This window comes from Cotesia glomerata, unplaced genomic scaffold, assembly GCF_020080835.1.
Source record: "Cotesia glomerata isolate CgM1 unplaced genomic scaffold, MPM_Cglom_v2.3 scaffold_19, whole genome shotgun sequence".
Lineage (NCBI taxonomy): Eukaryota > Metazoa > Arthropoda > Insecta > Hymenoptera > Braconidae > Cotesia > Cotesia glomerata.
In genome coordinates, this window is record NW_025402330.1 from 126,916 (window position 1) to 268,041 (window position 141,126).

General features: G+C 35.0%; 4 protein-coding genes, 1 long non-coding RNA gene and 1 pseudogene across 8 annotated transcripts; 3 read left to right on the forward strand and 3 right to left on the reverse strand.

The window, feature by feature from the left end:
* Positions 1-15,405: 15,405 nt before the first annotated feature.
* LOC123274037 lies at positions 15,406-103,031 on the reverse strand. 4 transcript variants are annotated; one of them, XR_006511431.1, is made up of 6 exons: positions 102,682-103,031; positions 102,393-102,612; positions 35,521-35,717; positions 28,183-28,406; positions 27,773-28,046; positions 27,599-27,648 (listed from the first exon to the last, which is right to left on the reverse strand). XR_006511431.1 is itself a non-coding variant. In XM_044741534.1 (5 exons), exons 1-4 carry the CDS (start codon positions 102,762-102,764, stop codon positions 28,232-28,234), a joined length of 675 nt encoding a protein of 224 aa, XP_044597469.1. In that variant the 5' UTR covers positions 102,765-103,031; the 3' UTR covers positions 27,599-28,046; positions 28,183-28,231. The 4 variants fall into 4 exon arrangements, 3 of the variants coding, with proteins under 3 accessions (XP_044597472.1, XP_044597469.1, XP_044597471.1); XM_044741534.1 differs by having other exon boundaries at positions 27,599-28,046; XM_044741537.1 differs by lacking the exons at positions 27,599-27,648; positions 27,773-28,046; positions 28,183-28,406 and adding an exon at positions 15,406-15,433 and having other exon boundaries at positions 102,682-102,943.
* On the reverse strand, positions 85,176-86,566 carry LOC123274036 (uncharacterized protein DDB_G0275275-like). Its single transcript, XM_044741533.1, has 2 exons — positions 86,349-86,566; positions 85,176-85,972 (listed from the first exon to the last, which is right to left on the reverse strand). Exon 2 carries the CDS (start codon positions 85,956-85,958, stop codon positions 85,221-85,223), a length of 738 nt encoding a protein of 245 aa, XP_044597468.1. The 5' UTR covers positions 85,959-85,972; positions 86,349-86,566; the 3' UTR covers positions 85,176-85,220.
* Positions 103,032-122,513: 19,482 nt separating the features above from the next.
* On the forward strand, positions 122,514-126,374 carry LOC123274028 (annotated as a pseudogene).
* LOC123274030 (ATP-dependent DNA helicase pfh1-like) lies at positions 126,374-128,206 on the forward strand. The gene is made up of 2 exons (XM_044741529.1): positions 126,374-127,376; positions 127,443-128,206. Exons 1-2 carry the CDS (start codon positions 126,481-126,483, stop codon positions 127,612-127,614), a joined length of 1,068 nt encoding a protein of 355 aa, XP_044597464.1. The 5' UTR covers positions 126,374-126,480; the 3' UTR covers positions 127,615-128,206.
* Positions 128,207-135,661: 7,455 nt separating this feature from the next.
* LOC123274032 lies at positions 135,662-136,467 on the forward strand. The gene is made up of 3 exons (XR_006511430.1): positions 135,662-135,787; positions 135,874-136,055; positions 136,136-136,467. It is a non-coding gene; the product is annotated as an uncharacterized LOC123274032 (long non-coding RNA).
* Positions 136,468-136,989: 522 nt separating this feature from the next.
* On the reverse strand, positions 136,990-140,105 carry LOC123274029 (ATP-dependent DNA helicase pif1-like). The gene is made up of 2 exons (XM_044741528.1): positions 139,397-140,105; positions 136,990-137,003 (listed from the first exon to the last, which is right to left on the reverse strand). Exons 1-2 carry the CDS (start codon positions 140,103-140,105, stop codon positions 136,990-136,992), a joined length of 723 nt encoding a protein of 240 aa, XP_044597463.1.
* Between the last annotated feature and the right edge of the window lie 1,021 nt (positions 140,106-141,126).

Genomic DNA, 141,126 nt, shown 5'->3' on the forward strand with positions numbered 1-141,126 from the left:
TAACTATTTGCCATTCTTCTCGTATTAGGTGTATTTTCTTAAACGGATCATACAGTAGACCTGGATTTGTTTCTATTGATTTTATTTGGACTTCCCCTGAGCCCCAGGCCAGGTGTACGAGCCCCAGGAAGGTGAGTAGTACGATGTTCATGTCGGATTGATTTTCTGAAACAAACGACTTGGTTTCTTTTTAGTCAACTTTTTTGCAGGTGGCTGATTTAGCCTTATTCGGGTGAAGTAATTTTCGTTTCCCATTTTCTTTTTCGATAATTAAATTTCCCATTTCGTTTATTTCAGCTATTTTGTACGGTCCGGTGTAATAAAGGTCTAATTTGTTTTTTCTCGGTTCTTTCAGCGTGTACACGAGATCTCCTACGTTAAATTTTGCCGGATGAATATGTTTGTCGAATCGTACTTTTGATTCGTGTTTTGCTCTAGTTAGGTTTTCTGCGGATATTTTCTAAATTTCAGATGTTCTACTAATTAAATCTGCTAAATAATCGTTATATGATTCTATTTTACAGAAATCCGGAAATTGAGTCGGGCTACGAGCTTTTCTTCCGTACAAGATTTCGTAAGGTGTAAATTTCGTGGCTGTATGAACGGTTGTATTATAATTTAGCATTGCCATAGGGATATACCGATCCCAGTTACTAAATTTATCTACATAGGCCCGGAGGTAATCGACTAAAGGCTGATGAGATCTCTCTAAAGCTCCGTTCGATTGAGGGTAATAAGAAGAAGTTGTTATTCTTTGGATTTTCAGTGCTTTAGCTAGCTGTTGAATTAATTTACTAGTAAACGAGGTGCCTTTATCGGATAGAATTACACGGGGGCACCCGTAAAGAGCGATATAATGATTTAATAAGGCATCGGCAACAGTCACTGCTCTGATATCAGGGAGAGGGACTGCTGCTGCTGCTTTAGAAAAATTATCCTGGATTGTCAGGATGTGTACATTTCCATCAGGGGTCATAGGTAGGGGTCCTACTGTGTCTATGCTAATTTTTTCGAAAGGTTCAAAAGGTGTATCTGTGATGGACATAGGCTGTTTTGTTTTTATTCGCGTGAGTTTATTTTTCTGGCATATTTCGCAGGCTCGGATGTAATTATAAATTGTGTCTTTCATTCCTGGCCAGTAGTATCTCTCGCGAATACGCCAATATGTCTTTACTACACCTTTATGGCCTCCTATTAAGCTATTATGATTTTCTTCGATTATTTTTGCTCGAAGGGATTCTTCCGGTACTACAACGTTGCCTTTGCATAACGTGATTGTTATTGGACAGTCTCTTAATTCAAGTAATAAATATGCCTGAATATCTAAGTCATCGAATTCGCCCCCCTGTTTTGCACAGTGAAGCAAGTGAACATCATGTATGTGCATCAAATGTCGGAGATTTCTTAATCCTTCGATTAAGTCGTCTGGATCTAATTTTTCAAAATGTTTTGTTTTGATAAATACCGTGAAAATTTTGCAACGACCTAACTTGGTGACGAATACGTCTCCCTTAGAGGGTTTCGAGGCGTGAAGATCGTCGGCATTTATAAATTTTAAGTCTTGGAGTAACTTTGCTACGGGTTTTATTATCTCTCAATCAGTTGCTAGAAAGTGTACTAAGTGATCTCGGGCATAAGTGAGCCCATCACGGCTGATTGAAAATTTAATTTTTATTTCAGCGCTTTTTGGTGGTACATTTTCGTCGGAACTCGAGGGTGAAGCTATTTTTGGCCGATGATGTCTTTCTGCGAAGATATCTTCCGCTTCTTCGAATGTTGGAGGGTCGTAGGCGACAAAGGGTGGACCGAATCGGCGGTTCCGTACGTCATCCCCCACTGAAATGTTCCCGCTTTTAGTTGGTCTATCGTTGGGTTTATCTGGATCCCTAGAATTTTCTGAATTATTGCGCGATTTATTTTTATTATTATTATTTTGTGAATTTATTAATTTAGTAGTATTTGATGGTTTTTCGTTCGACCGTCTCCGTTCCGGTTCGATAAGGGTGTTATCGGGGTCGGACGATTCGGTTTCGGCCGTTTCATTTATTCCCTTACCGTTTTCGTCTACGATTTGGCCGCTCGCGTGGTCGTAACGTATACCCATGGCCGCTAGTTCGTTAGGAATGAGGACTCTTCCGAAGATTGGAGTTCGGGGTTCTGGACCGTCTCCTAAATATCCGATGAACCGAGATCGATTTACGTTCTGAGGGGTTAAATTATTTTTGTTTCTTGTATCTATGTCGTCGACAGAAGTCGAAGGTTTTAAGATGATGGGAGGCTCCGTTTCACTGTGATCTTCGATTCTTTCGGATTCTTCTGGACTGATATTGCTGCTTGATCCTTCTTCGAACTGGTCGCTGTTATCTCTCAGACATTCGTCGACGTTAATTTTGGGTATTATATCATCATTTAACGAGTCTTCTTCACTTCGCCAGAGAGTTGGGTGTTTGTCTAAGGACTCATGAATTGTTTTTGCGGTCTCCGAGCTCGTCCGTTTTATTTCGGCATACTCTTGGGAAGTGTAATTAGATATTGCTTCTTCTCTACGGATTCTTTCTAGTGCTCTCTCTGTGTAGACATTTTCCGTTGGAGGTCGTCTTTTGAGAAGTTCATCAAACATTTTTACTAGTTCTTGAGTTTTTCGCCGTTGTTTTTGTGGAACAATCTTATCGTTGTTCTTTTCGGCTTCATCTTCCTTCTCTGCTTCGTCGTCCCCCTCTTGGCCAATGTCTGGAGTCAGATTACTTGTGGATGGTCCTGGTGTGGAAGCTGGTAGGAAGACTTCGTCGTCCCCCTGTTCTTCATTTCCGGTTTCCTGTGTCTTTTCCAGGTCTTCTGAAGTTATATCAAGGTTGCTTTTTTCGTAATAATTTATTTTCGGTGGGACTCGCGTTTTTCCCATCTCCCTTTCCCTAAGACGAGAGGCAATAGTCTCTCTTACTTCAGGAGCGCTGCTGACTCTTGGTCTATTTTTAGATTTCGGAGGGCGACCAGGGCGTTTGACCGCTCGAATCGCCTCCGACTCAGAGAGTTTCTTACCCGATCCTTTTGGTTTCGGTATAGCAGAAATCGGTAGCGCTAGAGGATTGTTTTCGATGATATCGTTTACCGGATGTTCTCGTGGTTTATGGCGTCTATCCGGGTTATACGAGAGCCCTTCTGCGTATTGTTCCGTGATTTTATGATGGACTACGACGTTAAATTTGTATCTATCTTGTTATCTCCGGGAAGATGAAAAACATCGTGATTGTTTCGAATGAGAGTCTGGACCAAAGAGCGCCGAACAGTGACTCCATATGGGCAATAAGGAGCATTGTATCCCTACGCTAAGAAAATCGAAGATTTTCAAAAATCGGGAAGTTATTGTTTTCACCCCGTTTTGCAAAAATCGAGTTTTCATCAGATCTCGACGTTTTGAGGTCATAGGAAGCTTCTCTGACCACCCTCGCAATATTGTCACTATGTCTGTATGTATATATGTGTGTGTGTGTGTGTGTGTGTGTGTGTGTGTGTGTGTGTGTGTGTGTGTGTGTGTGTGTGTGTGTGTGTGTGTGTGTGTGTGTGTGTGTGTGTGTGTGTGTGCGTGTGTGTATGACTATGTGACTTGCTTATAACTTTTGAACGACTGAACCGATCGGAATCTACTAAACGGCGTTCTAAAGAGTTCCCTTAAACTCAGATTTCCTGTGAATTTGAACTAATTCGGACCAATAGATTTTGAGAAATTTTGAATAATCTCAAAAAAAATAAGAACAAAATTTTTTTTGAAAGTGGTTTTTTTGGAATAACTTTTAAACGGCTTTATTGATCAAATTTAAGAACTAATCCGCCCTTGAGCTTGAAAAACCACGCCGATCATCGCTAATCCGGTCAAAATCGGTTGATTCGTTCGAGAGATATATGCCATAAGTGTTATGGCTCAAACATGTCTTACGGCTGTACAATCCCGCATGGGCCCCGCTGGTAACTGGTCGGGTTGTCATTATATTACCGATCAGGCTAACGCAGTCGTTGAATGGGTTGATATAGTTAACTGAGTACGATGACAGATTGACATTAAATTCAACCCAATTCACATCTGTCCTATGATAGCGTAAATGCTTGAGGGCAGGGTTTTTCCTTGCCAGCAAACTTGGCTGTGTATTTCCTATGTAGGGGTAGGACAGATATACGTGCGTGTATAGCTCTTTTGAGCCTAGGAAACGGCCTCTTCGGAGGTAGGCGAAAGCCTCGCCATATATTCTTCTTCGAGAGATATCGTGAACGAAAGAAAACCGAAAAAAGTGTTTTTTTGACATAACTTCGTCATTTCTGCTCGGATTGTTTTTGACGATATAAAATAATTTTTAGAGCTTAAGAAACCGCGTCGATCGCTGCCAAGAACGTAGAAATCGGTCGATTGATTTGAGAGATATTCTCGATAAAATATTTGGAAACAAGTGTTTTTTCAACATAACTCCGACAGTTTTTGGAATAACTTTTAAACAGATGGACTAATCAATTTAAAAACTAATCAGCTATTAGCAAAAAAAATTACGTCGATCGCCGTCAAGCCGGTCAAAATTGGTCAATTCGTTCAAGAGATATCATGAACAAAAGCAAACCGAAAAAAGTGTTTTTTTTTAGAATTATTCCAAATTTCCTAGTTTTATCAATTCAAACTCGAAGATTCTTCATGAAACTAAAAAAATTGCGTCAAATGTTGTGAACCGCGTGAAAATCGGTTGGTTCATTCAAAAATTAGTGCAGTTTGAAAATTAAAAAAATATTGTTCTATGAAACTGCTATCAGACTTTTGAGCTCGAAGAGCTCGAAGAAGCATAGAAAAGCTACCTCTTCAAGCTCGGAGAGCTCAAAATAACTCATACCTTGTATTTTTGAGCTAGGAGAGCTCAAAAACATCATTAGTGCAGTTTTATGCACCTAGGAATGGAATTAGCGGGAAGTTGCACGGATGGCCTTCAGGGTCTACCGTTTTTCTAATTTTTTTATTTTATTTCATATTTTTAACTTCCTGCAAAGAAAATTAAAAATTTTCAAAAATCGGGAAGTTATTGGTTTCACCCCGTTTTGCGAAAATCTAGTTTTCATCAGATCTCGACGTTTCAAGGTCACAGGAAGCTTCCCTGACTATTCCCGCGATGGTGTCCGTGCGGCTGTATTTATGTAAGCGTGTGTGTGTGTGTGTGTGCGTGCGTGTGTGTGTGTGTGTGTGTGTGTGTGTGTGTGTGTATTAGGGTGGGTCAAAAAAATCGAATAATTTTTTTTTGACTTTATACTCTGAAAAATAGGTTCGTAGACACCTAAAAAGAATTCTCTCCAAGTATGAGCTCTTAATTATAACGGGAAGGTCCTCCGCTTTGCGGGTTTCTATTTTTTTCGAATAATCAGATAAAAAAATTTATATCTCGCTTCCAACTGCTTGGAAAAATATTCCGTGGCATAGACTTTGTAAGAAATTGAACGCTCTACAAAAAGGTCTCTTATGATTTTTCAAAAACCGAACCGATTAAAAGATATTTCTAGTTGAAGTTTGGCTATTTTAAGGAAAATATTCGTTTTTATTATGAATTTTATAAGTCGATGAAAAAAAATTATTTCGGATTGCGGAACTCATGATTTTGTAGGAAATTTACTGCTCTACAAAAATGGTCTCTTATGATTTTTTGATTAAGTGAAGCCGTTACGAGATATTCATCGTCAAACATTAACGAATATCAATATTTCCAGTTTTTGATCAATAATTCGATAAATTTTAATTTAAACTATGAGTTTCAGGAAAATTTACATAAATTTGAGTTTCGATCGATAAAGAAATGTTATAAACAATTTTTTTAATATTGTTTTCAGTCTTGAGCTTGTTTGATTGCATTAAAACAAGAAATTCGAGCATTTTTTTCGACATATAGCCGATGATTAGTTTAATTTGAAGTGAATGACATATTTCTTTGTCAAATTTAATATGAAAAGTATTGAATCAAGTGAGAAGCAACCAGTATTTAACTTTTTTATAGATAAATTTTTTATTGAATTATCAATTGCAATATAATTGTCTATATTTTTAACATAACAGTACGCTATTACTATAAATAATTTCTTTTATTACAATTTGGGAATGTTTTTTGATGTTCTTTGACAACTTGCAATAAGTACTGGAATTGTTCTTCATTTTTTGTCAAGCATTGATTATATTCACTGACTAATGCAACAGCTCGCTCTGCTGAATCATTGACAACTTTTAGTTGTTGAAAGTATTCTTTATTTTCGAGATAACTCTCATTAGTAGGCCATAATTCAACATCGACATCAAGAAAGTCATACGGTAGATCGAAGATTTTGAAAAGATTTAATGACTTTTAGACACAAAGTCACTCAGAGTTCTCTGCGCCAATGAATTTAAATCTTTTTTAGCAATTACAAATCTTTTAGCTTTAGAATCTGTACCTTCACGAGTATTAACAGCTTCAACAATACTTTTTTTTACTTCTAATGGAACGCCATCGTCAAACAGTGATAAAATGGCAAGTTCATCGCTCAAATACCATAAGTGCGAAATCATTTTTTCACACGTAGCTGAAGAAATCAAAGGATTGATATGCTTGTACTCCAATAAATTTTTCATAAACTGCAAGTCATGATAAGCAGCAGTTGTTGCAGAAGTTGATGAAAACCAAGCTTTTAAATACAATGTGACTATAAAAATACAGAAATGACGAAGACCATGCAATTCTTTCTGAGAGAGTTTGAATTCATCTCTGAATAGATACATTTTCAAACTATAAATGGCCTTAGCCATCCATCTAGCATGATGAACAGCACCAGGACGTTTGAAAGAAATCTTTTCTTGAGGCATTTCTCCAAGGAAATTTTTATAATTTAAATCACAGTTAAATCATACCTGTAAAGATTTCGTAATAAAACTAGAGATTTCATCTTTTTATTCGAAATGATATCAGCAACAACAGCATCTTCAACACCAGATTTATAATTAGTTATATCTATATCATTCCAAAATTTTTAAACCTTCCAAACATCTGTACATTTGGCCCAGATGACACAGGCCAAAAATACTTCAAATGCGCCTTAATACGATCTCAAAAATGTGATGACGACATGATAACCAGATCAACTCTCTTCCCAAAATCTTTTCAATTTCCTTACATGTACCGTTGTGAATTCCTGTAGAACAATAATAGATGACTATCGTTAAATTTAGTATTTAAGAAAAATCAATGGTTATATTTCAAATCCAAACGAGTAAACGATTAATACATTTTGATAGTAAAATTCAGTAAGAAATAGAAATTAAACTAGAATGACAACAATAAAATATTTTTTGTAATTGATTGATTACCTGTATTAACAGCCGTAGTGTCAAAACACATCGCCTTGACATACTTAATAATACCCCATTCACTCAATGTTGATAAAATGGCGGATGTTTGATTAACTGCCGTCCCAGAATTCATTTTGGAACTCCAAGTAATTGTTCAGTACCATACGCAGTTAAAAAACCGGTAGTCGTTCCACAGATTTGGATTCAATTAGATCATTCAGCATTTTACCATCCCAATGCACTACGTATTTATCGTGTGTTTTAAAATGGTTTTTTACTCCTTGAGCAATGTCTTTTCTTTGAACCATACGAGCTCGTTGGATGGACCTATAGCTGAGCGTTGTATCTTCAATTTTTATACCAACAGCTGATAAAACCGGAGCAATAATGAACATCGCGTTTCTACTGCTGATATTAGCTCTGTCAAGTGCAGAAACGACTTCAGGAGTTAAGACATTTATTTTTGCTCGTTTTGTCGGAATTGGGGGTTCATACTCCAAATCAGATCCAGAATTTGTAGTTCCACTTAATGTATGCGTCGAGAATGATTCTGATTTTCCACTTAAAACAATCCCATGACTGGTAGACGGTTGATTCAAGTCTGTAATAAGAGTTTATTTTTAAATTAAACAGACAAAATTTCCAGCACTTATTCATTATGATGAGAAGCAATTAAACATGAGTACCAGAAACCGTCGAGCCAAATGTCATACGTAGGAATACTGATATTTATAATGCAAGTAAAGTATAAAAATGATATTCTCATTGTTTATAATAAATATAAAGGAAGTTATACACTCCTACCTGAATTTATAACAATTATTTATCTCAGATACTTACTGCTTTCATCTATTTCCATCATATCTGTAGTTGAGTTTGACGCAGGTACAATATTCGAAAGAATCTCTTTGTGTGTACAGAATTTTTGATCCAAATACAACTTCCTAATGTTATCATCCACCCCTTTTAGGGAATTTTTACCACAATGTCGAATAATTGTTCAAGATCAGTCTGAAACTCCTTTTCCTTTACCTTATCACTTTTCTGATTAAAATCTTTTTGTAATTTCAACCACTCACTATGAAAACGGAGAATTTTTTTGACTACATTAGAAGCTCCACTCGTAGGGATCTGATTTATTTTCCACAATTCAATAACCTTGTCAGCTGAATTTTTGCACTTTTGTTTGATTGAAAACTTTAAAACTTTTAAGTTGATAGAAAAACACTCTCATAACCTCTTTTCACTTTTGGTAACTTACGTTCAGTGAGTTTTGCACAGGTATACCGATTAAACGTATTTCTTTATTCATTGTAGAATTATTGATAATAAATGAATTTATATGATGAGAAAATGACTTATTTCGAAAAAATTGTTATTATCATGTATACGAAATGATGAGTTTTGGAGCACTGAAAATGTACTGATAAAAAAGTAGACAACGAAGATAGTTAAGAAAAACAACATAGGTGGCGCTAGCGTTAGAGTACCAACAGAAGAAGTAATGTAATTCAGAACAAAAAGCCTCTCTCACAAAAAAATTTATGTATAATTGGTAGAATAAAATTTGAAAATACATACTAAACAACCGTAATAATATGAAATGCCAATGCAATTGACATTTTAAATTATTACAAATAAAGCTTACAAAAAATATCATTAGAACAAAAACTTCTTAGTGAATTTTTGAACAAATAACTCCTGTAGGAGTGACTTTTATGATAGAAATTTAAATTTATGTAAATTTTCCTGAAACTCATAGTTTAAATTAAAATTTATCGAATTATTGATCAAAAACTGGAAATATTGATATTCGTTAATGTTTGACGATGAATATCTCGTAACGGCTTCACTTAATCAAAAAATCATAAGAGACCATTTTTGTAGAGCAGTAAATTTCCTACAAAATCATGAGTTCCGCAATCCGAAATAATTTTTTTTCATCGACTTATAAAATTCATAATAAAAACGAATATTTTCCTTAAAATAGCCAAACTTCAACTAGAAATATCTTTTAATCGGTTAGGTTTTTGAAAAAATCATAAGAGACCTTTTTTGTAGAGCGTTCAATTTCTTACAAAGTCTATGCCACGGAATATTTTTCCAAGCAGTTGGAAGCGAGATATAAATTTTTTTATCTGATTATTCGAAAAAAATAGAAACCCGCAAAGCGGAGAACCTTCCCGTTATAATTAAGAGCTCATACTTGGAGAGAATTCTTTTTAGGTGTCTACGAACCTATTTTTCAGAGTATAAAGTCAAAAAAAAATTATTCGATTTTTTTGACCCACCCTAGTGTGTATGTGTGTATGTATGTAAACTTCATAACTTTTGAACGTCTTGACCGATCGGATCGAAATAGAAGGTGATCCAAAGAGCGTCATTGTCATTAAATTTTGTAAAAATTTGAATCGATTCGGTTTGCTATATTTTGAGAAAACTCAAAAATAAAATTATAAAAAAATTGTTTTTTTGGAATAACAAAATCGGTTGATTCGTTCGTGAGTAATCGAAAACGAAAAATTTCGAAGTGTTTTTTTCACATAACTTCAACTTTTTTTTTTGGATCATTTTTAATGAAAAAAAATGTGTCACATGAATTTTATTCCTGTGTGCGTCTCTCCCTGCGCCTAGTTTTGGCAACAGATCCACACTCGCTGTGTCTCATAATTTTACTATTTTCGTATTAATTTTATTAATTTATTTATTGTATAGTATTTATTATCGTTCACATTCGATAATTTATATATTATTATTATTATTAGTTCTTAAGTATTAATTTGACGTTTATTCCAGAAAATTGTATTGGACTATTTATAATTTTGTTGTATCATTGTTAATATTGATTATTGGAAATAGGTATAGCCCTTGCTCGCAAGGGTGATTCCCTAAAGTATCGATTGCGAGTACAGGGACTAGAAATTTTGGTAAATGACTTGAGAAGCCCTCGTGATCGGACGCGAGGCCTCGTAGTTTTTCGTAAAATAGAAATCAAGACACACGCGTAAGCCTGCATGGTGTGAGGTAGACACGCGGGAGTCCGCATAGTGTAAGGAGTGTGGATTTGGCACCTTAGTTCGAGTTTCCTTTTTTTTGGTGAGTACTCACAAGTTGATCCAAGTTATTTACGCACCGCACTGTCTCCTGGCTAGTAATTAGTTACTCAAAAATCGTTATTAATTATTCGAATCAGCCAGTATTTATTGATTTTAATTTTATAATTATATTTCGTCGAGATAACTCGACTAGGGAATTCGGGTATATCTTAGTTCGTATTATTTAGACATAATTTCTAGTTAATAATCAACGTCGAAGTCAAATGAACGGTCCACTCAGGATCTAGGCCAATCATTAATAATTGTACGCGGCAAGATTATTAATATTATTGTTATATAGTCCACCCGGCTAAGGAATTCGCCTCTGGACTTAGTCTTAAGCAAATTCCTTTTTAATAAATAGTTTATTTGTTTTGTTATTAATATTTGCTGCAAATTTATTAATATATTAATTTATGTTAATAACTTCCTCCTTTCTTTCCTAATATTAGTATATTATTTATCTTTCCCTTGAATACCTGCATATCGGCCCTGGAAAATCTGAGGTTTGCTATTTCCTGGTAAAGAATAGCTGGCGCCGAAAACCGTGCACTAACTCAGCCTGAGGAAAAGCTGCGGGTTGCTTTGGAAGCTGAGAGTTACCTTCCAAGTCATTTTTTTGTTTTCGTATTTTTGGTTAACTGTTGGGCGACCTGGACAAGGATAAGTTACAACTGGACTCTCTACCGTCAGTTGAAACTTATTTTTTTGTTACAAATAATTATTAGAGCCTAAAAAACTACGTCGATTACCACCAAGAACATGAAAATTGGTTCATTGGTTCGTGAGTTATCGTTGTCGAAAAAATTCGGAAAAAGTGAATTTTTCAAATTTCTCTAAAATTTTCAGTTCGATCAGTTTTTGTTCAAAAGTATTTCATAGAATTTGAAAAACTGCGTGGAATACTAACAACCATGTGAAAATCGGTTTATTCATTCAAAAGTTATTGCGGTTTGAAAATTAAAAAAATATTCTTTTATGAAACCTCTATCAGACTTTTGAGCTCGAAGAGCTCAAAAACTTAGAACAGCTCTCTTAGAGCTCGGAGAGCTCGAAATAACATATAAATTCTATTTTTGAGCTCGACGAGCTCAAAAACGTCATAAGTGCAATTTTAAGCGCTTAGATATGAAATTAACGGGAAGTTGCAGGGATGGCCTTTAGGGTCAACCGTTTTCAGATTTTTTTTCCATATATACATATATTATTCATTAGGGTGATCAAAAAAAAAAAAAAAAATTTTTTTTTTTTTCTAAACAGGCTTAAAAAGTTTTTTTGGGTGTAAAAAAATTACTGTGAGAAGATGAGCCCTTATATATTAATATCAAGATTTTCCTCATCGCATTTTTTTAATTTTCATAAGAATAACACAGGAAAAATTTTTTTTGCTTTTTCTGATTCTTGTACCGTTTAAACGATTAATTAAATCATAAATAACTGTTTTTTTCTTCATAGAGAATTAAACGCTCTACAAAAAAGGTCTGATAAAATTTTTTGATTTGTCTACGCGTTCAAAAGTTGTTCAAGATCAAAGTTCAATTTTTTAAAAATTTAATCGAATTTTATAAATTACACTGAAACTGTTGGTTTCAGTGTCAAAATAAGGAACAAAATTTTCGTCAAACATACATTAGACTTCTGATAAATGTTGACCAATGATTTTTTTTTATTTAATTAAGTAAATATGATGCTTTTAAGAAATTTTTTTAGAACAAACCAAAAAATAAACAATTTTATTCTATTAGTATGTTCATTTTCATATTATTAATAAATTTTTCTTGAAAATTGCTTATTTATTTGTAATAAATATTCATCTTTGATGTGATTTTTTATTACAATTCAGTAAATGTTGTCGATGGCCACGAACAAACTGTAGTAGATACTGCAACTGTTTTTCATTTTTAGTTAGGCAGCAGTTATATTCTTTAATTAGTGCAATACCCCGTTCAGTAGGTCGTTCGTTACTTTTAAAGTTTTAAAAAATTTCAGACATATTTGAAGCTTCCTTTTGGAAAGCTTTGGAAGCTTCCTAATTGGTGCGGCTTCTTTGTCGCCATCATGTATTAAAAATTATTTTACGAAGATTTTTTGAAGTTTTTTGGAACACTACATCTGGTCCAAACTTGTCGATTTTTCTTCGTTCTAAAAAAGGATGGGATAACATTGATCAAACTAAATATAAAAGTGGGATAGAGAATGAAACTGTGGCAAGCGCTTTGAATGGAGGTAAGAAAAATTATTAATTTTATCAATTTTATCAGTGATTGCTTACAGGTAAAAATTGTTTATTATATTTTTTTAATACAATCAAAACTAATATTTTCAAGTTATGTTTATTAATTTTTTTTTTTAGATTTCTCATTCTCGAGATCATTACCAAGAGCTTTTGTTATTATCTTTAGTTTTTCTTGGTAGTTGTCTAACTCATACGTACACTTTCAAACGTCCTGGTGCTAAATTTAAAATCTTTATTAGATAACGATTTTAGCAATTTTGTTGCAAGAAACTCATTGGAGCTATTTAAAAAATTTGAATTACTCTCCGATTTCATAGAAGAAGATATTTCTACATGGCCCAATGGTTAAAGTTTCAAAATTTGTCTGAAAGTTTTTAAAACTTTAAAAGTAACGAACGACATTCCTGAACGGGGTATTGTATTAATTGAAGAATAGAACTGCTGCCTAACTAAAGATGAAAAACAGTTGCAGTATCTATTATAGGTTGTTCGTGGCCATCGACAACGTTTTTCGAATTGTAATAAAAAATCACATCAAAGATGAATATTTAATATAAATAAATAAGCAATTTTTCGAAAAAAATTTATTAATAATATGAAAATGAATATAATAATAGAATAAAATTGTTTATTTTTTGGTTTGTTGTAAAAAAATTTTTTAAAAGTATCATATTTACTTGATTAAATAAAAAAAAATCATTGGTCAACATTTATCAGAAGTCTAATGTATGTTTGACGAAAATTTTGTTCCTTATTTTGGCACTAAAACCAACAGTTTCAGTGTAATTTATAAAATTTGATTAAATTTTTGAAAAATTGAACTTTGATCTTGAATAACTTTTGAACGCGTGGACAAATCAAAAAATTTTATCAGACCTTTTTTGTAGAGCGTTTAATTCTCTATAAGAAAAGAACAGTAATTTATGATTCAATTAATCGTTTAAACGGTACAAAAATCAGAAAAAGCAAAAAAAATTTTTCCTGTGTTATTCTTATGGAAATTAAAAAAATGCTATGAGGACAATCTTGATATTAATATTAAGGGCTCATCTTTTCACAGTAATTTTTTTACACCCAAAAAAATTTTTAAGCCTGTTTAGAAAAAAAAAATTTTTTTTTTTCTGATCACCCTATTATTCATGTATCCATATATATACACAAGAAAAATCCACTTACCCTCTCTCCATAAATATCAATAGCCATCTGGAACCAAGTTCCGTAGAATTCAAAATTTTTCATCATAGTGTACATTTTTTTTTCTCTCTTGTGATCTTTTCTCAAAAACGCAACAATGTTTGCTCGCTCACTACTAAGGCAATGCTCACATTCGGCACGGCTTCGTGAAATCGAGAGGCGAGAAAGATTAGTCATCCGTCTCCATACAGTACAGCGTGAGATTAAAATATAAATTTAAATTTAAATATTGGCGCCATATGACTTTTCTCACTACTCTTTTAATATGTTAAAAATTCTTCAGACTAAAATTTGTAAGTTGTTTTCGATTGTAGGGAAGGGGGCCATAGAAAAACCGCTAAGCTATGCTAGCTCCTCACTTCTTCGGGAGAATGTCATGTCCACCCGCATTTTTTTTTATTTTTAAATTACCCGCGCAAAATGGAAGACTTCTCCATGCGCGAAAGCCACAATGAAATAGAAGTTACGTGAGCGCTAGTTGACTAGCGGGGACTTTTGCTACTTAGCACACTGAGAAAAAGTATTTTGCTACTAAAGATATTTTTTTTTGATAATCAAAATACTTGGTATTGTGCTACTAAGAATACGTGATATTTTTAAAATCACAATAAGTTTACTGATTATCACAATATCTAGGTATACTGATTATCAGTATACTAATATAACAGACTATTAGATGTTTATAACCTCACTTTACTGGCACAAATCAATTGACTTATAAAACTAACAAAACAAATTAAAACTAAAATTAAAAGTGTAATAATAAATTTTTTTCAAGCTAATATAAAAAATATTCGTTGAATTCTATTTTCACCAGTGCATAAATGAAATAGACTGACTGACAGTGTTAAAACGTCGATGGCAGCGACAGTGCATATATTATAGTATTACTGCGCAGAGTATAGGTCTTGAACTGATTTATATTTTGATAATCACAATACGTGGTATTTTAATCATCAAAATCCTGATATCCTGATTATAAAAATATTTTTTTCTTAGTGCACCGCGAGCTTTTAAAAACAAGGAACAAAGCCACTCCTCGTTTTTGTTAGTTAATTCGACTTCCGCGTTTAACTTGACTTGGCCCGTGCCTTGTAAAAGTCCCTTATTTTAATTTACACTGCACTTGAGACGAGTTCGGCCGCGGTTTAACCGGCAGACCACGTATTAATTACAATTATAAGTCATAGAAAATCGGAGTCTCAAAGTCCTAATTTGTCCTGCACTTAGGCGGGAATTTGGCCAATAAGTAATTTAAGGTCTCTTAAATCTATTCGCACACTTTGCCCTACGGGGGACTGGAGAACGTTGGCTCAGTTATTTAAATTTAATAAAATTAGATTAGGTTAATTTCAATTTATAAAAGTGTAAGTTTTGGTATTGCTAAAAATAAATATAAAAAGAACTAAAATTTTGTTCGTGTTAGTTCATTTCGTGAAAAAAGAAGCCCTTAGAGTAAGCAGCTCAATTTAATCCAACTCCATCCGCTGCAAGGACCAACCAAAGAGCCCAATCAAGGAAAAGGCACTACGAGCAGCCCCGGACTCATTGATCCAGTATTAAAGGATAATTCTGCAAGAAATAAGAAGATCTATTTTTGATATTCAGTCTCAAACGAAGGTGTGGTAAATTCGTCCGTCAAAACGTCCCACATAAATAATTAAAACAACGGAATTAAAAACTCCGTTGCGTATACTTTGAGCCGTTAGTCAAAACCTCCACCGTTTACGCTACCACTAAAATACCCTTAGATATATCCAAGATATATATATATATTATATATATATATATATATATATATATATATATGCTATAGCATCATAATTTATTGAAATTTTTGGGTTTTATCGCAAATTTTTCAAATTTTTCAAATTTTGACGGCTTAACGGGCTTACGTTCACATTTAGATTCACAAAATTGAAATACATAAAAATCATACTTGATCCAGGACCACAAAATTTTTAAGTTCCCGCTAAGAAAATCGAAGATTTTCAAAAATCGGGAAGTTATTTGTTATGTCCACCCGCAAATTTTTTTCTCTCTCCTCTTTCTTTAAATTTAAATCATCCGCGCAGATGGAAGACTTCTCCATGCGCGAAAGCCACAATAAAATAGAAGCTACGCGACTGCTGGTTAACTAGCGGGGACTTCTGCAACCTCAGCACCGCGAGTATTTAAAAAGGCGATCAACAGCCAACGCCTGGTCTTAGTTGGTTAATTCGACTTCCGTGTTTAACTGACGGGCCCGTGCCTTATAGAGTCCTTTGCTTTAATTTGCTCCGCACTTAGAGGAAGTTTGGACGTGGTTTAACCGGCAGGCCACGTATTAGTTGTTAATATTGTCTACGAGTCGGGATTCTCCAAGTTCAAATTTGCCCTGCACTTAGGCGAGAGCTCGGTCAGTAGATAAAATTTAGAGAGTCAAAATCTCAGTCTTAATTTGCCCTGCACTTAGGCGAAATTTTGATCAATAAGAAAATCTAAAGAACCGGATTCTCAAAGTTCTAATTTGCCCTGCACTTAGGCAAAAGTTCGGTCAATAAGTAACTTAAGATCATTTAAAGCTAAATTTGCGCACTTTACGCTACGGGGGACTGGAGGACGTAGCTCAAATTCAAATAAAATTCATTATAATAATTTCGATTGAATAAAATTTGTGAAAGTGTAAAAGTTTTGGTGTTAATTAAAATAAATCTTAAAAAGAAGTGAAATCTGTTTTAAATAAATTCATTTCATAAAAATAAGAAGCCCTTAAAATAAGCAGCCCAAATCCATCCACATCCATCCGCTGCAAGGACCAACCGGAGGGCCCATTCAAGGAAAAAGCGCTAACAGCAGCCCCGGGATCACGGATCCGGTAATCAGAAATAATCCTGCAAGTAGTAAGTACATCTATACTCAATAAAAATCCGTGCTCAGTCTCAAACGAAGGCGTGGTAAATTCGTCCGTCGAAAACGTCCCACATAAATAATTAAACAACGGAATTAAAACCTCCGTTGCGTATTCTTTAAATCGTTAGTCCAAACCTCCACCGTTTACGCTACCACTTAAACGCCCTTGGAAATAACATAAAGAACACTGGTGGCAGCGGTGGGATTTCGAGTACGAAATTATTTAACTTTTGTTTGAGAAAATCTATAATCTTTAAATATTTCCTTTTTTTCTTTTAAATCTATCTCTTATTAAAATCAAGTAAATTCCACTGTTAAGTAAACTCTAGTTTTGACAGTTCAAGAATCTCTTTATTAAAACCTTATATTATCAGTTTCTTTTATTCTTAAATTTTATAAATTTTCAAGTCTCATTTAAAATTCTTAAAATTTTTTTATATATATACCATTAACTCCAGAAATTCTAATTTTTGTTTAACATTTTTTTTTATTCACATCAAAGTTTTCTTATAATTTGCTAAAGAATTTTCTTTTCATTTATTTAAAGGAGTTATAAAATTTAAAATAAAATCATTTCTTTTCATTATCTTTTTCACCTTCTATTATATAACTTTCTTCTCTTAGTCTAAATAATAGAATAAAGATTCGCTGACGTTTCTTTATTCGAGGTGCGGCGCGCATCACGCGGACTCGCACGTGTATCTCTTGTCAGCAGAAATATTGTACGTCCGTTTAAAGAATTCTTTTGCTAATTAAGCAGTTTACGGGTATTATTTTTAAATTCTATTATTCAAATTTTATTTATAGAAGTTTATTTTTTGTCCCTCATCACTAGTTAACTAGGACAAAAAAAAATTTATTTTGAACCTTTACATTTATACTTACATATTACGAGAAGGGTGCTTTAAATTTAGCACCTTCTCTTACACGAAAGTTTCCCAGTTCTGGAAAGGTGCTTAAAAAGCACTTTCTTTAGCTTAGAAAATTTTCACGAAACTCAACTCTTGGGAAGGGTGCTTTGAATTTAGCACCTCCCCTTGATCACACCGTTACCTGGCTAAAAATAAATTTTTACCAAAATAAGAAAGAATATTTAAAAATTTGAAAAATATTTATAAATTTTTTGGTTTTCTCCCTCTTCGTAATTTCTGTTGACTCGAGATGCTACAATGTGAATAACAAGACATTTTTTGTATATAAAATTTTTTTTTCTGTGATACTGAATATTTTTGTCAAAAAAAAATTTTTTTTTCTTTTGTCTGATCTGTAGAGGCCATAAAATTTTTTATTACGTGCCGAGAAAAAAAAAAATTTTTTTTTGGAAACTTTAAAGAGCCGATGGGAAAGAATAGACGGTCAGGCTATCGATATCACTTAAAACAAGTTCATTCAGATTTTATCAACGGAAGGGTATATCACCGCCCCTTGATAGAAACTAAATATTGAGAGGAAGATACTGAGCCCGCGAAGAACGTGACCGATAAAAAGGCTGGTGGGCCAAAGATCACAGAAAACGTTACGGCCGTTGATGAACTTAACGAAACAATATTAAAGATTCGCCAAGCCCAAACCCCTATCAAGGCGCCGGTCGAGTACAAACTCCATCCGATCGACCCTAAATCACCACCCCGAACCTAAAAACTTAAATTTTTGGTTAATCATCTTTCTTCCAAATCTTAGAAAGCCAAACTCAAAAAAAAAAAAAAAAAAAAGGGAAAATCGTTAGAAATTTTTTTTTTGTTATAATTTTTTATAAAACTCTTACATTATTTCATCATCTTACATTCCGCTGAGTAAGCAAAAATTAAATTTTACTTCAAGCTTTAGTGTTTATACATTGGTGTGATTTGACTCCAATCTTATCCGAGATTTTTATATAAAATTAATAATAAAAATTAAAATTTTTTTTGCCGAAAACTAGGAACAGGTCAAACTGTTAGAATTCCTTTTCATTTTTTTTTATCATCGTAGCTGACATAAAATTTTTCTTTCAAAAAAAAACGGGAGGAAAAATTTTTTTTTATTTGTTTTGTCGTTTTTTTCTTATACATTAAATTTGCCGACAATTAATAAAAATTTCTTTTTCATTACTGTCTGATTAAAATATTCGATTTTTCTTTTACTGCTATCTCGAAATTGCTTATAGTAAACACACGTTTTTCAACTCTTCCGTGTCTATCCGTCCGTACTCAACATACTGCAACTCTATACACACGATAACTAATCTTTTTATCCGGTGTATTGTACTCTACAGCTGTGACCTACTTACCTAGTGACCGATAAAAATACATCGCGATTTAAATCATATAAAATTCGATTTTTTTTATTTTCCTTTATTTCGAGTTCTTTGAGCGAAAACTTTCTTCTTAACCTTCGTCTAAATTCAAATTTACCCGGAATAGTTAAATTTTACCTCAGGTTAGACCACCCTAGGATCGTAGAACTCTTCGGGGACGAAGAAGGAACGTTTTTCATCCCTTGTTCAAACGATTTTCCGTTTGGAATCATGGCTAGAAGCACTTTCCGTATCGACGCCTTTATAAACGAGGAACTTCGTAAAACTCAAATACAAACATTGGCCAAAGAGCTATACGATGCTCTCCCTTATTTTAACGGAGAAGGGCCAAACGCCGTAAAAGATTTTGAATTGTTTGATGGGATAGTAAGAAATTGGCTACCGAGCATTCCAGCAGACAACCAAGACTTTTTCGCCCGTCGTATAGCCCAAAAACTGTATGGACGAGCCAAGAGATTGGTTGAACATGTCGAATTAGGCTCGGTAGAAGATATCTTACTAGTCCTAGGTCGAAAACTCAAAAGAGGCGACCCATATATCACGTGGCAGAAAAATCTAGCTGCTGCGGCTCCAAAAGATACGGAGAATATCGAAGATTTCTACTACCGGTTAAGCGAGATGGTTCGTCTTATCGAGCTCAATGCTCCCGAAGCAGATAGGGCCGTAGTAAAATGTATATTTGAAAAAACAGCGGCTACTACCCTGTACGAATACCTACCAGACTTCTTACGGTGCCTATGTAAAATAAGAAGAGCAGAAACTTTAAACGACATGTATCTGGCCATCGAAAACGACGCGTATAGAAGACCAGAACGTAGGCGATCTATGAGAGACGACGGACTCATTCCGGGAGAATCACTTCCACCCTCGGTAGAATCTCACCGACGACCCGGACAAGATGGTAACCGACATTATCCGCAAATGCCGAGATCTTCTCGTGATTATGACGATCGTGGTAATTATCGTGAATTACCCCGCACCTTGGCATATCAAGAATACAGCCAAAGTCCACGAACAAACGCTCCTGGGTATTAAGATGACCCATTTCCTGACACGTACGAGGACAGTCACTACGGCCCAGGTTATCAGGTAGACCAACAAATGATGGGCTCCACTTTCGCGTTCGGAACCGAGCGAAATACGCAATATATGCCTAAAATTCAAAATTATTATCAACCACGAACTCTCCCAAATTACAATCAAAATCACTACACGGGAATACCAGGTCCTACTAAAAGAGTGGTACGCTTTGAAGAAGATGAGGAATCGGAAGAGGCAAAATTACGGCACAAATTAGACCCTTCGATTATCTGCAACTGCCCACTCTGCCCAAAGGAAGAACGTCGAGACTCTTACGATCCTTTAAACGGATCGAGCGCTCGTCAACCGGAGGCAATGGTGAGTATGCCCGTCCAGTCTCCGTCCACTTCAACGAGGACTCCCAGCAATTACCGGCAGTATCCAATGAGTCAATATCGGAATTATCAGAATCAAAACCCTCGATCAATTCTGTAAAATTCCCAGAAGCAAGTCTTAGAACATCAATCGACTATGACGGAACCAACGTCTCTACCGAGACTGGAACAACAATCAATCCAGAACAACCCGACGTCATCAGCAGAACAGCAGAACCCTCAATTGATGACCGCAGGAGAGCTACGAGCCCAGGCGAGAACGAACCAAAGTGTCTAACTACAGGAAGAGGCCATACAGTCCATCTGTGAAGCCCAGCACTTCGATAAGGCGGAGTAAACGCCCTTCTCGACACCGGTTCCGACCTTAACTTACTCTGCATCGAAGAACTATGCGACGAAGTCCTCTGTAACATCGAAAATACAGGAGTAGTGGGAGGTATTGCTACAAGCTCAATGCCTATAACCGGTTCTATCAGTCTAAAAATATTCGGAGTTAAAATCACGTTCCATCTCGTACCAAAACCACCCGGCGGTTATAGAGCTATTCTCGGAAATGAATTGTTTATTCAAAATGGTGTAACCATCTCGTTTTACTGGAATACTCTAGTAATGAAAAACAGACCTATTCAAACAATACCGATTATCAACCCACGAAAGTTCCCCGAGCAAAAGATCCTCGCTCTAGGAACCGGGCCAAAGGTATATATCTCGTGCAATCTGCTCCTAGGTAATTACCAGCGATTCCTCATCGATACAGGGGGGGATGTATGCCTCATCAATGTATCCGCTTTAAAACCCGAAACGATTATCGACACTGGAAAAGCTAGGAAATTCCGAGGTCTCAGCGACAGTACTTTTGAGACCCTAGGAGTAGTTGAATTAAAAATTCTCAATATCGAAGTCGAATTTCAAGTTATTGGGAGGATTTACCATTCCCCGGAGTGGGAATCCTGGGAAACAATTTCCTTGAAATCGAAAAAGCTGAAATCTCTTATGACAATCAAACTTTGGTTTTGTTATCTTCTCCAACAAAAACAACTTCCTTTAGCCTTGAAACAAAGCCTTCATCACGGTATACATTACCACCTCGTATGAAAATAGTAGTGGCAATACCAGTCCAGGACTTTGAGAAGAGCGAAGGATACCTCCCTCGAATGAACCTTCCGGACGGAGTCCTTGGAGGAGAGGCCGTTGTTAAGGTAGAGAATGGGTATGCCACATGTATGGTCATTAATCTTAATTTAAATCCAGTCGAGATAGACATCGGACCCCAAGGACTCGAAGATTTCAAGTTCATTAACCCTAGTAACCCGTAGGTAACAGGTTCAAAGCCTTATAAAAAACAACTACGATGTCTTTCATCTCCCTGGAGACAAGCTGGGTTGCTCGAAAAATTTCACCTGCCGGATTGAAACTACCACCAACGAACCGGTGAGAATAAGACAGTATCGATTTCCCCCCGAACATCGGGAAGAAATCGCCAGGCAGGTCGAAAATCTTGAAAAACAGGGAATAATTAGAAAATCTAACTCTCCGTACAATTCACCTTTGTGGATTGTACCAAAAAAATCTAATGACCCTTCTATAAAAAAATATAGAATGGTTATCGACTTAAGGCAACTAAATAAAATCACTAGAGGGGATGCCTATCCTTTACCCCTAATTATCGATATTTTAGACCAGTTAGGCGACGCTAATTTCTTCAGCGTCTTCGATCTCGCCATAGGTTTCCACCAGGTCCCAATGCATCCCGCAGATGCGCCAAAAACGGCATTTTCTACCCCAGATGGCCACTGGGAATATTGTTGCATGCCTTTTGGCCTAGAATGCGCTCCGTCTATCTTCCAACGAATGATGGATTCCACCTTAAGCGGGTTAAAAGGGACGGAATTATTTATTTATATCGACGATTTAATTAGCTATGGTAAAACCCTAGAAGAACATGGGGTGAGAGTTCAAAGATTATTTAATAGATTGAGAGAAGCGGGTCTCACTTGTAACAGAATAAATTACCCTTAATCGATAAGTCGCCAGAGATCGATAACTTTTCGACTAGCATTTGAGCGCATCGATCTTCGGGCCTAGAGAGAGAGTAGAAGGGGGTATTTTTGGGGTCGTTATATAGACGAGCCATGCGTGGTGTCCGCAGAAGTAGTAAAGTGTTGGAACGAGTAACATCAAGAAGTCCAAAGAAGGAAGCGAGTATCAACCATAGAGTTTCTTCAACCAAATTTACACCAGGTATTGGACTTTGGTAATGATGAGCCTTGGGGCCATATACGCGGCTCATCAAATACACTACTTCTCATTTTATTTATTCAAGTTTGGATAATTCAATTGTTTAATAATTTTGCTCAATAATAATTAATTATTTAATTGAATTGATTCGTTAATTGCTGGGAGCGTTCCTCCTGGGGGTTTATACCCGAGGAATGTTCTAGACCTCTTGGGTTTGCAAGTCCTGAATAATTAATTTTATTAATACAGTTGGTTAATAATTATTAACATCTTGAGATTGGTTTAAATAAATCTATTTTATATTAATTAAATTCTGAACACCGAGAAGGTTCCAATCGACACGATATAGTGTTCAGTACCCGAGGTCAAAACGTGCTACGTGGTAACGAACGCCGGCATCCATTTTGAGCGCGCAAATTCCTTGTGAATTTTATTACGCAATAAATCGTAAAATTAACAACTGGATTATTATTACTATTTACAACAATTGAATTATCTTTTATTAAGACTATTTATTATCTTGAATTAAATATTGATATTGTGTTAATTTTGGAAACTATTTTATTATTTGGAAAATTAAGTATTAAGAAAATTGCGACGAAATTAGAAATTGATCCCACCGTGGATAGTTTTCGGAATTTATTTTACGTCGAGATAATTTGTTGTTAATTAATTATCCAGTCGACAATAACAATAATAATAATTGTCTAGTCGGAAATTCCACGTGGTTGAATCTTATATTGAAATCGAAGCCTGTGAAAATTATAATAAGTAAAATTTAATACCATTATTCCGGTAAAATTCTTTGTAAAACTACTTATCAGTGTGGATAACGTCCGAGAAATTTAGTTAATTTTATGGAGAATATTCTGAGGATTATACAATGTGCTGAGTATTAAACTCGTGGTAATTTTGAAATAAGTTTAGGCGTTGATTTTTAAGTCGGAAATTTTAAGTAGTAATTATTAATTGTGAAAATTTTTTATGATTTTAATCTCGAGCTAATGACTGAGTAATTTTAGTAAGAATTGAACGTTGACTTTTTTTGGAGTTTAATTTTGTAATCCAGGAAATAAAAGTAAAGTAGAGTCAGTGTATGTGTGAGACGCGTGGGTTATGTGTGTGTGAATGCTACCAGCGTTCCTTCGCAAGCGAGCAGTCCGTTTGCGAGGTGTTTCGCTGGCATAGAGCGTGAGGGTCCGGTGGATAGCGCGACTTAGTTAGAAACTGCGGTATAGACGCTCCATAAGAGGATACCGTCAGGATTAAGAATTTTGATAGAGCGTGAGGGTCCGGTGGACAGCGCGACGTAAGGATAGTGTGGAGTGTGTGCGTGAGCTGCAGAGGCTTCTTGGCTTATGTTGCAGTCACTAGGCTGTTGCTTCTGTAGCCAGGCGTTGTTGATAAGCCCTCGTACACTGATGTCTTTGTACGAGGTGTCTTGTTGATAAGTCAGAGTCGCTGGTTTTAGCCCGAAATCCTCCGTTAGATATAAGTTGTAGTAGCGACTTTCTGGGGGAAAGCGTGAAGTAAGTTTAGTTGTAAGTAAATTAGCTGTAAGTGAGCGGTGTACGTGCAAGGGCACGAGTTGTTATCTTATTTTGTTGTTAAATAAATACCGGTCATTTTTGTTAATTGAAAATTTATTTCTTTCAGACCACCTTCCTCCACTCTCTCTCCCTGTAGGTTATAAGCTCAGCTCTGGTTTCCAGTTCAAGGAACCAAGATACAAAATCCTGGTGGCGCCCTTGTTAATTTAGAATCATTTTTGCTAGGTATTGTTTTATTTCTATTAAATTAATTAAGGGGCCAATGAGCGGAAAACACACCCGTTACACTGGCGCCCAATTCGAAAAACCCCATGAGAGAGAAGGAAGGCCGGAAATAAATAAATTTTTATTTAATATTTAAAATTTAAAAATTAAATAAATAATATCAGTCATTAGCTATTTTTTGTTTAGAGAAAAAGTTACTTGAGTTTAGAGTATAGTGAAACTTAAGTTTATTGAATTTTATCAAAAAAATTTTTTTTTTTAAGTATTTATCTTTTTCCTAATTATGTAATTAAGAAATTAAAATTTATTATAACCGGAAGTGTCATAAATACCCAATAGCTTGTGGTAGCATAGCCTACGTGTCACAGCTATTCAGGGGATTAAAATTATTATCTACAACAAAGAAAGTATACCCAGTGGCTTGGGCTAGCATTGTCTAAGTGTCATAGCCACTCAGGGGATTATCGATAATAATAACTGTTACAAAATAAAACTTGGTAAAACTGAACGTCTTTGCAATAGACATTTTTCTACGCAATAAATTTAAGAACACGACGCTACCGAAGTTGGTGACGCGCTTGCTTTTGTCTGGTTCGGGGAACTTTGTTTGGCATCGTTCGTTTGGCGCGTTAGTAACAACATAGTTATTGAAGCTTTCTTCACTTAGGAAATTTAATCCGCGTATTAAAATTTCGTTGCTTTCAGTTAAAATAAAATAGTTGGATAATTAAAAGTCTTTTCGTATTCTAGACAAAACTTTAATCTTTCAAAGAATTCGTTAATCTCAATTGAATTTTCGGTTATTTTTCCAAATGCAATTACAATAGTTGAGTTGAATATAATTATTATTATTATTATTATTATTATATATTGAACTAAAATATTCTTAAAAATCAATCCTTATAAGAATTTTATTTTTTTGGAAGTTTGGTTTCCTGAAAATATTCTTTCTTTTAATAGATAAATAAAATATTTTCTGAATTTTGAAATTTTTTTTTTTTTTTTTTTTCTCAAAAGTTTAAAGTTTTGTTTTCAAGGGTTATTTTGAAAATTAATTGAACATTTAATTTGATAACTATCCTTCGAAATTTAATTAAATTTTTGATTTATTCTATTTTTTAATATAAGAAAAACTAAGAGTTGAAATTAAAATAATTTATTTCTGAATTTGTTTTTAAATTTTAACATTTTGTAATAGCTTGGGAAATTGCATTTGGAGTTTTGATTGAGAATTTAATATTTTACAAATTTAATTCTCAGGTACTTTATTTAGAATTTACCTTTAGAGATTTATTTTCAAGAATTTAGTTTAATATTTTTTTCACCTGGAATGTTAATTTGAGAAATTACCTTTTGAATTTATATAGAAATTTATTTTGTAAATTTGTTGTATCCAACAAATTTATTTGAATTTAAGAGTTTATTTATAATTTATTAATTATTCAACCAATAAATTCTTTTAATTTGCGGGATTAAATTTTATTACCGGATTGGAAATATTTTTTCGGATAAAGAATTAAATTTACAATGTTAGAAGATGATACCACCGACTGGATTGAGAAACAGGTCTCAAGGACCCGAAGGAGAGCCAGATACTGAAACTCGACGAGTTTCTTTCGGAAGAGGCCGAGGTAGAAGGTCATCAAATAATACAGTGAACCCGGGAACCAATGTTGGACTAAGACTCTTGGGGGAGCGTACTCATATACCCAGGTCAAGCCTAGTGCTTGTACCTTCGGGGGAGTCAACACAGTTAAACCTGGGTCTTAATCAGCAAAGATCCGTGGTAAATACACGACCAGTCCAAAAGACTCAACGAGTACCCATTGGCGAGGTTCCTAGTAATCATCTCACAGCTAGATTTAGTGATATAATTGTGAGGAAACACGTCAATGAGATGACAGACAGGATGAAAAGCATAAATCATGCGTTAGCGCGGCTACAATATCAGCTACAAAGTAACGCCGAGTCAATTTAAAAGATGGGAGCAGGGCCTCACACTGACCCTCGCTACTTAATATTAAATTAAAAATTACTGTTATTATTCGAAATAAAAATAAAAATTCATTCATAGCTGCCCAGTGCCTTTTACTGACTCTCACTACTTATTTTTTATTTAAAAGTTACTTTAATTATTCTAATTAAAAATCAAAATTTTGTCATGGCTGCCCAAGGCCTCTAACTGACCCTCGCTACCTATTTTTCAATTAACGATTCTTTAATTACTTCAAATAAAAAAAAAATTCAGACACAGCCGCCCAGTGCCTTGTTAATTATTGTTTAATCAACAATTACTTTAATTTTCCTAATGAATAAAAAAGTCCAGTAACTTTTGCCCTCTGCCTTTTTCTGAGCCCCGCTACTGATTCTTCATTAAAAATTTCTTCAATTATTTCAATTAAAAATCAAAATTCAGTCGTGCCGATTGAGTTCAGTAAAATCTCTTTTTTTTCCTGTCGAATTTGGTCAAATCTTGTGCCTGTAATAAAAAAAAAAAAAATATCCTCACTTACATTCATACGTGCATTGTTACCGTTACACTGACGCTAGCCCACACTAGCGCACGATCTCACACATTCACCTAGCATCACGTACGTCCGCCGTCCACGTTTTTTCCGTCCCCACTCTCGGTCTACTGCGCGAGACGCAGGCAGCAGATCTCTCGTCTTACTCTCGCGTCTCTTTCTGCCTTTCCACTCACTTTTCATTCTTCTGTCGCACGCTCCTGATTGGTCACTTTCATTAATTAATTATTAATTATCCATGCGTCTGATTCAAAAATGGCTAAGGACTTTTCGTCTCAGAATATTTTTCTCTTTCGATCTCCACAATGGGGTGCGCGACTTCTGGGACACCCTGTATACACGAACACATCTTACATACTATTTAAAATTTTATTTTTCTCTTATTAATTAAACTAATTTTTGTTCTTATTACTACTTAACTTGCTATCTTATTTTTAAATAAGACTACTTATCAGACAGGAGAGAGGGCATAAGGATTTTTTCAAAAAAAAAAAAAAAAAAAAAAAAAGGAGGAAATATTTTTTTATTTTTTTTTTTTTTGAAAATTTTTTTTATAGAAAAAAAAAGAGAGGAAAAGAAAAACAAAATTTTTTTGTATAATTATATTTACGGCACCCAGCCGTCCGGTGACATCCGATACGTCTAGCTTGTAACAAAAAAAAAAAATTTTTAAGATACAATAATCTCTTAATAAGAAATGAAACAATCGGAATGCTTCCCAAGAAATCATTCCAGAAACAAAAAGGAAACGCCTCACTAGTGTGACTTACCTTACGCCATGGTGACCAAACCGTTAAGGATCGCTTCCATGAGAGCGATCCTCAACTGCTCCAGGTCCCCGCTGTTCGGAGAAATTACCTCCTTCAAGGCCCAAGGGTCCTCTACAATCTCCGGGCCCTGCAGGCAGAAATAGGTCACGGCCCCCAGGACCTCCAGAGGAAGGTTCCCAAACAAAATTTCCATCCTGGCCGCCACGAGCAACCCTTCGTGAGGGTTGATCGGGCGCGCCAAGAAGCCCAACAGGCGGATACCTTTCCTTAAGTCCTGAAGTATGAAAATTCTGTTATTTGCGTATGCCTTTTTATGAATATTCTTTTTCCTTTCAAAAAATTTTTTTTTGTTTGTTTGTATATATATATATATATGTATATACATTCATTATATTCATAAATCCACTTACCTTCTCTCCATAAATGTCAAGAACCATCTGGAACCAAGTTCCATAGCCTTCAAAATTGTGCTGGATGGTGTACATTCTTCTTCCTTAGCTCACAACTGAGACAATACTGACATTCGACAAATCCATCCACATCCATCCGCTGCAAGGACCAACCGGAGGGCCTATTCAAGGAAAAAGCGCTAACAGCAGCCCCGGGATCACGGATCTGGTAATCAGAAATAATCCTGCAAGTAGTAAGTACATCTATACTCAATAAAAATCCATGCTCAGTCTCAAACGAAGGCATGGTAAATTCGTCCGTCGAAAACGTCCCACATGAATAATTAAACAACGAAATTAAAACCTCCGTTGCGTATTCTTTAAATCGTTAGTCCAAACCTCCACCGTTTACGCTACCACTTAAACGCCCTTGGACATAACATATTTATTTCACCCCGTTTTGCGAAAATCGAGTTTCCATCAGATTTCGACGTTTTAAGGTCATAGGAAGCTTCCCTGACTACCCCCGCGATGTTGTCACTATGTCTGTATGTGTGTGTTTTTTTTTCTACTTATTGTCACAAAAACAGACATGGTTTTGTTTTGTGTGTGTGTGTGTGTGTGTGTGTGTGTGTGTGTGTGTGTGTGTGTGTGTGTGTGTGTGTGTGTGTGTGTGTGTGTGTGTGTGTGTGTGTGTGTGTGTGTGTGTGTGTGTGTGTGTGTGTGTGTGTGTGACTCGCTTATAACTTTTGAACGACTAAACCGATCGGAATCTACTAAACGGCGTTCTAAAGAGTTCCCTCAAACTTAGATTTCCTGTGAATTTGAATCGATTCGGACCGATAGATTTCGAGAAATTTTGAAAAATCTCAAAAAAACTAAAAAAAAATTTTTTTTTTAAGTGGTTTTTTTGGAATAACTTTTAAACAGCTTTATCGATCAAATTTAACAACCAATCCGCCCTTGAGCTTGAAAAACCACGCCGATCGTCGCCAATCCGGTCGAAACCGGTTGATTCTTTCGAGAGATATCGTGAACGAACGAAAACCGAAAATAGTGTTTTTTTGACATAACCGACATTTTTTAGAATAACTTTTAAACGGCTGCACTGATCGATTTCAAAAAACAATTAGCTATTAGCATGAAAAAATTTCGTCGATTGCCGTCAAGCCGGTCAAAATTAGTCAATTCGTTTAAGAGATATCATGAATGAAAAAAAACCGAAAAAAGTGTTTTTTTGGAATTATTGTAAATTTCCTAGTTTTATCAATTTAAACTTGAAGATTCTTCATGAAACTAAAAAATCTTAGGAATTTTGCCTATTCTTTCCCGCTTCACAAGTTATTTATATTTGTAAAAATGCTTGCCGTAAGATGGACGGTGTGACTTAATGTATATAGAATAAGCGAAAGGAAATTTAGTATATACCGGATAGCTCAAATGGTAGAGTAGCCGACATGTCTTCGGAAGATTCTAGGTTCGGATCCCCGTCCGAGATATCTAATTATTTTTTTCTCGCATATTCTATAAACTCACATTAAGATGATCCTCTCCGCATTCCTTTCTCAATCCTTTCCTACCAATATCCTGTTACGTGAATGTGGAACGCTTCACGTAATAATTACCATAACTCCTATTCTTTCCTGCTTCACAGCGTTATTTAAATTTGTAAAAATATATGTACATATATAGGAATACATAGTAAAAATTACATGTTTTAATCGAAAGCTTATTAAATTTTCTATCAAATTCAATGAAAAAAAATTTTTTTTTAAATCGTTAATTGCATTAAATTCTTAACTGAACACACAGCTAGTGGAACCTCCATTTAACTACATGTAAAAAATTACTATTTTCAAACCTAATTATTTCATTAAATATCCCGGAAAACTACTGTTTTTTAATTTTTTTATTGATAATTAGGCTATGTAGATTAAATTTACAAATTTTCCGAAAGTTTTAAAAGCTTGACTACTTCGCGTGGATCTCCTTAAGCACCTCAGTATGGAGTTAGCGGGAAGTTGCAGGAATGGCTTTAGGGTCTACCGTTTTTCTAATTTTTTTTTTGTGTACCGGTGTGATTAATTCAGTTATTATTAATTGATATCAAAAATAATCTAAAAAATTGTTTATTAATTTCCTTTCTGACGTTTGAATATTATACGAATTCTGCGTTTATTCGAGTTTGAATTTTAACATATAATCAACTATTTTTATCCGTAATTATACAGTGTAGTTGTTGAGTTCCTACAATCAGTTGCGTTTTAAGAAATCGATCATGTAAGTTATTTAGTGCTGTATTATAATCTTCTTCTGGAAAAATCATGACTATGATATCTGGCAAGTTATTAAGTGCAGAAGCCCATTCGAAAAGTCCTTCAGGTGTCGTTATTTGTACATCAACCGCGAGTTGGAGATTTGCTCTCGCTGCAAGTCGTTCGATAATGCAACTAATTCGATCACACGGACCTTTGCCCTGGGCAGTTGCGAAAAAATGCCGTTCAACAGGAATATCAAAATGATCTTGATGATTTTGTAAATTTACAAAGTTTTTAAAGTTTTTGAATTGTTGAGGAGCCTCATCAGGAAAATAATAAATCTTCTTACAAGGTTCAGGAAGATTTTCCACATAATCAATTATTATTTTGATGGAAACATGAACAGCAACGGCATCATGATTAATCTCATCTAAAATAATTACTGAACTTTTGTGTTCAAGTCTGTCATTTACTTTATAATAAATAACGGCCGGAAAAAGTGTTGCCTGGTCATTATTCCAGTGAAAATTGAATGCCACGCTTAGTATTACAAACGAAATATTCTCTGCAAAATTCATTTGGTTTTAATGATTCTTTCACTGTTTTAAAAAATTGGGCTTGTGCTTTAGCAATGAATGAGTGAGGTAAAAGAATTTAGAACATCTAAATCACGTTTCGTAGTATGATTAAACTTCTTGAAGACAGAACATATGGCCATATATGTCTTGTGTAACGGGTAGTTTTACTTACCACTCATTGGCCCCTAATTAATTTAAAAAAAGAACAATCCAATAAAAAAAATGATTCTAAATTAACAAGGGCGCCACCAGGATTTTTCAACACGGTTCCTGAACCGGAAACCAGAGCTGAGCTTATAATCTACAGGGAGAGAGAGTGGAGGAAGGTGATCTGGAATGAATAAACTTTTATTTAACAATATCCGGACTTTTATTAATAACAAATCACTTTTAACAAATTTGCTGACAATTCAGCTCACTTATAAACTAACAACTTATTACCTAGCGACGCGGAGAATTGATTGCGAAATGAACGATATTTACAAACGACGATACAATGACTAGCTGGGATGTTCTAACGGACGGTCTCCCACAACCTCGTTACAACTAGTTGGGCTTTTTCAGAACGAACGGTCTCCCACACCTGCCTAAAACTAAACTTAATCCTGCAGTACCCTCCCTTGAGCGTCTATACTGCAGTTTCTATCTTACTACCGTGGTACCCCACTTGGCGTCTATACCACGGCTCCTAACTTACTACCGTTGTACCCCACTTGGCGTCTATACAACGGCTTCTAACTACGTCGCGTTGTCCACTTGGCACACACGCTCTAGAAATGCCTCACACAACCCGCACGATCTTCACACACATAACCCACGCGTCTTCACACACCCACTGACTCTACTTTACTTTTTATTTCCGGATTTAAAAAATTGAACTCCAAAACTTACAACGTTAACTTTACTACAATTTTCAGTCATTAGCTCGCAAATAAATCGTAAACCATTTTCACAACTAATAATTTAATTCTCAAAAAAATCTAAACTAAAAACCGATGCTTGAATTTATTCCAAATTATCCACGAGTTTAATACTCAACATTAAATAAATTTTTAGGAACAATATCGACGCATAAATTTATTTAAATTCAACTCGTAATTTATTTCTTAAATTTTGAATAAGTTCTTAAGAATATTTCTTTATAAAATTCTAACTAATGTTATGTCCGAAAAATAAGATCTTAAACTGCGGTAGCTGGATTAACGGAGGTTCGGATAACAGATGAATTTCCCTAACGAAAGAATCGTTAAGTTTATATTTTATGGGTTCGTGAAGGTGAAAACCCCGGAGAGGGCCCCTTGAATACGACAATCGACCTCGGAAATAATAAAATATCCTCCACTTACTATTGCGAATCCTAATTCCAACGATGATTCGGCCTTTGATTGGACGTTGTACCTATGAGTTCCGCTGCTTGGCTTCTCGCTTCCTCCTGCTGACTGGAGATTGAAGGTTGAAGGTTCTTAACTTAAGAATGATGATACACTTCGATTCGGGTTTTTAGTTTATATATTCGGTTAACTGGCCCTATGGGCAAACACGTCTTAACTTACACTATTCACTTATTAACTAATAACAATAAAAAAACAAAGGTTGAAAGTTAATATGAGTTCGTAACCGGAGTAACGACTCCGGCAAACAAAGTTCGCCGATTATAAATTTACAGAAGAAGAAAATAATAATTTGAGAGTGGGACCAGGTCACTGGAACTGTGGGAATCTCGATTATCGTCAAAACGAATTGTGGCTCAAAGAATCGCTATCACAGAACTCAGAAATACCGTTAAGGAAATCGAAATGAATAATTAGGGAAAAGATGACTAATTAATTTAATAATTGAAGTCTGCCTATACGTGTCGGGGTATAGGACTCACCCGGGCTCTAAGGCAGAACTGTTACCTTGTAAATGAGCTGTCGAATTATGGTGTTCGTGTCTTTTATCACCTCGGTTGCGATTCATTAAGTGGGGCTACTAATTAAACAATTGGTTCCTGCGATGAGGTGACAATGCGTGGTAATGTGTATTCTTCGGCCACGAGTAAGTTGTCACGCAGTCCAGTCCCTAAATATGCAAGCGCTGTACTTTTCGGCAGGAATGGGAGGCCCTGTATTATAGACGGCACGCCGGATATAACAGCATCCCCCCCGAAAGGAAGGGTGCTAACAGCATCTTTTCTTTCGCGAACTCGGGCGTCTCATTTTGACGAAAAGTTCATGCTTGCATATTTAGGGACTGGACTGCGTGACAACTTACTCGTGGCCGAAGAATACACATTACCGCGCATTGTCACCTCATCGCAGGAACCAATTGTTTAATTAGTAGCCCCACTTAATGAATCGCAACCGAGGTGATAAAAGACACGAACACCATAATTCGACAGCTTATTTACAAGGTAACAGTTCTGCCTTAGAGCCCGGGTGAGTCCTATACCCCGACACGTATAGGCAGACTTCAATTATTAAATTAATTAGTCATCTTTTCCCTAATTATTCATTTCGATTTCCTTAACGGTATTTCTGAGTTCTGTGATAGCGATTCTTTGAGCCACAATTGTTTTGACGATAATCGAGAATCCCACAGTGGCTGTGACCTGGTCCCACTCTCAAATTATTATTTTCTTCTTCTGTGAATTTATAATCGGCGAACTTTGTTTGCCGGAGTCGTTACTCCGGTTACGAACTCATATTAACTTTCAACCTTTGTTTTTATATTGTTATTAGTTAATAAGTGAATAGTGTAAGTTAAGACGTGTTTGCCCATAGGGCCAGTTAACCGAATATATAAACTAAAAACCCGAATCGAAGTGTATCATCATTCTTAAGTTAAGAACCTTCAACCTTCAATCTCCAGTCAGCAGGAGGAAGCGAGAAGCCAAGCAGCGGAACTCATAGATACAACGTCCAATCAAAGGCCGAATCATCGTTGGAATTAGGATTCGCAATAGTAAGTGGAGGATATTTTATTATTTCCGAGGTCGATTGTCGTATTCAAGGGGCCCTCTCCGGGGTTTTCACCTTCACGAACCCATAAAATATAAACTTAACGATTCTTTCGTTAGGGAAATTCATCTGTTATCCGAACCTCCAGCTACCTCCAGCTACCGAATCCCAAGATCATATTTTTCGGACATAACACTAATTTTCTGGGACTTAGTCCACGCCGTTGAATATTTTTATAAATAATTCCAATAAAATAATTATTTTAGTCTTCAATAGTTCAATGTATAAATGACCACGTGGAATTTTTCGATTTATAAATAATTAATAAAACAAATTATCTCAATGTAAAATAAATTCACGAAAAATTATCCACGGGTATCCAATCTTAATTGCGTCGAAGTTCAGTAGCCAATTCTCAATAAATTATATTAAATAAATAATACTTTCTTGTAACAATTAATATTAAATAATAATAATTCAATTGTTCTTACTAATAAATTATCGCGTGAAATAATTGCCAGAAATTCGCACGCTCAAAATGGACGCCGATGTTCGTTAGTGCGTAGCAAGCCTTGACCTCGGGTATACGAACGGCGCTTGCCCGATCGTGAGCTGCCGATTGGAATTATTCTCGGTGTTCAGAAATTAATTAATATTTTATTAATAAAAAATGAATTTATTTAAGCCAATCTAGGATGTTAATGATTATTAACTGGCCGAATCAATAATTTAATTTCTTACGACTCTTAAACCTAAGAGGTCTAGAACATTCTTCGGGTAGAAGATCCTCAAGAAGAATGCTCACAATGCTAACGAATAAGATTTAATTACAATTAATTACAATTAATGACCACATCAGGACATATATGAACTTATCAGGAATTTTGATATGGCCATATCAGAAATTTCTATCACGGGTAGTGATTCGTGATCTACAAATGATTATATTAATAACAATAAAGAAATAGAAATAAAAAATTAAAATACTGGGTATTTTACCGATCATCGCTTGTTACTTTACTTTTACATTATCATTTCTATTTAACTATCATTTATGCATTCACATATTATCGACGTCATAATTTAAACATTGTTTGTTGTATTTGACAAATGGGGTAATCGAAAAAAAAATAGCCCTGGAAAAAATAATTCCGGAAAAAAAGCTTCGGAATAACATTTAAATGGACAAACGAAATCCAGGATAAAAGTACACATCACAGTAACAAGCTTATATACATATGTTGGTCTATTTTTTAATTAACACATTTGAAATCTATGATGAAAGGGAACAGTACGGTTACAATTTTATGTGTTATTCCGGTCTATTTATAAAATATTAATTTATATAATAATATAATATAACACACTGACAAAGAAGCAATGTGGTGTCGAGGATGATGTTGGAATGCACATGATTACTTAACACACTTATTCTACGAATAAATATCAATAATTATGCAACAACAATGATAGATAACGGTATGATGTCCATAGGTTCACAAGTGATTAAATAAAAATTTCAAAAAAATATCATAAGGTTAATTACGTCTTATTCATACTTTAATAACCTTCAAATATTCGTACCTAGCCTCTTTATGTTGTTGAGATTGAGAATCTTCGAGTTTTCTTGTAAGGTTTTTGATCATTTCTGTTTGACTTTCAATTAGATGATAGTTACCAGAAAAATCTGTTTCTCCATGCTTTTGAGGAAAGTCAAGATTATGTTTGCTTGTCATCATTGAACTATAAATTTCATCAACTTTTTCACTCATGTTTGTCATCTGAAATATTAGAAATTTAATTTTGTATGTAAAAATAATTTTCAAATTCAATATGTTCGGGTGATAACTACTACTTGCTTTGTCTTTTTATTTCATTCTAGAACGATTCCCCGAAATTTTCAGCTAAATTTATTCTTTAGTTAATAAAGAATAAATAAGTGTTGTATTTTTTATCGTATCTCTATTAGTTTATAAATTATAACAATTTTAAGGGTTAAAAACTAGGCAAGAATAAACAACTTACAGAAAACGTATATTTAAAATTTTTTAAAAAAATTAGGAAAACGGTTAACCCTGAAGGCCATCCTTGCAATTTCCCGCTACTTTCGTAATTAAACGCTCAAAATTGCACTGATTATGTTTTTAAAAAAATATAATTTTCATGTAGTTTTGAGCTCTGTGAGCTCAAAAGTCTGATAGAAATTTAATAAAAGACTATTTTTTGAATTTTCAAACTGTAATAACTTTTGAATGAATGAACCGATTCTCACACGGTTGGTGGCATTCGACGCATTTTTTAAATTCTATGATATACTTTCGAACAAAAATTGATCAGACCGAAAATTTCAGTGTAATTCGAAAAAAAAAACACTTTTCGATTTTTTTTGTCAACGATAACTCACGAACGAAGAATATGTGATGAGACTTACGCCTACCTCCGAAGAGGCCGATTCCTGGGCTCAAAAAAGATATACTCACACGTATATTCGTCCCATTCCCACCATAGCGAAAACACAGCCAAGCTCACGGACAAGAAAAAACCTCTGCTCTCTTGTGTTTATACAGTCATTGAGTAGCAGCAAGAGTGGCGTGTAGTTGTAAGTGTGTGCAACTCTTTTCGACTTCTTCGACAATCCATTCCTGTGGGTACATCGAGATGCACCCACAGACAATGGACAGTATCCAGCAGGGACCATGGGGGGGGGCGGAGTCGATAGAAGCCCATGTTGATTGTGTAGTGTGTTTGTGTGTAAAATATGATTCTTCGTGTAATTGTTTGCGTGTGTGGAGTGCCCGGGCACTGTGTAGCTTGTGGTGATTTTCCCTATCTTGTTCTACGGCAGACATCCAAAACTCTCTACTATCCTCACAATTGTGTGGAGTATATCGCTTATGCTTAGGTGCTCCGACACAACCTAGGTGGATGTCTGTTGAGTCGCGTCCCTAGTAGCATTTTCTTTAGCTAGTGGGGTCTGGAGTTTACAACACATTACTACTTTACTGAAACCTTTTAATAGCTTGAAGTTACTTTGGGATGTGGCAATCGCATGCGCAACGCTCGCCCATTCCGCGTTCCCTCACCATATGTCTTTGAGCACCTCGCGTTGCGGCTCGTACTCATGGCATTCGAGCATTAAGTGCTCCACGTTGTCAACCTTTTCTCCAACCCCATTCTCTCTACACTCATCGCAGAATTTACTGTCCGTATGTATAACTCACAAACGAATCAACCGATTTCGACCAGCTTGGTGGCGGTCGATGTGGTTTTTCGATTTTAAGAGCTGATCAGTTTTTGGAATTGATCGTTCAAGCCGTTTTGAAGATATTAAAAAAAAACCACATTTGAAAAAATTTTTTTCGTAGTTATTTTGAGATTTCTCCAAATCTACCGGTCCGAATCGGTCCCAACTGTATTATGAATCTAAGTTTAGTCATGCCCTTTCGAATACCGCAAGCTACGATGAATTCGGTTAAGCCGTTCAAAAATTATGAGAGGTTTACATACATCTACGTCCACATCCACATCAACACACACACACACACACACACACACACACACACACACACACACACACACACACACAAAACAAAACAAAACCATGTCTGTTTTTGTGACAATAAGTAGAATAAGAAAAAAAAATATAAGGTAAAAATTCATTTGTATGTAACAAATTGTTTATTACACAAGCAATTGTAACAGGTCTTTATGTCTGTTCAACTGGCCCCAAAATTAATTAATGAATAGAAAACAAGCTAATACATTAAACAAAGTAAGTTGATCAATTAAGGGTGCCACCAGGGTTATTTTCACGGTTCCTATAACGGGACTGAGCAAGAGAGCTTACCTCCAGGGATAGAGAGAGTGGAGGAAGGTGCTGTTAAATTAGAAATAATTTATGAAAAAAATGGCCAGCAGTTATTAACAATGTAAAACAACAATATCACGACTCAATAACTATAACAATATTTCCACTCGCACACCCACACTATAACAACTTAAAAATGACTTATTATTACCTTATGACCAATTTAACTGAACCAAAATAACCATAACAAAACCAATAATGTACTAATTACTCTTATTAGAGATCGTTGATTAGCTATGGCAAAAACAATAGCCCAGCGTCGAAACAGAGACCTAGATGTTTCCCCGCAGCTTACTCTGCTATAGAATTAACAACAAAGTGACGAAACGTATGTCTAAATAATTCTCCAGCCCAATCATAGACTGCTGACGGGAACAACAGCTAGTGACGAAACATAAACCGAGATAGTTCTGTAGCACACATGCATAATCCGTTCCAATATTACACACAAAACTCGTACGCAACTAAATAGACTTTACTTTACTTTACAATTTATAAACAATTTCTCCAAGAACTTAAATTAACGTGCAGAATTCCTAACTAAAATATTCAGTCATCAGTTATAAACTAAGTCACAAAATTCAATTAATAATATTAATCCAATCATAATTCAAATTATAAAAATTAATTGCATAGTTATTTAATTATTTATTAATATACATGCTTGTAAAATGATGTAATTGCGGGAAAGCGGAGGATCAGGTTTTGGTCTGGATATCTCAATTAAAACGCGGAAATATTATTAAAAATTAACACTATAAATTTATTTACACTATATACAAGTTATATTTAATATGTTAATTTGCAGATTGTTTAAATAAAAGCGGATAAATAAAGCACTGCGTGAATAATAAAGCAAAGCCGGTTGACACGTGGTTGAACACACTGCCGGCACTGGAAAAGCGGAGAATTAATTGCACAAATAACACAATTTATCTGTAACAAACAAAGCAGATTAATAACAATTAATTTAAGCAAATTAAATTATTAAATAAGCGAAATGCGGTTTATTAACAAAAAGCGAAAGTAAAGAAATACTAATGGCGTCTTGATGCAGCGAAAGCGTAAAAGCGAAAGATAATAATAATAATGCGTCTTCTTCCTCGTTGACTTGGGGAATAAGGTTGATTGCGCATGTCAGCGGAGCGATCAGCCAATCACACCACCGAGAAATGGCATGATCAGTCAAGCTAAGCTTCCATAGGCGGTTAGTTTTTGCAGGAACTAGTGGTAGACAGGTGCGGCTCGTGAAATTGGGAGTCCCCCAGGGGCGACTTTATCGCGGCTGGGCCTGTTCACTGAACAATGCTTCTTGGAAGAAGATAATTCTTACCGCACCATAGCTTGATTCGAGGTGGTTTTTACAATAAAAATTCATTTTAAAATTAAAATAACAATAACATAATATTTTGTATAAAAAAAAAAAAAAAGAAAAGTTTGTCAAAGAATTTAAAAATTCCAGTAAACTATAATTAATTTGAATACAGTATTGGCATTCCTATAAGTTGCCTCTTCTGCTGAGACTCTTCGTTACATAGTTAAAGATGGCTATAATGCAGTTTCTATCTTTTATGTTCAAGATGTTAAACTCTTCTAACCCTAACATATTTGAATTATCTGTATATACTGAAAGGTATTGTATTCTGAAATAGGCGTAGGCCGGACATCTGAAGAGAAAGTAGTCGAACTTTTCAAGGGAACTTTGATTGCAAGCAGGGCATGCTTTGTTTGGAAGAATATTGCTTGATGCTAGTGTGCACCAGTGTTTATTAGCAAGTCTAAGTTGTGTGATGATTCTTTTTTGCCACATTGAAGTGTCACTGGTCAGATGGAACGCAGCTTCGTCTGTGTTAGGTCTCAAAAGGTCAAATTACCAAGCTGTGGAGTTTAACGAGTCAAGTGGTCCTCACATCTCAATTTGATCTCATGCTTTTTGAAAACTTCTTTCGAGTGTTTTTTCCATAGTTCTGGGTCCCATATTCCCCACAGGTGACATGAATCAGCCTCTTGAAGCAGGCGTTTGGCTAAAGCTGCCCAATTATATTTGATCCTTCCGATAATTGCACTAGGGTCAGCTTATCATTCAGCTTGCCTCAGAAAGCAAATTTTAGGTATTCTGTTATCTTCCATGCTAAGAATATTGATGAGAAAGTTCCAAACCATTCAGAGACCTCTGCATTTTAGCTTGGTAAGTCCAAGTTCTAATCTTAAGCCACTGATTGGTGTATTTTTGGGAAGTTTAAGTATTTTTCTATATAATTCATTTTTCGCTATTTCCAGTTGATCTTTGTAAGGTATTTCCCACACCGGGAAACCGTAGAGAAGCGTTGAGATTGAGAGTGCATCAAAAAGTTTGTTGCAAGCGTCCCAGGAGTCTTTTTTCGCTTTAGAAAGAATGGAGATGACAGTACTCATGGCTATCTTGGCTTTCTTGACTGAATTTTCCGCCACTTTTAGACTTAAGGCCGAACTTGAAAGTATGATACCTAAATATTTTAAGAATGAGACAAATTCGATTTTTTCATTTTTGTAGTATAAACAGTTTGGTTCGAAAGACTTAGTGATTCCTCCGGTTCTGAATGACATTGCTTTAGTTTTTTTTATGTTCACTTTTAGGTCATTTTTATCACAGTAGTCTTCAAGAATCTTGAGCAAAGAGACTAAATCTTTGACATTGGCTGCGAGCAGGACCATGTCATTAGCATAGAGGATCATGATGAGATCTATATAATTATTCAAGTTGATACCTGAGATGTCTCTGCTTCTAAAGAAATTTTCGATGTCCGCAAGGAATAGAATAAATAAGAGAGGACTTAAGCTCTCCCCTTGTAGGACTCCCTCTGTAACTCTAAATTTTTGCGAGTACTTCGATCCTTGTCTCGTCTGTACAGTTGCTTTATCATAGATATTCTTGAAAATAGTTATAAATTTTGTGCTAATTTCAAAGGCAGACAGTTTAGACCATAACTTATCTTGAGGTACCGAGTCAAAGGCTCGGGTGAAGTCCACAAACAGTCCATATGCTTTTCCAAGAGTTTGCTTCAATCGAAAGTTAATCGCTGATTGGAGAGTGTAATACACATCAGTGCAGCTTCTACCAGATCTAAATCCCATGGGAGTCTCAGGGATAAGATGATTGCTTTTAGCCCAGGCAGCAAGCATGAAGCGTAAAATTTCAGTGAACATCTTTGTGATACAATTAACCAATGCGATTCCTCGGTAATTCATAGGTTCATTACTATATCCAGCCTTATGTATCATGGTTAGTAAGACTTCACTTCATGCCTCTGGTGCATAACCTCTATCGAAGATGATGTTGAAGAGTGTTTGGAGACACCATTTCCAATTCGTTGGCATGTTCTTGAAAAACTCGTTAGAAAAATTATCAGGCCCTGGGGATTTACCAGTCTTAAGCTTGCCGAGACATTTTTCAATTTCCAGGTAAGAAATCTCTTTTTCGAGGTCCAGGACCATTATTTGGATCATATGTTAAGGCAATGGTTGTATTCTAGGGTATACTTTTTGATAGACTTTATTTCAGCTGTCAATGGTCGTCGGCCCATCACGATTCCGGAGTGTTTTGTGAACAAATCGCACTGCTGACCAGAATTCAGATGCATTTCTAACTTTGGAGAATTTGTTCTTAATATCTTCAATGAACTGCTTCTTCTTTCTTTTAATTAATTTCTTATATTGCTCTTTAGCATTCAAATATATCTTTGTCTTCTTTATTGAAATTGGATTTAATAAATTTTCTGAGTGAGACTGCAGTGAACTTTTTGGCTATTGCACAGTCCTGGTCGAACCATGGCTTAGTACGTCTGAGTACTTGTTTTTTAGGAAGCGACTTCTTTATATCTGAGTATAGTGCAACTTCTTCGATAGCGCTGCTGAGGATTTGAAATTTTTCTTCAATGCCGGGTGCTTTTTCAAAATCGTTTGCTTCAGTTGCAGCTAGGTAAAAAATATACTTGTGCTAAGATTCTGGATTCCATTTGTACTTATCAGCTGCATGTTACTTGCGCAAGAGAGCGGCTAAACCGTGTTAGTTCAAGTTGAACTGGAAAGTGGTCTGAGCCAGTAGTTTCAGACAAAACCTTTAGGTCTTTAATCATCGAGAGAGCATCTGGACTGGCCCAAATCAAATCTATTGTGCTAGAACCATTGCGATTGCAGGAAGTCTTGTGTGCTGATGAGTCACTGTTGGTGCGACCATTTAAGATAGTGTATCTTGTCACACGGATTTTATTCCTGTGTGCTCCTCTCTGTGCCTAGTTTTGAAACAGATCCACACCCGGTGTATCTCTAAAATTTTACTATTTTTGTATTAATTTTATTAATTTATTTACTGTACGAGCGTACCCAGCCCGTTTTGCCGGCCTTTATTTAAGCATACAGGAATTAAATTATAAACAAAATACATCAATCAATACAATAATGAAACCGCCACAATAAAAATTATTATTTATCCTCAACTTCATTTTTAACTTCCCGCTAAAAAAAATCGAAGATTTTCAAAAATCGGGAAGTTATTGGTTTTACCACGTTTTTCGAAAATCGAGTTTTCATCAGATCTCGACGTTTTGAGGTCTTAGGAAGCTTCCCTGAATGTTTTTGCGATGATGTCCGTGTGTCTGTATGTATGTGTATGTGTGTGTGTGTGTGTGTGTGTGTGTGTGTGTGTGTGTGTGTGTGTGTGTGTGTGTGTGTGTATGTGTGTGTTACCCTTTTATAACATTTGAACGGCTTGACTGATTTCATCTTGGTTGGCGCCATTCGAAAGGGCTTGACCAAACTTAAATTTTCAATACACTTTGGACCGATTCAAGCCGGTAGATTTTGAAAAATCTCAAAAAAACTACAAAAAAAAATTTACAAATGTGGTTTTTTGGAATAACTTTTAAATGGCTTTATCGATCGATTCCAAAAACTAAGCTCAACATCAAAAGATCATGTCGATTGCCACCAGTCCCGTCAAAATCAGTTGATTCGTTCGTGAGTTATCGTTGTCGAAAGAAAACTGAAAAAAGTGTTTTTTCGGGATAACTCCGAAATTTCTGGTTCGATCAATCCATACTCAAAGATTTTTGATGAGGCTTCAAAAACTGCGTCGAATGCTGTCAACCACGTGAAAATCGGTTCATTCATTCAAAAGTTATTGAGGTTTGAAAATTCAAAAAATTGTGTTTTATTAAACTGCTATTAGAGTTTTGAGCTCGGAGAGCTCAAAATGACACAAAAATCATATTTTTGAGATCGAAGATCTCAAAAACGTAATGTGTAATTTTGAGCGCTTAAGTACAAAATGATCAGGAAGTTGTAGGAATAGCCTTAAGGGTCAACCGTCGTCCTAATTTTATTCTATTCGTTTTTCTGCCAGGTGAAGATCATCACCTATACCCATAAACATATCAGTTAACACAATATTGTCTCTACGATGAACGCTGAAATAAATAGGGCTCGCTTGAGTATTCACAATAAAAGTTCGTTGTCGAGCTTGCGCATTGAAAATATGAACAATCGGAAATCAATTGATTGATTTGATATAATGATGTGAATTAACTAATAATTTACCTGATGTTTATTAAGTTTGAGAATATAAAGTGCCGAGTGATCCCTAACATTATTACATAGTTAATATTATTATGTTTAACAGTGAACATAATATAGTTCACTTTCCCATATGATCTTACATCAATTACATTCGAAATTATGCCACCAATTCTTGTATAAATAATAAAAAAAAAATTAAATTTCCAACATGTAATTCAATATACTAATGAAATAAAAATACACGACACACGTGTTATCTTAAATCTTAAATTGGTTTATGAAAACAATAGAATATAGAATATCAGTAATAAAAAATTAGCATTAAAAAAATGTCATTGACAATTCCCAAAAAAAAAAAAAAACTCCGATTACCGCCAAACTTTACAGGATTACTCGCCAGGTCAATCTGGAGATTACCTGAAAGCTTCATTGAAATTGGTCCAGCCGTTTCGGAGCCTACATGGAACATACCCACACACTTTCTCTTTTATGTATAGATATCATTCATTATTATTTATATCTGACAATTTATATATTATTATTATTAGTTCTTAAGTATTAAATTGACATTTGTTTCAGAAAATTGTATTGGACTATTTATAATTTTATTGTTTTATTGTATATTGATTATTGGTAATAGGTCATAGCCCTTGCTCGCACAGGTGATTCCCTAAAGTATCGATTGCGAGCACAGGGACTGATAATGTCAGTAAACGTCTTGAGAGGCCCTCGTGATCGGACACAAGGTCTCGTAGTTTTTAGTAAAATAAAAATTGAGAGACACGCGGTAGCTCACATGGTGTGAGAGAGAAACGCGGGAGTCCGCATAGTGTACGGAGTGTGGATCTGACGCCTTAGTTCGCGTTTCCTTTTTTTTGGTGAGTACTCACAAGTTGAGCCAAGTTATTATCCACGCACCGCGTTGTCTCCTGGCTAATAATTTGTTGTTAAAAATCGTTATTAATTATTAGAGTCAGCCAGTATTTATTTATTTTAATTTTATAATTATATTTTGTCGAGATAACCCGACTGGGGAATTTGGGTATATCTCAGTCAGTATTATAAGACATAATTCAGTTTATAATTTACTTAGTTTTAAGTAATTTCTGGTTTTTTTGAATAATTAGTTTATTTGTTATTATTAATATTTCGACTGATTTATTAATATTTCGAGTTATGTAAATTACTTTCTCCCTTCTATCCTAATATTGGTATATTATTTATCGTCCCTTGAATACCTGCAGATCGGCCCTGAAAAATCTGAGGTTTGCTATTTCCTGGCAAAGAATAGCTGGCGTTCAAAACCGTGCACTAACCCAGCCGGAGGAAAAGCTGCGGGTTGCTGGGGAGGCTTAGAGCTACCTCCCAAGTCATTTTTTTGTTTATTTTGTATTTTTGGTTAATTATTGGGCGACCTAGACAAGAATAAGTGACAACTGGCCTCTCCACCGTCGGTTGAAATTTATTTTTTTGTTACAATCTTAATTGGTTCATAACATCGGCTATGTATCGATCTCTTTCATTAACAAAGAGGTCAGTAGCTGTGTGAGTTGTGTTTAGGAGAGTATCCTGTAAAAGATCTTGGTCGCAGTCGTCTATTGACCCTAATCTTGCATTTGCGTCGCCCCCTAAGATAATCGGAACATCTTTTGTTTGGAACTTTCTATTGTTCCTGCATCTCGTCTATGTCTCGCTTGAGTTCAGCAAATAAATTCCGAAAAAATTGAAGTCGACCAAATTTGGAGAAAAATAAAAGAAACCAATTATTATAAAAATGTCTTTGCTTAGCTAGAGGTGTATGGAGTTCCAGTGAGTGGAAGATTTAACCAGTTTGGGTGTTAACTTTTCGTGTATAATTGCTGCTAGTCCGCCACTAGCTCTGCCTTTATAAGAGGATTTGGTAGCTGGTGTCCAAAAACAAGAGTATCCATTAAAAGATCTCACTGCAGTCGTATATCGGCCCATTAGCCATGTTTCGTATGAGAAATAAATAGATGAATTATTTCCGTTAAAAAGATCAAAGAAATTGTTAAAGTCATTAACATTAAAAAAACAGATATTAGAGTTTAATGAGTTCCGAGGCTGAGTGAGTTTTTGGCGACTGTAAATGTGAATTATTTTTGTCTTTCGGGTCTTGGAAAGCTATATTGTTGTCTCATCGCGTATTATTGTGGTTCCATCTGGAGTGTGATGGTTTAGGGTGGGAGATCTTGGGTAATTTAAGCGGTAGCACTTCATTTTTGTCTTCATTCCAAAAGTATTCTTTATTTTTAATCACTACTTTTTGATGTTTGATGTAGACAGTCTTGCCTTCCTTCTTTTTTTTTGTATGCAAATATATAATTCTGTTTATCAATAATTTTTTCTTTTAGCGTTAGTTCTGTATTTATATAAACATTTTTTGTGGCAACATTTTCTTTTAGTTTGTTTTTTGCTTTCAACACATATTGTTGATTCTCGAATGAATCAAATCTGACACGGATAACAAACGGTGAACAAAGATGATAATTGCATGAGATAAGTGTGAGAGTGAGAGAATAATGAGAGGACCTGGTGTGTGTTAATCAAAATACAATGAGCTAAAATATTGTAAAATAATAACAATATTTATTAACTAATCAATATCTAAATACACAAGTTTGTTTTATTTATCGATTTACTTTTTACTCATTGATTAAACTTTATAAACTTGAACACGCGACCAGCACATGTTTTAGTTTAATCTTTAATGTTACTGATATTGTTATATAAATTGATGAGAACTGCTAAAATAATAGTCATGAATTATTGAAAGGATAAGTAATAGAATGAGAAAGAATAATTGTCACAAACACTAGAAGTAATTATAATTTAGTTAAGAAAAAATAATTAAATCGTAGCGCACTGTACAAAGCAAAAACCAAATATAATACGCAAAAGGAAAAATCGAGAAAGGGAAGCTTTCTTTCTCATCCCCACTTAGAAACTTTCTTGAGCAAACAGTAGTGGTGACACTTGAGTATGATAATTGCTCAAGGGCCACCTTAGGTAAGTATTATAAATTTTGTATAATTGTCAGGCGGGAGATTTAAACATTCTCCCCGCCTTCTCCTTTCCTTAGAAGAAGTCATTGTTGAAGAACTGGCGAATCCTCAGCAGCAGAAGCAGTTGGCAAAAGCACTAGCTTGTAAATTGGCCGTTTGAGAGTTGTGGATGCTGTTCGAATAGTGACAACTCGTGTGAGGCCATCAGCTCCGGGGTGAAGTGCAGTGACTCTAGCTAGAGGCCATTTCATCGGAGGAAATCTCTCGTCAGAGAGTAATACTAACGAGCCAACGACTATGTTGTTATGGGAAGTATTTCACTTAGAAATCGACTGGTGAAACTGGAGACATTCAGACGACCAACGTTCCCAGTAATGTTGGAATCGTTCCTGAATTTGCTGTAGGCGAGAGAGATGAGATACTGGTGTTGAGGTGAGACCGGGCTCAGGAACCACGTTATAGGTGCACCACGTATAAAGTGTCCCGGTGTGAGGGCCATGAGGTCCTCCGGATCATCTGAGAGAGCGCTGAGGGGGCGAGAATTGAGGACTGCCTCTACTTGAATGAGAAGGGTTGGGAAATCTTCGTAGGTAAGTGAAGCATCAGCAATGGTTCTCTTCCGATGATGCTTTATAGATTTGCCTGCGGCTTCCCACTTTCCACCCATGTGTGGAGCCTCAGGTGGATTGGAGTGCTACTGAGTGCCGTCGTTGGTGAGAAGCTGCTGGAGATGAGTAGATTCTCTTAGAGCTCCACTGAGAAGTTTGTAACGGGTTTTTATTCCGCTCAATTGGCCCTTTAAATTAAATTAATTAAAACAATAAACCAAATGAAACGAATATAAATTAATAAATAAAAGGGTGCCACCAGGATTTTTAATCATGGTTCCTGGAATCGGAACCAGAGCTGAGCTTATCTTACATGGAGAGAGAGTGGAGGAAGGTGATGTGAAATAAATAAATTTTTAATTAACAATATAACCGTTATTTATTTATAACAAAATTAATTAACAAGTTGTGCACTTGCACATACACTAAAATCACTTAAAGCTAACTTAATGCTATACACCACTAGTTCTCGGCTCGGCAAAACATCAACAAGCAGAGAACGTAGTAGCTTAACTAACTAACGCCTCAACAACACTGCTCGTCCTCTACCTGGCAATTCATCAACAAGTAGAGATCGTACTAGCTTAACTAATTACTAACTCAACGACCCAACACACTAACCAAGACTGTATTAATTACCCTACTCGGCAATTCATCAACAAGTAGGGGTTGTTATTAATTTTTCCAACTTACGCCTATTGCACCCCCACCTGGGCGTCTATGCAAAGGACTCTAACCAAACTGGTATTGATTACTCTACTCGGCAATTCATCAACAAGTAGAGATCGTTATACATTCATACCCGTTAAGTACCTAGCCAACGACATACCTTGCACAGAGCCTGTCGTATGCGAGAGAACGCTGTAAACACTCACACTCACATAACCCACGCGTCTCACACACACACACTGATTTTACTTTACTTAATTTTATGAAAATTATTAACGAAATTCATTTCCAGAAAATTACTACATTAACTTTCTACTTAAAACGATTCAGTCATTAGCTAACAATTCAATTGTAAAATATTTTCACAACTAATAATTTAATCTCCAAAAATCTAAACTAAAACCGACGCCTTAATTTATTCCAAATTAATCACGAGTTTAATACTCAACATTAAATAAATTTTAGGAACATTCAACGTCTAAATTTATTCCCATTTCAACTCGTAATTTATTTCTTAAATAATAAATAATTCGTATTAAAATTCATCAATTAATTTTTACTAACTAAAATTCCCGGACTTAATAATCCACTTTGTTAATTAAATTTTAAGAATTTTTTCAGGATGATGAAATTAAAATTATTAAAATAAATTTTCCAGAACTTAAGTTCAATATTCAAAAATAACCGCGTGGAATTTCGCGATTAAAAGAATAATTTATAAATAAATTATCTCAATATAAAATAAATTAACGAAAAATTATCCACGGGTAAATCACTCTTAATTGTGCCAAAATTCAATAGTCAGTTCTCAATAATTAATATACTGGACAATAAATAATATTTTCGTGTAACAAATAATATTAATTAATAATAATTCAATTGTTCTTAATAATTTCCGAATAAAATAATTGCCAGGAATTTGCGCGCTCAAAATGGACGCCGGCATTCGTTAGTGTGTAGTAATCTTTGACCTTGGGTATACATTAACTGCGTTGTACAAATTCAACCGTCGCTTGACTAATCCGTGAGAAGACAATGGAACTTTCAGATGTTCAGAATTAATTATAATTAATCGAATAAAATAAATTCTCACGACAATTAACACTGCAAGGTCCTTGAGCAGTCCTCGGGTATAAACCCCCTTGAGGAATTTCAACGGCAACTAACGAATAAGATTTAATTGTAATAAAATAATTATTTAATTATTATTAATTATATTGAGAATAATTAATCAGAGGAGAAGTAAACCGAGTATAAACCCCACGGTCCACTCCTAGCCCACAGAGTAATTATTGATACCTTTTTTGAATATGCGACGATCTAACTCACTACTGGAGATTGAAGTCCTAGATGTTATTGGCTTCTGTCGATAGGTAACAACTCCGGGGATCCGTTCTTCTTGATTTGTGGCACACTGTCTGGCGGTTACACTACTTCTCCCTGACACAATGCACGGCTCACCTATATAATAACCGCCAAAATACCCCTTCCTACTCTCTCTTTAGGCCCGAAGATCGAGGCGCACCAGTGCTAGTCGATAGTTATCGATCTCTGGCGACTTATCGATGCAGGGTAATTTTACCCTGTTACAAGTTGTTTGAGGATGATATCTGCACCTTTAAAATTTGTACCACAATCGCTGTAAAGATTTGGACAAATTCCTCGTCTGCTGATGAAGCGTCGAAAAGCCTTAAGAAAACCTTCAGCTGAGTAGTCTGTAACCACTTAAAGATGCACAGCTGAGGTTGAGAGACATACGAATACTGCTATTCAACCCTTATAGCATCGGGTTCCACGTCCTTGAAAAAACTTTGGAGACAATGGTCCTGCGTAATCAACTCCAAAGTTCTCGAAGACATAAGACGGTTAAACGCGGTGGGGCGGAAGCTGGCTCATGAGCTGCTGAGATCGGACTTCCCGCATACGGGCACAAGTGAGACAATGATGAATGAAATTTTTAATTGGAGATCGACCTCCAATGATCCAGCACTTTTTCTGAACATGTAAGAGTGTGAGTTGAGTACCTCCATGCAGTGTGCGAGAATGTGCATCTGAAATAATGAGACGTGATAAGCTACTGTCCTTGGGTAATATAGCAGGATATTTACTGTCTGAGTCCAATTTAGATTTCTGCAGTCGGCCTCCAACTCCTATGAGGCCAGCTCGATCCACGAACGCAGTCAGCCGAGTCAAAGCTTGTGATTTTTTAAGCGGTTTTCCCTGAGATAATGCTGCGATCTCTGCAGAGAAGAATTTTTGTTGGGTTGTCTTGATGCAATAGCTGAGCACCGCTTGTAATTCTGCTGGAGTAAGAGGTAAGACGCTGAGACTTAGGAATTCTCTTGAAACATCAAATTGCTCGGAAAACCGTCGCAGTGCTGCGTAACAGTGCTGTGAGGTTAGTCCACGAATGTATGAGAATTGCTATTGGCGAAGTAGGTGCAGGAGTTGAGAAGTGAGATTTGCAAGGACGCATTTCAGAAGCCAAATTCTCGGGTACATCAATGGACGCGCTAAGAGTCTTGTGAGATGGCCATTCTCCAGAAAAGTCAGACATCCAGGCTGGACCTGACCACCAGAGTGGATGAGATATTGATTGAGAAGCTGATAATCCTCTGGAGGCACAATCTGCAGGGTTTTGCTTGCCTGCAATGTATCTCCAGGTGGTGGATGAAGTTAGGATCTGAATAGTCTCCACTCGTTTCTTAAAAAAATCCTTCCATTTGGTTGGTTCACTGTTTACCCATGCCAGGGTGCCAGATGAATCAGTCCACAGATCGGTGGGAAGGTGAGAGAGGTGTAGAATTGATGAGACATGTGAGACTAGCTTTGAAAGTAGTAAAGCAGCTGAGAGTTCGAGTCTTGGGATAGTGAGATATTTAAGAGGTGCCAACTCGGTTTGGAAGTACACAAATGAAATGAGAGCAGAATCAGTTGGTTGAGGTACTCGAAGATAGATTACAGGTGACATGGCAGCTTGTGAGGCGTCAGAAAATCCTGTAATCTCGGCATTTTGAAGTTTCGGTGACAGTTGTATCCACCTCGGGATTTTAAGTTGTGAGAGCTGAGGAAGCTCCTCTCGGAAGGTCTTCCAGCGGTGAACCAACTCTGGAGCCAGAGGGTCATCCCAATCGACCTTCTGTAACCAGAGCTCTTGAATGAGAATTTTTGCCTTGACAATGACAGGTGAGATCAATCCCAAGGGATCAAATAGTTAGTCAGCCTCGAAAGTAATTGTGCGCTTCGTGGTGCTGTGCGTTTGAGAGGTTTTACCAGTGAACGTGAGAACATCATCGATGCAGTTCCATGAAAGGCCGAAGATTTTTGACGTAGAATCTGAGAACGAATGTGAATCAGTTGCACTGAGAAATGATGAGATTTTACATAAGGCTGGATGATTGCTTTTTCACTTGGATAGCGGGAAGCCGCCAGCATTGCGAAGGTCTTCGACGTCTTGAGCGATTTCATTGAGGGTTTCAATGTCATCAGCTCCTCCTCCAGTGTCGTCTACGTAGCTGCCTCTCTGGAAGGGTTCCAGAGCCAGTGGGAATCGGTGACCTTCGTCGATGAGCAGTTGTTTGATTACTCTAGAAGCAATAAACGGGGCAGAACGAGTTCTATATGTATTAGTAATTAATTGGAAGGTTACTACCAGATCGTTTTCTATCCAGAAAATCCGTTGAAGGTCCCAGTCATCAGTATGTATGAGGATCTGCCGAAACATCTTAACAATGTCAGTAAGGAAGATAAATCGATGACTTCGCAAATACATGAGAACGTCTGCAATGTTTGCAAGCAAACATGGCCCAGTGTGCAGTAGATCATTAAGTGAAGTACCAGAAGATGTATTACTAGAACCATTGAATACGACTCTAAACTTACTGGTTTCCTCCTTGGCGACACAATAGTGGGCCAGGTAATGAGCAATAGTTGGCTCGGGAGCATCTGATGAGACTCGTTTCCTGTGACCAAGAGTCTCATACTCTGAGATGAAGTCTTGATATTGTTACCAAATGTTCGGTTGATGAGAGAGTCGCCGATGGAGATGTTTGAGGCAACGCAATGCAATGTGTCTATATGCTCCAAGCTGTTGAGTTGATGAGGAAAATGTAGCTTGGCGATGTAGCGTCCTGTGGAATCTCGAGAGTGGGTAGCTTGGAAATGTGACTCACACTCAGTTTCTGCAACAGTAAGGGTGTCGTCTGAACTATCAGGAACCTCCTCAAGCTCCCGAAACTTGGTGAGAGAGTCGTGAAGTTGAGAGTTGGAGATGAGATGGTGAGATGAAGCTGGTGGTTGTTGCGAATTGGCGCTGACAGGACCAAGTATTACCCAGCCAAACATAGTTTGCATGGCTATGGGTTCTCCTGCTTTTCCCAAGAGTAACCCATAACGTATAATCTGACCATGTACGTCTGCGCCGATGAGCAGGTCTATTTAACCAGGCTTGTAATAGCTTGGGTCGGCCAGTTCTAAGTCTTTGAGGTGTGACCACTGTGCAAATGAGAGTGATGTTGACGGAATTTGCGCCGTAATGGTTTTGAGAATGTGTGCTGAGATGCGTGCATATTCTGTCGAGAAACAAAAATGTACGGTGAGACTGACGACACCTAGTGTGTGACCAGATGTAGCATTTCCCATTCCCAAGATTGGGATCCGGGGTATATGAGGGGTGAGACCACAAGCGTGAACAGCAGCTTGAGAAATTAGTTAATTCTGATCCTGAATCAATGTGAAGTCTGACACGGTGTTGAGACCCTGATGCAGCTGATATTACGGCTTGAGCAGTTGCAAGTAGTACTGTTGGCCGAGGTGAGGTTGACTCGTGATTGGAGATTGATGAGAAAATAGCTGCTATCTGACAATTGCGTAATTGTCAATCCTGAGATACTGCTGAATGAGAATTAACTGGAGTTCCATCAGGTAAGTCACCAGTCGTGTCTTCCGAAGGCAAGAATAATTATTTAAGTAGACTTGCTCCATGGATCATAGAGTGATGGTCACCATTACACTCCTTGCAGCGGCGTTTGGATCGGCGATTACCAAACTTGTGGTCTCCTAGACAATTACGGCATAATTGGTACACTACTACACATTCACACCGCTTGTCGACGTTCATTACTTGGAACTTGGGACACCCAACAATGAAATGGCGTCCTTCACAACAAGCACAGTAGTCCAACTTGAATGAGAGTGTGTGGTTTGGAGCTTGAGACTGAGAGGATGAGAGGATCGGTTGAGGCTGTGATGTTTGAGACTGCTGAGGCGGCTGAAGATTGTTGACTTGTGCTACATGAACTGTAGCTGCTGAAGACTTGGACTAGGAATTCTTGGTCGTACGAGTATCCACATGAGACTTCTTGGAGCCTTCCATGGCTTCTCGGGCTCTGGCTCTGCCGGTGAGAAATTTTCGAAGCTCTTCGTAGGTCGGGAAGTCAGTTTCGGAGCCTCGTTCGACCTCTGAAGCTTCGCGTAGTGCAGGATCCAATTTTTGGGTGATGAGATGGACCAAAATCTGGTCCCGATGTTGGGTTGGTGACCCTAAGGCCTTGAGCGCCTCAATTGCTTCATGAGAAATGCTGAGAACCACATTAAGCTGCTTTGCTGAGCTACTGTCGGCAGGTTGAATATTAAACAGCTTGTATAGTTGAGCTGAGATCAACAAACGGTTGTTGTCATACTGAGCGACGACGATGTCCCAAGCAGGAGTAAATGCATACCCAGTGATTTTGACGTTGGTGATCAGTCGAGCAGCATCGCCTTCAAGAGAGTTTGTGAGATGATATATCTTCTCGACAGCGGTGAGAGATATATTTTAGCCAATGAGGGAAGTAAACATGTCATGGAAATGCCTCCAATCCTGGTACTTGCCTAAAAATTTAGGCACCTGGATCACTGGAACATTGAGGCGAGCGTTGTTGTGCACTACGAGACTAGAATTAGCTAAATCTGTTCCGTTTAGTGGCAAAGCTACTTCCAATTTACTGATGCGTTGCAGTAGGGTGTCCTGAGCTGCTTCAAACAGTTTCAGAGTATTGTCAAAAGATCCGTCAGTAAAGTACGCGTGCTCCTCGGTCACGTCGACCTTTGATGACAGCATCTTTTCATGCTCGTCTGAGAACTTCTGCCAGTAGGTGATAAGTCTCCAACTTCACTGTAGCCCTTTTGAGCGGTCAAGAGTCAATGATGCCGGCTTCCGCGGCTGTAGCGATTGATGAAATTACTGAAACGCGGTTTTTTTGCAGAGCAATCCGGTTAGATACGGCAGAATTAGTGAATCTGTAATAAATTAAGGCAGCAAATGTGTTTAATGAGGGTATATATGTAGCTCAAGTAAAAAATAAACTGACAGTAAGAGTTGAGAACTTCATGTGAGATGTGGTGGATGACCCAGATGGCACAGTAGAAACAGTTCCCAACTAATCACTGATCACAATTCACTTTAAAGTATTAACTCGCACAATGTGTCACTTAATAATATTCTATCGGTGCAGTATAACGTCCAAGGTACTCAGCGATGCACCTGCAGTAAAGTGACCTTGAGAGTTTTATATTAATTAAGATACTGAATTTATTGTGTTGATCCACGCAGATCCGGCTCGAGGGACCATAAACAAAGATGATAATTGCATGAGATAAGTGTGAAAGTGAGAGGATAATGAGAGGACCTGGTGTGCGTGAATCAAAATACAATGAGAAAAAATATTATAAAATAATAATAATAATTATTAACTAATTTCACTATCTTAATACACAAGTTTGTTTTATTTATCGATTCACTTTGTACTTATTGATTAAACTTTATAAACTTGAACACGCGGCCAGCATATGTTTTAGTTTAATCTTTAATGTTACTGATATTATAATATAAACTAGCTATACCCACCCGCTTCGCTGGGTAATAGTCTCTGAAAAATTATACTTTTTAATAACTTTTTATTTTCAAATTAATTTTCGATTAATGATAATACATATAATAAAAGAAAATAAATCAAGAAAAAAGTTATCATAATTAAATTAAATACATGAATGACCTGAGAATAATTGTTTTGAACATTAATTGAAAGTGATCATTTTAATTTATTATTCTGTTTAACCGATAGAAAAGACATTTAATAAAAATTTATAAGAGGAGTTGCGCCTTCGGGCTTGATCGCTCCAACTCGTGAAAAATCGTGTCACACCATGGCTTTCGCTCATGCGCGCCTTGGTTAGCGGGAGAGAAGCCGGCTCACGTGGTCGGCGGCAAGCAGTTGTGCTTGGACGCTTGTACTAGTACGACTACTCTGTGTCAATCGATTTCTGATTTATCACTTATACTACGCATTTACTTGAACACTTAAAATATTCATTAAATACTATTAATTTCATTAACTTCAATTACAGATTAAATTCTCAAATCATTAAAAATCATTAGTAACTTTTCAGTGAATTAAATTAATTAAAATTAATAAGTGACGCCACGCCGTCATTACGCGTCATTTCAACAAAGGATTGCATCAGCCACGCGGCTTTAGTCAATCCATAGTAAACACGCAATATTTGTAATAAATTATATTAAATTCATTGCTAAATATATAATCATCATTATATCAAATCAAATTTTATCAACTATTCGATTCTGATATCGAATTATCTAATTAGTTCCTACACTAATAATTCTAATCAATCAATCAGTCTCTGCACTGATATTTTACGTCAATTAATTAGTATTTTACTATTAATTGAATCTAGTTATCTTGAAAGCTAGCGTAAGTTCATTAATTCTGAATTAATACCATTTGCTTTTCTAAAGCGGTTGAGCTCAACTCGTTAGTGTTGTTTGCGACGGCAATTTACACATATTTTTTCATTCGTATTACACGCTTTGCGTTCTTACTTGTACATTTTTTCATTCGAGGAGGTTTTTTCTCAGCCCAACTGAGTTTTCCTCCTCTGGGGATAAATAAATCTTCATTTTATTTTCCAACAAATCGACATATATTTTATTCAATATCCTAATCCCAAATTAATCATAATTTTTAAAATAATTACGGAAACTATCCTAAGTGGATAGTTTTCGACAAAACATTTGGTGCCTCCTGTGAGGTCTGAAGTGCACACGAACCCTGATTTGTGAAGACGAGCAAGACGATCCAAGGATCCAATCACTATACCACCCAGCTGCTGCCAGCATCGTTGGACTTCAATACATATGAGATAAGTTTTTGAATTATTAAAATTTATATAATACTAACTATTATATTCTTTTATCACTTGATAATATATTCAACTTATTCATTTGTAATTTTAATTAATTGTTTAAGTTTGACTGACGGATTGGTTGTCACTAGGCAATCAATTTACCAATCGAATAGTGCAATTGGTTATCATTTAAATATTTACGTACGTTATTATTCTTATTATTTACGTATAATTTAATTTAATTAATTATTTAATAATTGACAATTAATCGGTCATTGTATGGTGACTAATTATTGTTCGACAGAATAATTAATTATTAATTAATCTCTATCTTCATTATTAATTCTCAAATTATTTATTATTAATTATAATTAATTGTTTAAGTCGTTTCTTAGATAAATTGATCACCACAAGTAATCTATTTATTATAGAAATAAGACAATTAATTATCAATTGATATTTATCACGATATTCATTACTGCTATTTTTATAAATTTATCACAAAATGGATAACCCAAGGGTTTCTTTAGAACAAAAACGCGTAATGATAGCTTAGAAAATTACTAAACTTCAGGATGAACTAACAGCTGAAGGTGTTAAAACTAAGTTCATTAGCTATCGCTTTACAAAAGTAAAAGAATCATTTGAACAATATGAAAGACTTATTGATAAACTCGAATTAACTACACCAGAGGATAATGAAATAAATCTCGCGGAAGACGTTCGTACATTATTTTACAATCTTATGAATCAATTTGAAAATTTAACTCAATTGAATAGAACTAACCATAATAATTCACGTAATGTAAACACTAGTACGAATAATACTACAGCGGGAAATACTACCTTTGTTGAGACTCAACGACTTGCTAAACTCCCTACTACTGATTTAGCTAAATTCGATGGTAATTTTTAAAATTGGCTATCTTTCAAAAACACATTTAAAACACTTATTGATACACGTAATGATCTTGATGATCTAAACAAATTTTTATATCTCCGTGGATGTTTAACTGGCTCAGCAGCTAACAAGCTAGCGCTTTTTGATGCGAGTGCAGAAAATTATACTAAAGCTTGGGATTTTTTAACTAAAACATATCAGAAGAAAAGAGCATTAATTTTTAAACATTATGACTCGATACTTAATCTCAATACAATTTCAATTCCAACAACAGATAATTTAAACAAGTTGATAGATGATGCTCGTCATCATATAAATAATTTACAGTCACTTCAAATTAATATTACCAAATCCTTACTTGTACGAATATTAGAAAATAAATTACCATCAGAAATTAAAAACAAATGGCAAGAAACGTTCACTGACAACGACACTCTTCCAACATTCGAATCATTTTGTGAATTTGTCTCAAACTTTGCCTTCAGACTTAGTACACACAAACCCGATAAACATCGCGATTCCGATCATTCCTTCAAACGAAGACGTAATGAACACTCGAATAATAATTTGAAGAAACAAAAAACTGACACGCCAGTTCGAGCTTTAGTGACAACCGCCTCTTCTGCCTGCCCATGTTGTAAACACTTACATCCTCTCTATAAATGTTACACATTCAATGCATTAACTGTAGGAGAACGCATAAAATTTGTAAAATCTAATAAACTCTGTAATAATTGTCTTCGCGTACATAAAGGAACTTGCAATTCGGGAAAATGTCGAGTCTGTAACAAATCACACCATACTATGTTACACATTAAACAAAATGTAACTCAACAAACAAATAATACTAATGTATCAAGAAATAATTCTGCTAAAATCGAATCACCCGCTACTGTAACAACTGATAAGGGTTCTACAGCCTGACTAGTCGTACATAATTATACAACCATACTTAGAACACCGCGTTTTCAATTGATGATGAGTGCTCTCATCCCGACGCGTGACTCAACAGGTAAATTCATACAAGCTCGCGCTTTACTTGATACCTGTGCAAGAACTAATTTTATTACTGAAAATTTGACTAATAAATTAAAACTTCCTATGCAAAATTGTTCTATTCCAATCGGGGCTGTTAATGGAATGCAAACCCTTTCAAAACATGTCGTACAAATAAATTGTAAATCTTTAAACGATAAATTTCAAAGAACATTGTCATTTTTAACCGTTGATGAAATTGCAGAATTAAGTCCGAATAAAATGTTTCCACGTAATAAAATATGCATACCTAAAAACATAATACTCGCTGATCCACAATTTCACATACCAAGACCTGTAGATGTCCTTATCGGTTCAGGTACCACACTTTCTCTTCTATCTGTCGGACAGATTAATTGCTCACAAAATGATTGTGATTTAATACTACAAAAAACGCAACTGGGATGGGTCGTAGCGGGGGGAGTCAATAACGATAAAAATTTATTCCCTGTAACTTGTCAATCAACTGATCTATCGAGTCAATTAACTAAATTTTGGAATATTGAAGACGTAGGTTCTAATGATTCTCGATCCTTTGATGATTCTACGTGTGAGATCTATTATCAAAATAACACTACTCGCGATACAGACGGTAGATATGTAGTAAATTTACCCTTTCGCGTAGACGATGTCAATTTCGGGAATTCTAAACAACTAGCTTATAAAAGATTTCTATCCTTACAGAGGAGATTAAATTCAGATTCCTCATTAAAATCTGAATACACTAAAGTCATGAACGAATACATCGATCTTGGCCACATGGTACACGTACCGGATGATAGTGGACCTGGGTATTATATGCCCCATCATCCGATAATTAAAACATCTAGTACTACCACCAAGGTACGCGTTGTATTTGATGCTTCAGCTAAAACCGATAAAGGCATCTCATTGAATAAAGTTCTACTAACTGGGCCTACTATACAGAACAATCTCTTCACTATTCTTTTGCGTTTTCGCACCTTTGTTTATGCTATGACTTCTGACATCGCTCAAATGTATCGACAAATCTGTATACATCCGGATCATCACAAATTTCAACGAATTCTTTACTATCATAATAACAATATTAGCACCTTTGAACTTAAACGAGTTACGTTCGGGGTTTCTGCAGCCCCATTTTTAGCTATACGCACCGTAAATCAACTTGCTGATGATGAATCTCATAATTTTCCTGTAGCTTCAAAAATATTAAAACAAGATCTTCATGTCGATAATTTATTAACTAGATCTAATTCTTTGACTGAAATTTTAAAATTGCGTGATGAAATCATTCAACTGGTGCGAAAGGGTGGATTTGAACTTAGACAATGGGCTTCAAATCATCGACACGCACTGGATAATTTCGATCAAAGAACCTTAGATTTAGATTGTGCTATTAATGATGATCCGATTTCTAAAACTTTGGGCATTGCATGGAATTCTCTAACGGACGAATTTATTTACACAGTCAAACCAATTGATTCATCGCGAAAAATAACTAAGCGAACTATCTTATCTGATATTGCAAAAATTTTTGACCCTTTCGGAATTCTGGGTCCTATAGTATTAGCTGCAAAAACTATCATTCAAGAATGTTGGAAATTAAAGGTCCACTGGGACGAAGCGGTCCCACAAGAGTTACATTTACACTGGTGTAAATTTGCTGAACAATTACCTCTGATTAAAGATTTTTCTATTGAGCGTAATATTTTACTTTCTAATCCGACTGACATACAATTGCACGGATTTTGTGATGCTAGTAAAGTGGGCTATGGTGCTTGTATTTATATAAGATCCGTAAATGAACGTGGAGACGTACTCGTAAAATTAGTTTGCTCTAAATCTCGAGTTGCTCCCATCAAAGATGTTACAATTCCAAAATTAGAATTATGCGGAGCATTATTACTTGCTAAATTATATAAAGACACAATTCCCTCCTTTGACTTTGATATTTCTAAAGTTACGTTTTGGTCTGATTCAACTATTGTACTTCAATGACTCAAACGGTCTCCTAACTCTCTAAAGGTCTTTGAAGCAAATCGCGTAACAAAAATTCAAACTCTTCGCAGTAAAGTCGAATGGCGACATGTTAGAACTAGAGACAATCCAGCAGATTCCTTATCTAGAGGTCAACTTCCTTCTGAATTCTTAAATAACAAAATGTGGTTGGAAGGTCCCACATGGCTCTCACAGGACCCTCTTAATTGGCCTAACTTAAAGCCTGCTGTTCCTTCCGAACTTCCGGGTGCTCGAAAAATTCCCTGTTTATTAGCCACTACTGAGAATTTGTTTAAACGATTTTCATTATATTCTAAACTTATAAATTCCTTTCCTTATTGTCTACAAATGTTAAAAAATAATTTATTCAAATACAAATCTTTAAGCGTAGAAGAAAAATTATTAACTGAAATAAAAATCTTGACTCTGATTCAAAACGAACAATATCATTATGAAATCGAACAAATTAAGGAAACTGGAGAGACTAAGAACTTACGATTTCGATGTCTCAATCCATTTATCGATTCAAACGGATTACTAAGAGTAGGAGGTCGTTTGAAACATGCTCCTATATCTTTTTTAAAGAAACATCCTATTTTATTACCTTCACGTCATTATGTTACTGATTTAATTATTAGAGAAACACATGAAAAATTATACCATTCAGGTATACAGAGTACACTTTCAAATCTTAGACACAAATTTTGGCTGCTAGACGGTAAAAACCAGATTCGTAAAATTGCAAAAAAATTGCGTCACATGCATTCGACATCAGCCTGTAGTACTGCAAGGTAAAATGGCTAATTTACTTAGCTCTTGAGTCACCGAATCAGCGGCATTCTCCCACGTAGGTGTAGACTACTTTGGACCGCTCTTTATTAAAGAACGTAAATTCAGAAACAGAACAAAAATTAAAGTCTATGGATGCGTCTTTGTTTGCATGGCTACTAAAGCTGTACATTTAGAAATTGCTAGCGATTTAACAACAGAAGGTTTTCTCGGGGCATTTGGTCGATTCATTGGTCGACGAGGAGTTCCAACTCACGTCTATTCGGACAATGGTACTAATTTTGTAGGCGCAAATAATCAATTGAGAGAATTGTATATGTTATTTAATTCAAAATCCCATCAAAATTCCGTTAACGAATATGCTATACGCAAAAACATTATCGGGACGTTCAATCCTCCACTATCTCCTCATTTTGGTGGCATTTGAGAAGCAGCTGTAAAATCTTTCAAACACCACTTTAAACGAGTGGTAAAAGACCAACTTCTCACTTTCGAAGAATTGAATTCTCTAACTATTCAAATAGAATCTATACTAAATTCTCGTCCTCTCTGTTCTCTATCTAGTGATCCTAATGATCCTATTGCTTTAACGCCTGCTCATATTTTAATAGGACGTCCTCTCACAATGCTGCCAGAAAATGATTTTTCTGATGTTCCAGATAATAGACTCAATGTTTGGCAATTCACTGTCAAGGCTAGACAAGACTTTTGGAGACGTTGGTATTTGGAATACCTCCATGAACTTCAAATTCGGCAAAAATGGCATTCCTCTCAAGGAGAAATTTCAATCAATCAAATCGTCTTATTGATGGACAAAAACCAACCATGTATGCGGTGGCAGCTGGGAGTGGTGGTCGACATTCATCCAGGAGATGATGATGTGACAAGAGTAGCTTCAATCCGAACGGCTCAAGGGATATACAAACGAAATATCACTTTATTATGTCCTTTACCAATCAATTCTTGAATTTTATAAAATCAAAACATTGTAATCATGTAATGTAACTAATTGTAAACACTATTCATAACATCTTGCTCAGCCTTCGCAACGGGGGGAGTATGTTTAACCGATAGAAAAGACATTTAATAAAAATTTATAAGAGGAGTTGCGCCTTCGGGCTTGATCGCTCCAACTCGTGAAAAATCGTGTCACACCATGGCTGTCGCTCATGCGCGCCTTGGTTAGCGGGAGAGAAGCCGGCTCACGTGGTCGGCGGCAAGCAGTTGTGCTTGGACGCTTGTACTAGTACGACTACTCTGTGTCAATCGATTTCTGATTTATCACTTATACTACGCATTTACTTGAACACTTAAAATATTCATTAAATACTATTAATTTCATTAACTTCAATTACAAATTAAATTCTCAAATCATTAAAAATCATTAGTAACTGTTCAGTGAATTAAATTAATTAAAATTAATAAGTGACGCCACGCGGTCATTACGCGCCATTTCGACAAAGGATTGCATCAGCCACGCGGCTTTAGTCAATCCATAGTTAACACGCAATATTTGTAATAAATTATATTAAATTCATTGCTAAATATTTAATCATCATTATATCAAATCAAATTTTATCAACTATTTGATTCTGATATCGAATTATCTAATTAGTTCCTACACTAATAATTCTAATCAATCAATCAGTCTCTGCACTGATATTTTACGTCAATTAATTAGTATTTCACTATTAATTGAATCTAGTTAGCTTAAAAGCTAGCGTAAATTCATTAATTCTGAATTAATACCATTTGCTTTTCTAAAGCGGTTTAGCTCACCTCGTTTGTGTTGTTTGCGACGGCAATTTACACATATTTTTTCATTCGTATTACACGCTTTGCATTCTTACTTGTACATTTTTTCATTCGAGGAGGTTTTTTCTCAGCCCAACTGAGTTTTCTTCCTCTAGGGATAAATAAATCTACATTTTATTCCCCAACAAATCGACGTATATTTTATTTAATATCCTAATCCCAAATTAATCATAATTTTTAAAATAATTACGGAAACTATCCTAAGTGGATAGTTTTCGACAAAACAATTCTGTAAATATGAAAGTTAAACTAATTTTCTAAAGAGTACTAAAATAAATATAGATATCATACCTGACCCTCATGAAATTTCGAAATAACCCGGAAAGAATAAGATCTTAACATAATTTAATTAATAATATCATCCCTTTCCATCGTAAACATAAAATATTGTATCATGTTACTGATGCTGACGCCAATTACATTAGATATAACTCCAGTTAATCTATGAAAATTACATACATGAATTTTATCAAAATTTTTAAAATACTAAGAAAGAAGCTTTGACATTTCTTATTTTATGATATTAAACAACTTATTGGTAATCATATAAATATTAACCTACCGGTAAATTTGATTTGATTGGTAAATTCCTGGTATATTTGCTGCCATTTTAAAATTTGTAACGCAGGTGGTTAGCCCGGTCCAATTGGTCACCTCTTTCCTCTTTTGAAAAGGGCGCCACTGGGATTTTATACACGGTGTCCCAGAAACCGGGGAAGCATGAGAAGGGAAAGATCGGGTCGTGAGGAGTCTGAGAGAAGGCTGTAAATTAATGCTGAGAAACAATTATTAACAATAATAATGAAATTATTTATTCAATATAAACAATTAAAATTAACAAATTTTATCAACAACATTACCCTAAAAATTAACTTAAATGTGAGAACTTCTCACCTACGCAGCAACTTGCCAAAAAGAAATCTTACAAACTAAACATTACTTGTCTTTTTAATCATAGACCATTACGCATTTATCTGAACTCCTTATTTATCTGAAACCTCGTCAATCTGACGGAATACCATATACCATCCTAATTTACCTCGTCAACCTGACGGACTACCATACAATATCATTATTTACTAATTTCCATATAAAATTGTCTACCAACGCTAACTTAATTCTATAAAATTTCCTACTTTACTCATACATCTTAATTTCCAATAAACTGAATCTCGAAACTTTGTATTCTCCAAATTTACCAAAATAACGCCTAACAATTTCTTAATACAAAATTTCGACCTTCAATTTTAATTCATTAAATTCATTAATACATCTTACTTAACTAAATTTGTTTTCAACTTACTTAACTAAATTTTCTACTAAAATTATCAATCAATTTATTCTACTAAACTCACTAATTTATTTCATTTCTCAATCCCCACGAACTAATCTTCACTAAATCCACTAAATAATTTTATTGACAAAATTCATTGCTCATCTTCTAAATTTACTAAATTTCTCAATAAGTTTATTCACGAAATTAACTTCTTTAATTAAATTTAGCCCACCGGCCTAAATTTAACTTTACCAAAAAAACTCTTAAATTTAACTTCTGTAATCCTAAAGCGTCTCAACAAAATTTTCAACCATAGAGCTTTCTGGAATGACCACTAACTTAATTGCACCGTTTCATTTATTATTCAGATTTTTGTCTTGCAAATTCTTAACTAAACTTAATTTATTATAGCCAAAAGGCCTATGATAAATTACCAATAAATTTTCTACTGATAAATTAATAAACAATGAATTAAATTCATTTTTCAATATAAGTGTCCAGCGACAAAACTAACTAATTGACCTTGACGAATGAATTACTTAAATCAAACCAACTAATGTAAAGTGGCTACTCGAGACAGTACAGTAAATCTTTTTAAAGTTTCACAATTATTTTAGCCTCTTAAATAAATTAAATATCAAAATTGGGCTAAAATAATTGGAAATACCTGGACTTAATTATTGTTATTATCCGACGACGACTGCTGCTCCAGTCCAACTTGGCGGGATCATCTGCTTGGCGTATCGTCGTCTCGAACTAGGCTGCTGGCCTCCGGTCAGAGTTTGTCCAATTCCAATTGACACAGAAAAATTCCTCCCTCGTTGCTCTCTATCCTCGACGTCCAAAACTGCACTGGACTGATTTAAACTGGCTTAAAACAAAGGTCACTGATCTAAAAAGCAAAAGGACACTGGCTTCCAGAAGGGAAAAAGCCTCGATGTTTTTCTTGCCGGCTCTTTTATAACCCTCGAACTCTGGCTCTTGAACTTTCCTATTGTTACGCCCTGCTTCATTTTTCGGGGACAGTAGTGGGGACTTTCGATTAGCACGCCCGGTGACAAGTCGAAACTACTTGTCAAAAATCGAAAGGTAAGGGAAAGTCCTTACCTACCGTGCGTCAATTATGGGGTCGATAATGACCCCGGGAAGTTCGATTTTCCCGGTTACAAATCTTAATATTAATTTTAATAAAATTTAGCAATTATTTATCACAATTTCTTCTTGGTAATACAATTTTTATTTATTTAATTGTTATTGATTTTTATATTTCTTTATCAATATGCTTCAATGTTATTACGTTGTATTATTAATTAAATTTTAGTAACTATGGTTACTATGGTATAGAATGCTTAATGTATATAGAATTAGCAAAAGGAAATTTAGTATAGATCGGATAGCTTAAATGGTAGAGTAGCCGACATGTCTTCGGAAGGTTTTGGGTTCGAATCCCAGTCCGAGCTATCTAATAATTTTTTCTCGCATATTCTATAAACTAACATTAAGATGATCCTCTCTACATTCCTTTCTCAATCCTTTTCTATCAATATCCTGTTACGTGAATGTGGAACGCTTCACGTAATAATTACCGTAACTTCTATTCTTTCCCGCTTCACAGCATTATTTATATTTGTACAAATATATCCTTTAACAATATTTTTTTTTCCGTGCAGAAAATATTGTGTAAAAAAACCACGTTCCATCGGGGCGGGAAGGGCGGGGGGGGGGGGGGGCACGAGAAAAGCTACGTTAGGCTACATGAGGGGTGGGAGGGGTCTGAGAAGGGCTAAAATATGACCACGTAGTTTATGGACGCTTTCATATCATCTGATATTTGTTTGCATTTCCAATAGTAATCTTCATACAAATATTTTTTATATTTCTCCCATAAATAAACAGGTTCAGAAGGATGACAAAACACCATAATTATACAAAAAAGTTGTCTTAATTTTAATGGGCTATTTGTAATGCTTGCTTCTTGTAACGTATTGTCCAGGTGTGAATCATCTTCAAGAAGGTTTAAAGCTTTGCAAGCTGCTTGGAACGTTGAATGAATCACGATGTTAACTTTTTTGAGATCTTCAAAAGATTTAGGACCTCTTACATTGTGGAGCAACAACCGCAAGAAATAGCATTCCGTATTATTGGGGTGAATTGTATAAACTCTGCCAATAACACGATCTTTAAAAACACCCGGATAGCCATCAACAAGTTTTTCTCTTTTTCTCCTTACAAATAATTTAGATTGTAGAATTTGCGCAAAATCATCTTCTTCACATAGTTTAAAATATGCCATTAATGTTGTGTTTTTAATATTAGTAATTTTATCAACGACATTTTCTTCATCGAAGTAAATCCTTTGTCCATTTTCTAGATGGACGGATAAGTGGAATACAGGAGGAAACTTCTCATGAATTGGGAAACACAATATGCGCCATATTGCCTCTGATGTACTAATGTATCGTCTTGACTGGGTACTTTAATGCTGCGTCATTTTCTTTTTTGAATACAAAAGTCGCCTCATCACTACCCTTATTCACGTATATACATATATACTTAATCGAATGAACACTACTGCAATACTCAACATTCAAATGAGTTTCAAAAGTTCTTGATAATACTGGTGAATAAGGAACTATCCATCGGTTATCGATTTGTAATGTATTTCCATTCACTTGAATCTCAGCTAAAAAACCTCCGATCTCTGGTGATCTGCGTTGGTAAGATGGGTAACCATCCTCATTAGTGACTGTTTCAGGCACAAGTGGTTTTGGAAATCGTTTACTACACTTATTTTCCTTCAAGCATGGAGATTTTCGATTGATTAATCCGCATGGACCATGTATCATGTGTTTCTTAATGATATTGTATAAATCTAAATCTTCTTCAGGGTTAGGAAATTCTGCTTTGATAACTTTACCAACATCATTAGGCATTATCCTATTTTCAAGCCACAACAGAATGTGAACGTGAGGAAGACCTCGTTTTTGCCACTCAACAGAGTAGATGTAACAGTTAACTAGTCCAAATATCGCTTCTTTAGTTAATAAATTGATTAATTTTTTTAATTTTAAGTAAAATACTCTAGACACAATGTCATATCTCTCAGATGAAGATTGTTCATCGTAAAATTCCCGAGTTATTTCTTCCCAATTTGGATTAGTTGTCATAGTTATGAAAAGGTCAGGGCGATGATATTTCTTAACATAACAAAATGCATCTTGTGTTCGTTCGTGCATATATCTAGGACCGCTGGTGAAACTGGAAGGAAGAATTATTAAGCTGCCTAAGTTATCAACATTTTGTTCAGTATGTAATGCATCTTGTAGATGAATATAGCTTTCAGCCCTTAGTTGTGTTTGATTAAATCTTATAAATGCCAATCGTTCAGTTTCAATTTTAGAACACATATCAACCCAGAATTGATTAGATAGTTGTCAATAACGATGTAGATTATTAAATTCATTTTGCCTCACCATAAGTTTATAATAATAAAATTTTAAAGATGAAATTTTTAACTTTCCGCTAAGAAAATTGAAAATTTTCGAAAATCGGGAAGTTATTGTTTTCACCCCGTTTTTCGAAAATTGAGTTTTCATTAGATCTCGACGTTTTGAGGTCCTAGAAAGCTTCCCTGACTATTCCCACGGTGATGTCACCGTGTCTGTATGTATGTATGTATGTATGTATGTATGTGTGTGTGTGTGTGTGTGTGTGTGTGTGTGTGTGTGTGTGTGTGTGTGTGTGTGTGTGTGTGTGTGTGTGTGTGTGTGTGTGTGTGTGTAAATCTCTCATAACTTTTGAGCGGCTTATCCGATTCGATCAAAATAAGCGGTGATCTAAAGAGTTCCATTGCTCTTAGATTTCTGATACTAGTTCAAAGAATTTGAGTCAATAAATTTTGAGAAATTTAAAAGATAAAATTTACAAAAATTCGTTTTTTTAGAATAACTTTTAAACCGCTTTACCGATCAATTCTTAAAACTAATCAGTGCTTAACCCCAAAAAACCACGTCGATCGCTACCAGTCCGGTCAAAATCGGTTGATTTGTTCGTGATATATCGTTGTCGAAAAAAATTAGAAAAAATGTTTTTTTTTAGAATTTGTATGAAATTTTTGGTCTGATCAGTTCGCGCTCCAAGATTTATGAAAAAGCTTAAAAACCGCGTTAAATGCCATAAACCGAGAAAAAATCGGTTGATTCATTCAAAAGTTACGGTTTAAAAATTAAAAAAGGCCATTCGGCAGCCGAAATGGAAGTAGATTTCATGATGAATAATAAAAATACTACTAGGGTTACATACGAAAAAAAAAAAATAATAAATTTCTGTCTGATTAAACAACAATGACGTCAAAACGAATGCAAAAGTAAAATTTCATTATATCTGTCTGAGAAAGTAGGTGATTTTTGGCTTAGACTGATAATGAGGTACACAAATTAAAGCTTATTTAATAAGCTTTCAGATACTATTTATAGAATTTTGATAAGATATTGCGTTCAATTGTAATTGCACGAAAATACGGTAAAAGTGAAAATTTTTGCGATTTTTGAAAATTTTTGAATTGCTATTATTCCTAAACTATTTAATTTGAAGAAATAAATAAGTAGACAAATTGAAGCTTATTAAATAAGCTTTCAAATGCAATTTACAGAAATCTGATAGGATGTCGCGTTCCATTGTTATTGTACGGAAATACGGTAAAAGTGAAAATTTTTTTCGATTTTTAAAAATTTCTAATTGCTCTCATTTCTAAACTAATCGACAGATTTGGCTCATCTTAGAACTTAACCTCGGAAATCGTCCTAAGAATAAGTATGTTACGTTTTATTGAGATCCGTATAGAATTACGAGAGTTAGAGAAGAGACAATGCCGATTATATCGTATATATATATCTATATATATATAAATACATACATATATAAATTTTTAAACCATATGCATTTTCTGAATCCGCTTGACGAGCTGAGTCGAAATATAGCAAAATTTTTCAAAAGTTCCGTCATGAGGACCAATGCAATAGTTAGATTTCTATGAAATCTACTAAAAATAGTGTGATATGAAACTTCTATCAGACTTTTGAGCTCGAAGAGCTCAAAAGCATAGAACAGTCATCTCTTTGAGCTCAAAGAGCTCAAAATAAACCAAAAATAATATTTTGTGCTCGAAGAGCTCAAAAATAAAACGAGTGAAATGTTGAGCGCTTTGGTATAAAGTTAACGGGAAGTTGCAGGGATGGCCTTTAGGGTCAACCGTTTTCATAATTTTTTTATTTGTTATCGCCTGTTGCCCTGACTGAAATATGCTGAAGTTATATCCATCTTCTCCACGACAAAAGATTAACGGATACTAGAGTGTATCATATGCTCGGTGAGTCTCACGGATTCGTTTCAGACAACCTGTACGTGGATATAAAATTATTTCTTCTTTTTGGCACTCTTGATCAACTAAAACCACAGCTACTACACTTACAGCTGGCTTGTTGTGACGGCCTTTATGATTGGGAATCGGTTTACGATCTGCATTAATAATTATTCGATAGTTGTCGATATTTTGAGATGGAATAGTTTCTAGAGCGTATTTAAAATCTTGTAAATAAGGATTTTCTTGAAAAAGCATATTTTGTAAATTAGATATTTAATTTTAATCTAAATTGTTATAATTCGACATTCTAACCTTTATCTGTTCATTATAATCAGATATAAAATATATTTGAAGAAATTTTGAAGTTTCATTATTTTCAGGAAGCAAAGATCCAACTAAATGACATACTTGTCCTTGAATTTTAAAAGTTGGCATAAAGTTACCTCCCGTCACAATATTTGCACCAAATGACGTCATTTAAAAAGCATTATTTTAAGGTCTAATAGCTTTAAAAAATGCATTTGATTTTACATGTTCTCTACTGAGCGGTGACTTCAATGGTTCTGGAGGAATGCGTAGATGTTCTAATTTTATTTTACCAGCTGAACAACATAATCCTTCAGATTCACCAATCCACTTTAATGCTTTAAAATAACTACAAATTTTTGTCATTGAACTTAATTGGGATTCTCGTTTGTAATCAATTGTAGGATTGTTTGTAAAGCCACTGTTAAATTTAACTTTTCAACGAAATTGAGATTTCATAAGTCGTGAATCCTTCTTCCGCTGTTGTTCTATTTGTAATCTCTTCTTTGTTTGATCTTCACTTTCACATGTACGCTGAGCTTTCATATACTTCGATTTATACGTTATTATATTTAATTTAGACTGTGATATCATATTAATTTAATTAATTATCAAAAATGTAATCTTAAATTTTACACTAAAATAATATTCAATGCTTACTTTTTTTTTCTTCTTATATTTTTAATGAACTTTTTGTATCAAATCTTCTTCTTCTTCTTATATTTTCAATAAACTTTTTATATTAATAGTTTGACACATTTAATGAACAATATTTTGGGTTATAAAAAATTAACAAAATGCCAAAACAAAAAAAAGTTTAGGTTACAAGAAAAAAAACAAATTTCTTAATTTAATTTTTTGTTACATAAGGGACGAAAATTAAAAAAAAAATTAGAAAAGTATAAAGATAGATTTTTTGATATTCTGTCGAGATTATTTATTATTTTTATTTTCACTGTTATTTATTTTAATTATTACAGAAAGAAGACAAAAATTTTACAGATTTTTAACGCCCCCATAATCTCCTCTGGTGCGACAATTTTGCGAAATCTAATAGTAAGTGACCTTAATTTAACAAACGTGAAACTTTTACTAAATTTTAAGTCTGTGGGAATTTTAGTTTAAAATTTTCATTTTTTTTTTTTTTTCATTAGCACCCCCGCAACCGATTTTGTGATTTAAATTTCATTCAATACACTCTTGTTTACTCGTAACATAGCCCAAAAAATTCTCCCTAAATTTCATGCCTAAAAGAGATAAAATTCAAAATTTAGTTTTTTATGATTTTTTCTAATCATTAACGCCCCCACTATACACTTCGGAGATTTAACACTGATAAAAAAGTTAGCCTATTCATTAAGTCAATATATCCTCTACATGGATGCCAAATTTCGATTTAATCGGGTGTATAGTTTAAAAGTTTTAACGGAACAACCGTGTAACGGGTGCTTTTTTACTATTTTACCCCCGGCTCGATTTAAACTCGCTGGAGTCCAGGATTCTAACGAGTGTAAGTCTAAATTAATTGAACTCAAACATTTAATTAAAATTATTAACACAGAACCTCTTTATTATAATAAACAAAACATTAAATTTATACATTTTACAATAACGGCGATTAATTAAATAAAACTCATACATCAACGGCGTTTACTATTATTATTACCGTCGTCGGTAATATCATACTCCCGTCGCTTACAAAAACGCGTCGCTAATTCTCTTCCGTCGGCCCTCTGGTGCCCAGCTCCTGACGGGTGACTAGTGCCGCCCCGCAGGCCCTACTTCACGATACCCAAAGGAAGAGTGAATAAAATCCACCTCTCCCTCACCTACTCGGCTGTGGTCGCCACCTTTTGGCTGAAGGCTTCCAGGTGGAGAGTCGCCTTTGGCTCGTGGGAGAACAAGTTCACTTACCGGTGGTAGTCCGCACCAGGTAGAGTGGACCCTCTTCTAATTCCTCGGCCAGAAGTCTCTAGACGAGAAATCAAACTCAGAGAAAGATTGCTCAATGGCGGATAATTTTCGGGCTTTATCAACCCGAAAATTATTACTGAAAGCGAAAATTATTGGCGAATTATTGCCACCTATCGCACGCTGTCGAACTTCGGGAAATCCCCGAAGATTTCTATGTTTCTATTTAAAATTTCAAAATTAAATATTTAATTCATTCATTCAATTCAACAGATTACATAAATTTCAATCAAAATATCTTTCCATACAATTTCATCGTCGAAACTTAGAAGAATAATTTTCAAACAAAATAATTATTTTACCGGAATTATTTCCCGTACTATTTTAATTTCTGGAACTTAGAGAAATAATTTCTGAATAAATTTAATTTGTTAATAAATCATTTTAATCAGTTACAATTTTCAGATAAAGTCAATTTTTGTTCTTTGAAAGAACAAAAATTATCACGGCGCGGTTTCGCTAATATGAGCTCGGCGATTTTTACCGCGAGCGAACAGTCGACGCCATCTATCGCGGTGATGACGAACTAAAAAATTCTTTTTTCTTTTAGCCGTCGTTTAAGGGCGGGGTAAGGGTTTTCACTTTCGAAAAATCGATTTTTTTTTGTTTTATCTTATTGTTTAACATTTCAAGAATATGTCCTCAAAATTTTAATCCGATCTAAGCAATATTCTTTAAGTTATTGTTTAATTAGTCTCGGGGCCTTTAACGCTCTAACTCTAACAGCTACAGGCGGTTGGAATTGCAATGCAGCTGCTCAGTGTGATGGTTCAATTGAGTTCAAGAGCTGTAAAAAAGAAGGACTTGGCTTCCAAATCCAAGTCAAATGTACAAATTGTGATCCACGCTTTATACCGTCGAGTGAGAAAACTGGTCATCGCTATGAAATCAACACTCGTTTTGCCTTTGTAATGCGTACATTAGGTTTGGGTTTAGCAGGCTGCAATAAATTTTGCGGGCTCATGGACATAGCAAGTAGTTTTCTATCAAAACAATCTTATTTGGATCTCATGAAATCTATTTGCTGCAGCATCGAAACGACTGCTGAGAAATTTCTTGTCTCCGCCGCAGACGAAGAAAAACAGCTAACACGTGCAAATTCGGAGTCAGACACTTTGACCGTTTCTGGTGACGGCACGTGGCAGGAGCAAGGCTTTAGTTCTTCCTTTGGCGTCACTTCCTTGATTGGACATTGGTCTGGAAAAGTTATCGATATTTTCGTGAGTAGTTCGCACTGCCAGGCTTGCAAATTATGGAGAAATCAATTAAATACTGATGAATTTCAAGATTGGTACGAAGAACATGTTGGAAAAGATGAATGCCAAGCAAATCACACCGGACCATCAGGTAAGAAAAATTTTTTTTCTTCACTTTTTTGCTTCATAAACTTTAAACGCGTTTTTCTCAAAACTACTTTTTCAAAGTCCGTGTTCACTGCCATTTGAAAACTACTCGACCGATTCATTTCAAACTTTGTACACATTTCTTTCATATAAAATACCTCCCCCCTACGTTTAGTAAAAATTTTTTTTTTAACACTAAGGGTGTTTCCCACCCACAAAATGGCGGAAATTTTAGTCGAAAATAACGGTTCACACTTTAGATGGCCGCCAAAAATTTTTAAATTAAAAAAAAAATAATCAGAGAACGTTGGGGGGAAGATTTGTTTATAATTTAACTAAATTTTTATGGTTTTTCATTTTCAGATAATTTCCGGCCGAGTTACAGTGAACACCGCAAATTGTTTTTTTTTCAAGACGTGCTGGGGGAAGCTCTGTCACGGACTAATGGTTTAATATTTTTGCATGAAAAATTTACAGAACATAGTCAAAACTATGCTCAATAATGTATAGAAGGTTTGAATAAAATTGCTCAATCGATATTTGAGATAAAAAATCACAAAAAAAGTGTTTTTTTTTACGATGAAACCCTTACCCCTCCCTTAAAATAATTTTAATCAAAGGAATAATTATAAAAAATAATAGCAGATCATTATTTATGATAATCGTCGTAAACAAATAATAAAGTTGTAAACAAAACTCGTCGAAGTAATTATTTCAATTAATTATTCTAAACGACGTTTTAACCGAAAATAATTTTAATAATTTTTCATTAATACTTATAAATAAACAATTAAACATAATAATAATTATAATAGTAATAATAATGATAAACTATAAATAAAATAATTAAACTCATGAACAAAAACTAAACCTAAATACATAAATGCCGTAGCACGGGCAGTCGACGCGGTCGCGGTAGCGGTAGCTTGCTCAGTCCGTAAATGCGAAAAAAACTATAGATTTATATATTAGTATAGATTGATGAGAACTGCAAAAATAATAGTCATTAATTATTGAAATGAAAAATAATAAAATGAGAAAGAATAATTGTGAGATACACTAGAAGTATTCATAATTTAGTTAAGAAAAAATAATTAAATCGGAGCGCACTGTACAAAGCAAAAACAAAATATAATACGCAAAAGTGAAAAGCGAGAAAGGAAAGCTTTCTTTCTCATCCCCACTTACAAACCTTCTTGAACAGACAGCAGTGGTGACACTTGAGTATGATAATTCCTCAAGGGCCACCGTAGGTAAGTATTATAAATTTTGTATAATTGTCAGGCGAGAGATTTAAAAAGACGGATGTTTTATAATCCATGTGTATTCGATTAGTTTCATATCTATTCCCAGGGTTTTACTGCGCTTACAGCGTTGGTGAAGCAGCAGCTACTGCGTGCTTCTCTGGGTAGACTTTGTGGATTTTGTCGGCGGTTTTCGCCAGTTGGTCCAGAGTGGCGTTGTCTGGATATACTGAGAGTAGCTCTTGGGTCTTCTTGGGCAGGTTAGCTATCCATTGGATCCTTGGGGCGAGCGATCCTTGGGGCGAGCGCTTTGCCGGCGATTGTATAAGTCTTAAATCGCACCTCCAGTTGTGCAAACCACAGCGTGGCTGTCTTCAGATTGAAGACCAGGGACGGAGTGACGAACATCGGCGGTGGAACGGCCTGTGCGGTGGCTGTGGCTGCGTCTTCGTCAAGCTTTGTCATTGTCTGTGGAATGCACTACGTCACTGCTAGAACACGAAAAAATCACTTGAGTGTCACGTGAACACTAGAGAAATCTGCGCAAAACTTCTGCGCAGTCGTACGGGCCGAATTTCTGAGGTTTCGTCAGAAAAAATTTTCAACAATTTAATTCGCACTAATGGTCCCTTAAATTAATTACCGATACGGCAAAACGTCCAAATGTTGCCCGGTGATGCACCGGTGGTGATAATTTCTGATATTTTAATTTATTTTACGATTTTCACGACACGTGATTATTACGTAGGCCGGTAAAACGCGGGTTGTTCACCGTTTCACTCACTTTATATCACTTATGATCACGTCGGGGTCACCAATGTAGGATTTATGGTTGGGGGAAACCACTATTTAAATTAATAAACTCAACAGAATTGAACATTAACGTGATATTTATTGTGAAACGGGTGATTATGCCGCTCAATCGGCCCCTTAAATTGAATTAATTAAAATAATAAACTAAACAAAATGAAATCTAATTAATAAACAAAAGGGCGCCACCAGGATTTTTAATCACGGTTCCTGGAACTGGAACCAGAGCTGAGCTTAAATAAATAAATTTTTATTTAACAATATAACCGGTATTTATTGATAACAAAATCAAATTAACAATTTGTGCACACTCACACTCATGCTATAATTAACTTAAAACTATAGCCTACTAACGGCTCACCAGAACTATTTTGTTACCTTGCACAAAGACCGCAGTGTGACAAGGATTGTCTAGCCTACTAACGGCTAACCAGAACTAAACTTGACTAACTAAAATTTAATGACTCTGCACAAAGACAACAGTGTGACAGAGTTCGTCTGGCCTGACGAGCGGCCAACCCAAACCTTAACAATACCTCACTCACTAAACGTACTGACTAACTTCTAACTATCAACAAAACACCTCGTACAAAGACATCAGCGCTCGAGGGCTCATCAACAACACTCTGCTACAGAAGCAACAGCCTAGTGACTGCAACGTAAGCCAAGAAGCCTCTGCAGCTCACACACATACCCCTTAAGTACCTAGTCAACGAAACACCTCGCACAGAAACTGCAATGCACGAGGGAACGCTGTTAACACTCACACACTCATAACCCACGCGTCCTCACACACACTGATTTTACTTTAATTAATTTTATAAAAATTACTAATGAAATTTATTTCCAGAAAATTATTACATTAACTCTCTACTTAAAACAATTCAGTCAGTAGCTAGCCCTTAAATTATAAAACAATTTTCACGAATAATAATTTAATTCCCAAAAATTCGAACTGAAATCCGACGCCTAAATTTATTCCAATTCAATCACGAGTTTAATACTCAACATATTAAATCAATTTTCAGGAACATTCGACGTATAAATTTATTTCAATTCAACTCGTAATTTATTCCTTAAATAATAAATAACTCTTATTAAAATTCATCAATTAATTTTAACTAACTAAGAATTCCCGGACTTAATAATCCACGTTGTTAATTAAATTCTGAGGAATTTTATCAAGATGATGAAATTAAAATTATTAAAATGAATTTCCAGAACTTAAATTCAATATACGAAAATAACCACGTAGAATTTTCCGATTAAATAAATAATTTATAAATAATTTATCTCACTATAAAATAAACTAACGAAAAATTATCTACGGGTAAATCAATCTTAATTGTGCCAAAATCTCAGTGAATCAATTCCCGATAATTAAGATAATGTTAAATAAGTATTTCCTTGTAACAAATAATATTTATTAATAATAGTTCAACTGTTCTTATAGTAAATTATGACGTGAAATAATCAGTAAAGAATTTGCGCACTCGAAATGGACGCTGACGTACGTTAGTGCGTAGTAGACTTCGACTTTGGGTATAAGTTAACTGCGTTGTAAAATTCGGCCGACGCTTGCCTGATCCGTGAGAAGACAAAGGAACTTTCTCGAAGAATTTATTTCTCGGTTCTATTTTATTAAATAAAATATTTGCAACTAAACCGATGTTTCAGATGTTAAAAATTATTAATAATTGATCGAGTAAATTAATAAAATAAATTTTCACGACAATTAACACCACAAGGTCCTTGAGCAGTCCTCGGGTATAAACCCCCTTGAGGGACGCTCAAACGGCAACTAATGAATGAAAGTCAATTGCAATTAAATAATTATTGAATTATTATTAATTATATTGAGAATAATTAATCAGAGGAGAAGTAAACCGAGTATAAGTCCCGCGGTCCACTCCAAGCCCACAGAGTAATTATTGATACCTTGTTGAATATACGATGATCTAACTCACTACTCGAGATTGGAGTCCTAGATGTTGATGGCTTCTGTCGATAGGTAACTACTCCGGAGATCGGTCCCTCTTGAATTTTGTGGCACTCCGTCTGGTAGTTACACTACTTCTCCCTGTCTCAACGCATGGCTCAACTATAATAACCCCAAACTACCCCCTCCTAATCTCTCTTTAGGCCCAAAGATCGAGACGCGCCAGGGCTGCGTCGAACAGTTATCGATCTCTGGCGACTTATCGATTCAGGGTAATTTTACCCTGTTATAATTGATAACAAAATATGAGGAAAACTGTAGAGAGCGAAAACGTGCGTATCACAGTTCAGTTGTTCGAGACTATGTGTAACTATGTGTGTATATGAGACTCGCGCCTGCGTCTGAACACGAGTCTCGCTGGTCACCCGAGTGGGACTTGGAGTAGCTTTCGCGACATATATATGGGCAGATCCATTACTTCTCGACGAAAGTGTGCACACTCAGGTCAGCGATTTTGATTCCGATTTTTTTCTTAAAAGTATACCTTAAAAGAAGACGATCCTGAAAATTTGGACCCGATATAATCAAATTCGGCCGCTGGAGAATTTTTTGAATTTTTAAAAAATCGATTTTTAACTGATTTTCGAATATTTGTATCTCAGCTTCTATATAATTTAAAGACTTCTGCCCAGCAGAATTTTTCTTAGTAGACTCTCTACTATTAAGAAAAAAATAAGTATTTAAGTATATAAGTATACTTATAAAAATAAGTATAGTGCTTAGCTGACAGCCTGTAACTAACGAACTGTTTTAGTTAAGTTTTACCTATTTGTAAAACACTAGTATATGTACAGTGTTTGAAGTTGAAGATCGACCAGTAGCTAATGTCTTCTATTGGGGTATAATTTAGTAGAATCTATGCAATTTTTACTTGATTGCTTCTATTAAGTAAAGTTATAGCGATCTGAAACCAATCAAATTAAAAAAAATCGCAGTTTTCAGATGGCTAGAACTTTTTTCTCGGAACTTCGATTTCCTTCAAACTTTCAGGAAAGTTGCTTTATTATGTTTCTAAAAAGCCCTGAAACTTTGGGCTAGGGAATCGAGCTTGTATTCAAGTTATGAATTTTTTAAAATTGCCAAAATTGTGTTAAATTTAATAAGGAATTCCTTAATAGTCATCACTTACGCGTATAGAATAATAATAACCGAATAAAACAAAAATAATTTTAGGAACATAATCTATAGTTATTTGTATTTTGTATTCTTATATTACGTAAAAGTAAAAAAAAATATAAAGATAATGAATTTTGTAGAAAATTTTAAAAATTAATAAATTAAGTTTAACGACTTTACAATCTTTGTCAAAAGAAGTCACTCTTCTAAAGAGTTGTCATTGATTGGTGTAAAATAATGGCTAATTCGAGTGTCCATGATGGTTTTCAAAGAATCAAATATTTTTTTTTAATTTTTTATGATGTTTTTAAACGTCAGCATCAGATACCCATATTACTCTGAAAATATAAGGTTCAAAGTAGATGTTAATGTTTACATGAGCGTCTAATAACATTGGTACCTCAGTCACGCCAAGAAGCGGATAAATTGAGTAATAGAATAGCCCGAGCGCGACTTTTGATGTAAATTCAAACAATATAAGAACGATAGCGCGTTTGAGGGTGGAATGTCTACTTGAGATGCTACTCAAATGATTACTGACATCATCTATATCTATGTACAGAGAATATTAGTATTTAACTTGTCAATAAGATATGAATAATTCGATAGATATGAAAGAAATTATTAGCAAATATTATATTCAACAACGCAATTTTGACAATATTAAAAAATTCATAACTTGAATACAAGTTCGATTCCCTAGCCCAAATTTTCAGGGCTTTTTAGGAACATGATAAAGCAACTTTCCTGAAAGTTTGAAGGAAATCGAAGTTCCGAGAAAAAAGTTCTAGCCATCTGAAAACTGCGATTTTTTTTAATTTGATTGGTTTTAGATGGCTATAACTTTACTTAAAAGAAGCAATCAAGTGAAAATTGTATAGATTCTACTAAACTATACCCCTATAGAAGACATTAGCTACTGGTCTATCCTCAACTTCAAACACTGTACATATACTAGTGTTTTACAAATAGTTAAAATTTAACCAAAACAGTTAGTTAGTTAGAGGCTGTCAGCTAAGCCCTATATGAGTTTAGACCAAATACTTATTCTTTTCTTAAAAGTAGAGAGTCTAATGAGAAAAACGCTGCTGGGCAGAAGTCTTTAAGTTATATAGAAGCTGAGATACAAATATTCGAAAATCAGTTAAAAATCGATTTTTTAAAAATATATAAAATTCTCCAGCGGCCGAATTTGATTATATCGGGTCGGAATTTTCAGAATCGTCTTCTTTTAAAATTTACTTTAAAGGAAAAAATCGTCATCGAAATCGCTGACCTGAGTGCGCACACTTTCGTCGAGAAGTAATGGATCTGCCCATATATATACATAGACTTTTGAACCATATGTATTTTCTGAATGAGTTCGACAAACTGAGGAGGAAAATGGCAAAATTTATGGTATTTATTGAAAAAAATTGCCTCTCAAGTTTTTTTTGATGATTTTCTGTTACTGAAAGGGAAATGACTAATGGTTGAAGCAATAAATACAAAGGAGAGTCAAACTGACAAAAAAAGTATTGATGTTGATCTAACAATTAAGACTCACTGCGTTTTAAAAATATAGGTGATTCGATAACAAAGAAGTCTATGACTTCATTCGAACTGTCTGAACTTCAAAATGATTTCCTTAATTTACGTCCTTTACAGTAGCTGAGTGATCAAAATTATACAACTAGCTTTTCGCTATTAAAAATATAAAAGTAGTGAACAATATTGCTGAACAAGCAGTTACTTTGGTTAAAAAATTTATTCAGTTTTGTACTAAAGACGAAGAACAAAAACAGAATTTGTTGAGAATTGTACAGCATCTTTGCAAATTATACCCTTCGTGCAATAAACGATATTATATGGGGTCAACAGTAAACAACAAAATGTATGAATATAACAATTGTAATGTTCCGTCCGTTATTATATGCTTTTTTATTTTTCGATTGATTATTTTATTTTAAAATATTTTTGTTATTTTATATTTTTTTATCTTGGGATTTCCCTTTTTAGGTAGATTTCTTTAGAAATCTGTCTATTGTAGCCGAACTCATGACGTAATTTTAAGAGAATTCTGTCATAATATGTTTAATTTCATCGAGTAATATCGAAAAACAGCATTGGCTCAGAAGTTTATATATGTATTTATGTAGTATTCAGATACCTATTAACTATATATACATATATATGTATATATGTATACATATATATATATATATATATATATATATATATATATATATATATATATATATATATATATATATATATATATATATATATATATTGAAACACTAAATTTTTCTATATTTTAAAAATTTAATTATTTAGGCCATTAGACCTAGCGGATAAGAAAATAATCGCCTAAACTTCTAAAAAGTAAGATTCGCTGCTCTGAGATATTTCGCTCCCGTAAATCAATAAATGTTTTTGTCTCTGGATGGTTTTATTAATTTAGACAGAAGTTCTCACGCGTGCCAGTTAACTTGTCTTAGTTACTTACAAATTTTAACTGCAAAGATGACCCTTTGTCCTTGATTGACCCTTTAGGCTGGTTATAGATGAAATATAACGATTCGTAATAGGTAGATGGTAATATTTTAGCAATGACTCGTAATTGGCAACAAAGATTATAAAAAACTTAACTTTATTACACCAACTTAAAACTTTAAATATAAACTTGTGGTATTTTGGTAACGCAATTTAACAAAATACTTGTAAGGATAGAATAATTAAACTTAATATTATAAATAATTGAATATTAATAATAAATAAGGTGAATAATCACCTAATGCGAAATAGTATGATTAATAGCAGTAATATAAAATATTATAATAATGAATAATGAACATTTAATAGTATTTTAGTGAGTTTTGGTGAGTAGTCACCTAATAGTAGTAATAGAGAATATTAGATTAATTAGAATAATTAACATTAGACTCTTTATGAATTTTTAGTAAGTTTTAGTGAGTAGTCACCTAATAGTGGTAAAAGTGGTATGTAAAATTGACTAAGAAATATCTAACGTGGTGGTTGACACCAGGGGATAGATCAAAGTGTCGATCAATGCTCAGGTTTTGAGGCTCGTAGCTGATTTTCTCCTCCTCGTGTCGTCCTGTGACGTCACGGGGGCTACACATTCATTTAGCTAGAGTCAGTAACGAAAATTTCGGATGGTAGTTCGCCAGGCTGATAAAATGGGGACATTTTGTAGTGTCTCAATGTATATATATATATATATATATATATATATATATATATATATATATATATATATATATATATACTATATATATATACTAGCTGACCCGGCAAACGTTGTTTTGCCATATAAATAATTTCCTAGTAATTTCTAGTGTAGACAAAAAATAGCTTACTTATTGTAAGTATGTATGTTTGTTAGAATGTGTATATTGTATGTATGTAAGAATGTGGTATATGCGTGAAATAAGCATGGAGCGCTGTGAACGATGAGGGAATAAAAAAATAACAAAAGGCAAACATTATTTTTAAGTTATTATAATTTATTTCTTAAAATTATATATCATTAATTAAACAATTACGACAGTAACACTATTAAACAATAGCAATCTCTTAATGCTATAGCGTGAACAATATTTTTTGTTAGTCCATCTTTAGCTAACACAAACAAACTGGATGGTTTACCCACTCGAGAGCATGCCACGTATAATTGTCCGTGTGAAAAACATGGTGTTCTCAAATCTAATCCACAAACAGACATCGTTTGACCTTGGGATTTGTTGATAGTCATTGCAAATGCCAATCTAATCGGAAACTGAATACGTTTGAATTGAATTGGCACATCTGTAGGTATAATAGGAATCCGTGGTATGAGTATATTTTCACGTGTATATTTTCATGCTCGATGTACCTGTTGTCGTTGTTGGTCATTTGTTCTTTGTCTATTGACTGTGAAACGGCGTGATTGTTGTTGTTCTAATCTTCTGACTTCATTGCGTTCAGCTCGTGTATCTTCTGGCTCTTCTTGATGCAATTGCGCCATTCTGACACGTGCATCAGTATTTTGTTGCTGGATTTGTTCTTCTGTTCTTTCGGATCTGCTATTTCGCAAGTTTCGAGCTTTACTTGTACTGCGGCTCAAATCAGCCCCTTTGCGTTTTCTTGGTATTGCTCACTGTACAAAACATACATAAATAGAATTAATGAAATTATTTAATGATGAAAAATGTTAAAAGTATAATTAGGGCCAGGATTTTTGCCGCAGTTTTGGAATGATAAGTTTTAATTTATGAAATTATAACAAAAATATAAGTTTTATGGAAAAATTTTTCAAACAAAAGTAAAAAATTAAATTTTATGAAAACATTGTCTCTTATAATTTTTTCATACAACCAATATTTCCATTGACATTTCAAAATAACGATTCATAATGATTGATTTTTTGGAAACTATAAAAATCTTAATTGTTCAATTACATTTTTTTAATAAAATTAAATTAAAATTACATTTTTATAAGATCAACAACATTTTCGATATAAATAAAAAAAAGTATACTTACAACACAAAATCCATTGTTATTGGAAGCTCGTGTCACGTGTTGGGTACTTTTGAGGTTATAAAATCACTTGATTAACTAATCGTGCAAAATACACTCAAAATCGATAATTTAATTATTATTGATAAAATAGGAATGATTAAAATTTAATATGAGAGTTACACTGAGATAGCAAAATAATAATTGTCAACGTTACTACTACACTTGATGCATAAACAATAATGATGGCCGACAACTGTGTAGGCAGTGAGAAAGAAAAGAGACCGGCTTTGTTCTCATCCCTACTCCGTGCTGTTTACTGGGTCAGAAGTGACACCTGTAGACATCTGGCGGGGATAACTAATTAAATGACGATTGATCAGTTTTCGACCGGAGAGGAAAAATGATTAAATTACTAAAATGGCTATTAAAAAATAAGGGTTGATCGTAGAAGGGTGAAATTGAGGATTGTATGTATTTTTGTATGTTGTATCATAAAAAAATAGAAATTAAAAATTTTGTCTAAAAAATAAAAAAAAAATTTAGGGGTGGACTACTCCTAACATTTAGGGAGATGAAAAATAGATGTTGGCCGATTCTCATAGATACCGGATAAGCACAAAAAATTTCATTAAAATCGGTCGAGCCGTTTCGGAGTAGTATGGCAACGAAAACTGTGACACGAGAATTTTATATATTAGATATATTAGGATGTGCCAAAATGTAACTCCCTTGGAGAACCTTTTAAAATTGGAATTTTTAGTTCCGCTTTTAACAGGGGCTGCGTTTAGGCATTTCCTGATATATTTTGGTGTGAGACAATGTATTTGATTTTCATAGAATTTTTTAACAGAAGCTTAGTTTGGGTATTTCCGGTAAAAATTCAAAATTTCAAAATTCGAAATATCTCAAGAAATGCCTAAACACAACTGCTGTTAAAAGTGGAACTCAAAATTCCAATTTTAAAAGGTTCTCCACGAAAGTTACATTTCGGCATACCCTAATAAATATATATATATATATATATATATATATATATATATATATATATATATATATATATTAGGATGTTTCAAAAAAAAAAAAAAAAATTTTTTTTTTATGGTGTTGAGAAGTTGAAAGTACATTTAAAAACAAAAATTTTGGCGCCTATTAGAGCCCTTTATATTAATATTAAGATTTGCCTCAATTCATTTGTAATTTTTCTATTTAAATAACACGAGAAAACTTTTTTTTTATTTTTGAATTTTGATTACTTTGGAATGGCTTGTTTACGCAATATCCCAGAGAAAGGTCTCATAGGAAATTTTATGCTCTACAAAAAACGTGTGAAGGTCAAAGTTCTTCAGATCAACCGTTTCAAAGATATTTGCAATCAAAAATAACACCAATCAAAAATTTCAAATATTTTCCAATAAAATTGCAAAAAAAAATCATACTTTATATTGATATTGTTTTTTTTTTTTTGTGAAATCAATTGAATTCTGTTAATCTGAGATTTTAATTTTTTTTTTTGCTTATTTACTTCATACGTAACTCACAAAAAGTACAAATACATAAATATAAAGGTTAAAATGATAAAGCAAATGATTTTTGGGTCTCTTTTATAACCAATTTATTTTATTTTCTACCAAATACTAATAAATTCTATCAAACAATCAATTCTTTATAACAAAAAACAATATTTAACAAAAATTCATAGAATTTTTTTTAACTTGAAATTATTACAGTTTTATAAAATTATTTTTATTGCAATTAGGATATCGTTTTCTGTGTTCTGTCAATACTTGCAATAAATACTGAAGCTGTTCTTCATTTTTCGTTAAGCATCGATTATACTGCTCTATCAATGCCACGCCGCGTTCTGCTACATCATTTACAACTTGAAGTTTCTCAAAATACTCCAAGTTTCTTTTGTAATTTAGATTCTGAGGCCACAAAGTTACATCCTCATCAATGAAATCATACGACAAATCAAACGATTTAAACAGATTTATCGATCTCATAAATACAAATTGACTAAGATCTTTATTTAATAATGACTCTAAATTTTTCTTATCGATTATAAAACGACTCGTTGTAGTTTCATTGGTTTCACAGTTTTTTAAAGCATGAACTATTCTTCTTTTTGTTTCAACTGAAACAGTTTCATCAAAGAGAGATAAAACAGACAACTCGTTATTTAAATACCACAAGTGATCGGCTAATTTTTCTGAGCATGCCCGTGAAATAGTATTATTAAATTTTTTATATGAAATTAATTCTTTAATTAAAGTTACATCATTATTAGGTGCTGCTATAGCGCACGGCGCAGTATACCAAGCTTTCAAATAGAATATTATGATAAATAAACTAAGATCTCGTAATCCAGCTATTTCTGATTTAGTAAGATGAAATTCATTTCTAAATAAAAAAATAAAAAAATTTTTAAACTATATATGGCTTTAGCCATCCACCTTGCATGATGGACGGCTCCAGGACGCTTAAATGTAATATTTGTGGTAGTAGCACTCAAAAATATCGATGATAATTGCAGGAGTTCACGGTAATCGTCACGACAATGATCCATCTACAAAAAAAGTTCAAAGTCAAAATAAAATTAATTACATTGCAACCTCAAAGTAAAGAACATTAATTATTATCAACTGATATGAAGTAAAAGTTACGAAATATTTTACAAATGCAATTGTAATCGTTAATGATGATTAAGAGTGTAATAATCATGTGAAATTGATTTCCAATATTTCTATTTACAACGGGGTTAATTATTAAATGTAAAATGGATGATTATACGGAACTTCATAAATTTTCATGTTTCACTTTAACATTAGTTGATTATTCTTTAGCGCTGGATTAAAAAATTTTACTTCTATTTAGTTATTAACGAATTTCAAAATTTCATCTTTGATTGGTGTTATAACTTCCAAAATACTACAGCGTATTTGACGCTGTAGTATCAGAACACAATGCTTTGATGTTATCAGTATTAATATTCCATTGTTTTACTGTTGTAATAATAGCTGAAGCTTGATTTTGTCCAGTTCCAGATTCTAGTTTGGGGATTCCTAACAGTTGAAATTTTCCTGATGATGATAAAATAATAGGAAGCCGGTCAACTTGTTCTACACCTGTAATATCTGACAACAGTTTTCCATCAAAATGTAGCATATAATTATCAGTTTCCAAATTAGTTTTCAGATTTAACGTCGCTTCTTTGCGAAATTTTTCCCGTGCTCGGTGAATAGTCAAATGACTGAAGTTTACGCTTGCACAATCAATATTTAGGCTAGATAATAAAGCAGCAAAAATGTAAGTCGCCGACCTACTACTCACATTAGCTCTATCCAAAGCCGCAGCAAGTTCTGGTGTCATTAAATCAATTTTAGGAACTTGTTGTTTTAGAATTTCATCTTCATAATCAGAGATTATACGAGAAGTATTACTTTCCAAAGATTTCTGGGATAACTTAGATGTTTGACTTGATATTTCATGATTAACAACATTATCAGTCTCAACTGTACAAGAATAGTCAACATTGTCATTACCGAACTCTCTGACATCAAATGTACCACTAGCATTATTGTTATTATAATTGATATCAATGTTCTCTTCATTATTGTTATCACTATTACTGTAGTTATTATTTTCATCGCTTACATCAACATCCATATCTTCAACATCTTCTGGAATTGGTTGAGAATTATATGAAATAAAACCACGTTGACTGGAAAATTTTTGTCCCAAATAAAATAATCTTTTTTCTTTATCCAGTAAATTTAACAAATCAGCATGAGCTATATCAAATAGTTTATTTGATTCGTCCCGAAAAAGGGATTCATTTTTTTTTTTTAAGATTTTGACTTTTTCCTCTTACAGTTTTTTTTGTAAATTCCTCCATCGATTGTGATTTGAGGTTAGTTTTAAAAAAGTAGATCTTTTCTCTCTTGTCGGGATTTGTGCCACACACCAAATTTCGAAAACTTTGTCGACAGTGGTTGATATGCTTTCTTTTACTGAAAAATTTTTCGTTTTAAGATAATAAAGTAAAAGTGACATAACCTCTTTCAATGAAGGTAATTTTTTTCCACCAAATTCACTTAATACATCACCAATCAAGTACACTGTTTTCACCATTGTGATCATAAAATTTATAACTTATATATTTTAATTATAAGCAAATTAAATTAATAATATAACGAATTTAAATAACAATCAGTATCAATAAAGAAAGACAATGACGAGAAGATAGAACAAAGCATTGAAAGCAGAGCAACAAAGAGAAATTGATAATGAATGACCAAGCTTACCAACACAGAGCTTACTAACTACATTACTCAAATCAAACGAATATACTACTTTTATCGACGGAGCTGAATAAAGCTCATTCAATATTTTTTAAATGAAAAAAATTAATCAAATTTTATAGTTGATTGAATTGATTTAATATATTTATAATTTTTTTAACATTTTTAATAAAATACAATGATAAGTGTTTGTTTAGTTAGTGTGATCAGGAACTTTACATTTTCATCTTACAAAAATTTATAAACTTTATGAAATATAAAATTAATTTGTTATAAAAGAGACCCAAAAATCATTTGTTTGATAATTTTAAACTTTATATTTATGTATTTGTACTTTTTGTGAGTTACGTATGGAGTATATAAGCAAAAAAAAAAAAATTAAAATCTCAAATTAACAGAATTCAATTGATTTTACAGAAAAAAACAATATCAATATAAAGTATGATTTTTTTTTTGCAATTTTATTGGAAAATATTTGAAATTTTTGATTAGTGTTATGTTTGATTGCAAATATCTTTGAAACGGTTGGTCTGAGGAATTTTGACCTTCAAACGTTTTTTGTAGAGCGTGAAATTTCCTATAAGACCTTTTTCTGGGATATTGCGTAGACAAGCCATTTCGAAGTAATTAAAATTCAAAAATAAAAAAAAAGTTTTCTTGTGTTATTTAAATAGAAAAATTACAAATGAAGTGAGGCAAACCTTAATATTAATATTTAGGGCTCTAATAGGCGCCAAAATTTTTGTTTTTAAATGTACTTTCAACTTTTCAACACCATAAAAAAAAAAATTTTTTTTTTTTTGAAACATCCTAATATATATATATATATATATATATATATATATATATATATATATATTTGTGTGGCACAAATTCCGACAAGAGAGTTGGTAAGGGTAGAGCCCTTGGCGCGTAATCGAGAGATCTGGGTTCGATTCCCAGTCTGGGCTGTCTGATTATTTTTTCAATTACGGAAAAATCCCCACTGAGTAGGTCCCCTCTTTCCCCTATCCGTTTTCTCCCAACTCCCTTAAAATTTGCTTTAATATGGCTCTTTACTGTAAGATGGACGGTGGCGTTGTTTGCTCGGTGGGTCTTATATATGTGACTGAATAAAGTAGTCAGTACTTGTCTCGGATAGCTTAACTGGTAGAGTCCTTGGCGCGTAACCGAGAGATCTGAGTTCGATTCCCAGTCTGGGCTGTCTGATTATTTTTTCAATTACGGAAAAATCCCCACTGAGTAGCTCCCCCCTTTCCCCTATCCGTTCTTTACCAACTCCCTTAAAATTTGCTTTAATATGGCACTACCCTCCCTGGGCATCAGGTAGCATCTCAGGGTAGTAGAAAGTGGTAGATTATAGTGAGTTAGCGATTAGCTATTTACTGGTTTGTTGTTGTTTGTGTAGTATAACAACAACCAATCATCACAAATTTGAGATAAAATACATTCGAAATATACTTTTTTTTTTTTGGGGGGGGGGGCAGGGTAGTGCACTACCCAAGGGCACAAATTCCGATAAACGCGCAAGAGTTTGTCAAATTAATCAATAAATTCCGGTAAGTAGGTCTTTTTTGTTATACTTAACATAACCTTACTTCCAATATTGTTCATTGTAATTTTTTTCTGCAAATTAGATTACATTTATTACAAAATAATTTCCCATTTAATTTTTCACAAATTTTTATTCATATTTCAATAACAATTTGTGATTTCTAGGTTTCTAGATATCGAACTAAACAACTTGCGATTGTTGAGCTAAACAATCATTTTGTACTTATGGATGGCAAGTCCATACATTATTGATGACCTTAACTAAAGCATTATGTTTGCAGTTTGAAACTGTTGTAAGATATTTATAATAATTAATATTGTTATTGCTACTTTTTACATGTTAATAATTAGTTTTTTTTTTCGATTTTCATCAGGTAAATATATTTGAGTCAAAGCACGATGGCTCCAAAGCCATTTTATTCACCTGATCATATCTATGAAGCGTTGAAAGATTGGAATTTCATGTCTGATGGAAATTTTAAGAAATACGATGATCCTATCTGGGAAGATGCTACCAAGGTGCTCCCAGCTATGAATAAGCATCACATATGGGTTTATATAAATAAAAATCGTCAAAATATTGCAACGAGGTTGTATGGATTATCAACTAATACAAAGAAAAGTAAAAAAAATATAGAGAATGAAGATAATTCTGTTTGGCCGATTAAAAAGAGCCAACAACTGCCGATAATTAATACTCGTATCCAGTTTACAAAAGCTGAGTGGAACAAACTGGGTTTAACAGTCAAAAAATATGGTGACAGAAATTATAATATATTAGAAAGCGGCTGGAATGATAAAATTTACTATTCTATTTGGGAAAATTTTAAATTGCCATGTCCTTTTTCGTTCGACTCTCCAAAAATATATGAGACCGAAGATATTTTTCTCAGAATACGAGGTTTCTGCTCTAAATGTTCAAATGAAATAATTTTAATGAGTATTTCACCTCCAGACGATGATGATGTAAAGATTGATGTCACATCATATGACACAAAATCCGTTGCTCATATTAAAAAAAGACAACTCCGAGGACTAAACCGAGAAACAGTTGTAAATCAGGTTAGAGCCACCTCAGTATTCAAGTATCGAAGAGAAGAGGCTAGAACGAGAATGACTTTTGGTGATCAAGAGCCAGCTGATTTGTACAACGCAGATGTTTTGTATAGAGCAAAATACCAAGAAAAAGTAAATAGGCTTGATTTAAAAAATTTCCCCCATCCGATTCTCAGTGTTTTGGAAATGAAGTCTAATCCGGATTATTCCGAAAGCATTTGGAAAATCGCTATTGATAAGATGTACGTAATGTATTGGACACCGACACAACTACATATGTACAAACAATTTATTAGTGAAGATAAAATCAAAAGTATAGCTGTCGATGCAACGGGAGGTTTAGTAAAAGCTATTCCTTCTATGGATCAATCGCAACGAGTCATATTTTTATACCAAATAATAACCTCTTACAATAACAAGTCTTTACCATTAGCACAATTTATTACCGAGAAACATGATGCCAATACGTTGACATTTTGGATAAGGGAATGGTTTAAAAATGATCTTCCTTTGCCTAAGCAAATTGTTTCCGATTTCTCGCTTGCGTTACTAAATGCATCATCTTTAGCGTTTAATAATATGCCGTTGAAACAATATGTAGACGAATGTTTTGATCAATTGTTAAAAAAAGATTCGTATGTCAACAAAAATACTATTTTACGTATTGATGTTGCGCATTTAATTAAACTTGTATGTAATTGGAAGAGCCTGAATAGTAATCGTCCACATAAAGAATTTTATGTACGTTGCGTAGATATGTTAATGCGAATCAAAGATTTTAATATGTTTGAAATACTGTTGACTCATATCTTGACTACAGCATACTCTCAGTTCTTTCACTCTGATGTAAGTTCATGTACTAATAGCGTCAACTTCCTCACAAATCTTATGAAAACTAAAAAAGACTTTCCTCAGTCCTCAGATAGTACGATTTTTGCAGATTTAGAATCTGTGAAAGAGCCGAAGAATAATAAAACCAGTAAGGAAAATAATAAGGGGAAAAAAGCTCAACCAATAAAGACTTATCTTGATGAGTTGAAGAAAAAATGTCAATCTAATCAAAAAGAGTCAATTCCTAACAATCTCTACAACCCAGCTTTTGGTTCGGACTTGATAAAACTGTGTAAATACTTTGTTGTATGGACCGCGATAATCCCAGCTTTGTTTTACAAGAGTGACATCGAGAAATTACAGGATATTGAGACGGCTAGTTCTGCGAGCAATGAAGAGTACTTTAAGGACTTAAAAAATTATGTTGGTAAAAATGAAAAAATTGACGTCTGGTTAAAAGAACACATTAATTCGATTAATGGTACCATGAACTTGATGGGTGCTAAAATTACCGTTGCTGAAGAACAATCACAAACGGAATTTACTCTTGATAGCTCTATTATTAGTGATGTAATTGATTCCCGAATCGATATTTCGCAGTTGTGCACTACTGTAATGGAAACTGAGGAGCAAGAAGATCCAACTGATGAAATCGGTAATTCTGATAATATTAATGTTGGTGACACAGGTTTAGATGAAAAAAGCAATGACAGTTCTGAAATATTGGATGTTACTGGTGATTGGGATGAGAAGAATGATCTGGAGACAAATATTATTGATAAGTTTGATAGCGTTAACATCACTGCGAATAGTCCGAAATTGTGTTCTACAAGATTGGAATCAAAACCTGATTTGGATTGTAAAACACAATTTCAAGGAAGTCTATCGGTTGCAAATAATCCTAGTCTAGACAGAAGTCTTACTCGGTTACGGGAACTGTTAAATTGTGATTTAAAATATTTTGTTTCAAACATTTTACACGATAATAAAGTTTCCAGTAACGATTTTATAGCTAGTGACCAGACAATTGACAAACAAAAAGAAGAAAAAGAAAGAATTTTGCTACCAAATAATAGTAGTAATACTGTAGGTAATTCTATCGATTCTCCTAATCATGACTATTTGCATCTCGTAGATGAATGGGGCGGACTATTAGATGAATGCGAAGTAAAAGGTAAAGGATACTATGGACGAGCGGAACCAGATATTGAAAATGTTTTAACGAAATCCAAAAAAAGTAAAAAGATATTTTTGTTGGTAAATGGAAGTAGTTTAGAACCAATGAAAACTACACAAGGTATAATTGCTCTTAAAAATACATGTCCCTTCGATTCGATAGTTCATTGTTTACGAAGTACATACATAGATTGGTCTCATTACCATGAATATGTGGAAAACACGAATAGTAAAATTTTTAATGTAGTCAAGCTTATGTCATCTGCAAATACATCTAAGGATCAAACAGGAGTTTACGAGGCAAGGCTTGAATGTATACTTACGGTTACAAGCCCTGTAAATGGATTGATTGACTGTAATTTGAATATCGGCAACGTAGCAGGGATTGTACTCAGAGACGTACCTTCAGCTATTCTTGTTATGATTTGCAGTAATTGTAATCAAGAAGAACGTTATCCATTTTCAATTTTGTCTCCAAATCTAAAACCTATGTATGAAGGTGGTCTTAAACGATTAGAAGAGTCGATCAATCTGTATTTAAAAGCATACAAACGTTGTTGCGGCTCATGTCAGATGAGAAACTCTGTGACAGTTGAGTTAGGACAGCACTTAGTCATTGACATCGAAGCTTTACAGCATATTATTAAAGAAAATAAAAATACTAAAGAGAATTGTAGAGAATTCACTTTAAGCGAAATTCCTGTCACTATAAATGTTCTTGGAAACCAATTCACATTAACAGGTGCAATAGAGTATGTTGCAGTCATACCTACAGCTCATTATCGTCCATATGTGAGAAAATCACACGAATCATGGGAATTACATGATGGAATTAGTAAAAAATCTAAACCTCGAAGAGTGGCACGGAAAGAATTAACTAAGCTTAAAAAAATTCATTTGCTATTTTTTATTAAAAAGTTAAAAACTTGATTCCTACCAGAAAATTTTAATTAATTTTTATTTAAGTTAAAAATTAATTTTTTATTTTTCAATAGTTCTATTTGATACTTAAAGATAATTTGATATAAAATACATGTAATCGATGTAGCTAAACGATGCAAGTTTATAAAAGTATTACTAAAATTTAAATGTGATTTAGATGTGGAAAATGTAATTGATAATTTTGTTTAAAACATTGTAAGAAATAATAAATATAACTGATAAATAACGCTTGAATTAAAATTAAGTTTGATTTCCTCAATTGTTGAACTTAAAATATATGTAATTTATGGCCTGCTTCGATGAATCTTTGGTTATGGAGCCACAGACTTTGTCAGATAGAAAGATCTTTCAAAACCAACGATATTGTAAGATTCTAGCTGCACGATAATTTAATTTTAAATTTTGATAGGGACCTTCAAAGTGTAGAGTAAAAACAATCAATTGTAGTTAGTATATTGTAGTGTGAGCAAAATGATAATTACTGATAGAACAGCAGATTGATTGGAATTTCATTGATGACATTTATTAAGTGTAAAGATACAAATTTGAGTTTTTGAGCTACAAACGGCAGCAATTATGGTGATCACAATACTCTAATTGTAGAAAGTTATTATTGATGCTAAATGTTTTATTTTTCCAAATAAATAAATTTATTTTGATAATAAATGGAGAAGAGTTAGTGAAGTAGAAGTGGAATTGATTGTAGTTGATTGTAGTGTAAGCAAAATGATAATTTCTGGTAGAACAGCAGATTGGTTGGAATTTCATTGATGACATTAATTAAGTGTGAAGATACAAATTTGAGTTTTTAAGCTACAAACGTCAGCAATTATGGAGATCACAATATTCTAATTGTAGCATGTTGTTATTGATGCTAAATGTTTTATATCTCCAAATAAATAAGTGTATTTTGATAATGAATTGAGAAGAGCTAGTGAAGTAGAAGCGGAATCGATTGTAGTTGATTGTAGTGTGAGCAGAATGATAATTTCTGGTAAAGAAGTGGATTGTTGGTAATTTTATCTATAACATTCACGGAAAAAAACGTGCGGTAAATTCAATCACTCTTGGAGTTGGATTTGATGTACATGAAAATCATCCGTGAACAAACTATAGCGTATATATACTTTAGTCCATCCTGGAGTAAATGCTTCCCCAAGTGTAGTTGGATGTGCCGCAATTTCTTTTCCGTGTTTGTAAGGTCTAAAATTGATCATATCAGTATTCAAATCAGTATGCAAACAACTATTTATAGAAATCTCTGAAATACATGGACAGAAAAAGATTACACTGAATATCATTCCAGATGATACTCAGTGACATCTGTTGTGAAAAAAAATTTTAGATAGTAGCTAGTATAATCCAGACTATCCTGAGCGATATCTAGGTTACACTCATTGCAATTTCCCATTTTCCCTAGTAAAATCTGAAATTATACCGCGTAAGATTCCACTGGATATGATCCGAGATTGTATCCTGTAGAGTTTGGAATATACTCAGTAGAATCTTTGATTATACACAGTGATATCTCCACGAATTTTTTCAAGCGCCTACGCACTTAGCATTATCATATGACTATGAACAGGATAGGACAATTTCTTTTCGGCTAAGGATCATCAATATGTTAATTTACGATCAGTACACTGTACTACAAATAAAAATAAATCCATCATTCTATATATTTTAATAATCTAATTATCCACCAGTGAAATATTAAGGTTTATTTTTATTTTGGAGCGAGAAAATGTCACTATCAAAAAATTATGATAACTACAATATACTACAATAGATTTTAATTCGATTGTAGCTGTTTATGTAATAATATAAGTATTTTTCAACGATATTTATATAAATTTAATATTTTCGAGGACTAAAATTTGTACTACAAAAATGAAAGTCCTACTACAATGATTCTCGTCGTTTGTAGTATATACTGTATCAAAGCCGTACACCTTACTATGAAGCGGGTTCCAGGTTCAGACAGCTTATCGCTTTTTTGCTTCAATGGCTCAGTTTAGCGTCTTTTTGGCCTGCTTGTACTCTTTTGAATACAAGTCCTGGCTTGGGGAGCGCTTCGCGGCTTTCGTTGCGCGGCGACGTAGCTGATGGCATATTTTGCGAAGTTCTGCTATGTCTGTTGACCCCCAGTACACCAGTCTGTGAAAACTCTGATTTTTCAGCAGCGGCATAGAGGCGTGACATGTGGCAACAATCTCCATCATCGTATTTAGCACTGCCTTTTCCGTCTCGCTGCAGGTATCCGGAGTCGGGTTGTTCTGAAGGATAGACCAGCTTCGTGCAAGTGAAGCTCGCAATGCCTCTGGATCAAGCCTCTTGGCATTCCACTTCCGCTTAGAAAGGTCACGTTGTGATTCCATAGCAGATGCCAATCCAACGTTGAATGTCACGAACTGGTGATCACTGCCACTGTATTCTTCGGATACAGTCCAGTCTTCGATCATGTTTGTAGTCCTTGGAGTCGCCAACGAAATGTCGAGGATGGATTCCTCGTACCCCGGTCTTCTAAAGGTCGTGGTGCTCCCGGTGATCAGCACTATGATGTCGAGTCTAGCCGTGACGTCAGCGACCTCGTAACCTCTGGTGTCGGAGAAAGCAGCGCCCCACCCTGAGCCGATTTAGCGTTGGTCTCCGGCTACGATGACTTCGCCGTCGAACTTAGTGACCGCATCGTCTATATTTGCCAGTTTTTGTCAGAAGACACTAATCCCTTCGTTAGGTGAGAGATAGACGCTCATAAAGTAGGTTGTGGGGGTTTGAATCCAGACAAAACCTGCTACACTTCCGCTGTTGTTGAGGGTAACGTTCTTTGTGTTCACAATTCAAATTGCTGCCGTGCCAGTTTCGTCTGTGACCCATGTTTTACCTTCGATGTTTAAATATTGCTCACAGATAAAGCAGACGTCGATTTTATCTTCAAAGACACGCTGGCACAGCAGGTTTTGTGCCAAAGCGCAACTATTCAGGTTGCTTTGTAGTATGCATGTTATTTCTGCCCTCTCGTGACTTTTGCAAGTGCTGTGCGGAATGCCTTGCAGGCTCCAGTACCAGAAATATAGCATAGACCATCCTGAGCATCCGTGTCCGGAGCATAAAGGAAGCATTTTGGCTTCTCCGTGCAGTTTACAGCCTTGTGGTTTTCTCCGCTACATTTGTAGCAGCACCTGCTTCTGTCTGGTCCCACACACTGACGTGTTTGGTGTCCAAAACCAAGACATTTAAAACAGCGTGTTATTTTTGCAACTGGTTAAAGGCTACCCGATTGTCTCGTGGTGTGAGTTTTGTCAAATTTACCCGTTTGACCTCCAGGCTGTCAGTGAATTCACGTTTGAGTGCTTCACGGACTTAGCTCTCGGTAGAGATTTCATCCAAGTCGAGGATCTCGATCGTTGTTGTTGGTGTTAGCGTCTTGACCGTGCCAATGTTTGCAGTGGCTGACTTTACTGCATCCGTAAAGGCCTTGCTGTCTTCGGTCTTTCGAGCCATTTCAAGGAGAACGCCTCCATATTTCGTTTTTTCAATAGACTTTATGTCTACACTCGTCTCGACAGGGCTTACCTTAGCCTTGATTTTCTTGAGGAGATCGGCGTATGTTCGCCCTTCAGCTGGTTGGACGAGCACAGCTTTAGTTCTTGTCTTCTTCCTCCTCAGTTTCTTGGAGCCACCATTGCTTGGTTGGTTTTGGGCTGTACCAGATTAAGCCGCTGGCTTTATTTTGTTTCGTCGAGTCACTTTGGTTCAGGTATCATCCCGGGCTGTCTTTTGCTATGCTGGCTTGTCAATTTTTGAGGAAGGGCTGGGCGTGGACAACGGCCTCTTCTTGTTGTTGCCCTTTCCTTGCTGTGGTCATTTCTTAGGAGTGACCAGAGATGGCTGTTTTTTGCTCAGACTCGGAGATGTTTGAGTCGTTGACGCCGACATCGTTGGTGATTTGTTTGCCACCCAATAATGCCCTACTGATAGACGTATCCAATTTTCTGATCTCATGATAGAGATTCTTCTTGTCTCTTATGAAGTCGGCTAACTCTTCGATCTTGCTGCCGAGCCTGTCCATTGGTGACTGTTGGCCGGTGACGGTTGGTACAAAGTTAATTCTTCCTCGGTAGGTTCCATTAGTGACAGGAGCAAAAGGTCCTTCACTTTTTGGAGGAACGTTGCTCAGCTGTCTGTTCTCATCCATCTGGGCTGTTTTCGTACTCTCTGTAGCATTTCCAGACAGCAGAGCCATGGGGTCCACCCCGCTGTTGTAACGGTCGCTCGATTACGATGAGTTCAGGCCCGTTTGCACGCCTTCCCTCGCCGGCACTGAGATATCCAACCCCTGTACTGTAGACAATGTTTGAATGTTTTGTGACATTTCCATATTGTTGTTAGTGTTGTTCATTTGACACTACCCAGAGAGCACGTGTAGGGTGTAATAGCAGAACCTACGGATGCAAACAACGCTACCCTTCGTGTCGAGGTTTCATCTGATGTCGAAGTTTTTAGGTCAGTGTGGCCAGATCGTGCTCTTTTCTTACCCCACTTTGTAGGACACTCTTATCTGACTATATTGACAGCGGCACAAAGTGGGGGGTGAAAAAATACCACGATCTGGCCACACTATTTGAGGTCCTAGAAAGCTTCCCTGACTACCCCTGCGATGTTGTCACTATGTCTGTATGTCATGTATGTATGCATATATGTATTTGTGTGTGTGTGTATGTGTATGTGTATGTGTATGTGTATGTGTGTGTGTGTGTGTGTGTGTGTGTGTTTTTTAGGGGAATCCTTTTTACGGATTCTAGGCATATCTGTTTGGCCTGGATATGTGGTGACTCGATGCAGCGTCATACTAAAACTCGACGCTGACGCCTCTACCCACTAAACCCTAAACCCCTTTCTCTTCTATCCTCTGATCCCCCATGGTACCGCCGTAAGGCATTTCTTCGCGGGGGGAGGAATTAGCTGCCGCTCTTCCTTCTGGTGGCTAAGATGTTATTTCTTCCTTCTAGATTCTGTCTTTCGCTCTTTTCCTCTCAGTGGATCGCAACTCGGTAAGCACTTTTGTAGCAAAAGTGCTTATGGCGTTCCAGGCAGCTTCTGACGACAACATTGCTTCTACTATTGACTCTGGTTGGGTTCTCTTTTTCAGAATCTTCCCTAACTCATCGCGCTGTTGGTTGAAACGTGGACACACAAAGAAAACATGCTCCGCATCTTCATTGACCCCTGGACAGGACGGGCACTCTGGGGTATCATCGTGCTTAAAGCGGTGAAGATACTTCCAGTAACATCCGTGTCCTGATAACATCTGCGTTAAATAATAGTTGATCTCACCGTGACTCCGGCTGAACCACACATCAATCCGAGGTATGAGACGGTACGTCCACCGATCTTTCTCTGAAGCATTCCAGTCTTGTTGCCATCTTGCGATGCTGTGTTGCCATTCTTCCCTTCTAAGTTCTTCAGGGCTCAGTGTGGTTGACCTTTTTCGTTGATATAGGTTCAGTCTTTCCTCAGCTAGGACTCTGAGAGGCAGAGTACCGGAAATAACACACACTGCTTCCTCTAATATTGTGCGGAAGGCGCTAGCTACTCGTAGGGCACTCAGTCGATATACTGGTCCAGCCTTTCTCGATCTAGCTTGCTACGATCTTAAGCAGGTATTCTGGTACATTCTTCTCTTGGAGGGCCTGCATGATGCATTTCCAATTAGCGGAGTTAAAGGCGTTTCTGATGTCTAGTGTCACCACCAGGCAATACTTCTTCGTTCCACCTTTCCATCTGGTTCCTGCGATTGCTTCCTTGGCCGTATCAACAACCTGTTTGATTGCGTCCAGGGTTGATCGTCCTTTCCGGAATCCATACTGGTTGTCTGCCAAGAGTGGGTCGACTACTGCATCTATTCGCTGATGGATGATATGCTCAAATATCTTACCCGCCGTATCTAGCATGCAGAGTGGTCGGTAAGATGACGGTTTTTCTGGTGGTTTCTTCCCTTTAGGTAACAGTACCAATCGTTGCTGTTTCCACTTACGAGGAAAAGTCCCCTCCTTGAGGCATGCATTATAGGCGTCGAGGAATAATGTTGGAGCTGCCTTTATGATGGTTTTCAAGGCTATATTAGGGATTCCGTCCAATCCCGGCGCTTTATTATTCCCTACACGGTTACAGGCTTCCAGCAGTTCTTCTTCAGTGACAGGTGGAATGTCGTCCAGTTCGCCTGGCGCCAACTGGTAATCGAAGTTGCGTTGCTGTGGGAACAGTGCAGTGACGATTTTCTGAAGAAGTTGAGGACACGTAGGTGATGGCATTTGTTGTTTTTTCAGGTGGGTCATAACCACCTTATAAGGCCTACCCCACACGTCTTTATCCACCTCGTATATAAGCTCTTTCCAGCATATTCTTTTGCTTCCTTTAATGGCTTTATTCAGTTCACGACGCGCCTTTTTGTACTCTGCGATCAGCTCCACTGAGTTGAGCCGTTGATAGCCGCGCTGGGAGATTCTTCTCTTTCTATGACACTCTTTACGGAGGACGCTGATGTGGTCGTTCCACCAATGCACCGAAGGTCTCGAATTTATGCTACGTTTACGAGGCATACTGGCATCACAAGCATGTGTTACTCTCCTCATCGGGTCCTTAGTATGTTGTTCTGCACATCCAGTGTTGATCGGATCACCATCGAGGGCTATTAGCAATGCTTCTGGGTCAAAAGATTTCACCTTCCAACCAACGATGTTAGACTGCTTGATTGGTCTCTTGAGGTTCTGGTCGTTTGATATTTCCCAGAATATCGCATGATGGTCGCTGGAAGTGTAGATGTCCAACACTTTCCAGTTGTAGTCACCTCTTGCAAGGCTATTACTGACAAAAGTGAGGTCTACAATTGAGCTTGCGTCACCTTTGGTGTAGGTCGGCGTATCACCACTGTTGAGCGAAACTACATCTAGTGTAGTAAAGGCCTCTAGTAGTGCTTTCCCTCGTGCGTTGGTATGTTTGCTGCCCCAGTCAACTGCCCAGGAGTTGAAGTCTCCGGCTATCGCTACTGGATGGTATTGCTTCGCATCTTCAGTTAGTCGATCCAAGAAATCAGTGAAGTCAACAATGGAGAGGCTAGGTGGTGCGTAGCAGCTATAGAAGCGGATGCTCTCTACTGATACTGCTACAAAGCCGGCATTGCTGTTGTCGACTGCATTCTGGAAAGGGAGCTTGCCACATGACCAGATGACAGCTTTGGATGTGCTATCAGATTCCCAGGGTTGGGTACTCAGGTGTTTATATGGCTCTGCTATTAGTACCAAGTCAAGCTCTAATTCTCGCACGGATTGCATGAGCAGGTCATGCGCTGCCTCACAATGGTTGAGATTGAGCTGTAGTATCCTCATGGTTGTTTGTTCGTCAACTTCTGGAGCGCCTCCTGAAATACCGGGCACCTGCGGGTGCCGGCATGGTGAGCCACATCCTTTGCTCCTTGCTGCTCAGCACATATTGCACACTTGGCAGGATTTTTACAGTCAGAGATACGGTGCCCTTCTTGTCCACATCTGATGCAGAGTTTAGACCGGTCTACTTGGCTTTTACATTGGGACCCAGCATGTCCGAAGTGCCAGCATTTAAAGCATTGGACTGGTCTTCTAGTTGCTCTTATTCGGCAATTGACTCAGCCAATCCTTATTTTGCCGCTTCCTTCCAGTAGCTGTTGTGCTCCAGCTGCTGGTAGTGTCACTGTAGCCGTTTGCGTACCTCTGTAGGCCTTACGGATCTTGATAGCCTCTAGTGGTATTTCGCAAGTTTCTCCGGTTTCCGTTTTCAGGGCAGTCTGAATGTGCTCCTTCGTCGTGTCATCATCAATGTCTCGGATCTCGATGGTCTCCTGCGGTCCTTTGCAGAATACTTCGGCCTCTTTTTGAAGAATATCCATGATGGTATTTTGCAAGGCTTGGCCTTTGTCGATACTCTTCTTTGAGAGCGTAATCAGCATGTCCCTAGTTTTGGTTTTGTGGATCTTTTCCACGGTTGTGCGGACCTGTTCGTCAGGGACGGCCTGCTTTATACGACGCAATATTTCGGCGTACTTCTCCTTCTCGATCGGACAGATGATCAGAGCGTCAGGCCTGGTCCATTTTCGCGGTTTTTTCCGCTTAGGTTCCGGCCGGGGCTCTTTCGGCGGTTGCTTTGGGAGTTGCTCTCTAGCTAACCTTCTCTTCTCCTTCTTAGACTGTACTTTTTCCCAGTCAGTCGTCTTCTTAGGTTCGTCGACCTGCCCTGCCAGTCGTTGGGGAGGGCTTTTTTTCAAGTCCTTCTTCTTAGTGACTTTATCGGTTGGCTCTGGCGAGTTTCGGTTCTTTCTCTTTCCAGGCCTTGTGTCAGTTTCACCCTTGTCTTCAGCGACTGATTCACCATCACCTTCAGCTCCGGTGTCCATTGCTTCGTCAGTCACGACGACAGCCTGACAGGCTTTCTCCGGTGTAGCATGAGAAATGCGCTGCAATGTTGAACGACACTCCTCATCCAGCTTCTCAAACCTTTGAAGGGCGTTAGTTACAACAGTCATCTTGGATTTTATCTCTTTGTGAATGTTGACCTTTGGTTGGACGAAATCATTCAGCTCACTGATCAGCTTTTCAAGGCGTTTGAGCGCTTACGAACGCTTCATTTCAGCGCTTGCGTCAATCGCTGCTTGTTGGGCATGTAGCACGTTTCCACTCTTGTTTGTTTCCTGTGGGTTACTCATACTTTTTTGATTTACCAGCGCATCGTACGGAGTAGAGCGGGTTGCCATAACTAGGAACGGGTGTACCCTCGGAGATAGTACTCCTACCCCAGTTCCCTGAGGCCTAGCCGACACTTAGCCAGTCCCGGAATACACGGACGGACTAGACTCGCTCGGAGCGGTGAAGATTCCGATCTCTAACACTCACTGCGTACTTCCTAATCAAGGCCCGAAGTGGCTGGCTCCTGATCCACTGCTGCAACTTTCACCTCGGCAGGGCACGCTCACATCAGCCGTGGCCTGCATCGTCGGAAACTACGATACAGGTTCCGGACACTCCCAGTGAGTTACAGCAGGAACCAATCGTCTTGCTAGGTCAGTTAGTGTGACCAACCCATTAAAGGGGAGTTTTGTCCACGGGAGCTTACTTTGTTTGGTTATTTTGCTTGGCTTCTACCCGCTGTACCTCATCAACTAAGAGATTAAGTGTCATCCAAGGACAGCGAGCGTTCTCCCATCCGCTCGGGGAGACGCGAACGGTAACAGTATCTCTTCTGCCCCGAGTATGTGTGTGTGTATGTGTGTGTGTGTGTGTGTGTGTGTGTGTGTGTGTGTGTGTGTGTGTGTGTGTGTGTGTGTGTGTGTGTGTGTGTGTGTGTGTGTGTGTGTGTGTGTAAGTATGTAAAGCTCTTATAACTTTTGAACGGCTCGACCGATTTTATTGTGGTTGGTGCCATTCGATAGGAATTGGCCAAACTTAGATTTTGCATACAATTTGGACCGATTCGGACCGATATATTTTAGAAATCTTAGTGAAATTACAAAAAAAAATTTTTTCAAATGTGGTTTTTTTTTAATAACTTTCAAACGGCGCTACCTATCAATTTTAAAATTCGATTATCCCTCAACATAAAAATACCATGTCAATCGCCGCCAGCCCGGTCAAAATCGGTCGATTCGTTTGTGAGTTATCGTTGTCAAAATAAAACCGAAAAAAGTGTCTTTTCGGAATTACTTCGACATTCCTCGTTTGATCAACTTAAACTTTGAGATTCGTTATGGTGCTTAAAAACTGCGTCGAATGCAATTAACCGCGTGGAAATTGGTTTATTTATTCAAAATTTATTGTGGTTTGAAAATTCAAAAAATTGCGTTTTATTAAACTTCTATCAGACTTTTGAGCTCAAAGAGCTCAAAATGACACGAAAATTATATTTTTGAGTTCGAAGAGCTCAAAAACATAATAAGTGAAGTTTTTAGCGCTTAAGTATAAAATGAGCGGGAAGTTGCAGGGATGGCCTTTAGGGTGAACCGCTATCCTAATTTTTTTCACTTCATTATTATGGCATCGTCAGTATCCAGAGACAAGACATTTTTGTACATATTTTCTTCCAGAAAGGTGCAATTTCAAAAATTATTTGTATTTGTTTCTTATTTTTAGAGCTATTTCGCAATTTACGAAATTTAGGTATTTTTTATATGTATTGATTTGCAACAAATGTTTTAATACGGCAATTAACATACCTTAGCAAGAGATCTTTCAAGACTGGTAACTCTTGTGTCAAACTTTTGCAAGTGTCTTCGTATTTCTTCAATATCTATAATCTTTTTAGATAGTATCCCTAAACTTTTTTTGACTTGGTCTCCTAAATGACGTTCACGAATTTCATGTCGCTCTAACTTCTCCGTGTTTTCGCGAATCAAATGAACAAGACTAAGCATTGCCTCTTTTATGTCCTCATGACTTAAAACAAGTTGATAATATAAATCACAAACATTCAACTTCAATAAAACCAAAAACTAGTTGACTTACGTTATTTCGTGTGATCGACAACCTGGTATATAGTGGAGTTGTGATTGCCAGAAACACAACAATATTATTAAATACTTCTTCATATTCACTGGCCGTTAATCTGAGACGATGAGAGGAGCTGAGCTTATAGAAAATTGAATATTTAAGCGAGTTTGATATCAAGTCTACTAATCAGTAGTAAAAAATAGCTTAAAGAAAACAAAAATATCCAATAATGCAATCTAAATGACTGACATTTCTAAGTTGATTAAATGAAACACTGAATGCTAGCGTAAGAATTCTTTTTAGATAGAAACAGCAAGACTAAAGGTTATCTCCGAGTGTAATATGTATGAAGATGAATACAAATATAAATATCACGGTCTTAATAACACTGACAATTCTTAACACATCATGATTAGACCGGATTTCTTTATATAAGACCGGATAAATTTTACAAGACTCAGGAATAAATGATGTTGACTGCCCTGGCGGATTCGTGGTTACGATAAAATGATCGTGAAACGACGGTGAATGTATTGGGAATTCACAGTGTCGAAAAATGATCGTCGAATGACCGTCACTTGACTACCGAACGGCCGTCGTTTGTTAGTGAACGACGAGTATCATTGTGAAAGTTTTTCACTGTTACTTTATGATTTTTATTCTGTATAGTTATCATACTTCACTCTTCGAGAAACCAAATTTTTACTTGACTTCTCTGATTTTTATCTGAGTAAAACTCGTAGATCATCGATCGATCGTCTGTCATTTGACAGTCATTCGAAAACATAGAAATTGTCAAAAAACCGTAACTCGGTGGTGGATGCACAGTATTCTGTAAGTGAAACGACCGTAAAACGAGCGTATAATGTCGGTAAGTCAGGAACAAGTGTTGTATTTTTTTCATAGTCTTAAATGAAAAACCATAATAATTTTTGTTTATGAAAAATATAATAATTAATATTGTTTTTTTTTTTTTTTTTTTAATCGGGAGATATTTTATTCAACAATTAATTAATTAATAAATTATAATTTATTTTCAACTTAACTTTAATTATTTTCTGCACGTCTAATATTTTCGCCGTTATTCCAAAATTCGAATCCATTATTAAAGATTTGAGTTTTTTTTTTTTTTTAGAGACGAAAACTATAATCTCAAAATTACGGAAAAATTGTTTGTCATCAAGAAAAATTATCATGAGATATTTTTTTTTAACAATTAAATTTTTAACAATTTCTTTATCAGATCTTTTTTATAAAGTTAATAATTTCAACGTAATTTCGAAATCAAGATTCTCGTAATCATCAAAAATTCGAATTATTTATTACGATTATTATTTTGAAGTCATGGAAAAAATATAAATTTATTTAAGCTATTTTTATCTGTACAATGAAAAAAAATGACTTGGTTTTCACACTTTATGAGGTGACTGAATAGTCGTTTCGAACAGTGTCTCAGATAGCCGAACTGGTAAAGGCTCGGGCGCGAAACTAGATGAGTCGGGTTCGAGTCCCGCTCTTGACTGTACGAAATATTTTTTTTTATTTTATTGTGTGACAGTAGCGTAAAATTACCGTATTTCGACAGTATATTGAGCGTACAGTGTCGGTCATATTGTCGTAGATTCACTTGCGTATGCACCGTATATATTCGATAAATTTATAGTAGACATCGTTCACAACGGTATGCGATGCTGACTGACAAATCGCTTGGTAAGAACTAATTTTATACGGTGAAACAACCGTCAATCGACCGTGCTTTCACCGCGTCGCTGAAACCGCCAGAGTGTTCTGGAAAAACAGAGAAAAAGAAAAAACACCATGATAAAGAAAAAGAAAAAACACCATGATAAAGAAAAAGAAAAAACACCATGTTTAAAAAAATCTTGAATTTTCTTGACAGTTCTTGAATGTTCTCGAATTTTCTTGAACATTATTGATTTCTCGAATGTTTTGAGTGATTATATATGGGGTTGGAGTTAGAAGATGAAAAAAGAAGGGTTATGCGTATAAATCTCGATGCTTTTGAGTGCTGAATCACAGTTTGAAAGAACGATCAAGCCCTTTAAAGTTATTTTTCAACTAGTCGCTAAATAGTATTCAGCTTGAACTTACTCTTGAAGCTGTAAGTTATATTTTTCATTCTATCTTATATTTTTTATTCAATCTTTAAACCAAACTTTAATTTTATTCATTAATCATTATATTGATTATTCTTCTATTCAGTATAATGGATCTATCAAAAATCAATTCTATAAGCGTATTACCACCTTTTTTGCCGACAAAAAAGCTGAGCGACTTAACCACAAGCAATGAGTATCAAATTATTAACCTCAAAATAGTGAACACTAAATATGGAGCGTGAGTTATCGCTACTGTTGGCAAAGAATTTAATATTTTCTCACCAAAAACAACTTCAACAGCAATCATTGAGGATCCACAGCAATTCGAGCAGCTTACAAACGCGATATCGAACAACAATATATATTTTCTCTATCATGGTGGTCAATACCATGACATTGAAATCATTTTCCGAGCATAAGGATAAATAAATTGTAATATTAATTACCATAAAAAAGTTTGGAAAATCCAAATGTGCATGCTTTAAGTTAGTTCCAGCATGAAACCTCTTTTCGATAGATTCGACTGAAATTTTTTTACGGGTTCAGAATAGCTTTATTTATAAATTCCTAAAATTTCATAATTTTCGAAGCTTCTAAATTTTTATCCATAGTAAATTTTTTTATGTACTACTTACGCTCGCGCTTAAGGCATGCAATCATAATAATAATAATAATAATAATAATAATAATAATAATAATAATAATAATAATAATAATAACGAGTTTTATTTAGCATTTAATGCTACATTGTTCTATACATCTCTTTTGCAATATATACAATTTATACAATATACAATTTTGTACTATTTACAGAAACATTTATAATTTGTTGTATTTTTAATTCCATTATATTCATAAAAAGTTCAATTATAATTTAGGTATATTAATTTTGATGTGATCTTTTAACAATCTTCTAAAAAATAAAAATCTATCTTCTGATCTAATGTCATTTGGTAGCTCATTATACAATTTAAAGCCTCTATAAATAATTGTGTTCTTGGCCGTATAAGTTCTAGTGTGTGTGACAGTAAGCTTTGAACTATTGTGTGTATTGTACTCATGTTTTTTGTTAACACAATTTTTGTTAATTCAATATGCTTGAAAAGGTGATAAGGTGCCTGATTGTGTATTATTTTATGAATAAAGATACATGTATTAAAAGCTAGTCTTTGAGTTATAGACATGAATCCAGTCGCTTCTAGCATCGATTCTATTCGTGTAAATCTATTTACATTTAATATTATACGCATAGCTTTATTTTGTAACTTTTGTAAATTGTTCATATTGTACTGATTATAATTTAACATAAGAGTGCTACAATAATCAAAGTGTGGTGCCCGAAGACTCTTATAGATCATTATTTTTGTAGTATTGGTTAAGCTAATTTTGATACGTGATAACAAACCTAATTTTTTGGATACTTTTTTCCACACGAAATTTGCATTTTCCCCAAATGTTAAATTATCATCAATATACACACCTAGATATTTAGCCGTCTTTACTTCTTGAATCTTAGTCATTAATCATTATTGCACATTTATTCCTAACATTTTTTATTCGTGGATCATGAATTAGAGTAAATACTGTCTTTTTTAAATTAAATTTCATTTGATTTTTGTCTTGCCAATTTTGTAAAATCTTTAAACCGTTGTTCAATCTAGATTCAATTTCATCTATATTCCTACTACTAAAATAACGTTTAATATCGTCTGCAAACAATTTGCAACGAATACCAAGAGGTCTAAACAGCTCAATAACGTCATTAACATATAAAATGAAAATTAATGGTCCTAATTTTGAACCCTGAGGAACACCAAATAGAACATCTAATGTATCAGATAATGAATACTTGAATTGAACTCTCTGTTTACGTCCAAAAAGATACGATATAAACCAATCGAGAACGGCTCACTAACACCAATCTTTTTCAATTTTACTATTATTTTTTTTATATCTATAGTTTCGAATGCTTTGGAAAAATCGATATATACCACACCAATTAACCACCCATTATCCAAATCATTCCTCCATTCAATAAAAGAGCCTTGTAAAGCTGTCTCACAAGAAAAGGATTTACGAAATCCTGATTGTTCATCGTAGAGTATATTATTTTCTTCAGTAAACTTTTCTCATTGGCATTTGACTGCGTCCTCCAAAATTTGTTCATAAATCGGTAATATATTGATTGGTCTTAGATTATCTGCTTTTATACTTCCTTTCACTTTTTGGATTGGCACTACCGTTAAAATTTTCCACTCTTCCAGAACACAACCCAATGAAAGCGATTGATTTATCATGAATAAAATAATATAATTTTGGGTGTCCCATACATGGTTAATTATAATACTATTTATATCTTCTTTTGCACCTTTATTACGATCTAAATTCCTAATAATTTTTTCCATTTTAGAACGTGTGACCTCCTGGAATGTCTGTCATTTGCCAACACAGAGCTCGTCATAATTCGTACTAGAATGGTTCACTCGAATGTCGTCAACAATATTTTGTACATTGTTAATAAAACATTTATTTAGTTTATTAGCAATTATCTTAGGGTTTGAAATTATTTCATCGTCAAAATCAACTTCATTTAAAGTAGTCAAAGATTATTTACATCCTGTTAATTCTTTGAATGCTCGCCACATTTTTTTTGGATCTGATTTGTTCTTGTCAATACAATTTTCATAGTGTTGTTTTTTACTTCTTCTTAAACTGTCAACAACTTCATTTCTTATTTTCTTATATATATTTTCATCTTCTTCTGCATTCGATTTTTTTGCCGTAAAAAATGCGTTGTCTCTCAGTTTAATTTTATTAATAATATCTTTTGTAATCCATGGCTTATTATTCCACTTAGTCTTATTTTTAACTTCCCGCTAAGAAAATCGAAGATTTTTAAAAATCAGGAAGTTATTGTTTTCACCCCGTTTTGCAAAAATCGAGTTTTCATCAGATCTTGACGTTTAAAGGTCACAGGAAGCTTCCCTGACTATCCCCGCGAGGATGTCACGGTGGCTGTATGTATGTATGTATGTGTGTGTGTGTGTGTGTGTGTGTGTGTGTGTGTGTGTGTGTGTGTGTGTGTGTGTGTGTGTGTGTGTGTGTGTGTGTGTGTGTTTTTTTGTAGGGGAATCCTTTTTACGGATTCTAGGCATAGCTGTTTGGCCTGGATATGTGGCGACTCGACGCAGCGTCATACTAACTCGACACTAACGCCCCTACCCACTAAACCCTAAACCCCTTTCTCTTCTATCCTCTGATCCCCCATGGTACCGCCGTAAGGCATTTCTTCGCGGGGGGAGGAATTAGCTGCCGCTCTTCCTTCTGGTGGCTAAGATGTTTTTTATTTCTATCTCCCTTCTAGTTTCTGTTTTCTGCTCTTTTTCTCTCGATGGACCGCAACTCTGTAAGCACTTCAGTGGCAAAGGTGCTCGTGGCGTTCCAGACAGCTTCTGATGACAGCATTTCTTCTACTATTGTCTCCGGTTGAATTCTCTTTTTTAGAATCTTCTCTAATTCATCGCGCTGTTGGTTAAAACGAGGACATGCAAAGATCACGTGCTCCACGTCTTCAGCGACACCTGGGCAGGATGGGCACTCCGGAGAATCGTCGTGCTTAAAGCGGTGAAGATAGGCTCGGAAGCAGCCGTGTCCTGACAACATCTGCGTAAGGTAGTAGTTAACCTCTCCATGACTCCGGTTCAGCCAGTCGTCGATCCTCGGTATAAGACGATACGTCCATCTTCCTTTTTCTGCAGCGTCCCACTGGAGCTGCCATCGGTCGAAGCTGTTTTGCCGTTCTTCAGTTCTGAGCTCTTCAGCGCTTAGTGTAGTTGGGCCTTTACGATGATAAAGGTTCCGTCTTTCCTCAGCGAGGACTCTGAGAGGCAGAGTTCCGGAAATAACGCACACTGCTTCCTCGGATATTGTGCGGAAGGCGCTGGCGACTCTTAAGGCACACCGTCGGTATACTGGTCCAGCCTTCCTCCATGATTCTTGCATCTCGAGAGCGTTGGTCCAAATAGATATACCATATGTAAGCACCGATGTGACTACAGATGATAACAGTACCCTTCTGCTCTGCTTTGGCCCTCCGATGTTCGGCATCAGTCGTGCTAGACTTGTTCCCACTGCTGACGCCTTGGCACTGACGTGTTCTACCTGCTGCTTAAAGTTGAGTCGGGCATCAAGCATCACTCCTAAATATCGAATATAAGGTTGTGATGTGATTTCTTGTTCGGCGACTTTCAGCTTAATTGTCTCTACCACTTTCCTGCTGGTAATAAGCACTGCCTCAGTTTTGTGTTGCGCCAGTTGCAGGTTCACTGCGTCCATCCACCGGTTAACGCGCTCGAAAGTGAGATCGAACACATGGTTTATCTCGTCAAGATGTTTGGCAACGATCACTACGGCTACGTCGTCTGCATATGCTACGAGTTTGACGTTTCTTGGCAGAGTTAGTCTTAATAGGCCGTCATACATAATATTCCACAGGAGCGGGCCTAGAACTGAACCTTGTGGTACACCTCCAGAAATAGCATACTCCCTTGGACCGTTCTTCGTGTCATACTTCAGGACCCTGTTTTCAAAGTAGCTTGCTACGATCTTAAGAAGGTATTCTGGTACATTCTTTCTCTTGGAGGGCCTGCATGATGCATTCCCCAATTGGCGGAGTTGAAGGCATTTCTGATGTCTAGGGTCGCCACCAGGCAATACTTCTTCGTTCCACCCTTCCATCTGGTTCCTGCGATTGCTTCCTTGGCCGTATCAACAACCAGTTTGATTGCGTCCAGGGTTGATCGTCCTTTCCGGAATCCATACTGATTGTCTGCCAGGAGTGGGTCGACTACTGCTTCAATTCTCTGGTGAATTATGCGTTCGAATATCTTACCCGCTGTATCTAGCATGCAAAGTGGGCGGTAAGATGACGGTTCATCCGGTGGCTTTTTCCCTTTAGGAAGCAGCACTAACCGTTGCTGTTTCCACTTTCGAGGAAAAATCCCTTCTTTGAGGCAGGTGTTGTAAACATCCAGGAATAATGCCGGTGCTGCCTTTATAGCTGTTTTTAAGGCAATGTTAGGGATTCCGTCTAATCCCGGTGCTTTATTATTCCCTACGCGGTTGCAAGCCTCCGTCAGTTCTTCTTCCGTGACAGTTGGAATGTCCTCCAGTTCTCCTTGAGCTAGCTGGTAGTGAAGCTCGCGTTGCTGCGGAAACAGCGCGGTAACGATTCTCTGCAGAAGTTGTGGGCATGTGGGTGCCGGCATTTGTTTGACTTTTAGGTGATTCATGACCACCTTGTACGGCCTACCCCACAGGTCTTTGTCCACCTCGTTGATGAGCTCTTTCCAGCATTGCCTCTTACTATCCTTGATGGCTTTGTTCAGTAATCGACGGGCTTTTTTGTACTCTGCGACCAGCTCCGCAGAGTTAAGTCGTCGATAGCCACGCTGGGATATTCTCCTTTTCTTTAGACACTCTTTCCGAAGAACGCTGATGTGGTCGTTCCACCAGTGTACTGCCGGGCGTTGGCTTATGCTGCATTTCCGGACCATACTTGCGTCACAGGCCTGGACAACTCTTTTCATCAGGTCCTTGGTCATTTCTTCTGCGGGTCCAGTAGTAATCGGTTCACTATTCAGGGCTATTATCAATGTGCTTGTGTCAAAAGACTTCACTTTCCATCCAATGGTATTGAGTGACTTGATTGGTCTTCTTGTATTCCGGTCATGTAATATTTCCCAGAGAATTGCCTTTGTGGTCGCTGGCTGTGTAGATATCCATCACCTTCCAGTCGTATTTCCCACTGATGAGGCTGCTGCTGACGAAAGTGAGATCTACAATAGAGCTTGCTTCCCCTTTAGTATAGGTTGGCGTATCACCACTGTTGAGCTGGACTACATCTAGTGTAGAGAAAGCTTCGAGGAGTGCTTTTCCTCGCGCATTTGTCTGCTTGCTGCCCCAGTCTACTGCCCAGGAGTTGAAGTCACCGGCAATCGCGACCGGATAATGCTGCTTGGCGTCCTCGGTCAGTTTGTCCAAGAATTCAGTGAATTCAACAATGGATAGGCTAGGTGGTGCATAACAGCTGTAGAAACGGATGCCGTTAACTGTTGCTGCTACAAAGCCGGCATTATCATTGTTAACTACACTCTGGAAGGGATGCTTACCACAAGACCAGATGACAGCCTTGGTGGTGCTGTCAGATTCCCAAGGCTGGGTATTCAGGTATCTATATGGCTCTGCTATCATTACTAAGTCTAACTCTAGTTCTCTTTGCTGTTTGCATAAGCAGATCATGTGCAGCTTCGCAATGGTTTAGGTTTAGCTGCAATATCTTCATGTCTGTTTGTTTGTTATCTTCTGGAGTGCCTCTTTAAATACTGGGCACCTGGATGCGCCGGCATGATGAGCCGAGTTCTCCGCACTTTGATCCGCGCATAATACACATTTCGCTGGGTTTTTGCATTCAGCAATCTTGTGTCCCTCTTGTCCGCACCTAATACATAGCTTAGACCGATCCACATTGCTCTTGCACTGGGATCCAAGATGTCCAAAGTGCCAGCACTTGAAACATTGGATTGGTCTCCTCGTAGCTCTGATTCGGCAGTTGGTCCAGCCGATCCGGACTTTACCGCTTCCTGCCAATATCTTGCGCGCTGCAGCTGCTGGTAGTGTCACAACAGCTGTCTGAGTACCTCTGTAGGCCTTATGAATCTTAATTGTCCCTAGTGGTATCTCGCAGGTTTCTCCGATTTCCGTTTGCAATGCAGCCTGAATATCCTCCTTGGTTGTGGTACCGTCAAGATCTCGGATTTCGACGTCTTCCTGTGGCCCTTTGCAGATTACCTTCGCGTCTTCTTGGAGGATGTCCGCGATGGTCTTCTGTAAGGCTTGGCCTCGGTCAGCGCTCTTCCTCGAAAGCGTAATCAGCAAGCTCCCGGTCCTAGTTCTTTGATCTTATCCACTGTAGTACGGACCTGTTCGTCAGGGACGTCCTGCTTTATTCGCTTCAGAATTTCAGCATACTTTGCCGTCTCTGCGGGGCGGATGATCAGTGCGTCCGGCCTAATCCGTTTGCGCGGTTCTTTCCGATTAGGCTCTGGCCTGGACTCTTCCGGCGGTTGCTTCTGGAGCTTTTCTACTGCTTGCTCTCTCTTGGACTTCCTTGACTGGAACTTTTGCCATTCATTCACCTCCTTTTTTCCGCCGTTCTGTGTTACCGCGTTTTTCGGGGGACTTGGTTTAAGGTCCTTCTTCTTCTTAGTACGGCTGGTCATTGAGTCTGGGGAATTTCGTTCTTTCCTTTTCCCAGGCCTGATTTCAGTTCCAGTTTCCTCTCCGTCTCCGACAACTGACTCGACGTCACCCTCGCCACCTGTGTCCATCTCCTCGACAAACGTGTCGGCTTTTGCTGGTGGAACCGCTGTCACACTCGTCTTCATCACGATATTACCGTGTTGTTGTTGGATTTCCTGCCATTCTTGGTCCAGTTTTTTGAACCTTCTCAGGGCACTGCAGATGTTCGTCGACTTCGACTTGATCTCCTTGTGGACATTTTGCTTGGTTTGGAGAAAGTCCTGCAGTCCACAGACTAACTTCTCCAGATGTGCCAGCGCATCTGTCCTCTTCATCTTTGCACTAAGTAGCAGTGCGTCTTGCTGGGCATGAGGCCCGTTTTCACTCTTGTTTGTTTCCTGTGCATTACTCATACTTTTTAATTTACCAGCGCATCGTACGGAGTGGAGCGGGTTGCCATAACTAGGAACGGGTGTACCCTCGGAGATAGTACTCCTACCCCAGTTCCCTGAGGCCTAGCCGACACTTAGCCAGTCCCGGAATACACGGACGGACTAGACTCGCTCGGAGCGGTGAAGATTCCGATCTCTAACACTCACTGCGTACTTTCTGATCAAGGCCCGAAGTGGCTGGCTCCTGATCCACTGCTGCAACTTACACCTCGGTAGAGCAAGCTCACATCAGCCGTGTCCTGCATCGTCGGAAACTACGATACAGGTTCCGGTCACTCCCAGTGGGTCACAGCAGAGAACGATCGTCTTGTTAGGTCAGTTAGTGCGACCAACCCATTAAAGGGGAGTTTTGTCCACGGGAGCGTATTTTGTTTGGTTATTTTGCTTGGCTCCTACCCGCTGTACCTCATCAACTAAGAGATTAAGTGTCATCCAAGGACAGCGAGCGTTCTCCCATCCGCTCGGGGAGACGCGCCCGGTAGCAGTATCTCTTCTGCCCCGAGTGTGTGTGTGTGTGTGTGTGTGTGTGTGTGTGTGTGTGTGTGTGTGTGTGTGTGTGTGTGTGTGTGTGTGTGTGTGTGTGTGTGTGAAAGTATGTGGACCGCTTATTACTTTTGAACGGCTTGACCGATTTCATCACGGTTGGTGCCATCCAAAAGGGCTTGGCTAAACTTAGATTTTGAAAACTATTTGGACCGATTCAGATCAATAGATTTTGAGAAATCTTAAAAAAACTGAAAAAAAAATTTTTTTAAATGTGGTTTTTTTGAAATAACTTTTAAACGGCTTGATGGTTCAATTCCAAAAACTAATCAGCTCTTAACCTCAAAAAACCACGTCGATAGCCACCAGTCCGGTCAAAATCAGTTGATTCGTTCGAGAGATATCGTGAACGAAAGAAAACCGAAAAAAGTGTTTTTTCGGAATAACTCCAAAATTCCTAGCGCGATCAATTAAAAATTTAAAATTCTTCGTGAGGCTTAAAAAACTGCGTCGAATGCTTCTAACCTCGTAAAAATCGGTTTATTCATTCAAAAGTTATTGCGGTATAAAAATTCAAAAAATAGTGTCATCAAATCTCTATCAGACTTTTGAGCTCGAAGAGCTTTAAAGCATAAGAAAGCAATCTCTTTGAGCTCGGAGAGCTCAAAATAACCCATAAATTATATTTTTAAGCTCGAAGAGCTCAAAAACGTCATTGGTGCAATTTTAAGCGCCTAAGTATGGAATTAGCGGGAAGTTGCAGGGATGGCCTTCAGGGTCAACCGTTTTCCTAATTTTTTTTATTAACAGTTGGTGCTGTTTCATTTAAACTTATTTCAATATCACATATTATTTGATTCACCCATTTGTTATATGTATTTGTATCACAGAAATAGTTAACGGCATGATTTAAATCAAAATTTCTCCATTTATCTTTCAACTTCATTCGAAAAATATCTTTATCGAAGTTTTTTATGTCTCTCGCTATATATGAATCGTTAATATCAGGTCGAGCATGAATATTTTTAACTTTTATTAATATTATATTGTGGTCAGTTATTTTAGGTTTAGATAAAACTGTTGCTTCTAACAGGTTGCATCTTCGGCGTAGTGATAAATCTTCTCTTTTGACATTTCCTCGCACCCGGGGGCCATCCAAATTACCCCCGTTCCTTCCACACCTAATTCCAATGATTTGTTTGCTTCGCACTTCATAACTATGGTTTCCATTTCTCGGGCCGTGTATAACCATGCGTTAATTCTGGTTAATTTTGTCTAAAAACTATTCTTTAATTTAATTACTCTTTGATCACAAGTTTGTAGGTCAAAGTCCCGAGCTTCTATATGTAGTTTTACTTCATATGGTGCTATCTCCGTTAACGACCTAGTGACAGTGGTGTTTATACTGAAAAATCGTCCTTTAATTATTTTACAAGATTCCACATCCTCTTGTTTCAATGGGATGTATCCTTGCTCATTTATTGCAGTGAAGGGAGTGGTAGGCTTAATTATTGAGCCAAATTCTGATGCTGTGCACTGTTAAAAATTTCTGTAGTAATTTTACAAAAAAAATGTTGGAAGTTTCTACGCACAACAAGAAAGTAATACTATAATTCCACTTTGGAAATTTACTATACAATTTATTTTAACTCAATTTTGAAAAATTACAAAACATTTGTAGAAATTTACCGAACGATTATCGGAAATTTGCTCAGCAAAATTACAATACAAATAGTGTAATTTTACCAAACAAATTCTGTTAAAAATGGTTTGTAATTTCAAAATGATGTATTATAAATTTACTACACAATTAATTTCAACTTAGTTGACAAAAATTACAAATCATTTTTAAAAATATACCAAACGATTATCGGATATTCGCTTAGCAATATTACAAAACAAATATTGTAATTTTATCAAAAAATTTTTTTTTAAATTGGTTTGTAATTTTAATATGATGTATACTAAATTTACTATACAATTTATTCTAGCTCGGTTACGAAAAATTACGAAACCTTTATTGAAATTTACCAAACAACGACTGAAAATTCGCTTACTAAAATTACAATACATCTATTTTAATTTAATATATAATTCCAGTATTGAATATTAATCTGTTTAACAATATGTGATTTGATTAGACTAATTCTATTGAAAATCTTTAGTGATTTATGAACTGTGTATTATTGTTATTATGCTACCAATCTCATTTTAACTCACTCTGAAGAAATTTTTCGATATCCGCAGTTTTTAACATGAAGCATTTTGTTACTTTGAGAATTTTTTTATATTAAAAAAACTGTATAAATGTCTCAAGCTTTGTCGGATCATAATTTAAAATGTTTATTCACACAAGATTACCTAGAAGGATTTAATTTAGATAATTTAATAGTTAAAAAAAGGATGTGATTTACAGGCTTTTCGTTGAGATATCAAACTAAATTATTTACTCCGTCTATTATATCAAGAAAATCTTTTATTAGGTAAAATAATGGAGAAATTACCATAAATTATTTTTTAAGCAAGATAACTGATGAACAATATATAAGTATAAATTATTATCAAAGATAATAATGTATTACAATCTATACTTTATATTGCATGAACATATAAAAACTTACTAAATGTAAACTGATATAATTAAAAGAAGAGTAATCTTAAATAAGTAACATAACTTAAAAAAATATATTTTTAAATAGGAGTAGTTTAAGAATATGATTAATCAATAATGTAGGGGTCGATATCTTTTGTAAGCTTTGAGACCTTGGGATGAATTTTTGTTCCCTTTCGTTTTCCACCTCGTTTCGTACCTTTTTCAGGATTTATTTCCAAAAATAATCTGAAAACTAAATTCAATTATAAGTTAATCTCAAATAAGAAATTTTTACCTAATGCGTACATGGAAAATCATTTGATAAGGTATAAGAAATTAATAAAGTATTGGGGTTTTTAAAGTAGTTAGTCTAGTGTAATTTAGTGAAAATAGGTTTCTGAAAATAATCTTACGATTTATGCTTTAGAATGTCACTTATACAAATTTTACTAGCATCAAACTAGTCTGATAAGTATTAAAGAATCATCTCATTCAAGTAAATTTTTGAATGGATATTAACAGAACAATTGTTTCATTTAATGACTGTGTTTTAGTTGGGTTGAAAAAGTATTGAAAATTACTGTCAATCAGTCCAAGAATAATCTAAATTTTTAACACTCACCGCTGAATAGCTTCAAGTGTGTCTTCGATTTCCGGGGGATAAACAATGCTAAATACATAATAGCATAGGAATGTTGTCAATATACTTTCAGTAAATGATGGAGCATGTATCATTATTGACTTGTTAATCACGATATGATATATATTCCCAGGGTCATGTAAATCTTTTCCTAAAATAATAAAAACATTTTCATTAGCAAAAAAAAAACAAATCACCAAAATGTATATCTGTCCAACATTAATAACGTCAATGTTTTATCGAAGAAAAAAAAGGCTAGTTTTACATAAGTATACAAATGTTACATACCTCTAATCATCAAAACTGGATTAGCAACAGGTACACGTTCCAATAATTCTTCGTCAATTCCTCCTGAAAATTGAAAAAAATTTACAACATTTAAATGGCATTCGTTCAATTTATCAAAATTTCGCTATCATATATCATTTCTATTTTTTTATAATTTACAATATACCATATTTATAACTTACACTTGTTAAAACATAAATAAAATTTAATTTTTTTCATGAACTTTGTAATAAAGGCAAAAACAAATACTTCATATGGCTCATCAGTTTTCAAGTTATCGCTGTACTGTTTAGCTAATTTTAATGTGTTGCGAACGTATTTACTTTCTGCATCTGTATCAGCATCAGCTTTACTCTTTTTTTTTATTGGCGGTCAATAATGGCGGGTAATAATTTTTTTAATGATAACTTCCATATGGAATTAATATTTTTTCCAAGTAGTTGATTAGCGTACTTTATAATCAATTTACTGTAATGAAAGTACGACCAGTGTTCAAAGATTATTGATAACTTCTTTTCTGTATGAATTTTTTTTCGCTGCAAATAATAACATGCGTCCATTAACTCAATTATTTCTTCATCGACATCTTCTCTCTCAGACTTGAAAATCTGAATCAATTTCAATCTTTGCTCTTCTAATGACACCAAGACCTCGGGATTAGGTTGAGCTAGCAAATAAGCGACGCACCCATACTCATCCTGAACTTTGGGCTTATCAATAGTTAAATCGTCGTCATCTAGATTATCAAATTTTTCATTACCATCTCCTTATTGACCGTTGAGATAATGTGCTGCGAAATAAATGAATTGTCTGAGAGATTCCACTTGACCATCCGTACTCTGATTTGCAATTTTTGTTGTGAAGCTCTTTTTGTAAGTGTCGACAATTTGTTGACTTATGGAGTGAGTGGTTTTGCGAGATATGTTTTTCAAGTCATTTAGTAAATAATCTCGAACTGTATTAACCATTCTTTTTCGACTACGAGGTGACAAGGATAAACCTATACACAAAGACATTTGAACATTGGTGGGAAATTTCGGAAAAATTTTTGACAAATGATCCGCTCGCCCTGAGGATGATGATGACGTTGAGGACGGTCAATCTGTTTGATGTGAAGATGAAGTTTTGGGAGCTGCTTCTTTCTGGGTTTCTAAAATAAAATAGACTGATGTTATTAATTTTAAAAAACTATAATTATTGTCTAAAGTTAAAAAAAGAAATGTCGATAAAAACTCTTCATAGTGTAAAAATTTTTCATGCGTACCACTTGATAAAGCAGAAGCAGTTTTTGATGAAATGCTGCCATTCCAAGGGGTCTCTTCAGGAACAATTGTCAATAATAGTTGATCACTACCTTTGGCTTTTGCCAAGTCCATTAAAATCTCGTCTTCGTCAATTTCCGTGAAATCATCAGTATACAACTGTAAAAATAGTAAAAATCATGAATTCCATACTCATAAAAAAATTAATTCAAGTACAAATATTTTTCTTTATGAATGATAAATGTTTGAATTCTTCCAGCTAAAAAAATGAAATTTAGCTAAAAAAATCATTATTTTTTCCATTACTCAATCACTTAAAATTATTAAGTTGTGAATGATTTATCATTTATCTGTTAATTATAATAATTATACTATTATTTGAAATTAAAATTAGTTTGAGACTTTTTTTCCTACTAAGAAAGTAGAAAATGAAATTAAACATATCAATATAAATTAAAAACTTATTAATATCAATAATAATAATAAAATTACCTTATAGTTTTCGTCGGTGAGTTTTAACTTGATTTTCGCTCCGGAAATAAGTCCTTCTATTGACGCAGATTTGACGGCTTTTCTTTCAGTTGGCTTATCGTGCCGAGCGACTTTAAATAAGGCAGCCATGATGTTGTTGTTCTTGTCAATCAGTTTAAAAATTTTTTTATTAGCTTATTTACAATAATTCCTCTATATAATATAATGAAAACTTATTCGAATTATTTGGTTTTTCAAATCGTACTTGTATTTTGATTATCTATTTTATAGCCTTATTTACTTAATTTTCTAGTCAATAATAGCAATTACTTATAAGTTATAGATTGTAAGCAACACAAATGACTGTAGATCACTAGCTGGTTTAAATTTTGAATTTGATTCTATATAATAAAATAATATATTGATGAAGTTCATCAAATGAAATAAAACTAATTAAATACGGTATAAATTTTCATTAGTACTGTCTTGGTTTATAGTGAAAAAAAAAAAAAAAAAGTTAAAATTATGTACATTTATAAAAATTTGAAATTATAATTATCTTACAGACTATGCAAGACTAACCCGTATTTTGGTTTAACACATGAAAAAACGTTGATATTATAAATGTGTAATTTTTCAAAACTGACGAGCTGACTATGACTGAATGTCAAACATTTGTACTCTAATACTCTTCCCAATCTATTGTGACATGAGAAAAATTTTATAAAATTTGAAATTCCGAGTTTAACAATTATTAGGTTGGCTAAGCTGAGGAAAAGCAGAGATTCGACGCGCCTGTGTCGCCCCAAGCAGCCTCCCGATCAGAATGACAAGCTCGAGGTAAAATTAGTAAAAGAAAACGCGCCGAATTTAAATTAAAAATTCAAATAAAAAGAATACCGGAATGAGTGTGAACTATTGTTGAATGCATGAGTGAGTGAGATTAGACTATAGCGATCAGACGACCCGCGAATTTCTACGAGCCATCGACGATCAACGCGACATCTGGCCGCGAGGATGGAACGACGAGAAAATTTGAATGGACCAATGACGACGGAGAGCGATCAACAACAAGTATGCGAGGCGCCATCTGAACACGAGGCTGATCACTAATCGAAGTATCGACCAATCATCAATCGCAACGGAATACTGGACGCATCCCGTAATACAACGGCCGGCTAGAAGAAGCTGTGAGCTGATTGGATGCGAGTTTTTGGAACGAACCGAAAAGGAAAAGAGCATGGGTTGCCGAGGAGGCAGCCATATTAACAATTAATTCTGATCTGGACGCCGTGACTGTGGCATCGTGCAGTTCTCTTTTTGATTATTTTTGCTGTTTAATTTTTTTTTTAAATTTGTCGCTGACGTGAGTACAATTGTGTACATCATTGTGAAATATTTCGCCGAATTGTTTTGGACACTACGACCCCGGACACGCCATCGCCGAGATATCGACGCTCTTCCGTCAGTTTTGCCGCCAACTTCGCCTACTTGGTCAGCATCGCCCGAGACGTCTACGGTAGCTGCAGGGTAAGTCTGGTCGCTGTCTTTATTAGCCCCAGGGTGTCATCACCGCGAATTTCGTCGTGTTAAAATAATTTGTTTATAATTCGAGTTGCACGGAATTAAATAAATTCCGTGCGGTATTTTTGACGGTTAATGACGACACTCTGCGGCACGGTACCGTTGAGTCACGTGTTTGTGTGTGTGGAATTTTTGGTCGGGATTATAAGTACTGTTTACCTACCTCGAGCTTCAAATACCCGACAAAGCGGCTTAGTAAATTGCTTTGTAAAATAAGTTGACTAATTCGAATACTTGGCATAATTTGTTTTTTTTTCTTGTCATTGTTGAACCATTTGGCGATTTGAATTATTTTGGATAATTTTGAGAACTTTATTAGGTTTTTGCGATTGAATTTATTATATTCTCTAGAAATTTGTATATTAAAAATTTTGCGATTGAGATTATTGGTTGAATTTTGCGATTGAAATTATTATTTTTTTTAATAAAAAGAAAAAAAAGAGAAGACTTCGTAAATAAATTTTGCGATTGAAATTTTTGATAAAATTTTGCGATGGAAATTTTTGATAAAATTTTGCGATTGAAATAATTATTTCCTTTTTAATAAATTTTGCGAGTTGAATTCATTATTTGTTTTGAAAATTTTGGAATAAATTGTGCGAGTTGAATTCATTATTTGTTTTGAAGATTTTGAATAAATTTGGCGAGTTGAATTATTTATTTGTTTTGAAAATTTTGGAATAAATTTTGCGAGTTGAATTAATTATTTGTTTTGAAAATTTTGGAATAAATTTTGCGAGTTGAATTAATTATTTGTTTTAAAAATTTTTGAATAAATTTGGCGAGTTGAATTAATTATTTGTTTTGAAAATTTTTGAATAAATTTGGCGAGTTGAATTAATTATTTGTTTTGCAAATTTTTGAATAAATTCAGCGAGTTGAATTAATTAATATTTCTTTGTTTTATTTTTTGAAAGAAAAGACTTTGTAACTTTTTTTGGTTATTCGAATATTTTTTTTGTAATTTGCATTATTTTGAAATGTTGAATCATTGCCTTAGTACTAGTTTTGCGTTAGAATTATTTTTGAGTTAAAATAATTTTTGTTATTAATGCGACATTGCCGACAGAATATATTTGTTGTTGAATAAACCGTTGCTGGATTAGAATTGCACGCCTCAATTTTTTTCAATTGTTGTTGCTCTGATTAACCGATCCTATCGTCCAATTTCGATTTCTTTGTCCGTCGATTGCCGTTATTCGATTTTTGAATCTCTTCACCACCGACCCGCCGCCCAACGAAGATCAACAGCGATATCGACCCGTGGAACATTGAGTTCCTGGCGCCCAACCAAATCTACGAACCAGGTAGGCCAATTAATTTTTGTTGACCTGATCCGGTCCTGTCGACGCCAGTGCCGGAAAAGGCATCACAAAGATGATAAAATTTTATTTTGTTGAGGAAATTTTTTTTTTTTTATGAAAATTATTTATATTCTGAGTAATTTTTTTTTCTGAAATTATAATTATAAATATTATTATTATTATTGTTATTATTATTATTATTATTATTATTATTATTATTATTATTATTATTGTAATAATAATTTTTATTATAATTATAATCATAATTATTGTTTTTATAATTATAAATAACAGAAAATTTTTTATTAGAGAAAATGCACAAAGGCATCACACTATACACGCCTAAATAAAGTATAAATTCAGTTTTCAAAATTTCTACAACAAAGTACACTTCAATGCTATCGTAGAGTATCATACAAATTTTTCCCACAACAACTTTGTATTGGTATCCTTCCCTTGAAACAAATAATCCATCCCCATGACGATATACTATACCGTTTTTGACTATTTCATAGCACTCAACAAATTCATCATTCAATACGATGTTTGATAAGACTTGTTGAATACTGTCGCTGTATTTCTTCATGTCAAATTTTATGCTATTCTTTAATTCTATATCAGCATCAATTTCTCCGCCTGAACGCACAAAATATTGATAAAGTTCGTGTTATATACTCAGTGACTTTGTGATATTTATGAAATTCTTCGAAAATCGTATTGCTCGTTTCATGAAACAATGTTTACTTTCGCTCCGTAATTTCCATGATTTCATTAATGGTCCAAATTGACGAATAAGAGCTGGATAATGTAGAAGGTAATGATGTTTTGGACGAAGAGGCTGTGGAAATAATGACCGTCGTAAATCGATGTATTCGCGAATAAGTGTATCTAAATAAACAATAAACGTTTCATGAATCGCAGGAGCACATATAATCTCGATAATTTTCGACAGCAATAATATGCATTTCCAAGTATCATTATCAATATCATCAATTTTGTCATGAATTATTAACGGCAATAACACCGGCACACAAAAAAAATTAAGTAGAATGAACATTTGACCGAACCTTCCTAAGGGTACGTATTTTGGTCCGCTAAATCCGAATTCGAGGTCATTTTGACCCCTACACCCTCGAAATTTCGAGAAAACTTCGAAAAACCGTAAAAATGATGAAAATCGGCAGTTTTAATGATAAAAAAATTTTTTGGAACTAAACTAAGCGTGATTTTCATGTATTTCGATCCGCTCAATATGAATCGAAACTTTATTGAGACCACGAGCCGTTTTAAATGTAAAAAAATCACACAAACCCTCCAAAATTCCGAAAAAAGTATTTTTTTTTTTAAGTGAAACTTCTTTAGAATCGTTGTGATTTCAAACCGGATGCAACGAAAAAACGACAGGTAAGAGACACAAATACAAAAATGTGTAGGATGAAGCCAGGGGAAAGAATGAGACAGAAATATACATACAATTTGTATATTATCGGTCTCTCCTCTTTGTTCCATACTTCGTAGCGTCCCCACTCCCGTCTTCTAAGCATAGTCGCCTGTAATTTGTGAGCCAGAGCGAGAGAGCAGATGTCAGTGTGTATGTATATTGCACACTGTTTAATACGTGCTTGTATTTGAGCATTTAACGTGTGTAGTGCATGTGAAAACTACGTGAGCTTACTGTACACTGTATGCGGCTGCGTATTACAGCGTTTTAGTAAGATAGCGTGGTGTGTTATTATTTAACTGTTTGTGAGTATTTTTATATCTTGTACTAAATAATAAATTTTATAAAATGCCGAAAACTAATGCCGAAATGTGTCGTCAATATCGACGCAAAAAAAATGAAATTAAAATGAAAAAAAATTCAGCAAAAAGTTCAACAGAACGTAGTCGCGAGTTTCGTGCACGTAAAAAACAATTATTGAACAATCAAAATAGATGTTCAGATATAAGTGTCAATGTGACTGATGTAATAAATGGTAAGTGTAAATATTTTTTAATCCTGTTTTAAGTATAAACTAATATATCAATGTTTTCAATCAATAAATTTGATTTTTATTTTAAACTGATCATGGATTATATATATATATATATATATATATATATATATATATATATATATATATATATATATATATATATATATATATATATATATATAACCTCAATACATCATGTGTCTAACCTTATTTATTTTTTTCTGTTTTAGACCACTCTCAGCAACAAAATAGTGTTCCAACGGGATATAATTTAGTAAATAATGATTGTAAGTACTAATAATTAATACTAACTTTCATCATTTAATGTTAAATAATTTAAAGAAATTTTTCAATTTAATAATAATTTTAATGAAAAAACTTAAAAAACTTAAAAATTTAATTTAAAAACATGTACCTAATTTACAATTCATGATTTAAAATATTAAAAAAAATTTAATTTAATTTAAACTTATATTCAATAATTCAATAATTCTTAAATTAACAAAATGATTTAATATTTAGATTTATAGGAAAAAAAAAACAATTTTAAGACGGATGAATATTTTTGAATGGTAAAAAAAAATGTAAAAATTCAAAATTAAAATGATATTAAAAAAAATAATTTAATTTTAAACTAAAGCGTGGATAATTTTTAAATGGCACAGATAATTTAATTACTATATTTGAAAATAATCATTATCTTAAAATGAGTTTTAAAATTAATTTTATATACATTTTCGAATTTACGATGTAAAAATTTTAGTTTTTAAGGAATTGATTCTCAATACACAGTCGATAGATAACTCGTTACATACTTTGAATTGTTTTTCAGATAACCCTCCAGTAGATGTACAGCCAGAAATTCCATACTCACGGTTTCGTCGAAATAAGTTTGCTCATAAAGAATTTAACGACAAGTTTTTAAACAATATGTTTGGTCATAAGTGCTCCGTTTGTGATCGATTGTGGTTTAAGTTAGATTTAAAATCACCACGTGCTGAAGATGAACAATTATTAAGGGTAATAGTTGAAAATTACAATACAGTTGAAGATATTTTACTGTGCAACACGTGTTACCAAGCAATTGGGAGGAAAGTGATTCCTATAATGTCTACTTATAACGGTTTTAAATATGAAAAAATACCTGAGGTTTTACCACCGCTTGACTTAATTTCGGAAAGACTTGTCTCACCACGAGTTCCATTTATGCAAATTCGACGGTTACGACATGTTCATGGGCAATATGGAATTTATGGACAAATCATTAATGTACCAGTCGAGGTAAACAATATGGTAAAACTCTTACCCCGTAATGTCGATGATGATTACTGTATTAACGTACACATTAAAAGAAAAATAATACATAGATCAAGCTATTTAATGGGACTAGTTAATAAAGGACAATTCGTGCATGGCTTCAGTATTTGCTTCAAACTCCACTTTATTTATTTTACGATATTAAAATTGATGAAAGCTTCTTCAACAATAATAGTAATAATGAAATCGATCTAGAAGAAATGAGTGAAGATATACCGGTCGAAGAGAGTCTAACAGCACAACAGAAAACTCTACTTTGGAATGAAGATATGTATTTACGGATCGCTCCTGGAGAATATAATATTCCCAAAAGTATAATTTTTGATGAACATGCCGAAGAACTTTCTTTCCCATCGATTTATTTGGGTCATTTCCGAAAATTCAGAGAGGGAGTAAATGCAACACCGTTCGCAATAGCAACTAGCGAATTACGAAGATCAGATCGGCGTGGAGTTACTCCACATCATTTATTATATCTAGCAATGAAAATTATGAGGTTAAGAGTTCGTGACTCGCTTACGATTGCATTTAAACATGTGGGAAAAAATACTAATATTACACGGCAGCAAGTTGAGTCAGCTGACTACATTAATAATTGTATCGAAAGTAATTTAGCTTTTCTGCGCTCAATACCAAATTCAGTATGGTATTGGAGCGATCGAAAAAGATCTTTTGCGATGATTCGGCAACTAGGAAAACCTACGATGTTTCTTACTTTGAGTGCCAATGAAATCGGATGGACCAATTTAATACAATTATTGTACAAATTAAAAAATAACGGTACTGAAATTTCAGCTGAACAAGCTGCGTCACTGGATTACATATCTAAGACTACACTAGTGAATGAAGATGCTGTGACCTGTGCTATCTATTTTAATAAAATAGTCAATATATTGATAACTATTCTCCAATCAAAGAAGAACAGCCCATTTGGAAATTATTATGTTGTCGACTATTTTAAACGAATTGAATTTCAGCATCGTGGTAGTCCTCATGCACATATTTTATTGTGGCTGAATGACGCTCCATCAGATCCTCTTGGTACAAACTATCAAGATACTGTAATGATGATTGATCAATTGATATCAATTTCTTCATCAGAAGCTTCTGGACATATTCGCTTGCAAAGTCACAAACATACCTTTACCTGTTATAAAAAAGTACATGCCAATCAACCTCAGAAATGCCGATTTGATGCTCCATTTATGCCATGTAAATCCACTACAATATTAAAACCAATGCAGAAAGATCATCCAGGATATGCTGATTACGCTAAGCGGTATAAACAAATACAAATTAATCTTGAGAACAATGATTACGAGAATATTGAAATGTTTTATGCACAAAATCATATAACTTCTGATAATGATTATTTTCATATTCTTGAAGCTGGAATTACCAGACCTAAAGTATTTTTGAAGCGACAACCTAAAGAAAAATGGCACAACCCTTTCAATCCTTTTATTCTCAATGTCTTACAATCAAATACAGATATGCAATTTATTATCGAAGAATACTCATGTGCAGCGTATGTTGTTGAATATGTCAATAAAACTAATAGGGGTATAAGTAATTTACAAAGACAAATTCATGAAATCATGGATGAAAACCCTGAGTTTGATATAGTAGAAATAACTAGAAAAATGAGTGTTAATATGCTCAACACCGTTGAATTAACAAGCCAGGAAGCAGCGTGGTACCTTCTTCGTGAACCTATGTCTAGAAGTTCAGTCTCCATAGTTTATATTCCCACCGTTTGGCCTATTGAACGACAGCGTATTAGACGAACACAAAAAGAATTAGATGAATTAAATATCGATGAAGATTCAACAAGTATTTGGAAGGAAAACTGGTTTGATAAATACGAGAAGCGGCCACAAGAAATGGAAGAATTATCACTTGCACAATTCGTTTGCTAATTTTACTAAAAATTCGCAAGGTGATTATATTCGTCGAAAGCAACAACGCATCATTCGTTATAGGAATTATGACATAGCCTCAGATATAAATGAGTATAAAAGAGAAATGGTGACTTTGCATATCCCATTTCGGAATGAAGAATTCGAGATTCTTGAAGAGATGAAATTTATTAGGATTTACGACGAAAATGAAAATCAAATTCTGGAGCGACGTAAAGAGTTTGAATCTGACTTAGACATTAATAAAACTATAGAGCTATGCCGAAAACTATGTCGCGAAAATGAAGAAGCAGACGATGACGATGAGATTCATGATATTGCCACTAGATTTCCAGAAATTAATCCATTCCAAACGCTATATGACAATCCGAATTCGGATGTAAACAGTGATTTACGTCTCGCAACCCTAAATAAACTTGGTGCCATTGCAAAACGGAAAGAAAATTTAATGCCTAACGACCAATATTATGAGCTGATGAAAATGGCAAACCAAAAACAAAAGGAACTTTTGATGCACGTCATTTACAATCTTCAGTTGGAAGATCCTCCTCCGCTGCAAATATTTTTTACAGGACCAGCTGGATGTGGTAAAACATTTGTTATTAAATTATTAATGGAAATTTATAATCGATATTCTGAAAGTGATGGGTTTTGTAATGCTTATATCGCTTGTGCTTCTACTGGTAAAGCTGCTGTGGCTATCAATGGGACAACAGTACACACTGCACTGAAGATAAGTCTTTCAAAGTTGCTTCCTTTATCAATTGAAGTAGCCCAACAATATAGATCACTTTTTAAATATGTTCGTGTATTGATTATCGATGAAATTAGTATGATTGGAGCCGAGTTGTTGTCCCAAATAGATTCAAGGTTAAAGCAAATCACCGGTAATTTTGAAGTCCATTTTGGTGGATTAGATATAATTTTGATTGGTGATCTACGTCAACTACCGCCAGTTCGTGCTACCCCAATTTACAAACAAATAAAACGACAAATAGCAGGTTCAACACTATGGCGAGGGTTGAAATTTTTCGAACTAAACGAAGTTATGCGACAAGCTAATCAAAGTTTTGCAACAATATTAACAAAAATTGGTAATGGACAGTTGTTAGATCAGGAAGAGCTAGATTTAATTGAGTCACGGATTTACTCTGAAGAAGAAGCTGAGAGACTTTGTCCAGACGGTATACGATTGTTTTTAATAATCATTCAGTTGCTGAATACAACAATAAAATTTTGAATTCTATAGAAGAAAAAGTGAATTCAGAGGCAACTGATATATATATTGGATGTAGAAATGTTGAACAGCAAACTTCTATGCGTCAAAAATTACATAAAATGTCAACTATTGATACAGGAGGTTTGCCATATCAAATTACATTGGTTTTGAACAAACCATACATGATAACAACTAACATCGATGTATCAGATGGATTAGCAAATGGTGCGACGGGAAAATTAATTTTCATTGAATATAATGACAAAGGAGAGATAGGTCGTTTATGGCTAGAATTTCCAGAATCTCCAAAAATCGGAGAAAAATTGAGAAGAAAGGCAGCGGCATCAATTCAAAAAAATAATCTTCATCCACTGGCAGTACCAATAGATCGCAGAACATCATCTATACCACTAGTACCTAATAAAACCGTTATTGTAAAACGTAATCATTTCCCATTAGTCTCTGCATGTGCAATGACGATTCACAAGTCCCAGGGAGCTACTTTTGGTGAGATTGTATATGAATATGATAAATCACACGTTCAACAACTCCTGTACGTCGCATTATCACGAGTTACATCAATAAACGGCTTATATCTCGTTTCAAAAAAAAATGATAAAAAATTTTACCATGGCCGAAGAGCGTCAGTATCTACAATTGATCTACAACATGAATTTCGAAGGCTGAACTTGAATCGACTTGAGACAATTACAAATGTTTTATATGATTTCTTAAATAAAAGAAAAGGGATGTCACTGTTTACCTTTAACTGTCAAAGCTTACGAGCTCATGTACAAGATCTGCAACATGACAATATAGTGTCATCGTCAAATTTTTAATTCTTTCGGAGACATGGATGAATAATGAAGATATTGTAGACATTCCAAATTTTAATATTGTTGTTAATTACAAAAGACCACGTACGAGGGCAGGCGGAGTAGCAATTTATCACAACGTAAATGATGGAGCCCGTGTTGTTACGCCACAAATGGATCTCAATGCACAACAGCTAGAATCATTGTCTGTTCAGCTTTCGAAAGTTGGAGAAATATGTGCCTGTGAGAGCAGAAATGACCAAGGAGATTTAATTTTGATCGTAGCAATTTACATCTTTCCCAACCAATCAATAAAATCAGTTATTGAATTTATACATGAAAATTTGATCAAATATACCCCAGAGGTATCGCGAATTCTCAAAAAGAATTATGATAAAATTCCGATGATTTTAAGTGGGGATTTTAACATAAATTTTGCATCAGATACAGCGCTTCCTTTGATTGAGTTTCTCGATACAACATTTTATTTAAAAATGTGTAACAATCGCACTCAATCAACTACAAGATCAAAAACGGTAATAGATGCAGTGTTCCAAAGATATATCAACCAAATTGAAACTAAAATATTTGTATCGTATTTTAGTTATCATAAGCCTCTTGTATCATTTGTTGAAACTGAAAATATGGAACTTGAGTAATAGATTATGTAACATATGTTAAATAAAATATAAAATATCTTCTAAAATTAATCAAAATACTTTCATTTTTGAACAATTAAACTTTGTAATTATCCTACCCTTGTTATAAATATTCATCTCATTCTTTTGTCGATTCACTGAAGTTTCACTTCTATCGTGTGTGAATCGCACACACACCTTTTATTTTTTTTTTACTCTTGTTTTTGAAGACTTAATTGCTTGTGCATGTAACCAGGGCACCTCCACGTCGTGACGGTGGGCAACAGAACCATCTGGCAGAGTCCCTGGGTTAACGGCGTGTGTGCCGTCATGGCAGTTACAAGTGATAAGTACTTTACGATGCAGGGAGTCGGAGCCCCTGTATCGGCGTCTGGTCAGGGTGAGAAAGCAGGCTCGCAGGCGTCGTCATCAAGCGACTGCAGCTCTTCAGAAGTGGAAAACTTGGCTACTGGAGAGTATACTAATACAAGAAGTAATTCTCATCTGTGTAATAAAAGTCCTGATTCATTTTGTTACATTTGTGGAGAATTCAATTTGGAAAGGAATCGAAGATCGTTATCTGATAAGATCAAACAAATTTATGAAGAATGTTTTGGTCTCCAAATTACTAACTTGGATTCAGCATGGGTTCCACATACGATTTGTAGTCGATGTAACATGATGTTAACCCGGTGGAAAAAAAAACAAGAAACAGGACAACTCGAAATTCACAATACCAATGATATGGTCTTCACCAACTGGTTTACAGAATTGTTATTTCTACGATCTTTATTTCAGGATGCAAATTTTGAAGGAACAATGAACGACACAGAAAAAGCAGCTTGGGTAAGCTTCAAAAATGTTTCACAAAACTTTTTGGGAAATAACAGAAGTGAGGATTACAGCACTTTAGTTGACGCATTGCTGGAAAACTACAAAAATTTGGGTTGTTTGATGAATCTCATATTACACTTTTTAGATTCTCATCTTGACCACTTCCCTGACAATTGTGGAGACTATAGTGAAGAACAGGGAGAAGGTTTTCACCAAGACATCAGTGAAATGGAGAGTAGATACCAAGGAAATTGGAGTGTTAACATGATGACAGATTTTTGTTGGATGTTAAAAAGAGCAGTGGCCGAAGAAAATCGTAAACGAAAGAGGAATCCACTACGAAGATCATTTGAGGATAAAAGAGTGTGATACAAACGAAGGAAAGTTTAGGATTCGTAAAAATCATTTCTTTCTATCTTTTTATGTCTTGTGTTTTTCACAGATTTCGAGTTATTTGATATATCTACGTTATAGAGTATTTATTTTAGGCATTAAATCATGTTCAATCAATTTTTTTTTTGTTATCAATTGTTTAATCGCCAGAAAAGAGATCCAGTAAAAATTTATAAGAGGAATTGCGCCTCCGGGCTTGATCGCTCCAACTCGGGAATAATCGTATCACGCGATGGCCGTCGCTCATGCGCGCCTTGGTTAACGTGAGAGAAGCCAGCTCACGTGGTCGGCGATAGGCAGTTGTGCTTGGACTCTTGTACTAGTACGACTACTCTGTATCACTCGATCCCCATATTTCTTACTTGCATCTTACATTTGTTCAAATACTTAAATTATTCATTAAACACAAATAATTACTTCAATTTCAATAACAATTAAATTCTCAAATCATTCAAATCAGTTCAATAGTTCAGTGAATTAAAATAAATAAAATCAAGGTAGATTTAATTAGTGACGCCACGCGGCCATTGCGCGCCATATTAACAAAGGATTGCAACAGCCACGCGGCTTTAGTCAATCCATTATTGACACGCGATATTAACATTAAATTATATTGAATTCATTACCAACATTTAATTACAATTTTACTTAATCAAATTCATCAATAGTTCAATTCTAAATTCAAATTCATTTGACTATTTTCTACACGAAAAACAATAAATTCAATTGACCAACATCTTGTTATCAATTGAATGTTATAAGCTCTCACACTGAGACAATTCATTTAATTAATTGAACATTATTAGCTCTCACACTGAGACAGTTCATCTAATTAATTAAATATTACCAGCTCCCACCTTGGGACAATACAAATTTAAATTATCGATAAATTTCTCTCTACGGCGGCTGAGCTCACCCCTATTACGTTATTGCAACGTAAGTTACACATACACACTTACACACATACAATTTATTTGTATAATTTTCATCAAGGAGGTTTTTTCTCAGCCCAGCTGGGTTTTCCTCCTTTGGGGACAAATAAATCATCTAAATTGTTCCCCAAAAAATCCAAGTATTTTTATTTAACTTCCTAATCCTAATTTCATCACATTTTTAAAATTAATTACGGGAGCTATCCGCATTGGATAGTTTTCGACAAAACATGAATGGTAATTTTTACAATTTTTTCGAATTTTTCAGCTTTAGAGGGTGAATAGACTAAAAAATCAAGATGCGAATCGAAGACATCAAAAGATATAAAATTTTATCTGAATTGGACGAGAAAAAGTTTTTTTATCATGAAAACTATATTTTTTCGGAATTTTCGAGAGTTTTGTGTGATTTTTTCACATTTAAAATGGCTCGTGGTCTCAATAAAGTTTCGATTCATATTTAGCGGATCGAAATACATGAAAATCACGCTTAGTTTAGTTCCAAAACATTTTTTTATCATTAAAACTGCCAATTTTCATCATTTCTACGGTTTTTTAAAGTTTTCTTGAAATTTCGAGGGTGTAGGGGTCAAACTGACCTTGAATTCGGATTCAGCGGACCAAAATACGTACCCTTAGGTAGGTCCGGTCAAATGCACATTCTACTTAATTTTTTTTGTATGCCGGTGTTATTTTAGCGTTCCATTATTTGATCTTCTCATTTGACATGTCAATCAATAAAAATATTAATGAAAATTTAGTTCTATCGAGATATTTAATTTTTTGGAGCAAGAGAGAAATTTTCTCAAGACAAGAAAACTTACTTCTATTAAGAACTAAATTTTTTGGAGCAAGAGACTGAATTTTCTCAAAACAACAAGATTTTCTTGACTTAAATAAATTTTCTTGGATCAAGATACGTGTTTCTTAAAACAAGAAAATTAATTTTGTTGGAATAATTGAAATTTATTGTGTAAAAAAAAATTTTTTTTTCGCTCAAGAAAATAATTAGGAAGAAAAATATTTTCAACTGAACCTTTTTTTCTGTATAGTTTTACTCTAAAAGTTCGTGTACTTCAAGTACACAAGCCAATTTAAAATCACGCTACAGATGCCATAAAGGCGAGTACGCCCGTTATACACTCTTATGACATCCGGAATCCATAAGGGCCAACCGCGTATAAATCGGTTGATTAATCTAAAAGTCATGGCAAGTTGAAAATTTTTAAAATTGTGTTGTGATAAACTTTTATCAGACTCTTGAGCTTAAAGAACTCAAAAGCATAGAATAGCTTCCTTTTTGAGCTCGGAGATATTATCATAACAAAAATTTATATTTTTGAGCTGCAAGAGCTCAAAAACGTCGTATTGAGTTAAGTTTTGAGCGTAGAAGTATAGAATTAGCGGAAAGTAACAAGGAAAGTTAATATTCCTACATAAATTCCGCTCCATATCTTTTAGAGAATATCTTCCTCAGTATCGGGCTGAATATCTCGTTCAGTGTCTTGCAAAACGTCTTGCTAAATCCTATACAAAATTCAAGACAAATGTAAAAACCAAATTGAATGAAAATTTAAAGACAAAATTCAATAAAAATTTTAAGACAAAATTAAATAAAAATTTTAAGACAAAATTCAATAAAAATTTTAAGACAAAATTCAATAAAAATTTTAAGGTATCACTACCTTTACCACAAGAGTCAAATCCCAAAACCTAACCTCATTTTATTAACGTAGTAGATTTCCCTATACTAAATCACGTTAGAGAAAGAGAGACAGAGATTAATTTTGAATGTATTTTATTAATAAATATTCTCATATTCTTGGAAACTATACTGATTGTTCTTAAATATGTTCTAGATGTTATTTTCTCTCGTTGTCTTGATTTTTATGAGTTTCTGAACGTCCAGTTTTGTGAAATAAAATAAAGTCTGTGATTTCCCATAAGGATTAATGGTAAAAGCAAAAATATGTAGATATTAATATCTTTTTTTCAGGTCTTGCCAGGCTTTCAAAAATTTTACTGCTTAATTATGATATTATAAAGCATCAATATGCAAGACAAAACTCAAGACAAATTTCAAGACTAAATTTTACAACAAATTTAAAGACCGAATTCAATGAAAATTAAAAAAAAATTAGGAAAACGGTTGACCCTGAAGTCCATCCCTGTAACTTCCCGCCAATTTTATACTTACTAAACGTTTGAAATTGCACTCATGACGTTTCTGGGCTCTTCGAGCTGAAAAATACAATTTGTGTATTATTTTGAGTTCTCCAACCTCAAAGAAATAGCTTTGGTATGCTTTTAAGCTCTTCGAGCTCAAAAGTCTGATGGAAGTTTGATAAATCACTATATTTCAAATTTTCAAACCGCAATAAATTTTGAATAAATGAACCGATGTTCACGTGGTTGGTAGCATTTAACGAAGTTTTTTAAGCCTCATAATGATGCTTTAAGTTCAATTTGATCAAATACGGAAATTCAGAGTAATTCCCAAAAAACACTTTTTTCGGTTTTCTATCGTCAACGATAACTCACGAACGAATCAACCGATTTTGACCAGGCTGATGGCGATCGACGTGGTTTTCTTATGTTAAGAGCTGATCAGTTTTTGAAATCGATCAATAGAGCCGTTCAAAAGTTATTCCAAAAAAACCACTTGAGAAAAAAATTTTTTTCGTAGTTTTATGTTTTTTTTTTTTTTTTTGAGATTTCTCAAAATTTACCGGACCGAATCGGTCCAAGTCATATTCGAAATATAAGATCCGTCAAGCCCTTTTGAATGACACCAACCTCTATTGAATCGGTCAAGTCGTTCAAAAGTTATGAGAGGTTTACACACACACACACACACGCACACGCACACGCACACACACACACACACACACACACACACACACTCACGAACACTCACACACACACACACACACACTGTATCGGGCTTGCTGGGTCCCGCATCGGGCGCCTCCCCAGGTGGCGGATAGGGGAATGCCCGGCATATCTGCACGTTAGATGCGTCGAGTACCAAAGAAATAGAATACTCGGGGTGGATCGAAACCTAGCAAAAGATCCACTCTTATAATTTACATGAAAAATATGAAAATATACATTGATGAAGACATTTTATTCGTAATGTGATTGGTTAACAAAAAATATTATAATATACATAACCGTAATATTATTGGTCGATACAAAATACAAGTACAATGTATGCACAACGACACGATAATATATGAGGACAAATATATATTATTATTATTATTATATTACAATAATTTACATTGGTTAAGAAAAAATATTATAATATACATAACCGTAATATTATTGGTCGATATAAAATATAAGTACAATGTATGTACAATAATAACATATATTATTACAATAATAAAACTAAACTAATATATCGATATAGAATAATAAAAATTTTAATTCTAAAAACAAAATCATAATAATAATCATTTACATATCGTTATTTTATATCAAATTTAAAAAGAAACATTAGAATTCATACTATTCATACATTTTTATAGATTTGCTTATACAAAAAAAAGATTTTAAAAATATATATTACATTAGATACTACTGCCCCCTGTAAGTGCATGTTTTAACAATTTGTATTTGTTGTTTGGGAATAAGGATAGTAATAATACATAATACAATTGAATGTGTAATAAAGGTGCAATTTCATGCTGACGCTTGACGCTGGCGTCACATGTATAAGGGATACAATTTCGCCAGAGCGTCAAACCTGCTGTATACTTAGTGTCGCTTTTGTCCTTTCAAGTCGTGTATTTATAAATGCGCATAATATTTTCGTTTTATGAAATTTTTACTCAACACGCGCTATTTTATTACTTTTGAAACATGCTATTGTCAGCGAAAATTAATTATTCTTATTAAAAATATAAATTGCAGTGCATTGATTAAAAAACAATGAATAACCCATCAGCCCAAGTAGTTACTTTTTCGTTTACAACTAATCGTGAAATCCGCCATTGGGTAGATCGAGATGATTCTGTGTAAGTGAACATACATTGTTGACATATATATTGTTTAGTATTATGTTATTACTTTATTGATTATTATTTATTATAGATATTATTTATTAAAGATATATCTTATTTCAGAATTTTAAAAGGTTATGTAGATGCCATTTCACCACTGAGACAGAGAGGATATGTGACTTTGTTTCAAATTATCGTGAACAATAATAACGGTTCACGAGTAACGGTTATTTTTCTTGGTAATCACGCAGTTAACCACCACGCAGTGATTCAATTAAATCAGGTAATATTATATATATATTTATTATTCAACATTTACTTGGTTTGATAATTATATTTTAAATTCGTTTATAATTTTGACAATGCATGATTTTTTATCTTAGATTATTGAGCTGTCACGTGTGCAAGTCCGCAAGTCAACAATCCGTCGTGAACATGATGTTCATGACTGAGATGTGTTCTTTTTACCGCAGTCTGAAATAAATTTGAACCATGGTCAATTCGTTCGCGCTAATCTGATAACCACAGAAGTGGAGTTTCTATTCAATTAGTTTCTCAATCCACTGGAATAATATGTAATAAACGTATTTTTATTTATTTGATATATATTCTCTTCGAAACTATTTAGATGATTCTAACCAAATAATTATTCATATTGCAGTTGTTTTAGGATGGCTGAAACTGCCATTTGCTGATATGAATAATGGTGGTCTTCGTTATGGGAGTGGGTTGATTGTGGATGGAAATTATAAAATTAAAGTTCACGTTAACCCCTTCGTTCAGAATCAAGGGTCAATTGAAGGTATCTATGTCCGTGTCGTGGGAAATTTTGTCGAAATCAAAGTAAGTGTTTCAAATCCTAAATTAAATTTTTTCAATCTTTCTATTGTGCTAATACGACATATTTTATTTATTTTTCATAGATGGTATTCCTTTCGTATCCGTGGACAACATTCAGGATGTAATTCTTGTGCCAAACAGACCGATTCTTACAACGGTAGAATTGAGTATATTAGGTCACATGACTCCTTAAGTTATAGCGACTTTCCGCTTAAAAAAATAGCGATGGTGCAATTTTTACAATTGCACCGATTTTGACTATGTGTCCAGTACTATAAGTATATTTATGTGCCAAGTATTTTATGTTTTAAAATCATCTACGTGTTACGAAGTGTTTGTACTTTTTCTTATTTTAGATTGAAAACATTTTTTTTTTTAATTTTTAATTTCCGACAAAAATTTAATTGATCTTTATAACCTGTGCGTAATTATTATTAACGTAATTATATTTTATTACATTGTAGTCAATAAGTTAATTATTGGTAATATTGCTATTATGATTTTTTACCATCACGATTGAGTGTAATTACAAAAATTTCGTAAGATTGTCATTACAAAATTAGTAAGTAGTGTTATTAATATTGTTCATGAATAATTATAATTTTTTACCACTATTGTAATACGAATTAAGATGCTACTACTTAAAATAGTTTTTATAAACATTAATATAAAAAAATTTTCTATGTAGAATGTAATTTTGTTATTGATTTGATAATAATAAGCATAAATTATAAATATCTATTTGTAATCATTTATTATTTATTATCTCATATAATATTAATTATAAATATTGCACAGTATTTTTGAATTGATTTAAATAACTAACAGCAATTTAATTATTGTTAATCTTTTATAGAAATTTTGATTATGCCACTGGGTTAATTACGGAGATCCTCGCGAAGTTGTCAAATTTTTAAAACTTTGAAAATTTGTAAATTCAATCGACGTACTCTATTAATTAATAAACAAATTAAAAAACAGTATGTTTCTGAGATATTTGATTAAATAATTAGGTTTGAAAATTGTAATTTGTACATGTAGATAAATAGAGATTCCACCAGCCGTGTATTTGGTTAAAAATTCAATGCAATTAACGATTAACGATTTAAAAAAAATTTCATTTTCATTGAATTTGATTAAAATAATAATAAACTTTCAATTAAAATAATAAAAAAAGTAGGTTTCCGAATGTATTACGGAGATATTTTTATATTTTTTACAAAAATTACAAGGAACTTTTGTTATTCACAGTCCTTTATTTGACTTGGCAATACCGCTCACGCAGTTACTCGGCGTAAAAAAATAAAAACCGCGGTCTTTTAAATGCTAGAAGACTTAGTCATTTTAGTTAGTGTTACGGCCAACGTAATTAACCCTATATTTTTTTTTTTATTTTATATATATAATAATCTTCAAATTATTATTTGAACGTACGTAAAACTGAAACTTATATTTCCATGCTGAGAATATCTCCTGTTAAAAACGACGATACTCTGGTAACAAAGAAAAACCAAGGTCGCGTTACCCCGTTTTCCAGATGGGTGGGATTTAGGCAACCCAACTACCAATCCGATTAGACCCCGACGCCATCATGGCTTACATAGTCTTTATGTACCCTGGTACTAAGAACGTGTACCCTAGTAAGACCCCTCGCCCGTCTTTTCCAACATGGCTGCTCTTCTTGGAAGAGTCTCATAATTTTAGAACAAAAGAAACGCGCTCAACTAACTAACTTTTATAGCATAACTAACTGACCCGGCAAACGTTGTTTTGCCATATAAATAATTTCCTAGTAATTTCTAGTGTAGACAAAAAATAGCTTACTTATTGTAAGTATGTATGTATGTTAGAATGTGTATATTGTATGTATGTAAGAATGTGGTATATGCGTGAAATAAGCATGGAGCGCTGTGAATGATGAGGGAATAAAAAAATAACAGAAGACAAACATTATTTTTAAGTTATTATAATTTATTCCTTAAAATTATATATCATTAATTAAAGGTTGGCAATAGCCTAATCGGCTCGGTACCTGCATTTCGAAAGAGTGGGACCAGGGTTCGATTCCGGCGCGCACCAATATTTTTCAATGATTATAAACTAAGAATATGTGCGTTTCATTGCCAGCCTCTGTACCGGTCGGGTTTTCTGTGGTTTTCCCGTATAGTTATGGAGGTAAAATGTCATTATAGAAGTACCTCCATACTATTTAAGACCGTAATGCAAATGCAGGTACTGATTATAACGCGTAAGTCGGCCACAGTCGCAGCACATGTGTGTCGGGCATGAAAGAAAAAATCCCAACATGCAGGGGGGTGGGGACGAAAAAGTGGTTGAGAGTTATAATGACGGGGTTGAGAGATTATATTGCGGAGAAAAAAGTGGAGAGACAATAATTCCCCACCCTCCCTTGTAAAACACTCTACAGTGATACAAGTAAAACCATCCTCAATTATATCATTAATTAAACAATTACGACAGTACCACTATTAAACAATATCAATCTCTTAATGCTATAGCGTGAACAATATTTTTTGTAAGTCCATCTTTAGCTAACACAAACAAACTGGATGGTTTACCCACTCGAGAGCATGCCACGTATAATTGTCCGTGTGAAAAACATGGTGTTCTCAAATCTAATCCACAAACAGACATCGTATGACCTTGGGATTTGTTGATAGTCATTGCAAATGCCAATCTAATCGGAAACTGAATACGTTTGAATTGAATTGGCACATCTGTAGGTATAATAGGAATCCGTGGTATGAGTATATTTTCACCTCTGAACTTGCCATTTAAAATCCTGGCTTCGATCACGTTTTCCATTAATTTTTGAATGACTAATCGCGTACCGTTGCACAGCCGGGGCGGGTTCAAATTACGAAGCAAGATAATTGGAGATCCAACCTTTAATTGTAAATTATGCGGTGGCATGCCTGGCAAATCCAGTGAGTTCAAAAACTCTGTGGGAAAATTTACTGCTTCGCTGTCGTCGCAAACTGTATCAATAGATTTATATGATACCAAGTTCCCTGGCAACAACATTTGTATCTTCAGATTTAAATTGTCAACGTCTACATTTTTTGCCGCTAAAATCGCTCTTTCTGCAAGCCACTCATGATTTATGTACTGTGTGTGTACATCGGGAAATATTTGTTCAATGAGAGTATCTTGCAAATCAGCGATTGTGCAGAAATCGGTCGGTAATTTTACGTATCCAGTTTCATCTATAGCAACTTTTCCATCACCGATATCTAAGAGTTGTTTTGAAAATGTTTCAGCGGATGGATCTTGAAGCATTTGAACGCGCATATTTATTTTTAGCTGTAATTTTTCAACATTACGCCACAGTGGAGATGATTTTATGCAAGCTTTGATCTGATCAGCGTATGTTGAACGTGGAATGACTGGAAGTGTTTGTCCGAAATCACCTGAAAGGACCAACAGAGTTCCCCCAAATAGTTTGTCACTGTTTTTAATATCTTTCAATGTCCTGTTTAACGCCTCAAGTGAATGTTTGTGTGCCATAGTACATTCATCCCAAATAATAATTTTACACCGTTTCAGCACAGTGGCCATGGAGGATTGTTTCTTAATGTTGCATACTGCGTCAGGGTTATTCTGAATATTTAGTGGCAGCTTAAATACTGAATGAGCTGTTCTACCTCCATCCAATAAAGTTGCTGCAATGCCCGATGATGCAACGGCCAATGCGATGCCAATATTTGATCGTATTTCAGCATGATTTAGCGAAATAACGAATATTTTGTCAGTTCCACCCGGTGCATCCAAAAAGAAGAACCCACCTTGTCCAGCTGAAACTGCGAGCATAATTCGATCATAAATGGTTCTTTGTTCCTCATTCATTAGTGGGACATTGCGGGCAACAATCGCTGCCATTTCTACAGTACTGTACTGCAGTTCACGATTCATTTCAGTATTCATTAAATCAGATGCAGTTCGATTTGGCGAATTCATACCGAAATTACTAAGTGGTAAGTTGGCAATGACAATGCAAAATTCCTCAATAGCAATCAATGCTTCATTGTACATTTCGTCGCTGAATGTTATGGTTAGATCGTGGCACCGTATACGATGTTGATGCAATATATCATCAGTAGGGTGTTTCAAAAAAAGACGAATTTTTTTTTTTTTCTTTTGGTGTCTAAAAATTGATAGTATACCTAAAAACAAAAATTTTGGCGCCCATGTGAGCTCTTAATATCAATAGTAAGATTTGCCTGTATCCATTTCTTTATTTTCCATTTAAATAACACGGGAAAAATTTTTTTTAATTTTTTAATTTTTATTACTTTGGAACGGTTCATCGTAACAACAATCTGAAAAATGATATTAGTAGGAAATTTTACGCTCTACAAAAAACGTTTGAAGACCAAAGTTCCTCAGATTAACGGCTTCAAAGATATCCGCGGTCAAAGATAACACTAATAAAAAATTTCAAATATTTTCCAATAAAATTACAAAAAAAATATCACATGCTATATTTTTATTATTTTTTATGTTAAATTACTTTAATTCCGTTAACCTGAGACTGTAAACTTTTTTTTTTTACTAATTAATTCAATACTTAACTCACGAAATGGACTAATATATAAATATAAACGTTAAAAATGTCACATAAATGATATTTTGGTCTTTCTTATAACAAATTTATTTTATATTTTATAAAATTTATAAATTTTTGTAAGAGGAAAATGTAAAGTTCCTTATTACACAAACTCACCAAACACTCATCATTGCATATTATTCAAAATAATATGAAAATTCTGTAAATACGTTAAATCAATTAAATCTACTATAAAACTTGATCAAATGTTTTTTATTTGAAAAATATCAACAGAGCTTTATTTAGCTCTGTCGGTACAGAGTATTATACTCATTTAATTTGAGTGTTGTAGCTAATAAGCTCTGTGTTGGTAAGCCTGGTTGTTCGGTACTAACTTCATTTAGTTGCTTTGCTCTCAACGCTCTCAACAGAAATGGTGCGTGTGTATTAGTAGAAAAAGGCTCTTAGTAGAAAACTGTTGTACTTGCCATGCCGACACCATATTTT

Coding starts and splice junctions, on each gene's coding strand:
- LOC123274037 (XM_044741534.1), bottom strand. CDS start 102,764: ATGAAGAAGTATTTAATAATATTGTTGTGTTTCTGGCAATCACAACTC. Junction 35,718..102,392: donor TTGAAAGATCTCTTGCTAAG/GTATGTTAATTG, acceptor CTAATATTTCAG/ATGACAAACATGAGTGAAAA. Junction 28,407..35,520: donor CAACAACATAAAGAGGCTAG/GTACGAATATTT, acceptor TACTACTTGCAG/GATTATTTCTGATTACCAGA.
- LOC123274029 (XM_044741528.1), bottom strand. CDS start 140,105: ATGTACAATGAAGCATTGATTGCTATTGAGGAATTTTGCATTGTCATT.
- LOC123274036 (XM_044741533.1), bottom strand. CDS start 85,958: ATGGATGTTGATGTAAGCGATGAAAATAATAACTACAGTAATAGTGAT.
- LOC123274030 (XM_044741529.1), top strand. CDS start 126,481: ATGGTGACTTTGCATATCCCATTTCGGAATGAAGAATTCGAGATTCTT. Junction 127,377..127,442: donor ATAAAACGACAAATAGCAGG/TTCAACACTATG, acceptor AGCTAATCAAAG/TTTTGCAACAATATTAACAA.